The sequence below is a fragment of the Carex rostrata genome, chromosome 17, assembly GCF_964058835.1.
Source record: "Carex rostrata chromosome 17, lpCarRost1.2, whole genome shotgun sequence".
In the NCBI taxonomy this organism is placed as follows: domain Eukaryota; kingdom Viridiplantae; phylum Streptophyta; class Magnoliopsida; order Poales; family Cyperaceae; genus Carex; species Carex rostrata.
Window position 1 is genome coordinate 2,299,428 of NC_135934.1, and position 108,693 is coordinate 2,408,120.

Consider the following 108,693-nt stretch of genomic DNA (forward strand, 5'->3'; position numbering starts at 1 on the left):
CTCAAGGCACACTAGTGACAAATGAATTATTTGGGTTCAGTTCGACGAGGTCAAAAATTTGTGATTCGGGAATCGGGTATAATTTGGGTCGAATTAATTATTATCTGGATCTCAGTCCTACAAGGAAACAAAAAAATAATAATAAAAAACGTTATGGGAAAAATTCGGAAAAAATTTGCGAATAATTTATAAAATTCGCGAAAAGTTTATAAAATTCGCGAATTATTTGAAAATAATTCGGTTAAAGTTCGATCAACCGAATAATTCAGCGTTCAGTTCGTTATCACTAAAAAACGAATTATTCGCAAATAATTTGTGAATCTTGTAAGTGTGGCAGAGTGAGGACCTGTTCTAAGGCAGACCTGGTTACCTTGCTTTATCCGCATCAGGACAGATAAAATCGGACCCCGATTAAACATCCAACAAAGGGAATGCTAGCAAGTATAAACTGGCCCATAACGGCCCATTATTTTTTACTTTAACAAGCTGAGAACTGGCCTGCCTTGTTGAAGGGGTTTAGTCTTTTAGGCTCTGTTCGGTTGCACAGTGGGAATGGAAATAGGAACGGGAATAGAAAAAGTTTGAACTAAAATTTACTGTTCACGTGGGAAAAAAAAATTCAGTCTGAGTGAATTTTTTTTTTCCACGTGAACAGTATTTTCGGGATTACATCCGAACAGACCCTTAATTTTCACGTCTGTTATTACTAGCATCTACATTGATAATTTTACTCATATTTTAAATCTTAGATGATAATTTCATTTGCAATTTCAGAATATATGATAATTTCATAAATATAATTTTTTCATTGAAATTATTTTTAAGATGCCAAATCAACAAAAATATTAATTCATGTTCGATCATCTATTTCATAAATTAATATTTGAGATGCATGAGATTTTTTTTTTCAATTTTTGAACGCTAAAAGCAATCAAAATTAATTGTATCAGTGATTTTAAAACTAACTTTAAAATAATTTCAGTTATTTTTATTATAATTTCGTGCGGAAAATGTTCGTGCGGCAGAATTATATTTTTCATGTTCACCTTTGCAAAACTAAAATGACCAAAGATTTATTTGATCATATTTATCTTTGCAAAAACTCAGAAAACGCTCGATTATTATTTTTTTTCAAATATCAATTTTGTTAAACGTAAGCCGTTGGGACAATTTAAGGTGTACCTAAATTAGGCTATTAAATTCAATTACATTTGACCAAATTACCCTCAATCGAGAATGCATTTTCTCTTTCGAATGTTCGTATGCTAGTTATTATACAAAACAGATCAACAATATATCATTTAGACAGCAAATCTGATAGCACACCTCTCAACAATTACTTCAATTCTGCATTTATAAATAAGTACCCACTTAATGAACTGTTTTATGTACTTTATTCAGAGTTCAGATTTTCTAAAGTAACTCAATTTTTGAGTTTAGATCAGGACCGTCAGATTAAAAAAGATCCGTGTGTTCCATCTTGAACCGGATTAATTAGTTCGGATTCTAATCGAACGGTTCTGATCTGAACTCAAAAGTTGTGTTACTTGAGGGGATCTAGCTCCCTTTAGTTCTCATGAGACATGAGTAATGACACATGACCAAAGCATTAGACCATGTTCGGCAGCACTATTGGGAATAGGAATAAAAAAATAATCAGTCTGAATGTTTTTTTTTTCACGTAAACAGTAACTTACATTTTGCTGTCGAACAGGGCCTTAAAAAACAAAGAGTAGGATCGTTCATTGGAAACAACTCGAAACAAATTAGATAAAGCTCGCAGTCGGTTCGTAACTATATATAATGAATCGAGCCGAGTGTAATTCAACTTTTGACTGCAAGCTGGACGGACTTATATATATTGAATGGAATTTTTAAATATACCATACCTCAAAAAAAAAAAAAAATCAAACAATCACGTTTTCTGAAAAATTCAAATTTTGACATGACCGCATCCTCTAGGTGCGGCCACCTTTCTGGGAGCCGCATCTAGGGGATGCAGATCATAAATAGGGGGCTGCATCCCCTAGATGCGGCCACCCTTTTTATTTTTCATTTTCCTTCTCTGTTAACGTTTTTGAATTGGTCAGATATTTCGGTCAATGTTTCAGTTGGTCAAAATTTTCGGTTGTTTTGTTTATTTGAATTGAAGCCGCCGCAGGAAGAAGTAACAAAAAAAAAAAAAAGGTGGCCGCATCTAGGGGATGCGGCTGTGTTAAAATTCGAATTTTCTAAAAAACGTGGTGGTTTGGTATTTTTTTTTTTTTTTGGTATGGTATATTTAAAAGTTTCAGGTCAATTGAGCTTCATTTTTAAATTATTGTTTTTGTATCTATATATAATTTTCTACATAATTTAGAGTAAAATGTTATGGATCCTATAAATTGACTTTCATTTCTAATATCAAAAATTTATACAATTAACTTTTATGTATATTTGATCTTTACAGTTCAAAAGTCTAGTTCTGCTTCTAAAAATATTGACTCGTAAAAACTCAAGTTTCACATTTTTTACAGCATCAAATATATTTTTGTATTGTACTTAAGCTGAGCTAGATAGTCTCTAACTCTAATATATTCACGGTGCAAAATATATCAAAATATAATTAATGGTACAAAATCAGCTCGTTAACAAATCAAATCGGAACAAACCGAGCTAAGTCAAATTTGAACTCGTTAAATGAGAGATAGACCGAACAGGAAGGACCTAGCTCGATCTTAAATTGAACGAGTTATTTATGAATTTTATCCAAACAAATCTCAAACCAGTCACGAGTTACAAACCTTTTTTTTTTTTGCCAACTCTAACAAACAGTTCTTTATATATTTATTTCGAAGGAGACAAGAGTAGGTCAGATTTATTGGACTTATTTTGATTCGATGAGTTCAGCCACCGTCCGATTCTCTTTAAAATTAGTGCGCTCCGCTTTACATTTCGTGCACACAGATCTTATAGCTGATCAAACGGTGTTTCAGCTCAATCGATTCAAAAGTAGGTTTGATGTCCATCAAACCTACTATGTTCTCATTTCGAAGATGTATAAACTACCATAAAGATTTATGTTACAGCCCGTTTAAAAAAAGTGGAACAAGAATTGTTGCCAATTGCCATTCACATAATAAACGGTTCCCTTGATTTGGTGGAATAAATGATCCAATTTAGGTAAACACAAGTTGGCCTAAACATGTGGTTGAGGTTCTGTGTTTCGTCATGTACAGGTGTTTGCTAGCTCTTGCATTTAAAAATGAGGAGGGATCCGATTACAATTTTTTTTGTGACATCAAATTACACTTTCTATTTACAAAGTTTTCAAAATTTAAATAGTCAATTCAAACCGTTCAACATGATGGATATATTAAAATGTGCTTGCAGATCAAATTTTACATTTTTTTTTTGAATTTTTTTTTACTCTTTATTAAGTATTTAACAAAATCGTTATATTCAGACCATTGAATTTTTGTATCCATCTTAATAAATGAATTATATATATGAATTACTAATTTATTCAATAATTATATATTATTTGTCTATTATTCATTAGCTTTAACATATAAGAATGGAGACAAAATAAATCAATTAATTAATACTTAAGTACTTAACAGATACAAGTTAGTCTTTGATACAAATTAAAACTTAAAAGCATCTCTATCCAATTTGTATCATATTTGAGTTCGTTGGCATTAGGGGTGTCAATGGGTACGTACGGTACGGGTCGGGTGGAGACATTTTCATACCCATACCCATTAAAAGTGACCTTACCCATACCCTACCCATACTCATTAAAAATTGATCTTACCCTACCCTACCCTTACCCGTTAATATTATCGGGTAACGAAACGGTAGTGGGTGAATAACGGATAATACTAGTATAATAATTAGTTTTATTATATTTTACAAATTAAACAACAAAAACTCATTCATTTTAACACATATATAATTACATTTTTAATAAAAAAAATAAAAAAAATGTGCAATTAATTCCAACTAAATTATTTTTTATAAAGAGTAAAAATTCAAAAACACGAATATACATTTAAGTGTGTTGAAAATTGAATTGAATATATATTTGGATTTTATAATTACCCTATAGGGTAATGGGTACGAAATAGTCATTACCCATACCCTTACCCATTTATTTAACAAAAAAAAATTCTTACCCATATCCATACCCAATAAACTAACGAAAAAAAAAACTTACCCATACCCCCCTTATCGAATACGATACGGGTCGGGTAAACGGCTAAAAAGGTACCATTGACACCCCTAGTTGGCATCCCTACATTAATTAGTAATTATAACTGAAAGTCGGAAACTTTAAAGGAAACGGAAATTAGTCTAATTAATTAAGCTTCTAGTAATATCAAGTCTACTATAGTAACCTCGTTTTGTCATATCTTCTTCTAATAATTTCTAGCATTAAACCTCCCTCCTTGTACAATTAAAGTCAATTTGTTAGTTTAATATCATTACATCTACCTTCTAGAAAGCTGATGATCATGACATTTTTCCTATTGCTAAAATCCAAGATTAATTAAGAACGTGAACCTTCATCTTCTGTCAAAAAAAACAAAAAAAGTCTTCTGAAAGCAAACTTAGTTGAAACCTCGATCAATATGTCTACCAATGCAAAATATATTGACAAAAACAATTTGATATCTCTGTGCTTTCTCACTATCATGCAGCAGCGGCTATATCACCATGCACATGCAGCCTATACTCGTTATTTTTCTTAAAGAGGAAAAAAAAACTTCACCTCAGTGCTCCATATATATATATATTGGTATATTTATTTGTAAAATTAAGTACATTAATTCACGATCATTAACAGTGTATGACTTATATGGTTGTTAGGTATATATATGCTTGTATATATATTAATTATTGGAGTATAACTAGGGTGCTCTTAAGCTCACCAAAGTGTTTGGTGAGCTTGACTCTAAAATCCATCAAATCAATTTCAAATGACGAATCCGAACCGTTGAAACCCGCCTACCTTACGTGTGATGCGTCTACATGTGAAATTTTTAAACATTCGAATTAATTTAGTATAAAGTCAAGCGGTCAAAAGACGTTCAAATAATGAATGCACTAAAATTAATTTATTAACCTTCTAATTTTGACCGATTGACTTTATACTAAACTAATTCGAATGTTTAAAAATTTCACATGGAGACGCATCACACGTAAGGTAGACGGGTTTCAACGGTTCGGATTCGTCATTTAAAATCGATTTGATAGGTTTTGGAGTCAAGCTCACCAAACACTTTGGTGAGCTTAAGAGCACCCTAGTTCTACTCTAATTATTGAATTTCAAGTAATTTGGCCTTCGAGTTAATTTTGATGGATAAGCTATATGTACTGTCAGTTGGTGCCCGTTCCAATCATTGTACAGTGGAAATATCATTTTCCTAATTTATTTATAAAAATAAATTAAAATATAATAACATGTAGTACTTTTTGTTTACAGCTATGTCATCTGATATATAGAATGAAGATATAGAGAACGGAGTAGGTATCATAGATATCGGATTTATTTTTGGATTCAAATAGATTCAACATTGTCTGATCCGTATTAAGATTTATATGCACGGAAATTGAAGCAGATATACACGAATCTCAATGCAAATCGGACAGTGATTAAGCCCATCAAATCCTACTTTGAATTCAAGGACCTAGGGGTGAAAACGGAGTGGATATGGAGTGGATAATGGTAAAATCATATTCATATTTCTTTTTAATTTTTTGAATATGGATCAGACATTAGACGGATACGGATACATACAAATCGGATGAGATATTTATTAAAAGAAATGTAAGACTATTTTTAAAAAAAAATACTAAAGTTCATAATATTTATCTAATTATAATGGTGAATTACTTTTGATCATAATATATATTAAACTATATGATGTATATGATAATTAAAACATAAAATTATATTTGTATTCATATCTATATGGATATTCGGATATCGGATATTCACATCTAATTTTTCAAATACATATCAGATACGTATTAGATATTATCTATACCCTTTTTTCTGAATGGGGTTCTTGATTAAAACTATAGAGTAGAACTAGGGTGTTCTTAAGTTCACCAAGTTCCTTGGTGAACTCAAGTCTAAAATCCGTCAAATTCACTTCAAACGAAAAATCTGAACCATTTAAACCTGCCTACTTTACGAGTGATGTGTCTACATGTGAAAATTTTAAACATTCAAATTAATTTAGTAAATTAGAAACTTAATAAATTAATTTTAATGCATTCATTTTTTTGAATATTTTTTGACCACTTGACTCAATGCAAAATTAATTTAAATTTTAAATTTTTTTACATGTAGACGCATCACTCGTAAAGTATGCGGATTTCAACTGTTTGGATTGATCGTTTAAAGCCAATTCGATAAGTTTTAGACTTGAATTCATCAAGAGGTTTGGTGAACTTAAGAACACCCTAGTTCTACTCAAAACTATAGATCTGCACCATTAAATTTAAATGGACCGTGTCGTGCCGCTATGGACACGGGATGTGTCAAAAATGTGGTCAATCGTATTTTGAGAAATTCTGTTTTGATGTGTCGGGTGTTGTATTGTGGCAAAAGTAAGAAACGTGCCCTATAAAAATATGCTACAATATTTTTAATTCGCAAGTCCATTTTTTTTGTTTTTTTGGTATAAAGTCTATAGGCAATTAATTATATTTATTTAAAGAGTTACAAAATAGTTGTTACATAAGATGAGACAACAAGTGTCTTAAAATAGATACAGCAGTAAACAAACTAAAAATGTACAGATGTATATGCATCTTGTGACACAAATTTGGTCATTCTTACTTGATGAAAATAATAGAAGCCTATCGATTGTTTTTTTTGTGCGCAAAGTTTGTTCTGCTGGCAGACTTTGTCGTAAAAGGCACTGAATCAAACTGGACCGGGAACTGAATCAACCGGACCGGAACAGTCATCACTCAGAAGTCCCAATGGATGCACTGAATCAAACCCGGCCAGAAACCGAATCAACTAGTCAGGAACAGTCATCATCCGAAGGTCCCAATGAAGAGCCGCTAGTGTGAGAGCCAGAAAGAAGAGGAAGAAGAGCATAAGAAAGAGAGCAAACAAGAAACACCAACACAAGCCAAAACATATAACAAGATAGAAAGTAAATAACTATATGTAAAGCTCGTTCCACCCACTCTTCCATTACCAAAGAAGGAAAGAAGAGTCTGAGATAAGAGAAGAAAAAGCGAATCGCTTGTTGAATAAAAACCCCAGGAAAATGAAGAAAAATGCGGTGACGAGATTCATTAGGCGGAAGCATCAGAAAACGGTGGCAAGATCCGCTAAATAGAAGCGTCTCACACTGCCATCACCAGTTGATGGAGAGGAGAGAACCGATCGATCAGAACGACCTGCAAAATCTGAGTTTTTCGTCGCCTATTGGCATGTCCAGTTGGCATTATGCATGACATGTTAATTACTGACGGGTATCAACTGGAATGCTGCCTAGTGATGTGTTTTTGACATTTTGTACCCATGCGTGCTATGCAGACACATGGTACACTGGTACATAGTGATATTTTTCATTTCCTCTTTAAAATTGTCAATTAATTAAGTATAACCTTGTATGAAAACTAGTAGGATCAAGAGATTTTGGATTCCAAGTTCTAATGAATAGAATATGATTAGAGATTAATGAAAAAGAAAAGGCAGCATAGTTAACTGAAAAAAAAAGTCTTCAAACTGTCGAAAATTTGATTCTTCTTCACAACTTTGCATGCAGTGTCTGCGAAAAAAAAAAATTAGAGATTATGAGCCAAATATTTCTCTCAAAAAACATTAAAGTAGTCTATAAAAAAGACTAGCTGATTGAGAGTGTGAACCTAGCTAAACCATTGTTTTGAAAAAAAAAAAAAAAAATCAAAGACTAGGAAGTCACAATTGGCTGGCAATTACCTGCCATGTACTTGACCGCCAAGTTCAATCAGCAGTGTTGCTTAATTGTTCAAAATATATTTTTTCTTATTCAAGTACTATTTTTCATAATCTCACTATATAAAAGATTGACATACCTCAAAAACCTTTTAGTGACATTATCTCATTGAGACATTCATAGAATGTTCTATGGTTTTTTTAAATTTGACCGATTCTTTTGCATTATAATTAATTATTTGCGAAATCGTATTATGAAGAACAACTTTTTTTTTTTTTTTTGCTCTCTCCAATCAGACAATAATCGATTTTGAAAAAAAAATCTAGACTTTACAATTTTTTTTAAAAATTAACTGATTCTTCGGAACTATATATGTTTAACAAAAGTAGATTTTGAAGAACAATCATTTTTTTTATTTTTTATTCTCACTAAGGTTGTGCTCCATAGGGGAGGAGAACTTCCTTCATTAAGGCTCTGTTCGGCAGGCCTTAAAGGAATAGGAATTAAAAGTTTTGAACTAATTTTTACTGTTCATGTGGAAAAAAAAAATTCAGTCTGAGTATAAATTTTTTTTTCCACATGAACAGTAACCTTCACTCTTCTGCCGAACAGGGCCTAAAGGGAAGGAACAGGAATGAAGGGAAACTCTATGCGTGCTCAGGTTGCCCACGTCATTCACCCGCTTCAAAAGAAGATAATCGAAGAGAGAAAGTAAGGGACATGTTACTGTAGCGAGGGGAACACCCTATACAAATTTCTCAAATTCGTACCTCCCAAATCGAGGTGTAAATTTCACGGTCGCTGCTCTCTTCTTTTCTGTTCCTCTCCGCATGGGTGTTGGGAGCACAGCCTAACATGATTCAATCGATTTACAAAACCCATTGTTTGACCAAAGAGTAGAAAAAAAAAATAACTACTAAGTACATAATTTTATTTTAACGATTGTTTAAAAATTGTTAAGTTAGACATCTAATTTCAGCTCTGTCCTCACATAGTTCATAATTCAGACAAATTAATTCTAGTATTTTAACTTATTTTTGTTTCAATTTTGCTGTCCTGTATATATTAATATGAATATCAAATTATCTTCAAAATTCTGATCAATATTTACATATAATGATTAATTAGTCCTTTGAGATGCGTGCCCACCAAATACATATCAATATTTACAGCATCAGCCATAACCAAAGATGTGTATCACGTTTTAGATCAAACTAGCTATATTAAAAGATCCTCTAAAAACAATTAATTGATCTGACTTTGAATATTCGTTTGTTTTTCAGACTGGACAAAACGAACATGATAAAAGCAGGTAGGGGCCCACGTTGAACAGCACACAGGTCGACATGCATACCCCAAGATCTTGACAATTCCTTCCAGGACATATACAGCCATGTGCTCATTGGTAGCAAAATTTGTCATGTCGTTGTAACTGCTAGCAGCAACAACAATCTCCATGCATGGTTACAAAATAAATCATAGCATGATGCACGTATATATATGATATCTACACAAAAAGGTTCATCACGAGCGAGTCTCTCATTTTGTCGTTGTCTCCTGTTTCTCTGGCAAATGGGGTCAACAAGAGCGCAAGTGTTCTCTTGCTCTAGACATCTCTCGTGGTTTGCTGTTTAAAAAGTTGCAGGAACCATAAACTGTGCACAGCACAATTTTACCAAATGGTTTTAATTGGTTGACATAAATAAGCATGTTTGCATCTTCATTACCTATGAATAATTTCATTAATTATGCTCCCTTAATTAAGTTATTTAACAGAAGTTACATACCATGGTTCTATTACTCTTCCAAAGATAATCTTAACCTCAACTGAGATAAACATCTACACCAAACAACTTAAAAAAAGAAAGAAAAAAAAAGGACTACATATCTACCATACACATTGATCATAAAGCACATGAGTTTGGGGCCATATTAAAGAACCTCTTAATCAGAGAGCTAGATATCTACCACACACATTGATTAATATTCTAATTAATCATAGGCCATGCTAGAAAACCTCTTAATCACATGCCCATTCAATATCTCCAGCACAACTTTGTTTGAGGGGCCCACGCACCGTGGCGTCTTAAACTGTCCCACTGATGTGCCTCTCGACAAGTAATGGTACAGAACTTTCCGGAAGGTTCCCCTCTCTACTACTCGCAATTCTAATGGCCCGATAGTTCCTATTTTCCTTGACCCAACATATCCGGCATCGATAAAGGTGCGGTCCATGCAATCGCAACAATTTTGTAGGACCTCATCTTTTGCATCGGTGTTTAATTCCCAGAATATCACATAGTGGCCTGGGTCAGATGCCATGTCAGCATGGCTGGTGAAGTCCAGCAAGTCGAGCTTTTTCTCGGCTGATAGGAGCTTGGTCGCTTCGTCAACTGCCAGCTGGAGATCCTTTTCAGTGTTCTTGTCGATATTTATGCTGAGAATCAAGTTCCCTCGGCATATGAACTTGAGCCTTGGGGTTGAGTTGTAAAACCCCTCCACTCGTACCACGTCACCCAGTCGGTACCGGTAAAGACCTAATAATTATATTGGAAAATGTAATTTATTAGCCTGAGCATGATGTCTCAATAATTGAAAAATGACAAACAAGATAATGTTTTAGCAACTGTACTTTTTTTATCATCTCAAAAGAGTTATTTATCACAAAAATAACATCTTCTGGAAAAAAAAAAAAAATCAAAGAAAGGTATTAACACTTGATGTTGACTTGTTATATTGAACAACAATTGTATGTCTTCGTATTTATTTTAGGAAATGGAGAGAAAGTGACATACAATTATAAGGCTTTAAAAAAACAAAGGCAGACAATGATTACTACTAAAGCTTTTGACTGGCACAATGTTTTTTAATGTGTTGAGAGTTGAATCTTCTCCAGTGTGAACTCATGCTACTTTTTGCCTGGTCATGTTCAAAAGCTGTCGTTTTTTTATGACTACAAGAGATAACCATACTCCCAAGTTATATATTAACTACTATTAAAAGTCCTTGTACCAAATCTGAATAATACATCTTTATTTTCCCACAGATCTTAAGTGATATCATAAATCAGTATTCTGTACCAACAGATCTTGCTTGATTTCAACGTTAGTTAAGAGTATTTAACATGACCTAACTACAAATTATCAACTGCTACTATAATTAAATTACTTATCATTATTCAAAAGACATGTACATTCAAACAAATTTGAACTGATTCTCTTGGATTTTCAACCCAACGATAATTCCAAAAGACAAACCACCACCGGTACCGGTCAAGCCAATGCAAAAGTAGTATGCACTTATGCCCGTGGATTTAAATAATGTGTTTTTATTTTTGTCTTACTTGGCCAGAACATGGATGTGTGTGTTTTCAAATCAAGATGTATGCCAAATTAGGATTTGGGAAGATAGATGGAAAAGCCAGGTAAGCAATGAAGTTTGGAAATATGAAACTGTCAATTTGATTGTAAATGTTTTGCTTAACTTGGTAATAAAAATATAACTTATCATAAGCTGTTCAAGATGTATAAGAAATGTCAACTAATAAACAAACTGATGGTAAATGAAGACTTTACCGTAGGTTAGTAGGTAAAGTTTTATGAAAGAAAAATAATTGATAAATGGTAGGCACAATATATTTGTCTTTACAAATAAAATGCTTAGTATATATGTCTCATTAAATAGCTATAAATAATATTTTAAAGCCAAAAGTCCTAAGATTTGCAAGTCTTTTTTCCAAATGCAATCAAATATAAAATAATACAAATAATCAAGACTGATAAAGTCATGATTGATTTTCATGCCCCAAGTTTTAGAAAAAGCAACCTGAAGGTCACCAAAAAGGTATAGTCAATAATCAATACAACAACGATTTGTGTTTAGGTTTTAGTCAATCAGTCCCAACAACTGCACAAAACAAAAAAGCAGAAAACAACTGCCAATCTTTTGAAAATGACACAATTTAAATATAAAAAATCCAGGTCCTAATAGTCCTTTAGGACTATGCCTAATTTAAAAGTAATTAAAAATATCGTAAAATAGTACTAAATCATGCTCACACCAGAGAAGGCGACTCAATATGACATAATGGTAAATAATCTAAATAACGCAAGAGATGAAGAAATTACATACCAGCAAAAGTGGTCATGATAATCTCATATTCCTCCCCAACTTGCACTTCAGTGAGACCAATCGGCTCTGACAAAGCACAATTGTCGCTTCCTCTCAGAGGGATAAACTCAAAAAATCCAATATCGGGAAGCACCACAAAATTAGCAGAGTCTGGTGGTGTTAACGGGTCGACATTTGCTGCGATCCACCCTTCTGATGATCCGTACTCTGCACAAACCAATGGCAACCGGCCCGCATAGTGACCCAATTTTCGTGTATAGTGCTCCATCGAACCAGTCATTATACCATACACATATTTCGCATTCGTCCAGAGCTCCGGTATGACACCGTACCAGTTGCTCAGGCCCTCGCACTTGCGGTATATCGAGTCAGCCAATTCTGGGTCAGGCCTCAGAATAGCCGAGACTGCATTTCTTATACTTGGATTAGTTATTCTACTTGACAAAACTCCTGTTTTTATATCCCTGCACAGTTCCTCCCAGTCTTTTTCAAAGGATTGAAATGCAACAACTAAGCTGTGTGCAAAAGTGGCAGAAACGAATTGAACCTGATCAGCATATAGGAGGCCGCACAGAAGATGACAGTAGAGGGACTGCTGAAAATCAGAGCCAAATATGACCTCATCAGGACTGGTGCACTGCGATTGGATGTCGAGCATGGTGGATTTAAACTGGTGGGACCGGTAGACGTTTGTCGTGGCAGTAGTGGCAGTTAGACCACCATTTGTTTTGAATTGCTTGCTCCCATATATGAACTGAAGTGCCTTTCCATTCTCTATTGGGAATTCTCTGTCAAATTTGGGAGTTTAGTGCTCAAGTACTTTTTATATATTGTTTTTTAAGAAAAAAATTTGTTTATAAAAGCAATAATCAAGGTACCTGTTCCTAAAAGCATAAGAAACGCGGTATATTTGCATGGTGTTGTGTACCAGTTCTTCATTGAAAACTAAATACTTGGGCTTCCCTTGAGTAGTACCAGAACTATTCAGAAAGAATAAATAAATAATAAAACTAAATAAGTAAATTGAAAAATAGATATATTAATGAAAAAGTTAGGTAAGAAGACAATTCAACATGTAACCCAGCAAAAAGTCAAAGATTAATGCATAACCATGAAAATGGTACTATTAGATGCAAAATCCAACAAAAATTTATTACATGATGCCATAGCCTACAAAATTAGACCATTTCTATACACCTGTTTCCATGTATTAAAAAAAGAAAAAAAAGACAGGCAATTCTCAAATCATGGACATGTACTGATGTACATGTGTCATTTAGAATATGCTTTAAATTTTCAATTGAGACATCAATTATTTGCTACGGCATGCATGATATTTGGCATTTTTAATTTCTAGGCCCATGTATGACAGTGATAGTAGTAGAGATTGTACCTAAGAGATATGGATGTAACTGGTTTTCCTGTAAGTATAGGTGCAGTATCTCCATCTACAATCCTCTGTATGTACGGTTCAAGATCATGGTGTGTAACTAATGGCACGCAAGCTCTGAAGCTCTCTATGTCAGTTCGGCCTCCAAGACCAAGTCCTTGCAAATACTCGGTATCTCCATTTTCTTCTAGAATCATCTTTAGCGTCTCTCTCTGAACTATGCTCGCATTTCTTGTCACCTCGTCAAACTCTTGTATAACTCTCTCCATGTTGAAATTTCCTTTCTTTTCAAGCATTTTCAGTTGCAGGTGACTGTGTTTACAGCAAAAATGAAATTTATTTATTATTACAACCAATATCGACATAAAGAAGGAGAAGGAAATAAAAACAAAAATAAAGAGTACTTGAGACGGTCGGTTGCTTTCGAGTTTGAATTTTCAAATGCATAAAAAAACAAACTGTAAAAACGGTGCAATGAATCTTGAGGAAGAAGCAGAGAAGCAAATCAAAGGACGAAACAGAGAACATTCTTCTTCACAGAAGCAAACAACGGCATTTAATCGTATTAATTTTAAAAACCAATCCGAAAAAACTACAATCACAAATTAAAAGATGCAAGAATCAAAGTTTTGACCCTTCTCAAATAAAACAAGATGCATGAGGCGAATTTAAATGGAAGTTGTACGAATTAATCGACAAATAAATCAACAAATAAAATAACTTTGAATTGTCTAACCCGATTGGGTCTTGTCAGTAAAAAAAAGTAAACAGACTGTACAGTAGTGGAACAAAGCACCAATCAATGCAAGAAGGAAACTCACTGGTAAGTTGTGAATGGAGGAAACGGAGATCTCCAGTCCAGACTTATAGGAGCCTCTACGATTTCTCCGAAGTTGTAAATGGCGGGATTGAAAGTGTGCTTCGAAATTCGATCTCAGGTTCGCTGTAAAGTGTGTGAGATCAGAGAGAGAGAGAAAGAGAGACTTACAACTAACAAGCAACAACCGACAGAGACTACTGTAAGTGAGGCGGAACACTCGAGCTCCTGTCTGGTTTTAGTGAGAGAGAGAGAACGTGTGATCGTGTCTGATTGAGAGGAAGACAGAGATAGACGAGTTCGTAAGCTGAATAGATGAGGGAAGCGGTAGCCTTGTATTTATATGTCAGGAGTGGCAACAGGAAAGGAAGAGATGAGGATAAAACAGGAACTGTTCTCACTGTTCTCCAGTTTCTTTCAAAACTGGAGATGAACGTTTCTTATTTACAACAAATAACAATGCTACAGAAATAAGACTAGAATAAGGATGTACTTGACCTCAATATGTCTTTTACAGCTTGTTAGAATGGAGAGTAGAGGAAGGAAGGAATGGAAGGTGAAGAGTACAAGAGATATCAATAGAATTAATTTCTCTTGAATTGAAAGTGTAACATATTGGAAAAAAAATTTATTGTAAATATTTTTAGAAAAAAATGACACAAATGTATCTGTATAATTCTCATTCAAATTTCTTTGTCACAAATTTACTATTTAAATTTCTTTGTCACAAACTTACTACAGCCACTGAATTTCTCATTAACCTTTTAAATTTTAATTAACCAAACAAGAAATAAGACAGAAAGAAAAGTTAAATTTATTTTTTCTCATTAATCATTCAAACATGAAGAAGTTAAATATATTAATATTTTTTTCTAGTCCATTTCATATCCTTCTATTCTTCACCTCCCTTTAATTCCTCTACTCTCCATCCAGACAAGGTATTAGTGATTTTAACTTCAAAATCTATCACAAAATGATGTTATATAATGAACTCAAACTGTTCAAAATTATATATTTGTTGGGTTTATATGTCAAATTTGTAAATTTTCAACTTAATTCAGTATAAAATCAAGCATTTAAAAAAAATTATAACTTAATTTTCAAAAATTTTGACAGCTGGACTTTATACTAAATTAATTCGATAATTTATAAATTTGATATGTAAACACATTACTCGTGAAGAAGATCAGCTTCAACGATTTGAATTTACCATTTAAATCAATTTGATAAATTTTGAAGTTAAACTCACAAAAGACTTGATGAGCTAAGAACACCCTGGTTTTTCTCTAAAAATATTTATGTCAAATTAAATTTTGATTATTCATTTTTTTTACAGACATTGATATTAAATAAAAATAAGTTATTTCAGTACTTAGAGAATAAACTATATATAGTGTTTACAAGAATAAAATAGACCTTAGCCGTTGATCATAGATCTTTAAAAATAGGCACCTTGACAGCCACTGTCAAGATCTTTAAAAATAGCAGTGTTCTAAATAGCTACGTTATAGCTTTTCCGAACCATAAACGCTAAGCTATGAGATAAAAGTGTGCTAACTCAGCTACGGCCGCTATAGCTATAATAGATGACCGCTATTACCGCTATGAGCCACGCGCTATAGCTACATGGGCTTTTATTTTACAATTTATATGGGCTTCTGTACTTCTATTCTTATTTCTAATGCTACATGGTATTCTACGATAAGTATGCTAAATCAAACTATATGCTTCTGTTTTTATTTGTTATTTATTCTCTTATTCTATATTGAGAAATATTCAAATATTAATTCTTCATTTTGATTGCTTTTCGTATAGTATTCATTTGTAAAATTATTATCATTGCTGATTTTGCTTATTATTATTATAATATATAAAATGTTTAAATATGTATATTGACTTCATTTACCTTATAAAATTAATTACTATTCATCTATTATAATATGTAATACTATGAAGTATGAACTATTAAATAATGTTACTTTTTAGATTTTTTTTTTCTTTTTTATTTGCGTAATTGATAAAAAAAATATAGACTTAGATTAGTTGTCATTTAGTTGTTACCTCAATTCTCTAATATATTTTGTTTATATTGATAATTAGTAGAAATATAGAATATAAAATTTGAAAATGAAAAATCGCTATGTATGATAGCTTCCGCTATATGCTATAGCTTTTTTATTTTGTCTCTCTGTTATATCGCTATAATCGCTATTTAGAACCTTGAAAATTAGGCAAAAAGCACTTATTTGTTATTTTTTATTATCATTAACTAGACCATGCATTTTGAAAATCCATCATCTTACCATTACAAAGAATTAAAATAATAAATTAATTGCAATTTAATAAATTAAAGCGTACATGCAGACCAAATTTTATAATTTTTTACTATTTTTCAGATAATTAGTCTATAAAAATAGTAATAAAATCTAAAAAAAAATATGCAAATATATTTTTTGTATGGACATCATGTTGAATGGTTCAGACTATTTGAACTTTAAAAATAAAAAAATATTCATCTATATTACATACCAGTATGCGCTACACATAGTATATAGTATATATCTTAGCTTCACTCCAACTGAAATACAAATTTCTTATTTTGAAGTGTTGGGATAGCATTTTCATGTTAATTTTAATGGTAATCTTTCGAGTTCTTTTTCATTTTTAATCACAAACGATGCACATTAAGCATTATCCAAAATTCAGAATTATATTTATATATATATATATATATATACTAGTATCATACCCGTGCGTTGCAACGGGGATATATCATAAGAAACAAATATATCAATGAAAATAATAATTATCTAAAAATTAAGACACATGTTAATAGAAAATTTATATGATTTTGCATTTTTAATTAACTTTAATCGTGGTCTCTAATAACAATTTGATGATGTGATGATTCTTTATTTTTAAGTACCAATAATATCAAATAATAGCTCGATTCGAATCTAATATCAAATATCATACAACAATTCAATATCGACATATAATATGATATAAAAAAAACATAAATAAAAAAGTGTTATTGTCACACCCCAAATCCACCGGGTCTGACAGCCTGCCGCGTGTATTTATCTAGTGTCACATATACACGCAAGGCAGTGGATCTTTTATATGCATTACCAATATCCTCATTTGCTGCGTCCGTGTAATGAACCTGAAAATAATCGGGAAGAGGGGGTGAGAATAAATTCTCAGTGCGAAATTTGCCACAGTTTAGATTATTGGACTTGCAATCAAACTCTATGTTCAAAAATGAAATCCATACAAAATCACATTAGCAATTCTATAACAATATATATAAATGAATGCATATGCTCGACAACAAATAATAAACCGAGTCACAGTTTACAGAATTTCCCAGTTGAATCTCAAACAAACACATATTTGGCTTAACTCGACTCATTAGGGCTTGTAACAACTACAGATGTTCTTTCGAGCTGGACCTTTATCAAACCCGCATCGGTAGCTGTTTGGCTTAACCGTTTCCTAAGGTCTGGTTACAAGTCACCTATACAGGTCAACTTGACAAAAATGCAATCACACGGAATCAAAGTCAGCCATACGGCTCCACTTTGCAATTTCATTCAAATAGAACCAAAGTCGGCTATCAGCCTTGCAAAATTCAGTAAACAGATCAACGGATAGGTCACCGTCACCTGAATCCAGCCACCTAAACAGGTCGGCCTGGCAAATTCAGAAACAGATCAACGGATAGGTCACCGTCACCTGATCCAGCCACCTAAACAGGTCGGCCTGGCAAATTCAGAAACAGATCGACGCATAAGTCAGCAGCGTCACCTGAATCCAGCCACCTAAACAGGTCGGTCTGGCAAATTCGAACAGATCAACGCATAAGTCAGCAGCGTCACCTGAATCCAGCCACCTAAACAGGTCGGCCTGGCAGATCCATTCACGTATAGAACAATTAATAGAACTAATCAAATAATAACCATACCAACATGCCAATTTACCTTAACCTAACAATTCAATCATTCTCATTTATGCGACAATCAATATGCAGCATGAATTTCAAAGTATGCAACAATTAAGCATTCAACATGACAAACGAATAAACAGTTTAATTCCTGAAAATAAAGTATCAAACAAGTCCAAGAATCCCGCACCTGTTTACGACGAGCGTATATCGTGCTTACGGTTCGGACGTCTCGAATGGTCCCGCAACGTCTTTCTCAACCGAGCCTACACCTATATTACATATATACTTGCTTTTAATCATTGTTCGGCAATTGATACCCTTACTTGAGTTATATGAGTTGCTTTATACTTTTCTGAACGAAATCCATATACCCTTGTCATTCGTCTTTATTACTCACACCTATAAAATTCATCCCGTTTACGTTTGGGTCCTCTAAACCATATACAATTCTAATTATGCAACCTTTTGCAAGAATACCCGTTTAATCATTTCTCATCTTACTAATTAAGTTTTCATAACGATTTGGTTGGTTGTACATATATAGGGTTTGAGAGGTAACCCAACGATTTATCCAAGATACTATCCTTAAATCAATTTGAAACCAAAATAATTTCGGATTTGGCAAGAGAGAAAGAAATCTTACCAATTAACACCTCTAATTGGGTTGGATTGGACTAAACAATTCACAAATTTTTCCCAAAATTCGGATGTGGTTCAAAACCCTAAAATGGAAATATGAAATTGAGATGAAATCGAGAGAATAATCGACAAATAAACAACGAAGAAGCTCAAAGGAGAGGGATTACTCACAAATGATGCACCAATTTCGGGTTTAAGCAAGAATCGTAACAATGGTGAAAATTTGGGTTTTGAGAGGGGGAGAGAAGAGAAATGAGTACCAATGGGAGAGTTAGGAGAGATGCTCGGCCGACTTCTCGCTTCCTTCTTCACTTTCTTGGGAGGTTCGGTGGTTTGAGAGGGAGAGGGAGCTCTCTCTCTCTTTTTCTTCTTCCTTTGGTGGAACACACAAGAGAAAGGGGAAGGGACGGAGTGGGAGAGAAAGAGACACATAAATTTTACTAATAGACCCTTATTTTGTGGGATGAAACGTTGCAACGTTTTAGTAAATCGTTATGACGATTCAGCTGGTGAAAAACGCAGGAAATAGTGTATAAAACGCATAATTTGGTGTATAAAACGTTATAACGTTTTCTGAAAACGTTATGACGTTTTAATTGAATCCAGCCTTCATAAAATTGCCATTTTTAATCAAGTTTTACAGTGAAAAACGTTACGTAACGTTTTAAAAACGTTATAACGTTTTACGATTTTTTTTTTTTTTTTTTTTTTTTACAGATGTAACAGTTATCATGTGTATGTATATGATATATATACACAAACATATTATAAGAGAAATATATACTTACACACACGTTCCAATTTTGTATTTTTCTTCTTCTTTGTTTCTAATTTAGAATACACACACATTGATATATTATATATTGAAAATATATTTTAAATTCTTCACACCAATATGTATAGAAACAAAGAAAGAGAAATAAGGAAATAAAAAAATTGATTTCCATTATGATTCGTATAGAAACGAGGAAGTAAGGAAACAAAGAAATAAGAAAATGGAAGGTGAAGTCTTCTCAATTGAAGAGGAGAAATATATAACAAAGAAATAAGGAAATTAATAAATATATTGTTAAATTTCAGAATTTGTTCAATTTTAATTGTAACATATCGTGTGGCAACACATGTGGTGAGTATGTTTTTAACTAAATTTAGACTTTTATACATAAAATAGATGCATTTAATCAAAAGAAGACAAATTATGTAATTGGAGGGCTGAGATCAAATCCGAAGTTTCATCTTTCAATCGTAGCCGTTGGCGGATCGGACACCCAACGTGCTTAATAATAGAATGGAGATATGCTTACATTACTCTCATCTCATAATTATCACTCTTCTGTCATACTCTTTCAATTATCATTTTTCTAACAAATTCAATGTATTAACAAACAAACATTTAATTTAGTGAATTACACACACGTTCGGACTGCTTAAATTAATGCATAGGCACTCTATTTTTTAAATGTTGTCACATGCTGAGAGCATCACAAAGGATTTTAAGTTTGGTCTTCAGTTGCCAAGTGTCCAACAATAAAAATCAATCAAATTAAAGAAATGTCATTTTTTTTGGAATTTTCAAAAATAACATTTCTGCATTTCTGCATGATAATCCAGCAAATTAAACTGAGCTCCAATTCCGCTGAATTATTCACGGAATTTTTTTTCCCTAATTCTCTTGGATTATTCAACAAAATTAGTTTTTTTAGTGGTAGGAATACAAAAACAAAAAAGCTAATTTCGCTGAATAATCCAGCAAAAACAATAATAATAATTCCGATGTGAAGAGGAATAAATTAGTTGTGAAGAGGGGTAAAAAAATAAATTCACTTCCATTCCCATTTCATTAAATTCTAACACAGCTCTTGAAGATAAATTAGTTGTGAAGAGGGATAGATGTCAACAACCGTTCAATAAATTAGTTGTGAAGAGGGATATTAACAACCACTAGAGAAATTGTGTGATCCAAAGCATATGAAAAGAGCATTGGATGTTTTATTTTGAAAAATACCAAGTCTCAATTATAATGCCAGAATCCTATTTTCGTACCAGTACCAGGAACTCTTTGTGTGAAACATTAAATGAATTATATATACTATTGATCGCAATGTATTCTAAAAGAAACTCAGCTTTGGTAATGATAATGAATTATCTGAAATGATTTAGTATAATGACTTTGACAATTGTTGTGTATATATATCCGATCGATGCACAACCCAAATGGCTATCACAAGTGAAGTATCATACCACTGTTCTTCACAGTACGTGCATCTATATCAAACAAGATTTTCAGTATCCAATTCATATCTTTATGATCGAACATTCAAGGCTCATAGTGGAGCAATATCAGCAACTAGCTATATAGTGCATGAAGCATGGATGTCAGAATCCGTTGCAATTAACTATATTCAATTGAGCAAGAAACTAGCAATGCTCACAAAGAAATGGGTCAATTGCCAACACATATAGGTTTTGCAAGGATTGTTTGAAATAGTTGGTGAGTCAAGACAGAACAAAGAAATTTCATCATAATGGAAAAGTTAGAGATTACCAGCTGGTTTAGAATTAATTACGAGTGAGAAAAACAAAACAAAACTTAAGACTTTTATAGAACTCTAATGCAAATTTTCTCGATCTTTTTATAACTTTCCTTCTTCATTTTTTTTTTCTTTTTTTATCTTTTTCTCTTTCTTACTTTGTTTCTCTTTCTTTGTGTATACTTATCGACACTCTATATTAATGAATTATGGAGACTAGACTTTTACATTTCTCATTCAAAAATCTAATTAAGACGTCGTTATGAAAGATACAAGTTTATGTCTATTATCATTTAAATCGACTTACTATAGGATGAAAATGATTATATTGTAAGGTCAAATATACACATATTCTAAAAACTAATTAAAAATATCATAAAAAATGAAGATATTTGCATGGCTGCTAATTCTATATTAACTTTTGACAATGAACAATCAAAAGATCAAGGTACTTGTCAACCATGTATACAGGTGCGGATTCAGGATTTCGGTCAGGGGTAGACACAAAATGCACACATTTTCAAATTTAAAATTTATACATGAAAAAAATAGTTATCTATACAAAAATGGCATAATAATTTTGACAATTGTTGTGTATATATCTGATGCACTATGATCGATAGTCAGTCTAAACACAACCCAAGTGAAGTATCATACCACTGTCCTTTACAATGCATCTGTCAAAAAGAAACTAGCAATGCTCACAAAGAAAATTACATGATTTGGAAAACAAACAAAAAAAAAAAAAAAAAGATACACAAAATGGGTCAATTGCCAACAAAGTTTTGCAAGGATTGTTTGAAATAGTTGGTGAGTCAAGGCAGAAGAAAGAAATTTCATCATGATAGAAAAGTTACTCAAGAATATTTTCACTGGAAGAAGAAAGATGAAAGCAGATAGCCAACAAACAGGTGTAGAGTTGAGGAACAAAAACACCATATTTTTTCTATTTTTCTCTTCATCTTTTTTTACTTTCCTTTCCTTTTTTTTTTCTTTTTAAACTTTCCTTCTTCATCTTTTTTTTTAATCGTTTTCTCTTTCTCTGTGTGTCCTTATTAACACTTTACATTTCATATTTCTCATTTAAAAATTTAAGACGTCATTATGAAAGATACAAGCACTAGTAGAAAAACTAGAATCAGGATCGGCCTATCTGGATCGCCTATATGAAACAACTGATCCTAATAACTATCTATATCGGTTTTCTAAAAAAAAACCGATCCTAAAAACTATTAATATCGGTTTTTATAAATAACTGATCCTAATAAATGAACTATTAGAATCGGTTGTTTGTTAGAACCGATCCAGATCCTATCAGAATCGGTTTTTACAAACAACCGATCCTAATAGTATCACTATCAGGATCGGTTGTTTCATAAACAACTGATCCTGATAGTATCAGTATCGGTTATTTCATAAACAACCGATCCTGATAGTTATACTATCAGGATCAATTTAATTTTTTGTTTTGCTAATTTCATAAAATTATATAATATGTGGTATGAATCAATCTTGTCATAAATTAATATTTTTTTATAGAATATTGTATAAATAAATGTCATCATAATATTAATGCTCCTATAATTGCCTCTGCAATTAATTTCATTTTTTGTATTTTCCAAGTATTATTTGTTATACTATCAGGATCAGTTGTTTCATAAACAACTGATCCTGATAGTATCAGTATCAGTTGTTTCATAAACAACCGATCCTGATAGTTATACTATCAGGATTAATTTAATTTTTTGTTTTGCTAATTTCGTAAAATTATATAATATGTGATATAAATCAATCTTGTCATAAATTAATATTTTTTATAGAATATTGTATAAATAAATATCATCATAATATTAATGCTCTTATAATTGCCTCTGCAATTAATTTCATTTTTTGTATTTTCCAAGTATTATTTGTTATACTATCAGGATCAGTTGTTTCATAAACAACCAATCCTGATAGTTATAATATCAGGATCAATTTAATTTTTTGTTTTGCTAATTTCATAAAATTATATAATATGTGGTATAAATCAATCTTGTCATAAATTAATATTTTTTATAGAATATTGTATAAATAAATTTCATCATAATATTAATGCTCTCATAATTGCCTCTGCAATTAATTTCATTTTTTGTATTTTCCAAGTATTATTTGTTATACTATCAGGATCAGTTGTTTCAAACAACCGATCCTGATACTATCAGGATCGGTTATTTCGAAACAACCGATCCTGATAACTCCTAGGGTTCTTATTTTCATTCCGCGCCTCTCATTTTCAACTTAGCGAAAATCAAACCTGCCTCTCAACTCCTCCGTCTCCCTCTCTGTCTCGGTCTCTCCCTCTTCTAGGGTTCTTATTTTCATTTCGCGCCTCTCATTTTCAACTTAGCAAAAATCAAACCCGCCTCTCACTCGTCCGTCTCTCTCTCTCGATCATGTAAAAAAAAAAGGCGAAGAAGACAAAAACTGACAAGAATGTGCCATCCATCTCTTCCAAGTTCATGGAATGAGATGAAGGATGATGCCCCGGCTTATGCCCTTAAATTATACTTAAGGTACATACTGTTTATTTCCTCAAATATCTTATGTACATTTGAGCATCTTTTGTATTTTTAATTTACACTAAATTGCATTCATGGTTTCAATTTTTTTTTTCATTTGAGCAAGGCCTTTTGAGATTATTCCATCGGCGGTGAAGATGTACACTTTGAGGTATGCTAGCTAGGTTTTTCTTCTTTCAATTTAAATAATACATGTATCGAAGATGCACAAGCAAGCAATTAATGATATAAATATTTGTTCAGATTTTAAAGTTTGCACTGGTGGAGACGATAAAAGAGGGAGTGCCATACATATGGCTGAATTTTATTTTGCTATTGCACCAAATTTCTTCAACTATTGTACTTCTTTTTGTGTTTCATGAATTTTATTTTGTGTTCTTAATTGGTTTTGAGCTCTAATAAATCAATGGTAAATGAAAAAACTATTTTATGCTGGCCAGCAAATATATATGGAAGCTGGCCAAATAAAAAAAATATTTTTTTTAGATCCAATATAACATCAGGATCGGTTGTTTCAAACAACCGATCCTGATAGTTACTATCAGGATCAGTTGTTTCAAACAATTGATCCTGATAGTTATACTATCAGGATCATAAACAACCGATCCTGATAGTATAACTATCAGGATCGGTTGTTTATGAAACAACTGATCCTGATAGTAACTATCAGGATCGGTTGTTTGAAACAACCGATCCTGATACTATTAGGATCGGTTATTTAATAACCGATCTAGATTAGTGTAATATCAGTATCGCCTTCATCAGGATCGGTTGTATTCCGATACTAATATGCGTATATAACCGATCCTGATTCCATATTTTCCACTTGTGAAGTTTATGTCTATTCTCAATTAAATCGACTTACTATAGTATGAAAATGATTAGATTGTATAAGGTCAAATATACACATATTCTAAAAACTAAAAATATCATAAAAAATGACGACATTTGCATGGCTGCTAATTCTATATATATTAACTTTTGACAATGAATAATCAAAAGAAGAAGGTTCTTGTCAACCATGTATATCATATGTCAATGTAATAGTCAATTGGTTAAGCATTTATTCTCAGAATGTGCAACATCCTAAAAATTTTCTAAAGTAACTTAAAATTTGTGTTTGGATTAGGACCGTTCGATGAAATCCGGACAAATCTAGTCTCAGGTAAAACACACGGGTTTCTTTAATACACGTACATATTGTAATCCAATGGTCTAGATCTAAACACAAATTTTGAGTTGCTTTAGAGATCCGAATTCAAAATTAATTGCATGGGTTGATACTTGATAATGACAATTTTATCCACAAATTTGTATTAGTCGATCTTGACGATTTTTTGTACAACAATGATTGGATAATAATAATAATAATAATAATAATAATAATAATAATAATAATAATAATAATAATAATAATAATAATAATAATAATAATAATAATAATAATAATAATAATAATGATAATAATAATAACAATGATTTTTTGTACAACAAAGTGTTTTATTAGATCTTGATGATCTTTTAAACAGTTGATTTGAACTGTTAAACATGATTTTCATGTGAAAGTGCACATGCAGACTAAATTTTATATTTTTACTATTTTTTAAATATATAAAAAATCATTAGTTTTTAATGGTTTAAGATATTAGATTAAGTGATTTTCTACTTTTGAATTATTTCCGAGGTCAGTCAACAAATTAGTTTCCAGAGGATTGCATATTTTTCCAAAAAAAAAATAAGTAAAGTTTTTCACACTTCTTTGTAGAATTTTTTCCTTGTTCCTCTTTCTTTTAAAATTCTTTGTGCAGCTTTTATGATCACCTTTTGGGCAATCAAATTTACAACAATATCAGAATTTAAGTCAATTCTAATCAAAATTACTGCTTATAAAAATAGATTATATTTAATTACTCAGTATCGATAACTATTTAATTTGTGGAAAAAAAAACTTTAATAAAATTCCATGACATAATTAGTAGAACAAAAAGGGCACAGAGAAATGTGCAATCTCTTATTTTATTTTGTTTGGTGTTTTGCACATTGGCCCTTAGAAAATTGGTTATTTAGTGGTAGTTATGCATCCTAGTAAATTGGTCAAATTAAGAAGTTGCTCGTGTGTACAATAAAAGATTGGATCTGTTTTAGTCTCTCTTTTTTTCTTCCGTTATTTAAACAAAATGTATCACGATTCATGCATGATTACTGTTGACATCGTGTGTAACGCTAACTTGTTTCACAAGAACACGCGACATTAAATGGATATATACATATTCATCTCTGATTTTTTTTTTTTAAATAGCATTAAATTTCAAATATTTCAACGAAATAAGTGTGCTGAATTTGATTTTTATGAAAAACAGTTCCACCAATTATGTGAATGCAGAATTTTTTTGCTCCATCACACTTGCTGCTGACAAATTAAACTGCCTCCACCGATCCACAAGATTGGTGGAGCTGTTTTTTTATAAAAAAAAAACAAATCTAACACACTTATTTTGTTGAAATTTTTAAATTTTATTCTATTTATAAAAAAAAATCTAGATCTCTTAACTAAATGGTTTAAAAAAAATTCAAAAAATATGCATCTGCATAAGATAGATAAAAATGCTCTAAAAATTTCTTAAAATAATAAATTTTAATGAAATTTTACGGACTTCAAGCGATTTCTTTAGGATCCGAAAATTGATTGTTTAGGGACTACGTCGAATTATAAAAATATAAATATTTTTACAAACTCTTGTGAAATATGATAATAATAATAAAATTAAAGTTTTTTCATCAAACTTACGAATGTTAAACACCAAAATATTTTTCGCACTTTTTGTTAAATTTTTTCAGCTTGCTTTTTAATCCTCGGCAAAAAATTCTCATTCCTCAACAAAATTGCTTATAGAGTAAAAAAAAATGGTATGGCGGAGCCGGCTCCGTCACGAAACGACATAGTTACGGCATGTCATGTGAAAGATTTAGTCATGACAGGAATAGCACGTAGGATCACGCGAGTCACGTATAATTAGAATCATTAGATATTAATTAAATGGTGAATCTTGAATAAATTAACTTAAATTATAATCATTAGATATTGATCACAAATAGTCATACGAGTCACATTTAAACACGACGTAACTTACGTGGCATGACCATTCGCGTGCCGTGATCACGCCTTGACATATCGATCACGGCATATAAATAATTAACTTAATAATGACATAGCATGGCAGCATATCAAAATCACGACATATTAGTCATATCACGGCACGTTTTTTTTCCCTCTACTTGCTAAGCATCAAATTTAAAGTGCGTCATAATTACTTTTTTCACTATTGAGCTACGAGTCCAACTTAGTACAGTAGAGGTACTGTTCTACAACTCAACATCCATACATAAATATCTCTAAAAAATATGAAAGAGAGAAAACAATAATGAAATATGAATCTATGATGTTAGCTAGGCTGTTAGGTGATCCAGTGGCAAAGAGGATTAATTATTCATTATTAAAATGTGGCTTAGTTTTAATGGTAGTTGAAGTTATTCACACGGTAACGTACGTTAGAGTGTGTGAAAATAACAAAACTCATAGATATATATTGACCAATACAAATAGAGGAGGGTTCAAATACCTCCATTTTGTTGCCTCCATTTCTAAAAACTTGAATAATTTAAAATTTAAAATTTTAAAAGTCAAAATAAAACCGTTGGATGTGATCTACGTCATTTTATTTATACACATGTAAACAATTATAACATTTCAATTTTGTTTTGGTTGTGATTAAGAGCTTGAAAAAATGTACTAATGTGGATAATTTCTAGACATTGATTTTTCAACTTATTAATTCATATAAAAATAAATTTTAAATGTAATAATTTTTTATGAGCACATAGAGAAAATAACATATATCACATTTAATGATTTTATTTTGACATTTATGATTTAAATTTTAAGTTATTAATGTTTTAAAAATGAAGCCACGGTGGAGACACAAAAAATAGAGGCATTTGGGCCCTCCTCATAGAAATAAGTATATATTGTTATCTGACTACGAGATTATTTCAAAATAAAAGGAAGTATTGTTCTACTATGAACAGAGGAGACCTATTTTTTTTTTTTAAATAAACCCAAAAAAAATACTAGAATTGCCCTCGGTTTTCAAATATTTCAAAAAGTCTTTGAACTCTCAAAACGAAGTTTCCTACAGAAAATTATAGTCCGTCAAAGTTTGGCCAAAAATAGTCCCCATTCAATTTGAGTGATTTTAGACTAATACATTCAGATTTCAAATTGAATGTACGTGATACATATAGCTTTGAAATAACTTAAATAATATTTATATATTTACTTATTCTTAATGGATTTTGAATTCATATTATATCAGATTTACTCTGAGACCAATATAGATCAAAATCAAATAATAAGAGTATCTAAAAAAGGAACAAAAAATAGAAATTATACAAGCAGTGAGACCGAAATCATTCTACACATACTAAACAATCTCTTAAAAAAAAAAATTCATAGCCAACCGCCCCACAGTGAGGTGGTCATAAAAAAAATTGAAAAAAGAAAAATACCATAACAAACCATCCCACTGTGGCAGCGGTCAGGTATGGAAGCAAAGTCAGGGTATTTTTCAAAATATTTGAAAACCGACGGCAATTTCTGTAATTTTTTATTTTTTGAGGGTATTAATAAAAAAATCGGCAGAGGAGATATTAGTCTTCAAGAATGCATCAAAATAAAATTTAAATATCTTGACTCTTAATTAATTATTTCAGTCGTTATAACAATAACAATGACACTGTTTGAGAAATTGGACTGGGTACGGAAAAATAAAAAGAAATCCGAGATTACGCATAGGAAGTACCGTGATTGGTTGAACCAAATGCAACGCCATTGCAATTAGCAAGTACCGTGATTTATTGAATGAGACCAAGTCAAATTATAAATAATTAGTCATTGTCAATTTGTCAATTTGTCTTGTCATGCATGCTTTCCCAAATAAGAAAAATGAAAAAAGGTAGGATTCAAACCGAGAACTGTTGATTGAACCTAATATAACTGTTGTTGACGTAATAAAAATTTATTTAATTTTAATTTTACAAGTCCTATTCCTATATTTGGAGGGTGAAAATGGATCGGGTGGATAATATCCTATCTGTATTCAAAATTAAATATTAATATCAGAAATCTAAATATCTGCATGGATATTGATAAGAATATAATTTTACGTTTTATCAGTATTCAAAATTTCAAATAGTAAAATACTTAATAAATAGTAAAAAAATTGTTGATCCAACGGTGGCTGCTGATTTTACTGTTTTGTTAAGCCACCGTTGGATCAACAATTTTGTAAAATACTTAATAAATAGTAAAAAAACTCAGAAAAATGTAAAATTTGGTCTCCAAGCACATATTAATATGGAGAACAAGATGAACGGTTTGGATAGGTCATTTGGATTTTGAATTTTAGATTTATGGTCCAATGCACAAACCCCTCCATGCATTGCAATGCACCATAGCCCATCTATATATATAATTTTAAAAACAGAATGTGTTCTTGGTGAGAATTGAACCAAGTTCTCCACAACCACAAAATATACTCTAACCACTATGCTACAAGTGAACATGTGATATTTTATGAGGGGACTAGACTATATAAAAAGTTCTAAAATAATAACATTCAATTAAATTTCAATATATATAACTAAAATTTTAAAATAATAGAAGTAACTTAGCACCCGTATAGATGAATGTAGATCTGCCACTTTTCTTTCTCTCTTTTCTCTCTTGGCAACGATACATATGCTCTACAGATTAATTTAGACGGCATGCATTAGTAATTAATATCTCCTTCTTTTTATTTGTTTTATTGTTTTAAATAAGATCGAAAAACAGAACTTTCTTTTAGTCTATCTTAATTTTTTTTACCAATATGTCTTTGGACCCTCATAATTTTTTTTCTATTTATTTAATATTCATATCGTGCCACTTATTGAAAATATGCAATTGTTAAAATTCTCGAATTTTAATGTTGCAAAACCCAAAATTTTTATAAATACCCAAAAACAAAATGAAATTACGGAATCTACCCATGTTTTGAATGGAATTCGAAAAACCCAATCCGGTTATCCAATAACCGGATTTGTGACAAATTTCCGGTCAATGGTTTCCCGGACTCAAAACAATATATCCGGTTAACCATTCACCGGAAAGTTGTTGTTTTTTTTTTTAACAACAGAATTTTTTTTATTTTTTTTATTTTTTGTATTGAAATATTAGAAATGTTGAATATATTTCTTTAAAAATAGATGGAATACAATATAATTTGATTTATTATAAAGATTGTAACAAATAACCCGGATCAATATTTTTCAGGTCGGATTTTTCGCGGCTGTAAGAAAAATTAATATATTTCTTTATGTGTTATTGGAAAAAAAATAAAAATGCTTAGATTCTGAGTTATTGATCCCGGTTCAAAAGTCACTTCTATGTAATCTAGAAAATATTGTGATCCTTCTAGGACATTTAATTTATAAAAAGTTATATCTATTTTGAGAATTCTTTTTGAATAACAATTATTAAATAACTTAATGTTTTTGTTTTTTTCAAAAATAGATACAACTTTTCATAAATTAAATGTCTTAAAAAGATCACAATATTTTCTAAATTACATAGAAGTGACTTTTGAACCGGGATCAATAACTCAGAATCTAAGCATTTTTATTTTTTTCCAATAACACATAAAGAAATATATTAATTTTTCTTACAGCCGCGAAAAATTCGGCCTGAAAAATATTGATCCAGGTTATTTGTTGCAGTCTTTATAATAAATCAAATTATATTGTATTCCATCTATTTTTAAAGAAATATATTCAACATTTCTAATATTTCAATACAAAAAATAAAAAAAATTATGTTTTTAAAAAAAAAAAAACCAACAACTTTCCGGTGAATGGTTAACCGGATATATTGTTTTGAGTCCGGGAATCCATTAACCGGAAATTTGTCAAAAATCTGGTTATTGGATAACCGGATTGGGTATTTTTCGAATTTCATTCAAAACATGGGTAGATTCCGTAATTTCATTTTGTTTTTGGGTATTTATAAAAATTTCGGTTGCAAAACGATAGAAAATTATTCGTGAAGGCTTAATAATGATCATTGCGTTCAATAAATAAGCTAGAAATCTTAATGAAATTTAGAGGGAGGGGATTTTTTTGTCAGGGAGACAAAAAAAAATATCAAATCGGATTTAAACTCATTAACTAATTCGGTCGAAAAAAAAATAATGTTTTAACTTACACTTTCCAATATTCTAACTTGTAATTTCTGATTCTCTAACTTATAATTCTAGTTACCAATTATAATTGAAGAAATTTATTTTAATTTTAATCTTAAATTTAACCCGAATTACAAATCAAATATTCAAAAGAGGCTAAATTTTTTTTCAGAAGAGAGCAAAGTCGATCAGAACGTTCCAATCTACACAAAAACTAAAAATTCAAAGGTTGTCCCACCCCGCCGCCCCCACCCCCCCCCCCCCCCCCAAAAAAAAAAATAATAATAATAATAATAATAATAATAATATATTCATCCGATTGATCCGCTTCTGTCTAGAAGCATGATCTCTACATTTTTTTTTTCTTCAAAAATAAATATGCTAGAAATCTGAGGGACAATTTGTATTGCAACAATTTTAACTTTCACAATATTCATAAAAATAAAAAATTCTGCATCTTTTGAAAAGCTCTCTAAAAGATTTAAGTAATCGTGCAAACTCCTAAATGTTCGGATAAAGATGAAGGAATGAAAATATATAATAAAATTAAAGCAATCAACTTGTACAAACTGATATAATATTGAATTAAGATTTCCCTTTTTTTCCCTTCACCTACAAAATCATTCAAAAGACAAATAAAAGTTTACAATTAGTTAAGAGCTTCAAAGGTCCAGTTTTTAAATAAAAAGAAGCCCCATGGATTTGACATTAATGTTTGAAATTTAGAATAACATCGATGACAAATCGAGTGGTGAATAGTTTGGGTTCGGTTCGGCAAGGTCAAAAGTTTGTGAATCAGGAATAATTCGAGCATGATTCAGTACAGCAAGGAAGCAAAAAACAATACCCTAAAAAACCCTAAAAAAATTAATTAAAAATTAAATTTTTTTCACGTTTCTATCGCGAATAATTCGTAATTCACGTTTTGTTTGCAAATAAAATGTATTATACGTTTTTTATTTTTGCATTTTATTCGAAATTCTATTCGATGTCGTCAAAAAAAATCACGAATAAAATGCAAATTTCTGACGTACATTGTCACTGTGGTGGCAAGTATCTTAATTTCTCAATTGAAAATGAGCCATGATGGCGCACTAGCATAAAATTTGCACAACATAGTGCAAGTGCGTTACAACGCACTTGCAATGTGACTGTTTTATTTATTGTTCAATGCATTCTAAATTCACTGCAGATTTGGTCCAATTCTTTTGCTATTCATTCAATACTTTTAAAAATATTTCGGCGCATATCTCCGCCAATTTCAACAATAGTAAAAGTATGATTAATCTTAATCTCTTCTCCTTATTAATGAGCTTAATGTCAAGATCCTGCAAAGATTCTGATTTACTGTTTTTTTTTTTGGAATGATGCTCAGCCGTTGAATTTCCATATTACACATAGATGAATTTTCCAAATTATGAGCTTCAACACTTAAGTATGCACTGGTCGTATCGCATATGATCCCAGTGCCTGTAGACCGCACGCCGCACCCGTGGAACGCGCCTCTGAACCACGCACGGTACCTGCGGACCGAGCCTGTGCACCGCGCACCCTTTTTCTTTTTTCTGCTGAAGGCGGGATTCGAACCCAGTTAGGTTCTGTTGGTGCCAAAATTCTTACCACTACACTAGAGTTCACATGTATTATCTTATAGGTAAATATAGTATTTAACTATTTTTCACTACAAATTTGATTTAAATTATCTCTCCTCCTTATTAAGGAGCTTAATGATTTCTACTACATAATTTGCTCCCGTTGCTGTGCACGGGCACAATTACTAGTCTATATATATATATGAGGAGAGTTCCAATGCCTCATTTTTTTCATACCTCATATTTTAGATTTTTGTTTTCAAAGTCCAAATTGTCGATCCGAACCGTTCAACAAAATATTTATACTAAAATGTGCATGGAGATGAAATTTTATATTTTTTGGAATTTTTTTGTTATTTTTTAAGATAGGTACAAAATCACTATTTTTAAACCGTTCAAAAAATAATGATTTTCTACCCATCTTAAAAAATAACAAAAAAAATTCCAAAAAATATAAAATTTTATCCCTAACCATATTTTAGTATAGATATCATGTTGAACGATTCGGATCGACAATTTAGACTTTGAATATAAAGAAAATGAAGATATAAAATATAAGGTTTCATGAGGTATAAAAAAAATGAGGTATTGGTAGGGGTGAAAACGGGTCGGATATTATCCGACCGAATTCGGATTCGTATTCGAATTTTTCGGATTCGGATAGTCGGATACGGATAATTTGCGGATACGAATACGGATACGGATATGATTTATCCGGATACGGATACGAATTCGGTTTTAATTTCGGAAGCGAATACGGATTCGGATTCGGATAATTATCCGAATTCGGATACGTTGATTTTTCGGATATTCGAATTTTTCATTTTTCGGATATATTTTTCGGATAATTTTTCGGATATCCGGATTTTTGAATTTTTCGGATAATTTTTCGGATATTCGGATACAGGTGGGGTCCGCCTGTAACAAAAATAGAGAGAGAAGAATTAAGAGGTGGGATCTGTGTGACCATCCGTGAGTGAGAAGTCCTGCCATGAGACCCCATCGTCATTCAAACAACATATTTAATTTTTATTTCTCTCATTAAGTTAAATCTTAGATTTAAAAATTCATAATAAATTTTCAAAAATACTAATAATCATTTTTTTTAATTATTTTCTCATTTAATTAATTGAGTTTTGATGTAATTTATTGTTTATGATGGGTCATTTTATTTTTATTAAATAACACATTAGTTAATTAGTTTTGTTTTGATTTCAAATGTGGATACTTGTTGTTTTACAATTAAAAATTTTAATTCACTCCACAGATGTTATACAATCTTGTTATAATATATATATCCGAATTAGAAATTCGATTTATATCCGTATTCGTATTTGTATTCGGCTAATATTCGATTCGTATTCGTATCCGATTAATATCTGATCCGTATTCGTATCCGATTAATATCCGATTCGTATCCGTATCCGGAAAATAAAAACGGATACGAATATGATTTTATCACTATCCGATCCGTATTCGATCCGTTTTCACCCCTAGGCATTGGAACCCTCCTCTATATATATATATATATTTGGAGGGATCCAATTACATCTTCTTCTTTTTGTGACACCGAATTACACTCTCCATTTTTAAAGTTTTCAAATTCCAAACAATCGATCTAAACCGTTCAACATGATGGATATATTAAAATGTGCTTACATATCAAATTTTATATTTTTTGAATTTTTTTTACTATTTATTAAGTATTTTACTAAATCGTTGTTTTCAGACCATTGAATTTTTCTACCCATCTTAATAAATAGTAAAAAAAATTAGAAAAATGTAAACTTTCATGTGCAAGTACATTTTAACATATCCATCATACTTAACGGTTTGAATCGACTGTTTGGACTTTGAAAGCATAGGGTGTAATCCGGTGTCACCAAAAAAGATATATATATAGAGAGAGAGATGGACTTGGCTGAGACGCGGAGTATACGCGTTTGGTGCTCTATGGAACATTTTAGCCATTTTGAAAATCCAAACAACCGATCCGAACCGCTCAAAACGATCTCCATATTGAAATGTGCTTGGAGACCAAATTTTATATTTTTTGAAATTGTTTTACTATTTATTAAGACACTTTGAAAATCGCTGATCCGGTGGTCCAGAAATTTTTACTGTTTTTACTGTTCACCCGGATTTTCAGATTTTCAAAGTGGCTTAATAAATAGTAAAAAAATTCCAAAAAATGTAAAATTTGGTCTCCAAGCACATTTCAATATGGAGATCACATCTAACGATTCGGATCGGTTGTTTGGACTTTCAAAATGAAAATATGGCGTGAAGTACAAACGCATGATGCTCCGCGTCTCACCCAAGTCCATCTCTCTCTCTCTCTCTCTCTCTCTCTATATATATAGAGGTTGGCTAAGCTCAAATCGTTTGTTCCTGGACTCAAGAACAAACGACTCGGTTCTCCGATTTTCGAAGTTCAAACGGCCGATCCAAACCATTAGATGTTTAATCTATATTAAAATGTGCTTGGAGACAAAATTTTATATTTTTTGGAATTTTTTTACTATTTATTAAGATAGTTTGAAAGTAGCTGTTTTTTTATGGTGCAGAATTTTATTAAAAACAGCGATTTTCAAACCATCTTAATAAATAGTAAAAAAATTCAAAAAAATATAAAATTTTGTCTCCAAACACATTTTAATATAGATTAAATATCTAACGGTTTAGATCGGCCGTTTGAACTTCGGAAATCGAAAAATCAAGTCGTTTGCTCCTGAGTCCAGGAACAAACGATTTGAACTTAGCCAACTATTTATTAAGTATTTAACAAAATCGCTATATTCAAATCGTTAAATTTTTGTATTCATCTTAATAAATAGTAAAAAAATTCAGAAAAATATAAAATTTGATCTGCAAGAACATTTTAACATATCCATCAAGTTGAACGGTTTGGATCGACATTTTAACATTTGAAAATGCACGGTGTCATCCGATGTCACCAAAAACGGATGCCATCCGATCCCTCCTCTATATATATATATATATCCAATAAATATTGTTTACAGAAAATAAATTCTAATTGTTTGAAGAATCAGTCTTTGATGATTTGATCCAGTGGTAAATTACAACACCCTTCTTTTATGAGTTTATAATTCAAATGAAGAATTATTTATTGACATTAAATAGTTGGAATTAAGGCTAGACTTCCATTTTTTTTTTAAGTTTCAAATTGTTTTGCTCTAAATTTTATTAGAATTAGAATCATTCGTTACAATTTTAAAACTAATTTAGTGCAAGAAATATTTCAGGTACACAATGTACACCAATTTTTATCCATGGGGACCATGATACGAGGTCCAAGCCATGTCAACGGTATTGCACCTAGTTGCATTAATGGATGCAGATGGTGCTCAACTAGCATTATGTCGGCCTCGTTGGTTGGGTACAAGATTCACAAATAATTCATTTTTTTTATGATGCCGAACAGAATATCAAATTATTTGGTTGACCGAATTATATCCAAATAATTCGTGAATTTTTCAAAATTTTCGAATTATTAGCGAATTTTTTCTAGAATAATTTTTTTTGCTCTCTTGTAGGACTGAGATAATGCTAGGATGATATGTGAATTCAACTCTATTCATATCCGGTGCAATACCTGACTGAGTAAAATGAGATCTGAGTCGTCAGTTTTAATCTTGCATGAAGCACAAAACAGACCTCCTATATCTAAATAGGCATTGAATTTCAATCGCTCGGCTGGAATTCATGATATGTTGTACATTGAAAATTAGTCTTTGTTAAGGAGTGTTAATATATTATTTTATTATTTTCTTCCAATCGGATTCAATTTAACTCGGGGAATTTTTTTTTATTTGATAATATTTTCATTGAGAATTCAATTGTCTTTATTTTATTTGTTTTATTAATTGTGTCTCATTTATTTTCCAATAACAAAAATTATAAAATTAATATGTAAAAATAAAACTGTTAGATGCAATATATATTTTCTTATCTTCATACATTATTGTTTTTCGTTTTTATTTTTATATAAATTACAAGTTGAAAATTCAATATCCAATAATTATCTATATCAATGTATTTTCATAAACTTTTAATATTTTTTTTATATGTGAATAGAGAAAATAATATTGATCCTAATAGTTGTATTTTGAGTCTTTGACATTTAAGATTTAAATTTTAAGTTATTAAAATTTAAAATGGAAATATAATGGAGATGTCAAAAGTGAATTCCGTTTCGAGTACTTATTAATTACTTATTTTATATTTAGTTCTACAATTAAATTACGATTAAGTATTAAAATATAATTATTCTTAATTAGCATGTAATAAAGAGTTTGGCTAATATAACATAAGTGTCATTTTAGCCTATATAACACCAATTTTAAAACCTATCAAATCGACTTCGAACAACTAATCCAAACCGTTCAAACCGATTTACATTATGAGTGATGCGTTTACATACAATTTTTTTTTTATATTTTCGAGTTATTTTAATATCTAATCAAGCGGTAAAAATATTACAAAATGAATGTATTAAAATTAACTTCAAAACTCATACATTTAACCACTTGACTTAATACTAAATAAATTCGAAAAGTTATATATTTTGCATGTAAACGCACAACTAATGAAGTAGATCGGTTTGAACGGTTTGGATTCACTGTTTGAAATCAATTTGATAGGTTTTAGAGTTGGTGTTATATACATAGACTAAAATAACACTGGTGTTATATTAGCCAAATTCTGTAATAAATCTCAAAGTAATAAATATCAAACTTAAATGGATCGGTTTTGATAAGTTTGAATTTCATTTAATAAGTTTGTTCAGTCTTATCAAATAATCAAATAGAGTTGGTACTACCTACGGGCTTCTATGCCAGAAAAAAAAAAAAAAAAAAAAAAAAAAAAAAAAAGTTAGGAGTTGGTACCATCGAGTCAAGTCAAAATATCGGAAATTTTTTATAGATAGAAATTGATAGAAAAGAAGAGACAGAAACAGAAGAGTACAGTTATATTTTTATTAATAGTAAGATTGGTACAAATAGTACTGATTTTAAAAATCTCAAACTTTAAAACAGTGCAATTATTAGTGATTCTAAATTGGTATTTTCTTTGAGGTCTCTGATTTTCTCTACTCTTCTTATTAATTAGAGTAGAACTACAAAACGAGGGTGTTCTTAAGCTCACCAAAGTGTTTAGTGAGTTTAACTTCAAAATTCATCAAATCTGTTTCAAATGACGAATCCGAACCGTTGAAACCCGCCTACCTTACGAGTGATGAGTCTACATGTGAAAATTTTAAACATTCGAACTAATTTAGTATAAGTCAAGCGGTCAAAAACGTTCAAAAAATTAATGCACTAAAATTAATTTATTAACCTTCTAATTTTAACCGATTGACTTTATACTAAACTAATTCGAATATTTAAAAATTTCACATGTAGACGCATCACACGTAAGATAGGCGGGTTTCAACAGTTCAGATTCGTCATTTAAAATCGATTTGATAAATTTTAAAATTAAGCTGACTGAATATTTGGTGAGCTTAAGAACACCCTTGTTCTACTTAATAATTAAATGTTATATTGGATTCTCTCTACTCTCCTTAGAATATTAATTAAATATTATATTGAGAGAATAAAAAAATGAAGACTTGACCACTCAGTCCATTTCCGTTGGTGGTGGCCATACTGCTTTCTGAGAAAAAGAGGTGAAATCCTGAGTTAATTTTTGATCGGTATAATCCAGAACGATCCAAACAACAACAATATTTTAATTAAATATTATATTAGTTTTTTCTCTCTCATGTACGGAAACAACTAGGGGTGAATAAATCGCTCATAACTCGTGAGCCGCTCATAACTCGCTCAATAAAAGCTCATCTAAACTCGCTCATTTACTTAATGAGTGAGCATGAGCATGATCCAACTCGCTCATTAAGAATTTGCCACATTTAATCCTATGTAATTTTGTGTAACATCAATCTTGCCTCATTAAGATTGATAGATAGTGAGCATAGTTTCATATTTAATCCTGTGTAATATACTAATATTCATAGTTTCATATTCATTTTTTTTTTGTAAATCGACAGAACCAAAACCTCCACCTAAAACCCAAAACAAGTAATAGCCATAACAACTCGCTCATTTAAATGAATTATGACAATTTGTTGGATTTTGTTATGATGACTTTTAACAAATTTTGTTATGCGTGGGCACACTATATAATTTTGTTATGAGTCATAAGTCATAACTCGTGAGCCGCTCATAACTCGCTCATTTACAACTCGCTCATTTATCCGCTCATTTAAACTCGCTCATTTACTTAATGAGCGAGCATGAGCATACCCTAACTCGCTCATGCTTGCTCATTAATCACCCCTAGAAACAACAGAGTTATTTAAAATAAAAAAAATGTAGTTTAGAACGATAGTAACTGCACCGTTATAAAGTTTGAGATTTTTAAGGATGTAATTCGCATCGATCTTACTACTAATAAAAATATTACTGTACTCTTTCTGATTCTCTCTTCTTTTTTATTAATTTTTACCGAAATTTTTTTTCCCAAAAAATCAATATCCTTTTATCTCAATCAACAATCATTACTTCTATTTTATGATTTTCTCTGGGAAGACATTTCCTTTGTTTATTGTTCTAAATTTTTTATTTTTTTTTTAGAAAGTTTGTTTTTTGTGGCACGCAGTAGAAACCGATATTTTTATTTTTATCTTTTTAATATAGTTTAATAAAAATAACTAAGATTTTGGAAAAAAATTTTAAAAATACCGAAGTTGCAGAAAAATCTTGCGATTTGGATTTTTTTTTTCTAGGACTTAGAATTAAGGCCCAAGTCGCAGGAAATTCCTGCGACTTGGGATTTTTTTTTTTTTGCACTATAAAAATTCTGTTGCACTAAATTTAAAAAAAATTATTATTCACGTAAATGACATATATTGAACAATCATAGATAATTTGAATAATCTTTTAATAATAAATGAACTATAATCCATTAAAAAAATAAGCAAACACACACAATAAATAGTAAATGCATTTTAAAATAATTATATGGGTAATTCTTGAATAATTTATTAGGCTTTTGAAATGAATTAATACTGGTTATGGCTAATATGTATGGGTGCGTTATCGATATTTTGACGTCATCAATGTTTTGGCAATGAAACATCGATGCACACTTCTGTCGTCGTTAAGACGGGCATAAAGCATCGGTGTGTTATTGGTGTTTTTGCACGGAAGCATTATTTAAAAAAAAAAAAAACTTTAAACAGCCATAACTTTGGCTAGGAAAGTCGGATTTGCGCGTATGACCACAATTTGAAAAGGAGGGGACGAGACGAATCCAGATTTTGCCTGGACCCCCAGGCATCCAAAGCATCAGAATTGCAAAAAAACATCGTTTGGTGCCTCAAAAATCCATTTTTGTTTTCTATCAACGGTAGACATACAACGATAGGTATTTTGTTTAGTCAAAAGTCTAAGAGATTATTCAAGAATTATCCATATAATTATTTTAAAATACATTTACTATTTATTGTGTGTGTTTGCTTTTTTTTTAATGGATTACGGTTTCATTTATTATTCAAAGATCATTAAAATTATCTATTATTGTTCAATATATGTCTTTTACACGATAATATTTTTTTTTCAAAATTCAAAGAGATATAGTGCAACGGGGTTTTCATAGTGCAACAAAAAAATTAAATCCCAAACCGCAAGAATTATCTATGATTGTTCAATATATGTCTTTAACACGATAATTTTTTTTTTAAAATCAAAGCGATATAGTGCAAAAAAAAAAAATCCAAGTCCCAGCAAAAAAAAAAAAAAAATCCCAAGTCGTAGAATTTTCGTGCGACTTTGATATTTTTAAATTTTTTCCAAAATCTTAGTTTTTTTTATGAAAATATATTAGAAAAAGGATAAAAATAAAAATGTCGGCAGTAGAAACTTCTACGAACTTATTTTTGCTTTGACGATTTTTCCATATATTCATTTTTCTTATTTTTTATTTTTTTATCTTTTGACTTGGGAGAAAGAAAAGTAGAGATCCTTTTAGAATATCTCCTGGGTCCCAACTCGAGAATTCAAGGGCATGAAATGTCGGGTTCCTCTAAAGTAACACAATTTTTCATTTGGACACGGACCGTCTGATCAGAAATCGGATTCCTTTAATATTCATATGAGAGAGGAATTAACGGTTCGAATTGAAACTCTAAATTTGTGTTACTTTAGTAGAGGAGGGTTCAACGAAATAAAAAGGTAAAAGAAAGGGGGGAAGTATATCATAGTGACACTTTTGAAAATTGAAATAGACCTTATAAAAGCGAAAAGAATTGTTTTGTTTTGCACTTGAGCTGTTAAGCACCATCTCCAGACGGTCGTGGCAGTAGTTAGAAAAAGCTAAAAAATCTAAGATTATAGTTAGCAAGAGTATATATTATGTTTTATTTTATGAGAAGAGTGGTATTATTATTATTTTTTTTTGTAAAATTGAATTTTTTTTTTTTTTTTTAGAGATAAAAATAAAAAGATCAATTTATAGGAGTACTTAGCACCTCTTTTGTTTATACATGGCTATGTGCTTCAAACATCTATATTTCAGCAATTCAAATGAATTTTTAAATAACTGTTAACAACTTTTTAGAAACTAAGGTCTCTAAAATTTTTAAATTCTTACATTTCTGAAATTAATTTTAAAGTTTTTATTAAGCCATGTCAGGAATGAATTAGAAAAGAGAATTCATTTGAGCCAATTTTTTGGTCAGCATGAAATTTATAAACAATTTTTTAATAAGAAACTTTCATGCATAGTTTCTAAATAAGAAATTCTTCTATATCTCTAAAACTAGATTATAAACTGCCACATCATAAACTCTAATAATATCAGAGATGTAAACTACTAGTATTATTTTTTTGTAAAAATTAAAAGTTTTAAAGGCCATAATAAAAATTATCAATTCATAAGAGTGGTTTGCACCCTTTTGTTTATACATTTTTATTTTCCTGAGTTCAACAATGGTAAAGAAAATTAGCAGTGAAATTCATCCTTTAGCTACTCTGTAAACTTTTCGCATATTTAAAAATGATTAAGAAAATTGTCAGTCAACTATTATATAGCATACACTTATTTATTTCAGTTTAGAAATCTTTATTGAATTTGAATATATTAATTTGGCGATAAAAATTTAATTGCATGAATGTGGAGTAATTATTAATTTAGCAATTTTGTCAATAGAAATTTATTTACAAGTAACAATTTTCAAGAATATAAAACTTGAAATTATGAATTACTAAATAAAATTTATTAAAGTTAATTGTAAGGAGATGATATGAAATTAGTTGAGAGGAAAATTGCTAAAATCGTTCTAATATCAAGTTTTTTTTTGTTAGTAAAGATTGAAGGTCAAACCATTGAACTATTCAAATATCTACAAGGGATTCTTATATCCGGATTTCAAACATGCAACTCTGTCACTAAACTAAAGACTGATTCTCATTTTGATATAAAGTTATCTTTGACAATTTAGAGATTTTACTCTGAAACCAAAAGTTATCTCTTTACAATTGTAGAGATCATATTAGCGTAGAAACAATTATCTACAACTGTTACACATTGAACAAAATTAAAACATATTTTGACAATTATTATCAGCTTTCTAAAATTCAAAATTATTTTTTAAATCTCTAAATATACACAATCTCCTAGCAAAATATAAAAATTAACAGTTATAAAATGCATTTTTTTTTCCTATAATACTTCCATGCTCATCGCTTATGTCACCTAAATAATAGTATTGTGTTATGCAGTTTTAATTAATGGTATTGTTGAACAATAGACAGATATTTATTGAAATATGTATTTTTATTTTAAAAAAAATAGTAAAAAACACACAAAAAAATATGAGAACCTTAAAGTGACTATATACATTTAATAGACTTGCGTCATTTTCTCATCCTTGAAATTTTGTCCATTATATTTTGGATTATTACGAGAATTTATAATACCAACTGGCCCACATTTTAAGGATAAACAAAATATAATTATGACAAGAAATAATAATTTTGACTTTATGGGGTGTCATTGGCGATATGAACAAAGCAATGATTGATCCATGCAACGACTATTAAGCATTTAATAATGAGGATGGTTCAAATGCCTCCATTTTTTGTGTCTCTATCATGCCTTCATTTTTTAAAACTTTAATAATTCAAAATTTAAATCTTAAAATTAAAAATAAAACCGTTGGACATGAACTACATCATTTTATCTATGCACGTGTAAAAAATTATGACATTTCAATTTTATTTTGATTGTCATCTTGAGCTTGTAAAAATGTATACTAATGTGGATAATTTATAGACATTGATTTTTCAACTTATTGATTCATATAAAAGCAAAATCAAAAGGTGATAATTTTTTATGAGCACATAGAGAAAATAACATATATCACATCTAACAGTTTTATTTTGATGTTTAAGTTTTAAACTTTGAGCTATTTAAACTTTTAAAAATGAAAGCACGATAGAGACACAAAAAAATGGAGACATTTGAACCTTCCTCTTTTATAATACCATCACATTTCACATATGCTATTTTTTTCATCTATAATGATATGAAGGTAGCTTGAGAAATTAGCTTTAGTTCTAGCCACATATCAATTACATTTTGTTGTCCAATCAATCATAAAGATGACTAGATACACTCTATCTAATTAATTATTTTTAAATATGATTTCCACGAATATATTATTTTGATGGTGTGCACATATAACAACTCATGTTGATTTTTTGAAAATAAAAATCATTCATACTTTCATGTATTTATTTGTTCTCTATATAATGAAATTGTAATAATTGTTTCTTACTACATTACACAAATACATTCAATCCAATTAACTATTTTTTAAAATACATAATAAAATGAATACATGATTTTCAACATAATTATTTTCAGTCGGTCACATAATAAATTTATTTGATAATTTAACAAGTGACATAATAATTATCTAAATAAAAATAATTAAATGTGAATATGTATTTACTATGATTTAGGGTTAACAATGTATCAAATTTGTCCTAGTCTTCACATTTAAGTTTTTAATTTGGGTGATATATTGATGGTAAGTCCGGGGTACTTGTTGTCATATCTCAAAGGGAAAAAAAAAAGTATTATATATAGTCGGTAAAGACAAAATGTGTCTTTCTTTATGAAAACAAGTTGTTAAAAGAAAAACGACCGATAGTGATTCTATAAACTTTAGAGCTTGTTGCTTCAAGTTTGTTCAAGAACAATGAAGTTTTAAGAAGAACTGAACTTGACTAATTAGCAAGTTTGTTCATTAATATTGTGTTTCTCCAATTTAGATTTAATTAGATTTATGACTCGTAACTGAATTGAAAATGTTTCCAAGACTCGGTGTACATAACGAACACTGCACCGACCGTCATTTTCAAGTAGTTAGCGACAAATGATAGCAAGTGTGAACTTTGAAGTTGGGACTGAAATGAAATTTAAATTGACTCAACTTGTTCATATGTAATATAGCCAGTATAGACTTGTACCTGCCCGACTCGACTCGACAGCAGACTGTCTTATCTTCTTATTTAACTTGGATTGTACAGAGGTGACAAATTTTGTCAGCATCGGATTCGGATCCTTTGGAGGAACCCATTAATTATTTGAGTTCCAGTCCTTGGGCTGGGTAAAAGAGACATGGGTCACCTCCTCTCCTCTCCTCTCCTCTCCCCACCTGACCACTACCCTGTTTCACCATGACTTCACCTACACTTGCTCACACTTCACTTGCTCAAGGACTGGGTACAAGCGACATGGGTCACCTCCTCTCCTCTCCTCTCCTCTCCCCACCTGACCACTACCCTGTTCCACCATGACTTCACCTACAGTTGCTCACACTTGAACTTGCTCCCCGGAATTGCGCTCCAACAAATCCACAACCATCTGGACTGCCTAATTAATAGTGTACAGTATTCTTAAGTTCATCTGGTTATTTAGTGACTTTAACAACAACATTTATTAAAACGAATTTAAACTGTTGAAATTTGAAACTGATATATTTTATAAATAATGTATTTACATGCTAAATTTATAAATTAATTTAGTAAAAAGTCAAGTAGTAAAGAAAATTTTGAAAATAAATGTATTAAAATTAACTTATAAATCTTATTAAATTTATCACTTTACTTTATACTAAATTAATTCGAAATTTTGCATATAACTGTTTCATGCAAAAATTTAAAACTTTTGAATTAATTTAGTATAGGTCAAGCAGTCAAAATTAGAAGGTTTATATATTAATTTTCATGTATTCATTTTTTGAACATATTTTGACTACTTGACTGATGATATACAAAATTAGTTCTAAAATTTAAAATTTTCGCATGTAGACGTATCACTTGTAAGTCGTAACTCGTAAGGTAGATGGATTTCAATAGTTTAGATTCATTGTTTGAAACCAATCTGATTAGAGTTAAATTCATAAAGAAACTTGGTGAACTTAACACTTTGTTTGGATGGAGAGTAGAGGGAGGGAGGGAATGGAAATGAACAAAAACTTTCCGTGGAATCATGTTTGGTTTATAAAATTATGTCGGAGGTGAAGGGTACAGGAGGTGAAAGGTTTAACATTGTATCATTATAATTAATAGAATCGGTTTCTCTCCCAAATTGGGGTGTAATGGATATAAATAAATTTTGTTACAAATATTTTTTAAAAAAATGACACAAATGCCAAACTCTATATCTTACATATATAATTCTTATACAAGTTTTTTCCTCAAACCTACAACAGTCACCGAATTTCTCATTAACCTCCTAAATTTTAATCAACCAAACAAGAAATAAGACGGAAATGAAAGTTAAATTTATTTTCTCTTATTAATCATCCAAACACAAAGAGGTTAAATAAGTTAATCTTCCTTTCTATTCCATTCCATTCCCTTCTATTATTTACCTCCCATTCCTTCCTCTACTCTCCATCCAAACAGGGTGTAAAAACACCCTAGTTTTACTCTACTTTTAATATTAGCTGTTTAAGAACAATTGTTTTTTTCTTTTTAAGAAAGCCTGTAGGTAGGGGTGTCAACGGGTATGATACGGGTTGAGTGGAGGCATTTTCATACCCGTTCCCGTCATGACAATGAATAAAAATCTTTACCTTCATCCGTTTTTTTTTTAATATTGTACGGGTTGGGTAAACGGATAAAAAAGTATTATTGACATTTCGATTTGTGTTTTCGATAAAATATTTTTCAAAACAATAAAACAAAAAGAAAAAAATAATAATGAATACAACTAATTTGTATTATGAAAATTTAATAAAATACAAAACTTTATTGTATCATGTATTATCTTCATACAAATATATATCTATATCTATAATTTTATTTTTATAAATTATCTTATACGAAAACGGGTAAGATAACGGAATAAAATATTTACCCTTACCCGTACCCAATAAGTTAACAAAAAAAAATCTTACCCTTACCTGTGTTTTCGGAAACGATATGAGTCGGGTAAACGAGTAAAAGGGTGCCATTGACACCCCTACACGTAGGCTATTGTATTGATTCCAAAAAAAATACAAGCTAATTGTTACATTATATTAGACAACGAGTTTATGTGAAAGCATTCAATTGTAAACAAATAAACACACACAGAGAGTATGTGTATCTTGTGGACACAAATTTAATCATTCTTGCTTGATTGTAATGATATGAGCTTAGTAATTGTTTCCACTATGCGCATATTTATCTTGTTTTTCTAGCATACTACACTGTATCAAATCTTTCCTTGTTCATAGTCGAGAAGACACTGAATCATACCAGACACGAAACTCAATTAATCAGACCGGAACAGTCAACATTCAAAAGAGTATGTAGCATAAAAGACATTGAATCAACTAAATCATAAATTAAATCAACCAAATCAGAATAATCACCTTTCAAAAAAAAAGAGCCCCCAAGGTTGAATCCACACAATTTTATTAGAGCAAGAGAAATATACGAGGTACATGGATGATTTTGGGAAATTTACGAGCCCCAATAATAGTTTGGAGTTGTTGAATACTAATTTTATTATAGATATCTTTAAATGGGATGGGGCCATGGGGCCTAGTTCAACGGATCATGTCAACTTGATTTGAAAGACAAACAAGTTCTACTTGGAATGGGATAGTATTATAGTAGTCATAGGGGTCCACATAACTTCAGTTCCTAATTCGTTTGCATATACTTTACTTGCATTTATAATATTTTTGCATCCAGTCCTGTACGGACAAAAGGCTTTCAACACCGGCGGACCGGCCTATGGTTTGGTTTTACCTCTAGCAAAACATTTAATAATAATTATAAATAAAGAGTTAGGCTGGGGTGATATGGATAGCATAGTTGCCTCTATGCTACGGCTCAATATTCGAGTTTTCAAAATTCAAACGGTCGATCCAAACCGTTCATCTTATTCTCCATATTAATATCTGCTTGGAGACCAAATTTTACATTTTTCTGAATTTTTTTACTATTTATTAAGTATTTTACAAAATTGTTGATCCAACGGTGGCTGCACAAAACAGTAAAACCGTTGGATTAGCGATTTTCAAAGTGGCTTAATAAATAGTAAAAAAATTCAGAAAATTATAAAAGTTGGTCTCCAAGCAGATATTAATATGGAGAATAAGATGAACGGCTCGGATCGACCGTTTGGATTTTGAAAACTCGAATATTGAGCCGTAGCATAGAGGCCACTATGCTATCCATAGCACCCCAGCCTAACTCATAAATAAAATGAGGAATTCACTTACAACATTTTATAATAATTCGGTTTTACAATTTTAAAAGTTCAAACAGTCGATTCAAATCATTCAATATGATATCTATAATAAAATGTACTTGGAGATAAATTTTTATATTTTTTGAATTTGTAACTATTTATTAAGTATTTTATAAAACTATTGTTTTTAGTGGTCCAGAATTGTCTAAAAATAGTAGTTTTGTAAAATATTTAATAAAAAAAAATCAAAAAAAGGTAAAATTTTATTTGTAAACACATTTTAATAAAGATATCATGTTGAACGGTTTGGATCAACTGTTTGAACTTTTTAAAATCGTAGAACCGAATTGTTATAAAATGTTGTAACTTACAAATGTTGTAAGTGGATCGCTCATCTATAAAAAAAAAGTAATTATATCTTACTGAAATATGTTTATACGTTGTGTTATCTAAAACAAAAATCTAAATATTACATGTGTTTATACATACTTAACAAAATTAAATAAAATCTAAATAAAGTTGTGCATAAAATTTGTTTAAAATCTGAACAAAAAGTTGAACACACAAATAATTACCATTAGAAATATTTACACTATGTATTAATTTATTTCACACCAATCTTTCTAAACTATAAAGAAATACAAACACAATCTAAAAAAAATACTTTTTATGCCTTTGAAATTTTTTATCCGAGGAAAAACATAATTATCTTTTCTTATTAATAGAAGCCCGAAATATTAATTTGTAATTGTTCCACAAACAAAATCAGAAGAAAAAATCTCAACAAAATAATGCATAACTTGGAACTTTTTTCATATCTCAATAGAGGAGGGTTCAAATGCTTCACCATATCTCTATTTTTTAAAATTTTAATAACTCAAAATTTAAAACTTAAATATCAAAATAAAACCGTTAGATGCGATCTATGTTATTTTCTCTATGTGCTCAAAAAAATTATCACATTTCAATTTTTTTTTTATGTGAATCAATAAGTTCAAAAATCAACGTCTAGAAATCATCCACATTAGTGCATTTTCTACAAGCTCTTGATGACAATCAAAATAAAATTGAAATGTTATAATATTTTACACGTGCATATATAAAATGATGTAGATCATATCCAACGGTTTTACTTTGGCATTTAAGTTTTAAATTTTGAATTATTAAAGTTTTTAAAAATGGAGGCATGATGGAGGCACAAAAAATGGAGGCATTTGAACCCTCCTCATCTCAATATTACTTGCAACTTTAACATAAAGTTGAAGAGTAAAACTAGGGTGTCCTTAAGTTCACCAAGTTCTTTGGTGAACTCAAGTCTAAAACTCATCGAATCAACTTCAAATGACAAATATGAACCGTCGAAACCTGCCTACCTTATGAGTGATGCGTCTACATGTGAAAATTTTAAACATTCAAATTAATTTAGTATAAAGTCAAGCGGTCAAAATTAGAAGGTTAATCAATTAATTTTAATACATTCATTTTTTGAATCTTTTTTGACCCCTTGATTCTATGCAAAATTAATTTTTTTTTACATGTAAATGCATCACTCGTAAGATAGGCGGCTTTGAACGGTTTGGATTCATCATTTGAAGTCGATTCAATGGGTTTTAGACTTGAGTTCACCAAAGAGTTTGGTGAACTTAGAACACCCTAGTTTTACTCTAAAGTTGAATATGGACACAATCACTTAAAAAAAATTGTACTAGACATGAAATATATTTATATATAGAGAGAGAGATGGGCTGCGGTACATTGCAATGTATAACTATTTTTGTATATTGGACTATAAATCATGTAATTCTAAGTCCAAATAACATATCCAAATCGTTCATCTTGTTGTCTGTATTAATATATGTTTGGAGACTAAATTTTACATTTTTTTGGAATTTTTTTACTTTTTTTAGATTTATTGAAAATCGTTGTTTTCAAACAAATATGGACCATAAAAAAACAGCGATTTTCAATAAATCTAAAAAAATAGTAAAATTTGGTCTCCAAACACATATTAATATGAAAAACAGGATGAACGGTTTGAATCGGTTATTTGGACTTTGAATCACGTAATCTGTAGTCCAATGTACAAAAATAGCTATACATTTCAATGTTAAACCTTTCTTGTAAACTAATCCAGAGCTGACAGTATCAAACCCAAATAAAATATTTCTAAGCTGAAATCATAGATAATCCCTTCTTGAACCAATCATAATCTGATCTTACGTGTACATTATCTCAACCAATGCAATTGCATTCATATTGTCAAAAAGGTTAGTTGACAATATACTTCTACTTTAGTTTTAAATATCAAACAGGATTCATAACACCAACTATCCAACTAATTTTCATGGATTTTGGAAGAAGGTTTAGGTGTTTAGCCATGATGCACACCCAATTTAGCTACTCACTTTTGTGAAAAATCAATGCTCTTCAAACCTCTTTTTCTTTTCTTTTTTTATTCTTATTAAGCAAAGATATATGTCTTTAAACGACAAAAATAGCAAAATCTTTGAACTGAAATTTGGCAATATATGGCCCACCAAATAAGAAAAGAAAAGTGTATATATATATATACAAAGAAAAATGATATTTTACAAGAACAAAATTGTCAAATTGAATAGTGGGTACTGATAATCTTGACCGGACAAATCCTCAAATTTTTTTTTCAATTATTTTTAAGAGACATCGCTTTCTCGGCAGTACCAAAAAGCAATATTTCGGTCCCCATAATTTATAATCTGTTTTAGTTAGCATGTCCAGAGGATAAATTTATTTGAAAACTAAACTTTGCACCAAATCATAAATTGGTAAGTCTAACTTTAACTTATCCTAGCTACTTCAAATCACCGAAATCAATTTGTCCTAATATAATATTTTAGTTTTCCTTTTGGGGGTCAAGATAGGATAATGAGTAATGTCGACTAGGTCTGCAAATGAATCGAATCGAATCAAATTTAATTCAATTTGAGTTCGAGTTTAAATCAATTTTGAACTGAACTGGTTCGAAATTAAAGCAGAGTTTTGAACTGAAAAGAAGAGTTCGAGTTTGATTTGATGCGATTTGAACCGTGCTAGTTCGAAATTGAAGCAGGATTTAGAACTAAAAATAAGAGTTTTGAAGTTCGATTCAAACCAATTTTGAACCAAACTGAGTTGATTCGTTTCAAAACCAAACTGATTTGATTCGTTTCAAATTGAACTTTTTTTCGAATTGAACTCAATCGAATCACGAACTACGATTTTTTTGTGTACCCCTAATGTCGACATTGAAAGACTTAAGTTGTTAGATGGAGTTGTAATTATAAGCAAAATAAAATTAAATAAAATCTAAAGTTTTTAGTATGAGAAATCGCCATAAAGTGCTGAGTTTTGAACTCATGCGTTATGATTTGTAATTTGCCTACAAAAATCTAAATCTAAATATTGATTAACTTATACCTTGTGATCTATGATGAAATGTACAATTTTTGCTGAATTTTATCCTAATTAAATAAAATCATATAACAAACTTATTTGCTTTGTTTAGCGAACCTTTATTAAAGTAGCATGAACCATTTTATTAGGATAGATTATTTAAATAATTCTCACAATGGAAGAGGAACCAAATCAATTTCTAAAAAGTTAGACAAAAGGAAGTAAAGGAAGAAAAGGAAAATTACAAGCGTCGGCACGAGAGGAAGAAAAGGAAGTAAAAGTTAGACAAAAAAAAGTGATTACAATTTGTGAAAAGCAAAATTTAATAAATAGTTGAGTTGTTTGGATAATTAAAAAGTTAGCAATTGAAGTGGAATTAGTGAGGTTCATTTTCATTCAGTTCATGTTCAAGCACTAGCAGAGTGGAAATCCCCTTCTTTTGAGTTTTGTCTATTAATAAATTCAAGTGCTTGTTTTTGTCTTACTTTTTTCCTTTTTCATATATTATCATCAAATTCCTCCTCTTTATATTAGTTAGAAAGTGTATATATATTACCATCGATAACAAACTTATTTTGATGCGACTATTTTTCTTCTACGCTAAACTATCTCATCTTCTTTCACATCCTTTTTACTGTCGAAATCTTCCAACATCAATTTAATCACTGTCAGCTATAAGATATGAAGAGAAATTAAGAAACATTAAAATCTAGAAGAGAGCTCGTTTCGGAGGAGAAAGAGACTTAAATAGAAATTCGTAGTAGATATGCAGATATATAGAAGAGAGTTGGTACTCAAAAGTATGTATAGATAAGTAAGAGAGAATGTACATAGCAAATTGGATCAATTTAATTAATTCTTAATAAATTGTAGTTTTTAAAATATTAAACATAATTAATTTGAATCTTGAGAATATTTATCTTAGAAGGAACCGGATTTGATAGAAATAAAATTTAACAAGATATAAGTCCAATAAATTAACATATTATTACATGAAAATAAAAAGTAATGGAGCCAAGTTTTATCTGCAGAAAGTTTTATTTGACTGATAGAAAAGTCTCACAAAAACGAGAAATTAAATTTTATGGGACGACGACCAGACTTGCGATGTCGTATGGTGTTGTATAATGTCAGATTATTAAAAGACAACAAGTCCAGAAAATAAGTGTAGTTGATATACATATGTTGTGGTGAATTTGTGATCATATAAGAAGGAACCGAATCGGAAACGATGATATACATGACATGCTTGAGGTAGCACGGACTGAAGAGAAGCTTGTCCAACACCGCTTGAGATCGTTTCGGCATCTTCAACGGAGGCCTCCCGAAGCATCGGTGCATACTGTAATTATAAGTTGTTTCGAAAGCACAAAGAGTGACAAAGACCGGCTAAGATTGACATAGTGAAAAGAAACTTGAAGGAATAAAGTATATCTAAATAGTTGGCTTCAGACATGACATGAACGTGTGAAATTTAACGATTCATATACTGGAACTATGACCAGGAATCAGGGTTTAGAGGTACTGTTATAGGCTTTAGGTCCTAAGACTTTTCATTTAGAATAAAGAAAGTAGAGTTTAGGACTTCGCCCCTATAATTTATAGTGTAAGCATAATATTATTAGTCTTATTACTAATATTATTGGTACTATTATTACTATAATATTACTATTATTGTTGTTGTTATTGTTGTTATTAGCTACTACTATCTATCTTGAGTTTTTTTACTCTAATTGAATTTTATTTCTAACTTATTTTAATTTTTTTTTAAACTAAAAACCTTGTTATTGTTATTGTTGTATTAATAGTGGGACAACCTATCGAATATTTTTTTAAATGACACAAAACTTATACTCCATAAGAATAATTGAGTTTTAAATCCTCTAAATCATGTCAAGTTACCAAATCAACCATTAATTTTCAAAATTTAATCGTATGATAGTAGAGTTAAAAATATCTCATTATATTTGTACCCCAATTATGTTTAACATTTTTGTATCGTTTTTAAAGTTTAAGTGAACATGATCGCTATATAAAAATATAATTGAACTTTTAAATATTAGGGGGAATTTCATGTATACCCCTTAAAAATTTCAAAATTACATATTCCCCCTCTAAAGTTTAAAATTACATATTTCCCCCTCTAAACTTCAAATACTCACAAATTTACCCATTTTATTGTCTTTTATATTAAAACTCATTCTAAATTTATAAAATACCAATTTCACCCTTTTATTAAAAGCATATAAAGCCCATCAAACTCAAAATTGAATCTGAATAATTTTTCTACCGTCCAAACTGCTTTTCAATATGCGTGCACAAGATCAACACGAATCTTGATGCGAACACGCACGCATATTGATGTGACGTGCACATATCTTAATGCGATGTGCACCAATCAATATTGCTTTAAGATCTGTGCATGCTAGATCAACACGAAATTGAAGCACTATGCACAGATCTTAATGCGATTCACACGGATCAAACGGTAGAGGAACCCTTTAGATTTAAATTTGAGTTTGATGGACTTTATATTCTTTTAATAAAGGATAAAATGGGTATTTTAAGATTTTAGAATGAGTTTTAATATAAAATACAATAAAATGGGTAAATTTGTGAGTTTTTGAAGTTTAGAGGGAGAAATACGTAATTTTGAAGTTTTTGAGGAGTATACGTGAAATTCCCCCTAAATATTAAATGGTCCAGAAACTTTTTGAAAATAGTTAATTTTTCTCTTATCTAAAAAATATTAAAAAAAATTTCATATTTCAAAGCACCATAACCTCACTCATTATATAAATATAACATAAGATCAAAACCTAAGTATCCGACTTCAAACACACAAGTTAATTTTGAAGCCTGTTAAAATTATGACGCATATATTGTGAACAAATCTCAATCACAATTAATACTTAATAGTCCACATCATACTGTGTTGTCATTACAATACGTCAATACCTACCCTGATATAATTTCCACGTGTCAATGTGTATCTCAAGTCATCGCCACGTCATTATCAAAAGAGCTACATGCTTATACCAACATCACTAATTCCTAATGAAGGAACTTGTTCTTTCGTAAGCTTTACTGGGCCCAAAAAAACCACCTTTTATTCCTATATTAAATTGTCTTGGAATTTTTTAGCCTCTTTAGGACAGTCAACTCAGCCCATATTTATCCGGCCCAAATATGTGAAAAATGAGAGAAGGCCTAAGCCCATTTCACATCACGCGTAGACAATTAATTGGGAATCCATTTCACATCACACGGCGCTCAGATCGAGATTTCTTGTTGGAGAAAGAATTCAATTTTAGTTCACGAGAATAGGTCTCCTGAAATTTTGTAGAAATTTAAGCATAAAATAGTATTTGAAAGTATCAAAGTGTGTGGGTTTCAAGTTTCAACACAAAGTGTTCAACCTGGAAAATGAGAAAATGAAATGAAGTTGGTTGCTAAAGCGAAAAATATTTCTAATGTCAATTTGTCCACAATTGGCTCCTGTTTGCGTAGAATAGGAGGGTTGTAAAGCGAAAAACATACACTCTATTTAGAACTTTAATAAACATGTAAAGATGAGAAACTTGTCTCTGTAAATAAAGACTCAACCTCCAGTTTTATAAAAATAAAAAATAAAAATAAAAACAAGGAAGGTAATTTTTCTTCTAAAGCGAGTCATTGACTTATTGCGGTTGTTTTGAACTCGCAATTCTTTTAGTAACCTGATTGATCTTGCTTTTTCCCAGTTTAATTATATATATCCGTAATGAAAACTGAAAAGTCGTAAAAGATGGCTTTTATATCGAGGAGACATATAATATTTTAATGGAATATGGCACTGATTTTTGTGGAAAATGATATATATATATATATATTTTAATTTTAATTGATACCAAAAAATTTAAACACGTTTGAGCATAGAAGAAATTGTGGCTGGAGAACGGACTTCGTAGCCTAGTAGGTAGCCCACATGGCTTAAGTCGGCTTAGGCATTAAATTGCACCGTCCCTTTCAGATATTTTAAAGTTTAAACGGTAGAAGTTATTTAACAATTTTGATAACGTTTTTCTTTTTGTTATTTAAAAAAGTTTTCAAAAATAGGGGAAAAAATTATGGACATGTATTATAATTTAAATATTATTTGATATATATTAATATTGTTAATTATGTACTGTTGTAAATTCTATGTATTGCTGACAGTATATATTAAATTATTAAATGATGTCTCAATTCTAAAAAAACAAAAAAAATTCACACACTATTAACTTTTAAATTGTCAGCAAAGTTTACTTTTTATGTTGTTTCACAAATTTATCAGTTTACCATCCGATCTGATACCGACGAAGATTGGATCAAAACAAAAATGTGATGGGAGAATAGAACTGTCGAGATATTCCGAGATATTCCCAAGCAGTCGGAATTATCCGTGGCATTTTCACATGGAACCCACGAGCCTCGACAGTCATATCATAAGCTCGCTGTTCCGCTACTTATTCAGATCCGGTGCAATACCTGATCATATAGAATGAGATCGGAGCGGTTGGTTTTAATCTCACACGGATCTTAAAGAAAAGCTTCTATTCTTCAAATAGGCTCCGAATTGATTTAGGCTCTGTCGGATGTATTCTATCCGGATGCTCTTACTCGCTACTTTGAACTCGCCTCCTCTGAGATATCTCATATTTTGCGTGACATTTTGGAAAATATGAAACGTTCAAATGTGCTCTACACGACTCTCAAAGCACAAAAATACTGGCCCCTGCGCTATCTCCGAATAGGCACTGGACACGTCCATCACGCAAAATATGAGGTACCCCAGAGGATACGCACTCCGATACTATTCACCTCTTTATCCAAAAACCCTCCAATTTCTCGCTTTTCGTTTTCCCACCTCATATACTAATAAAACTTCCAAAAAAAAATCGAGCATGGCGCTTCTCTTCTCTCTAATGGAGATTTCTCCTCTCCCCATGTCAGCGAAAGCGTACTGGTCTCACAGGGGAAGGTCCTCGTCGGCTCGGGTTTGTAGTTGTAGGTGCGCGAAACTAAAGGATGACAAGGCGGAGGCCAAAGCGGGTCGGGTGATTAGGGTTTCGGATCCGATCAAGGTTTCGGGGTTAGGGTTAGGTTTAGAGCTTGAGACGCTGCTATCAGGCCCGCTTTTGCGCGGTGATTGCGACTCCTCTTCGTCTCCTCTGTCGGTTTCTACTATCGAGGAGAAAAACGAGGATAAGAGCGACTATTATGTGAATATGGGGTATGCAATTCGCACCTTAAGAGAGGAATTCCCTGAGATTTTCTATAAAGAACCCAGCTTTGATGTATACAGGTAAGCTTGATATCAAATTTCTGAATTTTGTACCAAGTTGCTTCAATTAAAAAGTAGTATTGTTTGTATAATATATGGAATTTTGCTGTCTTGTATTCATTTCAGAGACTTAGTCAAGAGTACATCACATAGCAAGTAATATGAAATTAAGAAAGAACCAGCTGAGGTAGTTATTATTATATAGTACAGTAATGGGCAACGAATTTAACTAAATTGGACATGCCATTTCTTATTGGATGTTTGTACCAAACAATTTGGATAAATTGGCTTCAATTACTGAGGTGTTGTGCTGTATTATATCAGAAGGTTGGTTGATTAGGGATTGCATCCAGTCTAAATTTTGGTTGAAAGTGTGATTGGTAATTTGGTATCCATGTCTTGTTAAAATTTTGGTCGAAAGTTTAGATTTAACATTTTCTTGGTACTGAAAACTTTTAACCTTCTGTGGTCAGTTTTAGAATCCAAAGCTTGAAGATACCAAATTAGCACAAAAACATTACCTTTTTCATAAAGAGTTATATTGTTTACATGAGTGAGGCTAGCATGTGCTAGGCTCACCAAGCCCTCTGGTGAGCTTAAATGATGAATCCAAACCGTTGAAACTGATCTACTTCACCAATGATGCTTGTGAAGCGAGTACAACAAAATTTTGAATTCATTTAGTACAAAGTCAAGAGGTAAAAAAAATGATGAATAATAATGCATTAAAATAACTTATAAACCTTCATTTTTTGACCTGTTGACTTTGTAATAAATGGATTCGAAAATTTTGAAATCTTGTATGTACACGCATCACTCGTGAAGTAGATCTGTTTCAACGGTTTGGATTTGTCATTGGAAGTCAATTTGATTGATTTTGGAGTTAAGAGCCTAGCACACGCTAGCCTCACTCTGTATACATCAAATATTTGCTAGAAACCTACATTGATGTTGAATTATCCTTTTAAGTAATCAATGTATTGCATGAACCATTATCACTCTTCAGTTATAATCATAAATTTATTTGCAATTTTGTCACCAGAGAGGATATAGTTTTCAAGGACCCATTCAACACATTTACCGGCCTTGACAACTACAAGCAGATCTTCCGTGGTCTCCGCTTCTGTGGCCAGCTACTTTTCAAATCCCTCTGGATCGACATAGGCAGCATCTGGCAGCCATCGGAGGATATTGTCATGATCCGATGGACTGTGCATGGGATTCCTCGTGTTCCATGGGACAGCCACAGCCGGTTTGACGGCACGTCAGAGTACAAGCTTGATAAAAATGGGAAAATTTATGAGCACAAAGTAGATAATGTGGCTTTAAATTCACCAAAGAAATTCAAGGTTTTGCCAGTGGAGGAATTGATTAGGCTGATCGGCTGTCCCTCTACACCGAAGCCCACCTACTACAAGGCATTGCCGTTGCCTATATTGCTGCCATCCCTATGGATAAGGTGTTTTCTGGGATTTTATCTTGCATTGAGTCTGGTTTATGCTGCAAAAGGATGAAGGGCAATTTTGGTATGACTGTAAAATTGAAATTTTGGCTTGTTTTTGATATGATAGGAGAGTAGTTGCCGGTGTAACATACAGCCATATAGATGTACAGTTAGTTGAATATTGCATAAACAGGAATATGCCTGTTTACTAATAGATAAATCTGCTGCTAGATTATCAGTAGGAGATGCTTACTTGCATGTGTTTTTTGCTCACAATTGTGAACTTGTGATGTCTTATCTTTTTCTATTTTTTTGTTTTTGTTTTTTTGTTTAGTTAGGCTATGGTACTATGCATAGTGCGGTTTGATCCATACTATGGATTAATATCTCTATTTACTTCAAAGTCTAAACAGTCTATCTAAACCATTCAACATGATTTCCATATGAAAATGTACTTGTATAAATGTTACATATTTTAGAATTTTTTTACTATTTTTTGGATAGGTTGAAAATCACTTGATCTAAAATTCTAGACCATTCAAAAGTATTGATATTCTACCCATATGAAAAAGGGAAAATTTTCGGTATACCCATCCAAATTTTTAAAATAGCCAATATCCCCATAAATATGTCATAATAACCAATATTTCCTACAAATTCAACTTTATTTCTTCTATTCCTTTTATTTTTTATCTTTTATTTAATCATTTTAAAGATAAAATTGACAAAGTATGTCCTCATTCCTCTCTCTCTCTCTCTAATTCACTGTATACACACAAAAAATCAGTCTCGTTGCAAAAAAATGATTCTCTTGGGACTATGGGGCCTTAGGATTATTTATGCCTATTTCTCTACAGAATGTAATTAAAGGTGGATAAAGTACATCTCTCACCAGCAACAGATTTATATCCGGTAAATTGGAATCCAAATCTTTACTTATAGATTTTCTTCGACAATTGCTCCCATGAACAGTTGCAGTAAACACCTTTATAGTAATAAAACCCTATCAGATCTAATAAAATTTATAACAGAATTAGTAATCTATTATCAGATTAGGCTTCAATTGGGGGCAATTGAAAAAGACAAGGTATATTTGAACATGGTTTGAAGACAAGGTAAAATTTTCTAACATCTGATCGGTAATCATTCGATACTGGTAAACAAGGCAAGTAACATCTGAGGTTGCCAAATTCTATGATATGAAAACAAAAAGAAAAAGACGAAACAAAGGGAATTTGAGTTTGGGTTATTTGTGGTGCTTTTAACGTGCCAATACTTGCATAAATCTATTATGGTTTCCCTTTTCTCCTTTCTTTTATTATTGATTTGGTTTTCAAAATGTCATACAATGAATTCATGTTGGTACAGAGCGTCTAGAATATGCTTTGCTTATTCATATAGGGGAATATGCTAGCTTGCTACGCGTAGCATAGCTCCCCTCCGTGCAACGGTCGATCAGAAGTTTATCTTGTTCTCCATATTAATATGTGTTTGGAGACCAAATTTTACATTTTTTGAAATTTGTTTACTATTTTTTTAGATTTATTGAAAATCGCTGTTTTTAACAAATCTGGACCATAGAAAAACAACTATTTTCAATAAATCTAAAAAAATAGTAAAAAAATTCTAAAAAATATAAAATTTGGTCTCTAAACACATATTAATATGGAGAACAAGATGAACGGTTCGGATCGACCATTAGAATTTTGAAAACTCTAATATTGAGTCGTTGCACGGAAGGGAGCTATGCTACGCGTAGCATGCTAGCATATTCCTTCATATAGGTTCTTTCCTCTGATTGTGAGTGGTCTCAGTCGATTTATGGTGGGAACTTGAGATCAATAGAGACCATCCATCGATTTTTTGCGTCATTGCAAGGTCTTAGATAGTTAAGAAATTAATCAACAAAAATGTAAAATGAATGATGACATAATACTCACCAATATTCATTGAAAATCAATCAAACTTAATATTCTTTTAAGTGTATAGTGCACAAGAGAGAGATGGAATAAGGGCATATTTGTCCATTTTTACCTTTAAAATGATTAAATAAAAGATAAAAAAATAAAAGGAGATAAAAGAAACAAAGTTGAGTTTGTATGGGAATATTGGCTATTTTGAAGATTTGGATGGGTACACCGGAAATTTTCCCTATGAAAAAATTCTAGAAAATTTAAAATTTTATTTGCAAGTACATTTTCATATGAAATTCATGTTGAACGGTTCAGTCGGACTATATTGAGAAAGGGGAGGTAGCACAATTGGCTAGGAAGATGTCCTAGAATTGTTATACTCAAAGGTCGAGAGTTCGATTCCCCCTCACGAACCTTGGTAGCTACTACCAAGTTTTCAAAAAAAGAAAATGAAGATATTGATTCAAAGGAAGAACCAATCCGTATTATGCACAGTACCATAGCCTCACCTCGGATCAAAATCTGCTATTATTCTTGTGTATGAACAGTGTTCCTGCTTTTTCAAATTCAGTCATTAAATTGTTTCGAGATGCGTGCACATAAAAGTTTTTGAAAAAAGTTGCTTTGAGATTCGTTCCTGAAAAAAATTGAATAGTTGGATTCGAAAAAACAGAGATAGGAGGGTTACTGTTCACGGAAAGAGAATAGTAGCGGATTTCATTCCGCCTCACCTCACTCTTGTTGTTGTTGTTGTTTTTTTTTAAATATCTTGCTTTGCTCAAGTTTATTGAAAATATGCTCAAAAAATAAATTGCAGGAAAATTTTGAGATAAAAGAAGAGATGAATTAAAAAATAGGAACTCATTTAAAAGCAAATTTCCGAACTTCCAAGATTTCCCTTTGCTGATTTTATTTCTTTTTGTTGGCATTTTATTTTATGAATATGGCAGTATGGTGGCATTCACCTGCAATGTTTTCATTACATGGATATGTATATTTTTCAAAATTGTTTGAATGCATGCATTATTATTAGTTTACAATATTGTTTGATTTCTTTCTGACATTCTAATTGTTCCTTTGTTTTGTTATAACATGAAATGGTGATTGCACAAGTTGCTTATATTTCTAGTAACATGTTCAAATTTTAGTCGCTCCAAAATAAGCCATCTCCAAATCCAAATATACTTGCAAAATCAATTTTGTATATGCATGCAACCTTTTGACAATATAATGCCCTCTTTTATATACTCCAGATTTCAACATGCTCAATTTAACGCAGCAAAACAGCCAAATATGTTACATCTTAGAAACAACTCTAAAATCCGAATTAGATGCTAAATAAATCCTAGCCTTATCCTTGTGCATTATTTGTTGAATTATTTCACCTTTTGGGAGACCAGAACTATCTAGTAGCTCTCATAACACGCGCAATACATTTTAGACTCCTCATTTTATGCTCCGTAGCATCAATTGAAGAATTTAGAATATACCTTTTTAATAATTATGATTGAATAATTAAGACCCTAATGAGCAAAATTTTAATTGAAGTATCTACAGTGCAACTTGCTGATTTAGCCATTTCTTGGAAATATTGAACAACTAGAAGAAAGCTAAAATTAAATGCTATAATTATATTATTTTTATTGCACAAGCAGTCAGGACATAATGAAAAAAAGGAAAAAAAAAATGACCATTGTAAAAGTTAAACAATTTTTAAAAATGACCTTTGGAATGTGATGCATAATATAGTTATATTATTTTCATGAAAATGGTAGAATTTTTGATAATTTATCTTTTACTTAAATGACTTGAAATTTACAAAAGTTTATAATTGAAGGAGTTTAATGAGATATTTACACACAAATTGCTTGAAATTTGATACACAACCAAATCACAAGGCATACGACATGTCGACATGTCTATAAATTTTTTTCTTCTAATTTTTAAATATTTTCAGCTGGATTTAAAAAATAATATCAAGGTTGTCAAAATAATATTGTGAAGGATCCAAATCATCCAATCACATTTTATATAACAAATCTGAATACATAGGGAAAAAAAATGTAACTAAAAAAATTTATCTTACCATCATAAAATATTAAAAGTGCTTATTTATGTACACTATATAATAGTGATCAAACAACACTGTCCAAAATGTTGTACAAATAAATCTAGCCATCATTAAATTTTATTTGGTTAAAATAAATGAATAAAAAGTTACTATAATTTTATGTTTATTAATTGCTCAATACTTTTGGAATAACGAATATTATATCTACATATAATAGCTCTTATCCGGAGAGCTTGTGCCACGCATTTCTCAAACCCGAATCGAATCACGAACCTCGAATTTTTTTGCCAGCCCTAACATGGACACAAGGTTTAACATTATAATTTGTTAGGATATTAAATTTGGATGCTTTATATCATTTAATAACTAAGTAATATCTCATGGCAAGCATTATTTTATCTCATTGACACCATAGTGACAAATGAATAGTTTGAATTCGGTTCGGTGAAGTCAAAAGTTTGTAATTCGGGAATAATTCGGAAATAATTCGGGAATGATTTGGTACCACAAGCAACCCAAAAAAACCCTAAAAAAAGAAACAAATTAAACGTTGAAAAAACACAAAGTTTTATTTGATATTCAGTTTAGAAACATTGGAAAAACGAATTAAATGCGAATAATTTGCAAATTATTCGCGTATCTGGTTACTATGATTGACACAGTAGTTGGCTATAACCTAATATATATATATCCACATATTTGACACTCTTAACCAATCAACCCATCAATTTGATGCAAGAAAATTCTCAATTACTACTCCATAATGAAATTTCAATACAAGAATAGAATGTCAAGATTCGCACAATAAAAATTAAAATTACAAGTGCCCGTAAATCAAAATCAGATGCACGGATCTCAACACAGATCGAAGGATCCAAATCGGACATCATGATTATCGGACCCCATTGCACCAACTAAACCCAAAACTGACAACACCAAAAATATACCCAACCCACCTGATTTGCACCCAATCGAGATCTGAAACGCCAGAAACTTAGAATCCAAAAACGGCCCAACCGTAAACCCTAATAAAATCTGAACTGGCACTTAATCCAAATTAACAAACCCATAATTAATCAAAATCGAATCAACCCGATCCGACCCGATCCAACATATATGTTTGCCACATCTTAAAAGAAGCTTTCAAGCAATAAGAACCTTCCTAGGGGTGCAAACGGATCGGATAATATCTGACCATATTCGGATCCGTATCTGAAATTTGATACGGATATCCGATAGTATATATATGGTTTTGAATTTTAATTATCTATATCCGAATTGTAAATATATACCATATAGTTTAATATATATTATGAAAATATTTATGTATATATCTACGGATATACAATATCCGATCTGTATCCGTATCCGAAAAATAAACACGGATACGAATATGACTTTACCACTATCCGATCCGTTTGCACCCCTGAACCTTCCCCAGGTAATTATTAAGGTTTGTCAGCATATATTTTGTAGCCTTCAGTGTTCCCTCTATTCCCTGTTCCCCTTTTTCCTTATATTGTTCTTTGTTTTTCCTTTTTAAATTTAAGACAAAAGAATGGAATCTGATGCGGCATCCTCAGTTGACGTGGCAACTCCTGGTTGGTCCCTGAGGTAGCCTATCTTGGGACATACCCAACCCTACCATTTTGTGGTATTTTTAGCACAGTGGGTGGCAAGAAGAGGACCCCGGTACAGTTGTCATGTAAGAATCAAGACCTAGCTATAGCAACTTGATGAGACAGAAAATTTGACGGTTGATTTCAGATTGAAGTCACTGAACGGTTTAGATGATGAACAAATTAATCACCAGTAATTCCTGTAAAGGCCGATTTTTTTTTATTTATATCCAAAAAAAAATATAAATTTAAAAAACTAACCAAACCTCTCGTTAATTTTGAAAACTACCCAAACCGGAAAAAAAATTTCCGGTTTCAACACCAATTTTCGGAAAAAAAATTTCCGGTAAATGGATATTAAAACCGGAATAATTTTTTCCGGTTTTAGGAAAAAAAATTTTCCGAAAATTTTTTTTTTTAGGAAATTTTTTTTTCAGATTCTTTTTTTTTTCATTTTTCAGTTTTTATAATTTATTTATTTTTTGTATTGAAGTATTACAAATATTTAATATATTTTTTTAAAATAGATGGAATACTATATAATTTGATTTATTCGAAAGACTACTACAAAAAATCCGGATCAACATTTTTCATGCTGGATTTGAAAATAATTTGAAAATACCAATCGTTGAATGCTTACCGTTGAACGAAAACTTAAACTTAATTTTTGAGGCACTAAACGACGTTTTTTTTAAATTATGATGCGTCATTTTTTTTCATACCTCATCATACCTCATATTTTATATTTTGTTTTCAAAGTCCAAATTGTCGATCCGAACCGTTCAACAAAATATTTATACTAAAATATGCATGGAGATGAAATTTTATATTTTTTGGAATTTTTTTGCTATTTTTTAAGATAGGTACAAAATCACTGTTTTTGAACCGTTCAAAGAACAGTGATTTTCTACCCATCTTAAAAAATAGTAAAAAAATTTCAAAAATTATAAAATTTCATCCCTAACCATATTTTAGTATGGATATCATGTTGAACGGTTTGGATCGACAATTTAGACTTTGAATATGAAGAAAATGAAGATAAAAAATATGAGGTATGATGAGGTATAAAAAAAATGAGGCATTGGAACCCTCATTTAGTGCCTCAAAAATTCAGTTTAAGTTTTCGTTCAACGGTAGGCATTCAACGATCGATATTTCAAAGTTTTCAAAGTCCAAACAGTCGATCCAAACCGTTCAACATGATGTATATTTTAAAATGTGCTTGCAAATCAAATTTTACATTTTTCTAAATTTTTTACTATTTATTAAGATGGGTACAAAAATTCAATGGTCTGGATATAACGATTTTGTTAAATACTTAATAAATAGTAAAAAAAATTCAAAAAAAATTTAAAATTTGATATGCAAGCACATTTTAACATATATATTATATTATATATACATATACATATATTATGTTATATATACATATACATATATTATATTATATTATATTATATTAAATTATATTAATTTTTCTTACGACCATAAAAAAATCCGGCATAAAAAATGTTGATTCGGATTATTTGTAGCAGTCTTTCGAATAAATCAAATTATATAGTATTCCATCTATTTTTTTAAAAATATATTAAATATTTGTAATACTTCAATACAAAAAATAAATAAATTATAAAAACTGAAAAATGAAAAAAAAAGAATCCGAAAAAAAAATTCCTAAAATAAAATTTTCCTAAAAAAAAATAATAAATCCTAAAACCGGAAAAAATTATTCCGGTTTTAAAAAAAAAAAAATCCTAAAACCAGAAAAAATTATTCCGGTTTTAATATCCATTTATCAGAAATTTTTTTTTCCGGAAATTGGTGTTGGAAACCGGAAATTTTTTTTCCGGTTTGGGTACTTTTCGAAATTAACGAGAGGTTTGGTTAATTTTTTAAATTTATATTTTTTTATATAAATAAAAAAATCGGATGTATATATATAACTTATTTTCTCTCTTTATATATATACTTCTGCAAAAGCTAAGATTAGGTACTGAGTAGGTCCATATTCACTGGATGTATCGTGAATTTGGGCTAACATGTTTGGTTTAATTTTTTACATAAATCAATCTCTTCACGAAATTTTTGAAAGGTAGTTCACAATTAATTAAAAGGAAGTCTCCTTATTTACATGTCAAACTCAATTTCTTTGTATTTCTTTTTTTTTTTTTTTTGCTTGTTTCATGCCTTGGTACCTCTAGTTTTCTACCAAAGATTTAAAAAAAAAAAAAATGATAACTGCACACACTCATCTGAATTCGTTACTTGTATCTCAGATGTGTTGATCCTTTCTTTAAAAATATGTATACCTTAAATTACTATTAATAATTTTTTTTTAAAGTGATATTTTTACTTATTCAACAAAATATTTAACTTGAAATTGTGTTTATTCATAAAAATAAAACAATGAATGCTTCACATACTAGGTATAAAATACTTTTGTGTTCAATATAAATACTTTCAAATGGAGATAAAAGATGAAGGACTACATGGAGCACAGGAAGAATTTCTCAAATAAAGTAAATTAAGCAATATTGCTTAGTGTAACTATACTTGATCTTCTTTATTTTTGAGGTACAATACTTGATTCTTTTTCGAATAATAATATTTATTGGACAATCATAACCTGTAGAGGAGAGTTATTCTTGCTGGAATTGAAAAATTCCTAATAAACATATCATTGGAATACATGATTTCTGAAAAATATAAGCACCCCATATATATATTAATTAGTTGGGTAGCCTTTGTTAAAAGGGAGAGGGGGGTTTCCGATGGGCATCGGACCAAATCCGGTTCAATGGGGGGTTTAAACCGTCAGATCTGCTTTAGGATTCGCACCCGCAATTTCGCGTCTGCTTTAAAATCCGTACACACGAATCCTAAAGCAGATCTGACGGTTTAAACCCCCCATCGAACCGGATTTAGTCCGATGCCCATCGGACACCCCCCTCTCCCTTGTTAAAATTGCATCAAATTAAAGATATCATATACCTAAGCATATATATATATACATATTGGCAGTTTTTTCTTAATTAACATTCAGTATCTCAAATTTTAGGCAGGGCCATTCCTTTACATAATTGAATTGCAAGTGTCTATCTATTCCCTTGATATGCAAAATGGGTGCAGTGCTAATCAAACAAATCACACAAATTGGTAAAAGATTTTCTTATGCTATTTTGTGAAGCCACGTACTACTAGAGTCTTTCAAACAACCTAATCATGCATGATCTATATTATTACCTTGACAATAATTAGTGGGCATCCCATCATCCCTACCATATATAATAAATCATTTGACAATAAAATAGTACGGTTCAGATTATGATATTTTCATTATACTTTTGCAAATAATTAGTGTTGCAAGAAGGTGAAAGAAATTAAAATGGCAGGGGCATGAGAGAAAGGGAAATATAAGTGATCATAGCTGATATAATGACAAATCAAAGCTAGTTCTTTCTTAAACAATACTGTTGCATGTTTATCATTTTCTCCAACTGGAACTATCAATGCAATTGTTCATAATTAAAAACATAAATCATCCATTCCTACTGTTCAATTTTTTTTTTTTTTTTTGTCAAAATATAAAAAATATACAGGGTTCTGAAATTAGCACCATCCTCCTAAAGGATTTGTTTGTAGCAAGCTTAGGTCCTTGGCCTAATTAATCTCCCTATGATATTCATCCAAGCATGCAACCAACGTGGGAATCATGAAAATCCATGCATGCAAAAGAACATAAAAGAAAAATCACAAAAAGCAGAGCACATTTGCTGTGTCATGTGCAGTATAATTAGGATTCCAATTCACCATCAAACACAACATTATTGAGCCCAAGCATCTCATCACTCTATCGAGTTTTCCTAACCCCTCATTCTGTTAATATTTTAATTTTTCTCAAAGTATTATTCCCTCTCAGACATGCACATATACCTCCTTTGAGGTACTCTGCTCACAACTTGCACCACTAGTACTGTACATACCTTATATATACCCTCCTTTCTCCAATAAGTTCTTCACATCATCATCATAACCTAAAATAAGCTGAAAGACAGAACGAACTTTTGAGAACTTGCATTTGTGTCTGGCAAGTATTATATATCTTTTCCTTGATTGGAGAATGAATGGAAAAAAGGGTAGTGTAATAATTGACATACAAGCTGACTCGAAAACCGGCAGTACACCGGGCTTTGTGAAGCCTAGTTTTTTCTATCAAGAGAGCTTAGAATATCCAAGTAAATGGATACTGGATGTTTGGAAGTTTGCAAAGGAGGACACAGACCGTGTCACTTTTGCTCTCAAGGTCGGGCTCGCATGCCTTCTCGTGTCACTTCTTATACTATGCAAGGCACCGTATGATATATTTGGCATCGACATCATTTGGTCTATCCTAACAGTTGCTATCATGTTTGAATATACTGTTGGTATGTACTTTTTCTTATTGAGAAGTATTATTCTATATATGTTTTTAGTTAAATTGATGAATTATGTCTAAATATGATTTGTTCTTTTCAATGCTATGAAGGTGCTACTTTTAATAGGGGGTTTAATCGAGCTCTTGGGAGTTTGTTAGCTGGGATTTTTGCAATTGTGGTGATTCAAGTAGCCATATCCAGTGGCCATATTGGAGAGCCATATGTTATTGGTGTCAGTATATTCTTTATTGGTATGTTAATTTTATGTTTTATTATTCATTTTCCTTTGATTAACATGTGTCAATGTGTCTTACAACAATTAATCTTAATTTTGTTTCATATTGTAGGTGCAATAACTTCCTTCATGAAGCTATGGCCATCACTTGTGCAGTATGAGTATGGCTTCAGAGTTACACTTTTCACCTATTGTTTGATTATTGTGTCGGGTTATAGGATGGGAAATCCGATTAAGACTGCTATGAACCGGCTCTACTCAATTGCTATAGGTGGTCTTGTGGCAGTGCTTGTAAATGTACTAATTTGCCCAATTTGGGCTGGAGAGAAACTCCACAAGGAGCTAGTTAACAACTTCAATTCACTGGCAGACTCCTTAGAAGGTAAAAATAAAATTGTTAATGTTCAATATCTCTCAATCATTTATTTTCGTAGATTATTCATAGTAGATAATTTAAAATGGAATAGAGTGTGTGAAGAAGTACCTAAATGATGATGGATCAGATCATCCTGAGTTCGCAAAGACGGTGATGGATGATTTCCCTGACGAGCCGGCATTTCGCAAGTGCCGAGCCACTTTGAATTCTTCCTCAACGCTTGATTCATTGGTAGTTACTAATTTTTTTTTTTTTTGGTCCTTGCTTTATATATCTGTTTCAGTAGATCAACAAATATATAACTACTATTTTTTCTGTATAACTTAGGCTAATTCGGCAAAGTGGGAGCCACCACATGGGCGATTTCGGCATTTTTTCTATCCGTGGTTTGAATATGTCAAGGTTGGAACTGTGCTTCGCCATTGTGCTTATGAGGTCATGGCTTTGCATGGCTGCCTTCACTCAGAAATTCAGGTATATACATATATACATTCATGTACCAGGACTAAGGAAAAACCATTAAACCACAGAGAAATTTTCTTCAATTTTCTTCCCAAAAATTCCATCATATCACCATAAAGTTATACAGAAAAATATAGCAGAAAATTATGGACACACATTAGTTCTGATGTTTTCAGAATTTAGTACCTTAACTATCTTTTATTTTTCCTTTGGCAGCTTCTGCCAAATTATCAAAAAAAACTATCTTTTATTTTTGTTCCTTGGATGAGAAAAGAAGAGAATTTGTGCCTAGAGAATAAAAGAACATCTTAAGAAATTGATGCAAAGTTACTGTGGAACAAGAAAAATAGGCATCTATTTATCTTGTTACAAGAAAGTTTGAACATATAAAGAGATTAAATTTTGATGTGATCTTGTTCAATTGATGGCAGACATCAATGGGTAGTACTAAATTCCCAGCATGTACTTTGTTACATCATTTTGCATTCATGTTTTATTGCTGCTCAATTTCTATGATAGAATCAGATGCTTCACAATCTAGAATTTGTTCTTATTCAGGCTTGGCAACTTCATACTAATTAGTTGGAGAAGTAAATTGAAGTAGAATATCAAAATATTAGTAACAATCAAATCCATTACAATAGGAATAAATAAAAAACAAAAAAACAAAAAACAAATCAGAAGACAGCCCACAGGGACTTTTGCTTCCAGTTAGGCCTAATGGGCCTCTAGTGAAATTAGTAGGAGGCTTTTTTTTTCATGATCAACTCTAATCAATAATAGATCTATGCTAGATTACTAGTGGTTAAAAAAAAAAATGGAATTTTCATATTTTTTTCATTCCTTTTATATTATTCTTGATTCACGAATAAATTCAGAAATAGTAAAATTGGGAAAAAAAATCCGAATTCAGCTACACAAGAAAGGGCATGACCTCTAATTTTGTAGTTAAAATAATTAAAGTCCAATCATTAAAATGACACTAATATTACTTTGATTCCTATGCAGGCACCATACAACCTCAGGTGTACATTTCAAGCCGAAATACTTGATGCCACAAATCAAGCCGCTGCACTTTTGCGAAGCCTCGGCAAAGATGTGAGCAACATGAAATGGAGCCTCCAGACGAGTCTCTTGAATCGCGTTCACAGTTCAACTGAGCGCTTGCAACGGTCAATCGACATGCATTCCTACCTCCTCACCTCATCTCACGAGCAACACGACCACACGACAAAACCCCAACTCAAACAATGCAAAACCTTATCTTTTAACCAAAACGATTGTTTAGCTCAGTCAGCTGATCAAGACACCAGCAAGATTGCTGCAGTGCCGAGTGAGCTTGGTCGTGATACCAGTATCAAGAGGCAGCACAAGAGACTTCATTCGTGGCCTTCACACGATGTCGGTGATTTTGAAGAAGATGGAACTGTGAATGCTATACCGAGAATGCGTGCACTGGAGAGCACTGCGGCACTTTCTCTTGCGACATTTACATCATTGCTGATTGAGCTTGTTGCGAGGCTTGATCACTTGGTTGAGGCGGTTGATAGGTTAGCTACCATGGCCAAATTCAAACCAGAGTGTGCAATATAGGTGGGGTTTGAGGAAGATAATGACATAAAGAATTACAAAAATATAGAAATCTTTATTTTTCCTTGGAAACAATATTTAAGTGCAATAATCCAAGATGGTTAATATTCCAGCTTTATTTATTCTCTGTTATTTTAATACACAAGGGCATCAGTCAGAGATGGATGGAAACAAATAAAATAAATAAGATTATGCACCAGATTCCTATAGTTGGCTGTTTCATCAGCATCAGCTCTTTACAAACATTTACACTTGAACAAGATAAAAGGAACAACTATTGAACAAAACGACATACAAGGGGAAGGCTCATATTTAAAAGAATTTTATACATAAATTTCCTGTGGAAAATTAGCAAGTCACAACTTTGCCTATCCCCAGTAAAAAGATTTATGGCTGCCTAGTATTCTATTGAAAAGCAGTTGGATAAAGCAACAAGAACAGTAAGCCACCTTCTTATGCAACCTCTATATTTTTAACCTATTTGAATAGGAAGTTAATACTCTAATATCAGGTTTATAATGTTCATTGCAAAAAGATCCAAGCTATATTTTTTCACCTGTTAACCAGAAATGAACATCTCCAATATCTCCAAATCATTTCACTATCTCAACCAATGTGACAGCAGCGAAAACTAAAAAGAGTGTTCCTCCAACATATCCAATGGCCTGCGAATTATAGATATTAAAATATCTTTTATGAAAACATGCAACAATACATTTCTTTGATTAAGTTATACCTTCTGTCTTCTTATTTCTCATAACTCAGTACTAAACATGTAGAATGTTTAATTATGTGAATCAAACCTTATATTTTACATCAAAATTTACACTACTTGAAGTAAGTTCATCTGTTCAAATTCAATTTCCAATGTGCCTTGAAAAATTCCATTGGTTAAAAGTGTTTTCCATTGAAATTAAGTTCCTGCGTGTATTGATGGTAGAATTTCAAAAAGGAAGATACGGGAAAATTTTGAATTGTAGGTTCATTTAACTTTTAGTACCTTTTCTGATAAAATCTTCCCAAGCAATGACCCACCAAGAACAGCTATCTGTACAAACCACAGGACAGGAATTAAATATAAATTCAATTCAACAATGAAAATATTAAGCATCATAAAATTGTTTAAATTTAGCTTTCTCTTTTCCTTGTAATCTTACCAAAGTTGCAACAGCATGACCAGCAAGTGTACCTCCAATGACCCCGAGAGGTGAAGAGGCCGCGGCAAGTGCTGTACAGTAAAACATAAAATTGTGTCATCCAGATATCAAATTACAACCCGTATTTGTTTTATTGAGGTACATTACTAGACATTCAGATATCTGAATGTCTAGAAGTACCTCAATTTACATTTGGAGCAAAAACCAGTGAAATTGAGTCTTAAGAGATATGGCACCATACTGATAATATTTCCTACCTATTGTGGAGAAAAAGGATCTATCGCCCCACTCAGCCACAAAAACCAACAGGAAAGTGCTGATTGCAGTGCTAGCGGCAGCCATAATTCCAGCTCCATTTCCTCCAAATTTTGAAATTGCTAGTTCTGCCTGGAAACATTTCTGATTTTAGTTTCATTTTACTAATAAGGTTTAAGGGTGGTCCAATGATAAAAATATTTTAGTAGTGCACCAGGAAATAAAGTTAAGATTATCAAAAATGAAACCAGAATAAATGGGGTGGGGGTACAAAAAAGGTACTTGCCTCTTCTTGCTCTTCCTTAATCTTTTGACCGTCTCCTGAAGCAGCATCTAACAGTGTAGTCACTCCAAAATATACCTGTTTCAAAATAAATAAATACACATTGAAGATGAATATTTTACAAGGTCATTCCCGATAACCCATTACCTAAATGTTAATGAAATTTTCTAAATGAAAAAGGATATTTACCAAGAGGCACACAGCAGCAAAATCATCAATAGGAAAATCACTTTCCCCAAATCTGTACCGACAATTATCTAAATTAGATACCGGATATTGTCACAGAGTCTAAATTCAATTAATTGGACGATTATTTATTGAATAAAAATCACTACCTAAATGGTATTATACCATCAATGTAGTGAAATGCTCGGCCTAGAACCACTGACACAATTGTCATCGCCCTGTAAAATTAATGTAATAATATTTCTAACCACATCAAAAGTAATAATATGAAAACATTTCTAGTTTTAGAGAGAATAAGACGTCTGAAGTTTACATTTGTTCAAGTATTTAGAGCTGCAATAGAATTCTCAGAATTGCATTTGTTCAAACACTTACGCAAGAGCTCCAAAAGTGCCAAGGAAAACAACTGTGCCAGAGTTTCTAGCTGCTAAAAGTGCCTATTGAACAAGCAAGGAACTATAGCATTATCAATTTGTTCTTTTAAAAGAAGAATTAAACAAAAAAGGAAAATATGCCCTAATTATATTTTCATCAAAGCTTCAGTTGTCTTATATGAGAAAAAAATGTTTACTTACAGCAATAAAAAATGTTTTATCACCCAATTCTGAGAAGAAAATCAGCAAAAATGCCTGCAGATCAAAGAAAGTTCTGTTAATTCCAGCTTAAATGTAATCTCATCAAAAAAAAAAAAAACTATTGAAGAAGTTTTGAACACGTATAGGTCCTGTGCTGTTTCTTAAATTACACATTGCTACACAATCTAACTAACGTCCACAGATTATTTAGTTCACTTCTGTATGTTAAGGGGTATCTTGCTACTGTTTTGATTATTGAGAAAACCCTCTCTTTTTGTTAAATTTGAATGAACTAATAATGCAAGTAAATGAAAGAGACAAGTTATCCTAACTGAAGCAAAACCTGTGCTAATATCACCAAGATCTCCCAAAAATGCCATTGGTTGTTGTGCCACACCTATGTCCCCACTTGCCATTGCTGCATTAGATCCTTGAAAAAGAAGCAATCCCGCAAGAAATGTAATACCAAGCATGTTGTCGATTTGAGGCTGTATAATAGGTTCTTTATATTGAGGTACATTTCGACTTGTAATTTTGACATCCTCGCAAATTTCATTCTACAACAAATTTGAAAAGACCATATTAGAAGACTGGTGAAACTAGATTTATATATGAACTAAAATGAACGTTAAGTTATAAAAGGTGCAACCATGATAAAGAAATGGGAAGTAATTGAGTTCAACTAGTATCTATTCAGTGAAACAGGTTGATACCAAATTGGTACCTACACTAGTCTGAGAGCCAATCAATAGACCTTCGGATCCTTTCAAATGAATCAAACACATCATTCAAAATCAATTGAATATCTAACCCTGAAATATGTCCAAATTATACATGCATCTATGCAGAACAAGAATGTCATTTATGACCCCAGACGTCGTAGATCATGTCTTCAACACCCATTCCTTCTCCATTTTACTTAAAAATAATCTCAAATTAATCCTACATTTTTTAATTCATTTCTTCATTAATGAAAATAACCAACTAGAAAATAATGGTACATGGGTCATTTATCAGTCTTTTAAGTAACTTGACACTACAATTTGGATGGCCAAACATGAAACATGATATTTAACATTTATTTAAACTTCAGATGAATGAAAGAAAAAAATGCTTAAATATTACATAAAACCAATGCCTGAAGTTGAGATGAACCGTACCTTACGGGGTCGATCAAGTTCTTTGAGACAAACTGGAAGCTTCCATTTTGATCGAACTGGATAGACGAAAGAGGAGCGGTGCTTAGCATGAAGATGGCATTTGCAAAGGGAATAAAAACGAGTAGTTTGACTTCGCCGGAGAAGAAGAGAAGGATGGAAGCAAGAAGAGGCGGGAACCGAGACAGAAACCATGATTCGTCTCTGGCAAGGCGATAAGATAAATGAGCTAATATAAGCCGCATATAAACGACTTCCACTTAACTGTGAATTCATATCCCCTCAGGTTACCTGACTGAGTAGAATTAAATCGGACGGTCCTAAAATGGCTTGGCACGCATCTCAAAGCAAAAATAATAATGCCCCTGCCACGATCCGATCACCCACCGGCTGAAATTAAATCTGGGCCGTCCATTTCAATTGTGACAGTCAGGTACTTGGGAGGATACGGATCCTTTACTGTGGGGCAGGATTCCCAAGTAACCCAAAATTTGAATTTGGATCACAACCGTCCGATCAGAATTCAGGCCAATCCGTTCCGAGATGGAATGAACAGTGTTCCTTTAATATTCGTGTTAGAGCAGATTGGACGGTCCAGATCCAAACTCAAATGTGGGTTACTTGAGGAGATTCAAAATCCTTTACTGTGGCATGTTTGAAATGGGTTGGTGTGGCGAATAGCTATCAGATTATGCAGGCCTTTAATACCCTGAATTTCAAATTTTTAGTTGGAGCTAACTGGGGCCCAATTTTCAGAGATGTGCAGCACAATGTGAAAGTAAGTTGTCTCCCTTGACAAAAAGTCCAACGGAACTGAAAGGAGATTTTGGGCTGAGCTGAAAGGCCCATTAAGTGGCTCCTGATAGAAATAGAGATTTTACACGGGTTCAGGATTCTCATTTTTTTAATTTCAGTAGTTAACAAAATCGTAATAATTCTACGATTTCTAGATTTTTTTATCAACTCACATACAATATTATCCCTCGCATTTTTGTCATTATTTAATTCATTGAATAAATCGTAGTAAAATACGGTTATTTTAATTTTAAATTTAGTGTGGACTAGATTATGACAATGAATAAAAATTAAAGGAGCCTGATAATTGTATCTCAAACAAAATCTTCGAGCGTGTCCCTCAAATAGTTTAGCAGAGAGGGTCTCAGCTTCATAAAAAAGATGGTACTAGAAGTATAGCAATATTGTACAGAAAAATAGTGGGAGCGGTTACAAGTTTATCACATGCTCATTTATTTCAATGCATGATTTGGAGATGTTGAGCTAATCTCATTTACAAGTTTCGCATTTCATAGGCATAGGGGCCGGTTAGCCGGTAGAGATCGAGATAGAACAATTGTTTAATAAATGAATGCGAAAAAGATATATATATATATAGAGTTAGGCTGGGGTGCTATGGATAGCATAGAGGCCTCTATGCTACGGCTCAATATTCGAGTTTTCAAAATCCAAACGGTCAATCCGAACCGTTCATCTTATTCTCCATATTAATATCTGCTTGGAGACCAAATTTTACATTTTTCTGAATTTTTTTACTATTTATTAAGTATTTTACAAAATTGTTGATCCAACGGTGGCTGCACAAAACAGTAAAATCGTTGGATTAGCGATTTTCAAAGTGGCTTAATAAATAGTAAAAAAATTCAGAAAATTATAAAATTTGGTCTCCAAGCAGATATTAATATGGAGAATAAGATGAACGGTTCGGATCGACCGTTTGGATTTTGAAAACTCGAATATTGAGCCGTAGCATAGAGGCCACTATGCTATCCATAGCACCCCAGCCTAACTCTATATATATATATATATATATGAGATGGGCTATGGTGCATTGCAATGCATAGGTCATGGTGTGCATTGGACCATAAATCACCGATTCAAAGTCCAAATGACCGATCCAAACCGTTCATCTTGTTCTCCATATTAATATGTGCTTGGAGACCAAATTTTATAATTTTTGGAATTTTTTTACTATTTATTAAGCCATTTTGAAAATCGCTGATCCAACGGTGGCTTCTGATTTTACTGTTCCAAACAGTCACCGTTGGATCAGCGATTTTCAAAGTGGCTTAATAAATAGTAAAAAAATTCCAAAAAATATAAAATTTGGTCTCCAAGTACATATTAATATGGAGAACAAGATGAACGGTTTGGATCAGTCATTTGGACTTTGAATCGGTGATTTATGGTCCAATGCACACCATGGCCTATGCATTGCAATGCACCATAGCCCATCTCATATATATATATATATATATATTTTTAATGAAGTGTGAAATTATCAAATTGTCTAGAAAAACAAATTTATGTTAAAAGTAGATAATTGAATAAACACGTCAAGAGCAATTCACTAATTTTTTTATTGTCACGTGTTAAAAACAATTAGCTTAATGTTAAAGACAACTAAATAATTATATGTATATAATATATGTTAAAAAAAAAGTATATATGAGAACTGGATCTAACACATTTTTCTCTGTGAAAAGAGACCGTCTAGAAAAGGAATCTAAAAAAAAAAAAATCACAAGATAAACATCTAGTAACATAACTACCACACAAAATTACATGATAAAACTATGTACCCTCCAAATGAGGAGTAACTATGTGCATCTAACCTACATTTAGCAGCAATGCGAAGAGCATTTTTTTTCAAAAATTGGGGTTATATACATGCATGCATCTCATGCCATCACTTGATGAAATTGAACTCAAGAAATTGCATCCTAAGTTCTTAATTAGTGGCAAATACCTCATAGTTGTATTGCATATGTTTCTCACTCAATACTGAAAAAAATGCAATTTAATTTTCGCAAGTTATTGGAGTGACCAAAAGAAGAAACATGTCAATTGAAGGATTATTTTTACTGGCATGTATGACATCAATTTGTTAACAATGTGGCTCGTAACCTTGAAATATGTTTCTCTCACAACCACACCCTTGAAAACATTTTCAAGTTTGAAAAATAATAATAATAATAGTATGAGCGGTCTTCTAAAAGTCTGTGAGTATTAATTTTAAATTATCATGTTTTATTAAATACTAATAATTTTTCTTTTATTTTAGTTTATCTTTCTTCTTTTTTTATTATTAAACTTACACTTGTTCATCATAAAGTATCTCATACTTTTCTTTTACAGTGGTACCTAAGAAGGTTTCTGAGTGAGGATATCATAAAGAGATACTTTTCTACGAAAAGGAACGATACAAAACTAAAAAATTATTAGTGCGTTGTTGTGCGAGATTTATTTGTCAAGCTTCATGGATCATTGCTTAATTTTATTTTATTTTCTTTCTCAAATCAACCAGCTGTGCGAAGAACTAAAGAATTGATGCTCATTAATGGTGTGATGTGATTTAAATGTCTCTACTTCTTTAATTTTTTATTTGGAGTTTTAATTTTTGTTCAAATGTCCTGTTATAGAGGTCAGCTGACAATGAAGTCTTGTTGCCCTTATTTTATTTTAAGTAGGATTGGCCATGTTCGGCGCCATGGCTTAAGATGTTGGGGCTTAACAATTTAATCTTGACTAAGGAGTTGGTATTCTTCAACAATTCAAGTGGATTAAGCATGCAGAATGATGAATAAAAAATGTGTTTTACTATGAGAATAAATATAAAGACCAAATTACCATCAATATCTTTTTTGACATACAGTGGTATAACTTCTATAACGAAGTTTATTACAGTATAATTTTGATTAATGTAATTTTTCAGTGGTACCAGAATCCAAACTATCCAATTTGTAAATTTTAATACTGGTAATACTCTTTCCAAACTATACAATTAAAATATTGTACTGGTAATTCAAACTATACAGTTAAAATATAAAAATAAATTTCATTTAATGAATTTAATTTGTTATCGGTCGGAGGAACTCCAGTAAAGCTCGTCGTGATCTTGCCCAATTTGCAAAATGATGAGCCAAATTATTATACTTCCTTAGTAGACATTGTAAATATTGTTCTCCCAGTACATTGAGCTCTTCTAAACATGCTTGCGCCTCTCTCATTTCCTTCCACTATGATATAATACTGAATCTGTGACAAGAAGTTTAAACTATGCAATTCGCAAATTGACCCCTTACACCACACAAATGATACTAGAATCCAAACAAGATTGGTAGCGGCTTGGTACACCATTTCTAGTCTCTCAACTTATCAATCAAACAAGCAAGGAAAACCAATAAGTCACAGCCTCACGGGTTAAGCTAATTTGGCCATGAAACCATGTCTTCAATTCAATTCATTCAAACTGAAGAGGCAATAATCATTCACAAAACAACAAAAAAGACAAGGAAATTGCACATTTAAATTGTATTCAAAGCAAAGAAATTGCATTCATCAACGATCGTTCACAGAACAATAGAAAAGGCAGCAAGCCTTGCACATTTAAATTTATTCACATACCAGTTCACATACTGACCAACCTCGAAGTTCACAAGCAAATGGTGGAGGAGGGGGTGGCATCTCCTACACCCAGTTGTTCAGTGAAAATGCGAAAGGTCCAACAAAAGTTGTCAAAATTAATCTCGATTGAAAGAGCACCTTAATGTGAAGCTCCCTATAGTGTCGAAATAATGGGTTTGTCGCCGGCAAGATCGCTACAGAGGTCGGGAGGAAACGAATTTTTGTTTATGTGCACAGGGAAGGAGAAGAGATAGACGATACAAAATATAAACAAATAAAAGAAGGTGGATGCTCTAAGGAGGTCATTTTCTTAAGGAAGGTGGATGCTCGACTTAACTTTTTGTTCTAAGGAGCTCTTAGGAAAAAAACTCTAAGCCTGTCTAAGAAATTATAGTTCGGCCTGCTTAAGGAAGACTAAGGCGTCTTAATCTGCGTTGCCTAACACGTGAGAGTTGGACTAATTTTTATGTATAGTTAAAATTGAAAGATTTAAATTTGATCTTTGTGTCAGAAAAAGTAGGGAGCTGTGATCAATAATGAAATTAGTAGTGTTTTTAAAAGGAAAAATTGCACAGTTTTCATAAAAAAAAAAAAAAAAATCATTAAAAGAAAACTTGATTTCGGATCTGATCTATAAGTTTTTGATTGAGGAGCATATATAATTTTATGAAAAAATAGTAAAGGAGGTATAGTATAACTCGGAGCTAGCACTCTTTTTATTTAAACCGAACCACTTCTGACAAAGCATCAAATGATGAAAAATTCCCTCTAAATTTTGATTCTTCAGGTTTTAAAGTTATCGAACAAGCTCTTATCAAAATGACTAGCTTTCTGTTTTATCTATAATTTCTGATGGCTTACCTTCTTTTTTTTTTGTCAATTCGTTCAGAATGTGGTGGCTCAATTTCAGTTTGGGCTCGTTCATGTTCACACAAAACAAGTAAAATAAAACACATAAAACAAAAGAAAATTAAATTAAATTAAATTAAAACAGGTAGTTCTGGTGGACTATGCAGGGACAGATACTTCCCCAGATGCTTAGTCTTCAAAATAGTTTTAGTAGCGTTAATTTTGAGACTTATTACCTCAGCCTGTGTTGGCTTATTTTCATCCCTAATGCATGGCTTAGATGTAGGTTTGTTTTTGTGAACTCGTTTTATTATTTTGCTTATGCCTTTATATGGCAGTTTGATACAGGGGTATCAGGGTGTCATTATATGTGCGGCCCCTGATAAAACTATTTCCTGTGAAGTTAACTTTATTTCTGCAATGAAACGGGACCTAGGCCTTTTAATCCCAAAAAAAAAAAAAAACAGGTAGTTCTAAAAGGTAAATAGGTTATTGCCTCTTCCGATTGCCGTGAATGACAACACTTTATTCCGATTGCCGTGACCTAGGCCTTTTAATTTTAGAACAAACATCTTATTCATTGATATTATCTTTTCTAACCGTAGCACAACACTTTAATTTTTTGTATCTATAGTTCCATGAAGAAGAAGATTCCAATGTCCTCTTTAGCAAAGTTCATATCCTTCCACGAGCAAATACTGCATTGCTTGGGGTTGATCCATATTAACATTTGTGCAGTGACAGATCTTAATTGTATCTCCTTATATCCTTGATCTAGTTGAACAGCATTTGAATCTTTGATCTTGTTTAATCTTAAAATTAGTAGTTGTGAACAACATGTAGTTCTTGTATCAAATCGAATCAAAAAAAGATCAAACAGTTGTGCACTATAGTGTTGCTAAGTTGCAGAGGTTCCATTCTCTGACAAGCCATAATGGCATTCGACTATGTAAGTTTTTTCTTTCTCATATCGTTTTGTTTTTATAGTTGACCGCTGTTTATTTTTTCTATAACATTCTTTTTCGAACTTGAAATAATTAACCAACTAACATTTTTAGTTTTATGTGCGAACTTCCGCAAAATCTTGATTTTGCGGGGAGAGAGACCCATGTGAGGGAGAATGGAGCTAAGAGAGAGCAGGGAGGAAGAAACAATTAAAATGGACACCTCCATTTACAGTTCAAGGACATATTGGTCACTTCAGATTTCAAAACAATTAAATAAAAAGTTTAATAATTAAAAGGGGATAAAAGCAAGAATCTTAAATTTTTTTATGAAAATATTGGATATTCTGATGTTTGTATGAGGATATTTTGGCTATTTTAAAAATTTGTATAGGTACACTGAAAATTTTCTCTTAAAAAAATGATAAACAAAAAATTACGAATTCTGAAAAATTCCATAATTACCGCGAACACAATCTCATATTGTGTCTCTCAATTTGTGGACGCAATGTGAGGTTGTATCAGTGATAAATGTGGAATTCCACATCATTTGTGGTTTTTTTTCTGTTTATAATTTTTTTTTCAAATAGTATATTTAAAAATTTCAGTCATAGGACTATTAGTTGTCCTATAGATTGCAGGGTTGTAATCATATCATAGAATGTTTTATGGATAAATTGTGATAGCCAATGGGAGGAGGCAAAGAACATGATGGCAATAGTGACAATGACGGTCTTTGTTATGAATGTTATTGACTTTAAATGTCTATTAACAATTTAAAACGTATTTACAATTAATTAAATTATCATAATTTCTAAATCTATTATTTTATTCTCATAAAATCCTCTAAACTATTTTTATATTCTAATTCTCACTTAATCATTGTAATATCTTAATCCTCATCTCGCTTTTCAACCAGATCCGCTTCGTTGATCGCTGCTACGCTCCAACAACGATTGGATCTATTCACCGTTGTGCTCCAATTGAGATGTTGATCACTCTAATGCTATATCGCTCCACGACCGGATCTGCTTCTTCGATCGCTGCCGCGCTCCGACGATGACCGAATCTACTCATCGTCACGCTTCGATCAAGATGGAGACTCTACGCTCCGAGCTCGATACCGCATTCTCAGCTCCGATTCCTACCCTCTCTCTCTCCCTCTCCCTCATTCTCCTCTTCACTCGTAAAGATAGAACTGAAAGAGAGGAAAGTGTTGTGTCAAGAATGAAGACTACAATGAGTAGAAGCAGGGGCGGATGTATGATTTCTATCAGGGAGGGGGAGAAATCAGGTTCAAATAGCTTATCGGTTTCAAACCCATTAGCTAATTGAATACTAAATTTATCAATCAGGTGAATTGGTCAGAATCGGCCGAATTGAATCAAAAACTCAAAAAAAAATTTGCGAGAAGCTTGTTTTGTATTTTAAAAAAAATATAAAAAAATAAATTATTTGATGAGGAAAATTCCACTGGTCTTAACTAATTATTTGATGAGAGAAAAAATTGACCACCACTTGATAAATTTGATGAGATAAATTATACTACTCTTTAACTATTGTATCTAGGGCTGCACAAATAGTTCGTATTTCGTGATTCGATTTGAGTTTGATTCAAAAAAAGTTCGTTCTGAAATAAATCAAGTCAATTCGGTTCGAATCTTATTCAAATCAAAGTCAAACTGGATATAATTTGTTTGAAATTGATTCGTGAACTATTTAGGTTCGAATCTCAAATAATGCAACTAATGGATTCAACCATCAATCTTTAATAATGCATGAACAAAACTAATATCAGAGCTCAAAATTGTTAATATAATGGTAACTTATAATAGGAAAATGTTTTAGCAGCATAACAAATTAACAATATAATATGTTTCCTTTGACTAGGTCCATATCCTGATTTTAGTCAATCCCACAGCGTAAAAGGTAAGGGAGTCTTGAGCTGGCCCAATCCATTAGTATGAATTCGTGAAAGGTAAAAGAAACCGTGTGAATTTTGTTCTACGAGAAGAAAACTAATACATAAACTACTGGTATAACTAGGGCTGCCAAAAAAAATTATAGTTCGTAATTCAATTGTCTTCGATCCGAAAAATTTGTAGCTCGTAATTAATTTAATTCGAAATTAGTTCGTTCTGAAACAAATCAAACCAGTTCGATTCGAATCTTATTCAAATTCAAACTCAAACTGACGCAAGTTCAATTTGGTTTGATTCGTTTAATTTGCAGCCCTAATTGTATCTTTCAATTCCTATCTTCCGTCCATAAACACAGCCCGTCTCTAATTATTTTTCTAAAACTCAACTATGATTTCTAAATGCAGCTTACATGATAACATCTCATCTTCAAATTAATTCAACCTTGTCATAGCTCAAACAGAAAATTGACAGCTCATTAACTAATAAAAAGACAGTCCATAATCTTAACTGAGTTTGTGATTTGAATGAGAAATCTGTGGCTATGTCCAACTTTTTTTTTTTTTTTTTTTAAAAAAAGGACCAGCATGTAAAACCGTCATAATTTAGAGATCAAACAACAAATTAAGTCAATTTGCAAAAGAGCTTGTTCGATCGACTTTGTCAAATGAAAATTTAAATGTAATGAGCAAGTTCTCATCATTTCACAATTGACACCCTGCCATAAAAGATCCATTAATTAATCACAAAATCCTAATCAAGGTTTTCTTTTGATGAATATTTTTATGAATACTAGCAAATTTTATTTTAAAAAAAACACTGCTACTTTTATTTTTCACCTTCATAACTCTTACCTTTTTATAGAGATAAAGATGGAATTTATATTTTAAAATTTTGAAAATATTCATAAAAGATGTTTTAGTTAGATTGTAAAACAAATAAAATAAAACCCCTTTTAACATAAATTAGAGCTTCTGATAAGAATTTCAAAACATAAAAAAAAAATCATTAAATAGACCCATCCATTCATCATCATCCCCTTCCATTCATTATAGGTGTATGCTAAATTGGTCCAAATTCTAATCGTACGGTCTGAAAATTAACTCAAACAGTACGTCAATGTAGAGGATGCGGATTCGTCGATTTGTAGAGAGGAATCAATTGCCTTCAGTACTCTGTGTGTCCGGACACACCTTTTTCAGTTAGAGTTTACAAAGTGAGTTCATCATAACTCGTGACTCGTTCGAGATCGGTTCAAAAAACAAGATTACAATTAGTTCGTTTGATTTTAATTTGATTCATCATTAACGAGTTCAAAATTAATTCAACTCAGCTCATTTATCTTGCTCATTGTAAGAAAAAAATAAAATTATTTGTCAATTTTTGTATTATTTTTCTTTGTATTTACAAGGAGAAGATGATTGACAGTGCTGTCTTGATCCAGTCATAGCTAGTTATGTTTTTTGTGTGTTCATATGCGCCAAAAAGAGATGCTTTGCAAAATAAACATGATTCTTTCAAAAACATCAAGAGATAAAATCTAAGCATTGAAAACCTTAATATTATAAGAGATCACAAATAGAGCTTACAAGGAGATTCCATTAAATAAAAAGAAAATTACAAACAAAGTTTACAAGAAAGCGAATAAGGAAATAGAAAATTAGATAACTTGTCCCAAAAAGAACAGACACCAAAACTGATCGTAGTAAAGGGAAAAAAAAACTACAAGTTGTAATCTAACAACACAGCTCCAAAATTTTATATTTTAAGGATTAATCTTTGACAGAACTCACATATGAATCCACCGCATCGATGAGATTTTGCAGGGAATTTGGAATAGGAGGAATGCCGACACTTATGACACCTTGAAGCATCTGCACAACTTTTCCCATGGATGGTCGGCTTGCTTCCGAATCCTGAATGCACCAACCGGCAACCTTACATGCTCGTATCAGCTCAACTACATTCACATTCCCTCCTAGCCTTTCATCTAGCAAGCATAAAACATCACCTTCGTTAATTTTAACAGCAGCATAAAGAGGAAAGTATGGGTACTTTTTGTCATTCAATCCTTCTGAATTTCTTTTCCCTGATATCACCTCAAGAAGCAACATTCCAAAACTGTAGACATCTGCCTTTTGAGTGATTGGTTGTCCAAAAATCCATTCAGGTGCCAAATAGCCGACAGTGCCTCTTGTGGTCGTCAAAACTCGACTATAGTCTCGGCCAATAAGTTTTGCCATGCCAAAGTCGGCAATTTTAGGGGAAAAATCCTCATCTAGAAGCACATTCTCGGGCTTAATGTCGCAATGGATGATGCAATCCCTACATTCTTCATGCAAATAGGCTAATCCCTTGGCAGTCCCGAGTGCGATTTTGTATCGAGATTGCCAACTTAATACATTAGAACTCCCTGACAAGATGTGAGAATCCAAAGAACCATTTGACATATATTCATAAACCAGTAGCCTATTAGTGCCTTCAGCACAAAATCCAAGGAGGCGCACAATATTGGAATGTTGAATCATTCCGATTGTCTGCACTTCCGTTCGAAATTGTTTCTCATCTTGTCCTACAATTTTGATTTTTTTAACGGCCACATTAGTAGAACCCAACATTTTCCCCTTGAAAACAATACCAAAACCTCCTTGACCTAGTTTGGTAGAGAATCTTTTTGTTGCCCTTTTTATCTGCTTATAAGAGTAAGCTTTGATTATGTGATCATCCATGCTCACTGGTTCTACATTACTGAGTTTTCTTCTGAAACACCACAAAAGTATTAAACAAGCAAACAGGATAGCCCCAACCCCACCTCCTATGAATGCCACATACTTGATGTGATTTCTTTTAGCACCAGCGACAGAGGACCCCACACGGACATATATAAATTGGTCATTGAATCCATCGTCGCGTATGATTACATTCATCAGATCTCCGTACCAAAGATTGCATCCAGAACCAGACGCATAAGCTGTACAAGAGCAATTGCTTAAGCATGCACTTTCACATTCTAACTTACTTTTAACCCCCAAAAATTGAGAGTTGTCTGGCAACTTTTCAATGTTATCGATCAAAGTAAATGTGTCGTTGGATCCAACAGAAATGTCGTTGCAACTCAATGGCACATTTCTTGTACATCCAGCACTAAAATTATGACCTGAAGATGCATCAGCAGAAACATGATGGTAACCATATGGGCATTGGCACGAGTAGTTCACACCATGGCTTAAGCACATGCCGAAAGGGCCGCAATAACCGTCAAGCCCCCAGAGCAAACAACTCCGACCGTTTGATATCCAGAAATATTCATTGTTTTTTTATCGGAATATAAACGCAATACCATAACTATCCAACCGTATGTACGTTAGTTCTCCATTTGTATCATTAAATGCTATGAAGTTGTCATACTGTTGGGTATTTATCCATGCAGGGAAAGTACCAAAATATTGGGTATTGTCTTGTATTTGTGTTACAACAAACCCCCAGGTTCCACTGGTTTGTTCTATTTCAAAGGTATACATCCCTGGTGTGGGGTCGCTAATGGTTTTTGGAGAAATAAGAGATAAAACAGTGTTCTCCCCGTTTATGGTACCGAAACCAAGCAAGGCTCCAGGGAGCCAAGTATTGGTCGGATTGTCGAAACTCTGCCATATCACTTCTGATTTATTTGTTTGGTCTTGCAAAACAAGATTTCCGGTATCAAGGAGAACTAACATAGTGGAATTTGGTTTATTTTGCAGTTCATTTGATGACCAAATAAGGGATTGAGATTGGGTCAAAACCAAGGTACCATTTTGAGATACACTTAGTCTGGAGAGTTCAAGTTTGGTAATGGGATTTTTTGTATTTGCTGTCCAGACAACATCTTGCCAATAGTTCAAAACCATTGGCAACAGCTGGGTTTCACCGGTTTCAATTTCATCAATGGTTAACCAAATGCCAACATAGTGATTTCCATTACCTGAGTTCATGAAACCAAACTCAAACATGCCGTTTGATGACATAAGGCTCTGGTTTGGATAGAGAAACTCACCAGGGAGAAGTGTATCTCTTGCTGAAGAGAGATTGATTAAACAAAAAAAGATGACAGCGAAGAAGAAGGAAGCCATTTTGATCAAAGAAATTATTATGTGGGAATGTGTCTTGCAGTGATTGCTAGCTAGCTGAGACTTCAAAGTTCAACTTATCAAGTAATCATGTAGCCTCATTTTGTCGTGAAGTATGACCAGTAATTCATATTTAATTATGAAAAGGACAGCAAGTATTCTTGCAAATTATTTTAAATATTCATATAAGATTACTTTAGCCGCCATGGTTGGGCTGACCATAATAATGATAATACATGATGTGTTTATGCAAATTAATTGTGATATTATATATTATATATTATATATTAGAGTAGAACTAGAATATTCTAAAAATTTATCATATTACCAATTGGCACAGGTATCTGTAGGATTACTGATACGTGGAGAGGGACTCTGCGCGATGGGGTCATAGAGAACTATAATTAATTATATACTTTGTAAATATTGATGTTGTAAGGCTTTTGTAAATAACTTTTTTAAATCAATGAAATTGTCGGTTGAGCCATGCTCACTGACCTTCAAAAAAAAAAAAATTTATCATATTAGTTTTACTATAATAAATCCAAAATCCAAAATGTTGAAACTGATTTATTGTAAAAGTTATGCGTTTATATATAAAATTTATAAAATTTTGCATTAAATTAGTATAAAGTCCAGATGTGAAAAAATTTGTCTCTATGTTAATTTTAATTAATTTTAATGCATTTATTTTTAATTTTTTTTTACCACTTGACTTTAGATAATAAATTCAATAATACAAATTTCATATCTAAATGCTTCATTCGTATAATAGATCAATTACAACGATTTGAATTCCTCGTTTGTAGCCAATTCAATATGTTTTGAAATTAAGCTCGCCAAGAAATTTGATGAGTTTAAGAACACCCTACCAAGATATTTGATGAGTTTATTTTTTTTTTAATATGGTATAAATAAAAAATTTGGTTCATAAAATTGAGGGATATTTTTAACAATAAGATGATGCATCAATCAGCCTCAAATTAGAACTTTAGGAGGAGGGAGCAGTTTGATGAAATAGATATCTAAATGCCACATAAATTTCAATAAAACGGTATTTGTTTGATTTTGTTGGTACAAAATTTTCCAGCACTGTGAAGATGTTGCTTAGTAAGAGCTAGCATTTAATTAATATATGTCTTAGGATTCTTGATTTATGTTAGATATATTTTCTTTCAATTCCTTATAAATGTCAAAAATGACCCCAGCTGACTAAAAATATTGTATTCAATTTCTGTATCATAAAGTTAGTTTGGTAAATGAAGGTATGAACAGGCCAGCAATTTATATCAAATAGTCAAATGCAATTTTTCAGCAATTTGCCAAAGGAAATAGGGCCAAATGTGGGGTCCTAAGAATGTCAATTTGCAATTTAGCTCCTCATTTGTGTAAATTGATGATAAGGCCAAAGGGTTAAGTTAAATTTCAAGTAAAACCAAATTTTATTTTGACAATAACATTATGCTCATGCATCAAAATTCAAATGTGATGAAATTTTTTTTTTTTTTTTTGAAAGACTTGATAGTTGGATGTAAGTTTTATCTGTTGACCAAATAACGTAAAATTTACAAATATTTATGAATCTGGACTTGGAAATAATTTGTGAAAACTATAAGGTTATTATGAATTTATACATGTTAGCTACAAAAATTAGATAAATTGACTAACCTATAAAGCAACGAAAGAGCGTTGTCTTTTGCTGGCTCGAAATACTGAACATCTCTGTAAGACAACTACCTTCTTGTCTGCTTTATTTTTTTATGATTATTTTGAAAATTTGAATTAGTAAAAGTGATAAATCCCTTAAATAATTATTTCAGTCCTTCACTCAAAAAAAAAAGTATTATTTCCTATCATTATTCTGAATAATAGAATGTCAATTTCAGAACCGAAAGAGAAATATTAGAATAGTGTTTTTTTCTTCACCTTCCATTCTATTTCAATATTTTTGTGTTTTGCGTTTGATATTTTATCATTAGACTGAAGGTAAAAAAAATTGTAAAGTTGGTACGTAATTGCATAATGTTGTATTAGCTGCACAACCTTTCAAGATTTATCTGAAATATTTAAATATATTTTTCTAAGAACAAAGAAATTAGCCCTGCTGAATACAAGGTGATGATCTTTGGCACTGCTGGTATAGAATTGTATACCTTATTTTCCTTTAGTTATTCGAGACCTGGATCATAGAACCCTGTTGTTCAAGTCTGGACTGTTTAAATCAGAACTGCGAGATCATTAACAATTCTCCCCTAAATAAAATTGCCAATTCTATCCAGCACGTTTATTTTAGATTGGACGGTTCAGATCCAATTCTGGAAAGTTGGCTTTTGCACAAGTACCTCCCTTAACCAAGAGCTTGCTTTTGCACAATAACAGTAGATACTGACACCTTCAATCAGAGTTCAGTATCTACTAAATCTTAACCAAAACTAAATCTTAACGAGCAAAGAGCAACAGTACTGACACCTTCAATCAGCTCCAAGTTGAAGTTTCTTGCATTATACCCAATTTATAGAATCGTTTATTAGATGAAATTGGGTCTAACGCAAGAAACTAAGGTTTTTAATTGACAACAACAATTTATTGTAGCAAGGAGCAACATCTAAACACAAGCACCTCTGCATTCCCAAAATTGTACCGCAGTAATAAACAACATTTTAGTTAAACTCACAATGCAGAAAGTAAATAAGCTACCACTGCACTGACAGCAATTCTACCAAACAAATAAAAAAGGCTCAAATAGTTACTAATGGCCCTATGCATGCCAAGGAAAGACAACAAGAGTACATTCACAGAAAGAAAAATAATCTGGTTTCCATAATATTCACAGTGCTCGGCATGTATGTTCTTGTTTGCATTTTTCGAAAGATGTGTTATTTAGCGCTGGAATTGAATGGAGTAGGAACCTGTGTTAGGATCCTTCACAGCATTGAAGTTGTCTACGCTCATTCCAAATCGTCCCAGCACTGAATTTCCCAACTCTTTTAGCTTCCCTGCAGTAAAAATTCCAATATGCTTGTTTTCATTTCAAACAGTAAATGCAAGGAATAGCAAATATTATCCAATAATTTCCTTTGAAAAATAAAACATCAATTCAGCAATACAAACTAAAGAAAATATTCAACAATAGTCAAGCACATCTGATGCAAATGATTAGACAAATGAAAGTATGCGAATATTTGAGACCTGTTTAAGGTCTAAAGATCAGCATATAAACAGGAAAAGAATGGAAGATAAGTCATTCTTCTTAGTTTTGTTCAAGCAAAACTACAAAATAAAACCTCTGATGACAGTAACAAAGAAAATCAATGTTATAATTTGCCTTAGTTGTTTCACTCAAAATTTATATAATCCTTTCATAGTTTGAGGTGTGAAGACAATAACAAAAAAAGAGCTGTACCTATCATTTCTTCCTTCATTTGTTCTCTTTTTTCTGCTGCCAGAGGCTCGAGGTGCCGAAGTGCTCTTCTTGCTTGTTCATTTGACGGATCCAGTTCGGCAACCTTTTTCATATCTGAAAAACAATTGAAAAGCACATCCGAATATAGACCAACGATCCCTCTTTATGAACTTAATGGACATAAATTCCTCTCAAGCAGACATGATACAATCCTTTTTGTTGACAGAATGACATTCTTCTAAAATAATGACACATAAGACACTAGCACAAAACACAATACATTTACTTCAACATTTCTAATTACATCTGATGGTAGTAACCGGGATTGAACTGTGAAACTTTGAGGACTCACTTAACTGCATATAAATGATGCAGAAAGCAGCATTGACCAAATTTAGGCCAACAAAACTCAAAGGAATAAATAGGATAGAAGAGTAAATACAAGAGGGATTAGCATTTACCAGAGATAGCTTGATCATAGTTTTCGAGTTTTTCATGTGCCTCTCCCCTTCTAAGAAGTGCTTTTATGTAAGAAGGATTCAATTCCAGAGCTTTTGTGCACTCTTTGATCGTCTCCTCATACTTCCCCTATTAATAGGAGAATTTGTATAAACCCGACTGAGTCAAACAATGTGTCTTCAGATGGTAGTATTCACACTTACCAACTTGGAGAAGCATATGGCACGATTTGCATGGCACATCGAGCAAATCTCTTCTGACGATGGTATCTCAGAAGCAATCTCCATAGCAAGTTCGTACTGAGACAGTGCTTCCTCGTACTTCCCATCACTGAATAGCTTGTTCCCTTGTGCTTTTGCATCATTTGCTTGGCCTTTTGTTCTCTAAAGCAAGTTGAAGATGAGATAAGATCAACTTATCCTGGTACCAGTAAACAGTACCAACAAAGTTTTGGTTTTAAACTAAATATTCAAGCTAATCACTAGCTGCCTCCAAATTCACAGAAGACTAGCCCAATTCAAACAATGAACCAAATAAAATCAAACTAAACAAATTAAACAAAGGAGGGGATAATCAGACCTCTAGTAGTTGCTCATCTGTCAAGGCATCCTCGAAACACTCGTCGCCGCTTCCGGATTCTTCATCCTCGGCGGATCCTGGGGGCGTCGAATCCGCTAAGGGCTCTTTTACTGGAGCTTTCGTCACGGATTCGGGCTCAGCCTCGATCACAACCATTTGAAGCGAGATGATTAGACCAAGAGAAAGACAGCTCCAAATACTGGATGGATGTTGTATTTCTATTTTCTAGAGAAAGAGAACGAGTGAAAGAATGGGAGAAAAAGGGAACATATCTAATTGGGCTTACTATGGACGCTATGTCGGCCTTTTTCTACCGTCTAGAGTAGATTATCGTCAGCCAAGGCCCAATTATCTACAGAGCCAATGTTTTTTGGCATTTCCGCTGATAACGAATTCCTGTGTGCGAGGTTGATCAATTTCGATAGAATACATGTTAGGAGAGAGAGAGAGAGAGAGGAGTCGCTCGAGTTTTTTCAAGGAACAAGAGATGAGTCTGTGTTATGTTATCCCATTTGTGCTGTTGAATCCAAGCCCCGCGTCGGGAAACCACTTGTTGGTCGGGTGGTAAAAACTTTGCAATAGCACTTTTAATTTTTAAGGTTTGTACTGTCGCGCGACACAAGGTTTCCATCATCAAGCAGATGTGGAAACAGTCATAGATACCGATTCAGCTCGGGATGCATTTGATGATCTCATGATCAACTCTGGCTTCACACAGACGGGGGTAAACCTTGAGACGCAGTACCAAAATGGTGAGAACATCTATTGCCCGATTCTTATCTACAGTTCGATCCCTCTCCCCCCAAATCCAAAAGAGAAAAAAGAAGAACAGCTGCGCGCCACTCTGCACCGAGGACCACAAGGGTATGTGAAAACTTGAGTACTATTACACATTTTAACCTCAACATGCAACAGACAAACCTTAAATTGCCTACATGCTATAAGATTTAGAATTTGAATGAACGGAGGCGGAAATGGTAATGAGGACTTTTATATTTGTGTAATTTCAATTTCATAATTTTGTTAAACACATGTTGTACAATAAGAAAGGAAAAATAATTCAACCGAAGTTTTCTATAATATCCCTGTTAGAAACTAATAGTGTATAGGAATCTCATCCGATACATCTCCGTTCTTCGGGTTGCCTTTGTATATAGTTACCATCTCTTTATCTAGATCAATCAACACAGTACATAACGTATGAAGAATTGGACCTGAATATATTAAAAAAAAATCACATCCATCGAATTCAACATCAATTCATTCAGAGGCTTCTTCAAAACACATGAATAAATTTAGACTAATGAACTCTAGAAAAATACCTGTCATGAAAATTGGGAACTTTTCATTTTCAGCATCACCGAGCAATGAAAGCGCCTTTTCTTTTGAGTCAGCTGGGAGCGTTGCTGCTCGGTTCTGTCGACTTATAGAATTTTCATCTTGTACCTATTAAAGTAAAATAACTCTTCACTATTCCAATTTTGTGTAAAAACGGAACTATACTGTGTGATACATTTCATGCATTTACCTGATCAATTTTCAAATGGAGATACATATTTGCATGGAAAAAAGGCTCTTTTCCTACTTCATGAATTGAGAACCTATTACTGGAGGCTGTTTCTATATTTAAAATGCTTCGGCTTTTTATGTCAATCAAATTGTAACTGTGACCAACAGAAACATTTGGCTTGCAGATTCTCTGCATTAGGAAAAAAGAAAAAAAAATTATTAGGAAGAGCAATTTCCTTCAAATCTCTTGTAGAACCTCAAAAAAACACCGAACCCATATAAAAATGAGAAAATAACCACATATGACACCCCCCCACCCCCCCTCCCAAAAAAAATAAGCACATCTAAACTCCTATTACCATGCATGAGACAAAAACACAAACCATTATCTGCAATTTAAGAAAAAGCCCAAACTATACTCAAACAATAGTTTCTCTCAAACAATTAGAAAGATAATAGGGGTAGCTTGGGCATATATTTAATGCCAGAGAAAAAGCAGGATTATGGAAGACTTTTTTCGATAGTTTGTAGAGGTAGTCAGGAGTTGGGAATTTTTGTTTGTTTAGAGAGAGATACATCAAGGAAAATTGTGTATAATAGTTTATAACTCCAAAATATTCCTCATTGATAAGGAAACTCACATCGAGGGCATCATCAATGCCCAATGCTTCTAGAAGATCTCGTGATACAAAATTGCGACCAATGCCACCAGCTATGACCTCATTATTGAGTGGAGGCACCGAATTAAGTGTGAAAGCCTTAAGAATTCCAATGTGAAGACTATAAATCAATAAGTAAATTACAATTTATCATTAGATCAAATAAGCAAAAAATAATTGCACAATGGTCCTTAAAGTATTATCAGTTGCTGTTTTGGTCCCTGGAGCTGCAATTTCCTGTCTTGCTCCTTAAACTTTCATACTTTATTTACCTTTCCCTAATTGTCCCTTCGTTTTCAACAAATTTAATAGCAATCCAGTTAAGAGTGACATGAAATGAATTGTTCTCACAGGATGTCATTTACTGTTTTGGTCCTTGAAGTATCATCAGTTGCTGTTTTGGTCCCTGGAGCTGCAATTTCCTGTTTTGCTCCTTAAACTTTCATACTTTATTTACATTTCCCTAATTGCCCCTTCGTTTTCAACAAACTTAATAGCAATCCAGTTAAGAGTGGCATGAAATGAATTGTTCTCACGGGATATCATTTACTCGAGCAATGTCTCAATTCACTTTGATGCTGACTAAAAACTATGATCCATCTTTTAACTAGTAATGAAATTTGCAACGTTGGGCCAAAATTAAACAAATTGGAAAGCATAAGGACTGCTGAGAACAACAACAAGGAAGAAATGAGCAAATGTTATATATGTCATACTTTAGGGATCATTTGTGCAATTTGTAGAAAGATAAAGGTATTGCTTATATTTCATAGGTACTACCAATCCATGACTATTGAATCCAAATGCACAGCTGGGGAGCTCACCGGCATATGTATAAGCAGTGAAGGACAGCCCACATGGTAGCACAGCTCTCACCAAATAGCTGATGTATTAAAAAAGAAGAAAAAAGATGCTTATGAGAATTTATTAGAATCTCCAGATTAGTTAGATGACTTAGTGTCATATGTGTAATTAATAGAACAAGATAACCGACTGTTAGTTACATTGCTGTTTGATGTTATGTCTCTTATAGTTGATAGCATAGGAGTACACTGGCTATATAAACCAGATGATTGTAAACTGTTGAGGTTAATGAAATCATTATTCATTCTATCACAAAATCTCTTTCTCTCTATTCTGTCTCCTCTCAGAATTTGTTCTTTCTTTCTTTATATCGAATTTCTGATAATATCATTAGTAGCATTACCTAATAAAGACCTCAGTCAGTCAGCCATATAAACCAGAATGTGCTTATTAACAATGAACAAAAATCCAAACCCAAGAAAGGAAAAATAATCTTGGTTGAAGCGCCCAGTACATGTACCTCTGGTGAGTGTACTAAATTAAAATTTGAAATATCAGGTAGAAATATATTACGTGTGGCCGACTAATTCTACATTGGCATCCTCATTATGCACAGCAATAGCCATTGCGTCTTTCACAATTAGTACATCAGAACAATCATCATCGGTTGGTTCTTTTGTCGGTGCCACCTTTGTAACAAATGGTAATATCTCCTTTCTCAAGTTTAGTAGAATTATCTGTTAACCAAATAAGCATGATTAAGCTTCTAACTATTGACCATAGCTAAACCCTAAATTAAAAAAAAAAAAAAAACTATAGTAAAGGATAAAGGTGTACATGTAGAAGCGGTACGCCACTCCCACTTGCGGTACCCACCAATTCATCCCAGTACCTAGGGTACCTCTCCCTATTGGACCTCTCCAGTGCTTCAACCAGCGACTTCCCTTCATCTGTGGAAGCAAAGGGAAGAAGCTGCTTTTGGAGTATGAGGTCTTTATCCACTCTGCTTCTTACAACACTAGAAAACCTCTCTCCTATGAGAAACCCCATTTCGTAGGAGCCTCCGCATGGGCCCACATGGAAGGTCTCCAGCGCGCCTCCGTGGAAGCCATCCATTGGATGCCAAGGAAAGAGAGCAAGAGGAGAGCAGAGAGCAGCTCAGTGGAAGCAAACAAGGAAAAAGAGTAGAGACGAAGGAATCTTATCTAATTGGCAAATTCTGGAATGGATCAAAAATATTTTGAACCGTTCATTTATTCACAATTGAACGGTTCAGATAATTTGCAAGCATCAAAACTCTCTGTTAAATTTAACGGAATTTTTTTTCGGAAGGGTAAAATAGGTATTGTGATGTTCTCCGTTCGATTAATTGCTCCGCTAACCTCTTTTCTCCACCGAGATGCAACCCCAAACCCTGAGCTAGCCTCTTTGCCTCCTCCCGCCTCCGCGCCTCTCCTCTCCGCTACCTCAGTCATCGGTACTCTGTCGGTCCACTACAATTAAATCGAGCAGCAAACGCCAGCCGAATGTTTTTGGTTAAAAAACGCTTCTTCGCGGTGGCGCCAGCGTTGCCGGCCACGGCGACCTAAGGGAAAATCACACTGGCATTGCCTTGACGAGAGAAACGTGTTGGTGTGCTTGTTGGGTGGCTGACGAATGGCTGAGACGGCGGCGCCACCGGTTTTCTTCGGTTTGACTTGTTTCTTCTTGATTTTCATCGATTCTTTCTCCCCAGGTTCCATTTCTTTGTAATAGGTGCTATTTGAGGTCGCCTGAGGATATTGGAGGGATTGCAGGCATCAATTTGAAGTTTGAAGAGGTTTTTGAATGTAATTGGACTCGTATTGGATTTGGGGATGTTGATTTCATCATGTTCATCACCAATTGGGTTAGTTTCTTCTGCAATTGGGTTTACAAAGGCATTGTTCATGCCTTGTTGAGTATTTGGGAGTGATTTGAGGACATAATTTGCAGTGGATTTGGGGAGTTTTGTGTTTATTACACTGGATTGGTTATGGTGCAGAAAATGAGTCAGTTGGTGTCTTTAACTCAGAATTTAAATTAGTAAATGGTTGTTTTTGGTTGATCCAAGTCCAGGGTTTTGTTGTCTGCAAGTTATACTACAAGTCTATCAGGTTTTTGTATCTTGAAGAGGGCCTTAAAGATTTGTACTTACCCTTCCAAAATTGAATTTAATAAGGGGTCAATACACAATTTTCAGCACTTCTCCAACGTATACAAAATTGGATTTTTTGGACATGACTTTGAGGGCTTTAAAGTCTAGATTTAGTGATTTCAAGTTCATAGTTGTGTAGAGGGGTTGTCAGAAAGTAGTTGAGAGGTAAGATCGGTCAATTTGCATTTTTTATCATTGTTTCTATTTGATTTGCAAGAGGGGTTGTTGTTAAGCTTTGGCAGTTCACTGGGTAGTAGGCTGAGAGTCGCAACTTCACCTTTTCTCCTCATTTACTCTACATAACCTGATGTTTCTATATGGCTATTCTCAGGACCGGCAAGAGAATTTCCATTTTTTTTAAATTCACTTCAATTCCTTCTTCTTTGGGTTAGGGTCTTAGTTTATTATCATTTTTTGTTGCTGTTTCAATGACTTTGTATATAATCAGGTATTTGCATAAACCCCTTCAATATGTTACATTCTTTTGAGAGAATTTTCTCCGTATATTATTGCTTTGTAAGACCTGTTCGTTCTTTGTACATGTTGAGTTCTTAGGGTTTAAATTGCCTGATATGTTACTTTTTTATTTATTTATTTTTATTTTAGGGAGATTCTGCCTTTTCCTTTTAGCAGTGTTTCTGTATTGCAAATTTGATTTTGTACCCTGGTTCTACCAGTATTGGTGGTGTCTGGAATAACCCTGAAAATGTAGGATCCCTAGCAATTATGGCAAATTGTGGGAGTAAAATTGGAAAACAGTCTTTTACTAAAATCTAGGCTAGACATTTCTTTTTTGAAAAAATGTTGGGTCAAGAATTCTGTAAACTGATAATTAAACTTTTTTAACTCCAGAGGTAAAAATGTAATATATTTTCAGATTTTTAGCTCAGAACATTGACCTGGTCTGCAAATGACTAATAGTGCAGTGAATTGAAAGACAATTAACAAACCATATACTTGTGCAAAAGTATGTCCTTAAATCCACTTTTCATTTCTTAAATAAAGCATGATTTTTTTTTTTCAGGGAGCATTTCAAAGGGCAAAGGTGAGCATGCTGTGAGTATTTTTTGACTTAAAATTAGATGTTCACTTTTGAATATTATCTTCTCAAAATTTAACAACTTTAAATGAATATTTAAGGCTGCATAATTTTGTATGATTATATTCTTTTGCTGATTACAATAGTTCTAATTAATATCCAACATTCTCACATTTGTGACACCACTTGACACTTTTGGTTGCTTTGAAATGACTACCAACTGTTAAAGTTGAAACTGTTGCCTGAATGGAGCAAAACCCCTTCATTTGTATCGACTTGTCCGAGCAAGTATAGTCGTATAAGCTTGTATGAACTTGAAGTTTTGAACTAGACATACTAATTGCTTGACTTAATGCAAATTGGGGTTTAAATTGAATTAAATCAAGGGTTGTGATTATATGTCTCATGGATTGCCAACATGGCTTAATATGACTGGTTTACACCCCTGAACATGTTGCCTTGAAGGCCAAGAAGGAATCCGAATCATTGAAACCAAATTGGTGAAATTGAAGGGTATAGATGCATGCCAGCATAGGCTATCAAACCCTACACCCCTCTATGCCTTGAAGGCTATATATACCCATGCCAAGCAGCCAAGAAAGAGGCATATGAGAGAATAGATTTTCCATACAAGCACACATATTGCTGCTATAGCTATAGTTCAAAGCTTAGAAGCTTTCTTCCTCTTCTCCTTTGTAAAAGATCAAGAGCATAGGTAGACTCTTATTTTCAAGCAATGTAAATGCCATATGTGGCTCAGTTCTTATGTATATGCTATATGAATGAATGAAGTACAAACTCACTTGGAGCTTGTTTTAGTTGAAATGTTTATTTTCTCTCTTTCTTTTCCTTTCTTTTCCTTTCTTTTTCTTTCTTTTGATCTAATCTTTGCCTTTGTTCTTTCTTTATTTTGTTTATCTCTTTTCTTTTATTGCTATCAATACTTTAGTTCAGATTCATGAGCCTAAGGTGTTAAAACATTCAAATAAAGGCTTCTTATGGCAATTCATGCTATATTGAAGTTTAGAACAATGAGAATATGAGGCAATAATAGCTATATAGCTGATTTTAGAAGCTAATGAATCTGAAAATATAAACATTTGCACTTCATTTTATTTTCTTCTTATTGATCTCTTCCTTCTTTCCTCTTCTTCTCTTTTCTGTCAAGCACAACAAAACACAGAAAATATATAATAAAAAGATTAAAAGTGATTAGAACAAATAAAAGAGGTTAACTGAAATCCTGAAGTAAAATTGATTCAAATTTACCTAAAAACACGCAAAACTCAGGACCAATGTTATGACACTCTACAGGGAAAAATAAATCATATCATAAGGCAGAAAGGCAAATTGACATACAGACTGGTAATGATTGTCAAACCGATCCTTCAAACCCAGAGAAAGAATCAATTTCCTACGTTGGCCTTCTTCTGATGAGAGGGTCTTGTGTGTGCGTGAGAGAGAGACCGGCGAGAGCATACAAAGCGACTGGAGAGATATCAGACAGACGGGAGGGGAAGATACAGAGCAAAGGAAAGGGGCCGACTGACGGGAGGGAGAGAGAGATCTCAGAGGATGCGAATTCGCCAAGGGAGGGGGCGATCCACGAGAGGAAGAGACGACGGGAGGGAGAGATCTCAGAGATGCGAATTCGCCGAGGGAGGGATGATCTACGAGAGCAAAGGGATGGAGATCTAACGGAGAAATTAACGGAAAGATTATTATATGATCCTATTTCAATTTTACCCTTTTGAAATTAACGGCTGTGATTAATTCGGACAAATATCTGAAAAAAAATTTGATCCATGACAGCATCACTCTAAATAAAATTGGTGGTAGGTGACATGATAAGGTCAATTTACGTGATCAAATAAAGATGTCGGATAAACACAGTAAGTGATACATAAATTACTTCATGTGACTAACAGACGTAACATTATGTATTGTGACGGAACTGATATCAACATGACTAATTTCTTGACTACTTTATAGTATGCAACCGCAACAAGAGTGATGCTGTCATGGATCAATTTTTTTTTTCAGATATTTGTCCGAATTAACAAATCTAATTTATTGGATGAAACAAAAAATAGCTAAAGAATACAACTAATCTAATTTTTTTGTTGGGTTAGTATAATAGTGAATTAACTCAAAAAAAAACAAACAAAATGAAAGTTCGTTCAAGAAAAGTGCAGTTGGCAGCTCTTGATTCAAATAAGAGTTAGCTCCAATGAAAGTTGGTAGCAAATTTTGAATTAGCTTTATTTTTGCTTCACCTAATGTTAAAAAAAAAAAAAACGTGACTACGTCAACAAATTAAAGCAACTCATATCGCTACACAGAGAGTGCAGCATTATAACATAGCAACAAAAGTTGATGAAGTACGTGAAACATGAAGCTTTTTCAAAAGCCAATGAGAAGGAAGGTGGTAGGAGCCTAGGAGGCAGAGTCAAAAGGAGTACTATCACTGGGAAGTTGAAGTTGCACGGGGAAGATAAGGTTTCTTGGAACTCGCTGAAACCCTAGTCTAGACTACATATGTCCGACAAAGGCAAATGCTACCTTTTGTATTCAGAATTTCAGATCACCTTATCCGATTTGCACTAGGCCAATTTTTGGATCAAGATGGCCATGTTGGGGACCTTGGGGTGCAAACGGATCGGATATGGTAAAATCATATATGCATCTGTTTTTATTTTTCGGATATAGATACGGATACAAATATTTGCTTTTTATAATGTTAAACATATAACTTTTTTCATAATATATATTAAACTATATAGTATTAGTATATATCTACTATTCAGATACGGATAATTAAAACTTAAAATCATATCCGCACGGATATTCGGATATTAGATATCCGTATCAAATTTTCAGATATAGATTCAGATACGATCGGATAATATCCAATCTGTTTGCACCCCTAAGGCCATGTCAGAAAAGATAAAGAAGATTCACAAATTTTGTATTGTTAATTTTAAAACATACTATGTCAACAAATATGCTGAAATTGTATATATTTTATCTGACATCATATGACTTAAAATTTCATGGATTAAAAAATATATAACAGTTCATGATACATTATCAAAAAATACTTAAATTATAATAACATTTTATAATTAAGCTATTTATATTTTAAATAACAAACTTATAAAATTTATGTTTAATTTTCTCTTTTAAGTTTTGTCATATAATCATAATAACCATTATTAAAGTGTTCCCTCCTCAAAAACAAATATTCGAATAAAATAATTGATGATGAGAAAAAGAAAAAAATTAGTTCACAACAAAAGCTATTTGACATGTGTCAGAGATAATGCATGCACAGCAAAAGAAAAAAAGAAAAAAAAGAGACTATAATTGGTAGGCTCCCATGAATTTGTGTCACTAAACAAAATAATTAGTTCATCCAACAAAAGCTAAGAGAACTTTTTGAAAAAGGATGCCACAAATCGTTGCTCTGGATGGAAAATCAAATGTACGATCTGGAATTTTTTTTTGATAGAAATTAATAAAAAGGTTGAGAGGAAAACAAAAAGAGTACATGAATTGTAATATTAATAGAAAGATTGGTACAAATTTTATCAATCCTAAAAATCAAAAGAGTTTAGATCGGTCAGAATTTCACCGATCTAAACATTTGAAAAATATTTTATTTAAAGAGGTGGACCAAACTGCTGCCACTTTGTTGGGTGCCTTTTTGAAACCTTCTTATTGATCGAATGCATCTTTGGTATAGTATTTCGCAAATGATTCTTCTTTTCTGTTCGTCAGATTGAAATTAGCTGGCCAAAATTTACTTCAGTATGCAACAAAAGTTGTAGGAGATTGACATATATCTTCATAGATTGGTAGAATTCTTATCGATCTAAACTCTTTGATTTTTAGGATCGATAAAATTTGTACCAATCTTTTTATCAATATTACAATTTCTGTACTCTTTCTGTTTCTCTCTCAACCTTTTTATTAATTTCTATCAAAAAAAAAAAATCCTACGATCTGTCTCTTGTTTAATTCCTACAAAAATGTACTTATGAATATTGATGTAATTATCCAAAATAATATGAATATTGAAATTGAAATAATTCTCTGCATGCGGTCAATGGCTCAATGCATCATTGAACCAAAGCTAGACGAGGAATAAAAAATAAATTGCGTAAGATAATCACATTATATTTTATATGAAGAGCGTTAGGGTGCTTTAATTCATAATTTTGAATTTGAATTATTACATCGATACTGACATTCTAAAAAAAATGTATTCATTAAATTCATGATTAAATATTTTCTGAGTGAGTCTATGGTACTATGCATATTACGATTTGGCACTGTGCTACGGCTCTATATTTGAGTTTTCAAATCCTAACGGTCGATCCGAACCGTTCATCTTGTTCTCCGTATTAATATGTGTTTGGAGACCAAATTTTACATTTTTTGAAATTTGTTTACTATTTTTTTAGATTTATTGAAAATCACTGTTTTTGGATGGTCCAGAATTTTCAGATCAAGTGATTTTCTAAATATCTAAAACATAGTAAAAAAATTTCAAAAAATGTAAAATTTGGTCTCCAAACACATTAATATGGAGAACAAAATGAACGGTTCGGATCGACCGTTAAGATTTGAAAACTCGAATATAGAGCTGTAGAACGATAACAACCCGTGATATGCACAGTACCATAGACTCATTCATATTTTCTTACTATACAGTCTATACCTCTCAACGCTAAATTCCTTGCTTATTAACCCACCCCTGAGATATCACGTTTGATGTGTCCACACACACAATCTGACATGTAGGGTCATGGATCATGCTTTGATGCCGTTTTGGGAAATAAATCTGCTGTGATTCAATGGAATAAGAGGGTCCTGTTATCCTGTTATCCCGATCACAACCATTCAACTTCTTTGAAATTCGTGTATGCAAAAATTTCTGCATTGTGCTTTGCACATGAAAATCTATCTATTTGAACATGGAATGCAATGCAAGTATGCAACATAAAGACGAAATGTATAGCCTGGCTGGCACTATTTAAAAATATGAAATATTGAAGTCCATGCAAAGTACTGGCAGTGAACAATTAATTAATAAGAAACAAGAAAATCCAACCGGTGACCAGTTTAGATATAATTAAAAATTAAAAAATGAATTGTCTCTTGTGCGATAGATGTATCTACATGAAGTAGTGCTAGCTACCATGTTTAACACCCTGTTTGGATGAATAACAGAGGAAGGGAAGGTGAATAATAAAAGAGAATAGAAGATTAATATATTTAATCTTTTTGTATTTGAATGATTAATGAGGAAAGATAAATTTATTTTTTCTTTCCGTCTTATTTCTTATTTAGTTGATTAAAATTTGAAAAATTAATGAGAAATTTAATAGTTGTTATAGGATTGTGATACAAAATTTATATGAAAATTACATATGAAAGATATAGAAATAAACAATTGTGTTATTTTTTTAAAAAATATTTGCAACAAGATTTATTTTCATCCATTACACTCCATATTGTGAGAGAAACTGATTATATTGATTATAATGATATAAGATTAAACATTTCACCTCTGATATAATTTTGTCAACCACACATAATTCAACCAAAAGCTTTATTTTATTTCCATCCCTTCTCTTCCTCTACTCTCCATCCAAGCAAGATGTAAGTAGAGCATCAAATAAGCCAGGGCAAACCCAACATGTAACAGGAGAGAGGCAACCGTCTCTCAGATTTTGTGTTTTAGTAGTGATCTATCAGTATTGATCGACTTTGCCTCATCTTTAAAAAAAATTCTCCCTCTGACTAATTGATTTGTTATTCGGATTAAACTAGTGTTAAAATCAAAATAAATTTCTTGAATAATGATTGGTAATTATAATTATAAGCTAAAGTATCAAAAATTACAAGTTAGATCATTGAAAAATATAAATCAAAACATTGTTTATTTATCGAGTACCCAATTAGTTAATGAATTTAAATCTGATTAGTTATTTAAACACAATTTGATTTTTTAAATCCTGAATCCGCACATGCAAACAAGAATAATATCATATGCATATTACAGATTCCGACTTCTGTTGTGAATTCATATCTCAATAATTAATTTCAATCATTAAATATAATATTCATATAAAAATATACTTAGAGAGAAAAGCAATTAATAGGGATATAGAAAATCATATAGAAAATCAATTAATAAGAACCTGCTGCCTTTATGATGTAGATCTTCTGTACCAGTTTTGGGAAACAGATTTTCTTCCCTGGTCAAATAAAACCTTTATTAGAGCCACTCCTGGGGGCCTACTAGATGGACAGCAACTAAATAAAAATATCAAATCTTTTTAGATAGGCCATCATTGCACTGTGTCTGTACTTGTTGCCTTAAGAATTCTCAAAAATACTGGTGAATTCACACAGTAATCTGACAACAAAATTAATGAAAAGTTTACCTATACATTGTACAATAAGATATTATGTTTGGAGGTATGTCGTGTTAGACTTCTATTATGTATGATGCAATTAAATATCATCGTCAAAGCACTGTAGGACCTTACTGCATGCAAACATTATAAGAAAACATTTTACAACCGTGTACAGTGCTACGGTAACTTGAATAATCAATTTATCCACTATGCAACATGACCAGAACAGGAACTGTAATTTATTTCTTAGGAACATCCTAAAAAAAACAGAAAAAACAAAATTCAACGATCCATACACCGCAATAACTTCACCGGTCTAAAATTTGACCAGGCGGCTCCTTTAAAAAAATATTGATCAGACGGCTCAAATCTCAATTAAAATATGAGAAGTGTTATTTTGATATCAATTACTGTAATATTCACAGCCGACAGAAACTTTTCTCTTCTGATACCTGTTTTACAATTGCAAAATTTAAATAACATTTATCGCATCACAGTAAGATGATCGAAAAAAAAAAGGCTATTATCATATTGCACCGCAATACTGTGCTATAGTGTACTAACTAATAACACTAACTTTTATAGTCTGAAAACAAAGTAGTTTCACTATAACGTCACTATATCACGCTATTTAAAACCCTGATCTACAATTGCAGAACTTAGTATTAACCACCTGATCATGACTGCTACCATGAACACCAGCTACGTGTTATCATACAAAATTCACCGTGTGAAGTTTGTGATTAATTGGGAGTTTGTTTGTGAGACGAGATATTCCGGAAAAATAATATCCTACAGAAATGGATTTAGAATTAGCAAAAAGATAACTTGTAGAAATTTAGAAATTTCATTTCGATTCTTAGGTTATAATATAATTATATATTCTAAACGAAAAAAAAAATTCAAAATCCGACAACAAACACTGTAATATTTATCTTATTTATAATATAATATATAATACCCATCACAACACTAATAATGCTTTCAAAATAAAGGAGAAATTCACTTGCAACATTCTATAGTTACAACGTCTTACAACACCATTTTTTAAAATCAAAGCAACCGATCCAAACCGTTTAACATAATCAGAAATATAAAATGTACTTAGAGATCAAATTTTAAATTTTTTTGAGTTTTTTTATTATTTATTAAGATAGAGACAAAATTCAATAGTCCGAAAACAACAGTTTTGTAAAATACTTCATAAATACTAAAAAAATTCAAAAAAATGTAAAATTTTATCTACAAGCATACTTTATAGAGTTAGGCTAATATGACACTAGTGTTATATCAAACTAAATAACACCACGTCTTAAATTCTTAGATCTGCTTTAAGATTCGTACTATCCGCTTGTACTGTTCAAGCACTTCATTTTGTACGAATCTTAAAGCAGATCTAAGGATTTAAGGTGTGGTGTTATTTAGTTTGATATAACACTAGTGTCATATTAGCCTAACTCTACTTTATAACTCTAATTATGTTGATGAACAGTTTGGATCAACTATTTGGACTTTGAAAAATCATATTACAAGATGTTATAAGCTGATCCCTCCTCTTAAAAATAATAGTTCAGAACATAATTACAAGTTTATTAGCATTCTTATTTTTGTTTTAGTTTCACCACTAACAATCATCACTTCCACCACCACCATCATCACCACCACCATCATCACCACCATGTCCATAACTAGTGCCAACTGTTATTACGAATATCTTCAGATATATTATGATATCTACTTTATATGTCTATCATCATCATTTGTTATATTGTTATTGTTATTTGCCAGATACAACATTCATAAAAGATAATAAACAACAATTTATTAAAATATTCAAACTAGTAATTTGAAGCAAAGAGAATACTTCTGCATCTTCTTTGGATAATTAATAACATGCAAGAACAAGGCAATCAGCAGCATTAATTAATTACATTCAATTTTAATGAATTTCCAAAATTCTTTCACAAAAAGTCTTAACCTCAGATATTATACTTAAGCACAATAGCTTTTTTAATGAACATACTTAACAATATAATGCTGTTCTCCTTTTATGGTAGGTCATACGTCCAGAAATGCATCCATAAATTCAAGAAAAAATAGCACTTACATTGAGTTTACTCATCAAATAAATGAATTGGTGGCCATTGGAACTTGGAACTGGGTGTAGGAGCTTCCTTGCCCAAATTAATCATCTCTAAACCTGAGCCTTTCAAAGAGTAAAGTTTTCATTACATTAGATGAACAAGTGTAATTTGTATATAAATATCTGCTTGTTATAATCACCGTATGACCATGTTATGCTATTAGTCCTCAGCAAAACACTAAAACAAATTTGCAAAGGAAATTGAATATTGAGGTGAAAAGTATAATGCAAAGTGTAAGCTATTTATGGATCAAAAGTTTAGGATGAGAAGGCCCCAAAATAATAGGAAAGCTAAATTCAATATTCTACTTCGACAGAGCACAAATTAGAAAAATGTCTCATTGTTAAGAGGAATTTTGTCTACAACAAGAGAATGGAGATGTTGCAGGACATGTAATATATAGATCTACAAATTAATAAAAAACATCATGAATTTGTAATAGAAAGTACAAAAAGTATACCTCTGGAAAATGACCATGTTAATCTCGAAGAGAAAGAAAACTTATCTTGAAAAAACAATATTTTAAAACAAATGCTGTTCTCAGGAACAAAAAAAAAAATACTAGTGTTTCTATTTCCAGACAAGAAGTATCACAGTGGATCTAATCAAAGTTCAAAAAAATGCATTACTATAACCAGAGAAGAAATCCTTCCATTGTTTTGATATCTACAGTAATTGTAGAACTACGGTATAAGCAACAAGCAAGGAGGAGAAGTTCAGATGAATTGACCCAAGAAAAACCCTAAGAAATTAAACAAGGACAGCCATCAATACAGAAATAAACAGCTACCAAGTAATGTTAGCAAAAAAACCTAGGAAAGAAGAGGTCACTGTTTGCTAGAAAGAAAAAAAAGGTTAAAGAAGGGAGCTCCCTTCAGTCCAAGCATGGACAATATAAGATCGAAGCTTTATCTCCCGCATCATTCATGCATCTACCAAGAACAAACAACACTTTGAAACCCTAATTAGGTTTTGTTTTTTTTTCACTTAGCAAGTGGATGAATGAGTCGGCAGCTAATTCAACCCTAACACCACCCATTAGTGGGCTGAAGGAAGCTCACTTCCTCTGACCAAACCCTAGAATTCAAAGGCGCTAAATTTATAGTTGAAAAGTGGTAACAACAACAACAACTACTAAAAATGGTTTCTGGTTTCCCCTTTTTTGCCTTCAATCTCATGAGCATAAGGCAGAATAACACACTTAGAAAGGTTTCTCAGACTCTGAGAGGCCAGGTGAAGCAACAGGGTCTGAAAAATATTTAGATCTTTCTGGATTTGCAGAGAAAAAAGGGCAGAGAGAAATTGGAAAGGAAGATATTAAAGAGGTTAAAATGAAGACTTTTGATAAAGGAAGGTGAGGAAGAGATAGTGAGAGACAAGGTGACATCACATCATACAAAAAAAGGATTACTGGTAACGCGGGTTCCGCGCTGTGTGTTGTTCAGTTTATACCTACTACTTAAATTTTTCGTAATTTAAAAAGATAAGTTCTGCCCCGAATAGGACGAGTGCGCATCTCTGAGATATCTCATATTTTGCGTGAGATAGCGGGGATAGCGGGGGCCAGTATTTTTGAGCTTTGATATTCGTGCAGAACGTCTTTAACGGTTGAGATTTTCCAAAAAGTCACGCAAAATATGACATATCTCAGAGGATGCTAATTCGAATAGGACAATTACTTCCCAAAAGTTTGTACTAAAACCGTACTTTTTTTTTCTAGTGCTGTATTTTAATGAGGATGGCAGTGTTTTTCCAAAAAATACTTTTTGGCAGGATATTATGTTAAAAAATCACCGGACATGCATGTTACCGAGAAAAATAATATTACAAAGAAACATTATGTTCCGAAATTTTTAAATATACCATTTTATAAAAAATGTTAAACCAAAATACCAGTTCTGGCTGTTTTTTACAAAAATTGCATGGCCGCTTCTGAGGGAAGCGGCCACCAGGAGCTGGGCCGCTTCTGAGCGAAGCGGCCAATATATTGGGCCGGATTGAGGCCCAGCGGGGTGGCCGCTTTGGGGGGTAGCGGCCAGGGCCGCTTCCTGGGGTAGAGGGCACCCTGAATACATAAAAAAGACAGACAGATTCATTTGACATTTGACGGAGAGAGATTCATTTGACGCACAGAGATCATATGCCACTAGTGCCGCTTCAGCTGTAAGTATTTTATTTTCTTTCTTTTTAAAAAAAAATTTAGTATTTATAATTAATTTAATTAATTTTTAAATTTAGGTTTTCTTATACTCATACCAAATGGCTGTTATGGTATCTATTTACACTGGTGGTGAGATTTTAACAGGCCCTAATGGGGTTTATTACAGTATCGGGCCTGTTTCTGTGATACCTGTAATCTCGGGTACTGATTTGTTGGTTCTGAAATCGATTATTTCTGATTGGCCGGAAAGTGAAGGCCCGATCCTTGTTCCAAATGACAAAAATATTACCTTGGGTCGAAGGAGAGTTAATAGGATTCCGATGTGGCTTGATTTTTGTTATTAAATTTTCAGGTTGAGAAAGAGGCAAGCAATGTATTTTTATCCGACGGTCAAGTTTAGATTTGTATTAACATGCAGACACCTATTTAGGCAAGCATTACTCGTTTATTGTATTAACATGCAGACACCTATTTAGGCGCACTATTATTGTTTGTTTTGATTTATTTGTGATTTATTTGTTGTTTTATTGTTTGTTTTACAAATCGTTACGTTCGGATTTACTATGACGAAAAATAATGAAAGATAAAAGCAAAATAGTACAATAAATAACAACATAAAAGAAAGATAAGCATCATGATATAACAAATCATAGTATATGACAACACTAGAGTAAAAAAAATACAAAAGCAAACGGTGCGCCGGCTGGAATGATACTATGAACGGTGCGTTTTTTATGTATTCAGGGTGCCCTCTACCCCAGGAAGCGGCCCTGGCCGCTACCCCCCAAAGCGGCCACCCCGCTGGGCCTCAATCCGGCCCAATATATTGGCCGCTTCGCTCAGAAGCGGCCCAGCTCCTGGTGGCCGCTTCGCTCAGAAGCGGCCCAGCTCCTGGTGGCCGCTTCCCTCAGAAGCGGCCATGCGAAATTTGGAAAATCCAGCCGAAAATGGTGTTTTGGTTTAACATTTTTTATAAAATGGTATATTTAAAAATATCGGCATTATGTTGTAGCCTCATTGGGATGTCATGAGGTACCGTATC

At 32.1% G+C, this 108,693-nt stretch overlaps 7 protein-coding genes and 1 pseudogene across 11 annotated transcripts; 2 read left to right on the forward strand and 6 right to left on the reverse strand.

The window, feature by feature from the left end:
• Positions 1–9,651: 9,651 nt before the first annotated feature.
• Positions 9,652–14,569, reverse strand: LOC144568041 (jasmonoyl--L-amino acid synthetase JAR4-like). 3 transcript variants are annotated; one of them, XM_078318259.1, is made up of 6 exons: positions 14,438–14,569; positions 14,271–14,392; positions 13,453–13,761; positions 12,938–13,039; positions 12,060–12,847; positions 9,652–10,465 (listed from the first exon to the last, which is right to left on the reverse strand). In XM_078318259.1, exons 3-6 carry the CDS (start codon positions 13,743–13,745, stop codon positions 9,921–9,923), a joined length of 1,728 nt encoding a protein of 575 aa, XP_078174385.1. In that variant the 5' UTR covers positions 13,746–13,761; positions 14,271–14,392; positions 14,438–14,569; the 3' UTR covers positions 9,652–9,920. The 3 variants fall into 3 exon arrangements, with proteins under 3 accessions (XP_078174385.1, XP_078174386.1, XP_078174387.1); XM_078318260.1 differs by lacking the exons at positions 14,271–14,392; positions 14,438–14,569 and having other exon boundaries at positions 13,453–14,091; XM_078318261.1 differs by lacking the exons at positions 12,938–13,039; positions 14,271–14,392; positions 14,438–14,569 and having other exon boundaries at positions 13,453–14,090.
• Positions 14,570–55,889: 41,320 nt separating this feature from the next.
• On the forward strand, positions 55,890–58,014 carry LOC144568042 (DUF2358 family protein (DUF2358)). The gene is made up of 2 exons (XM_078318262.1): positions 55,890–56,333; positions 57,355–58,014. Exons 1-2 carry the CDS (start codon positions 55,933–55,935, stop codon positions 57,824–57,826), a joined length of 873 nt encoding a protein of 290 aa, XP_078174388.1. The 5' UTR covers positions 55,890–55,932; the 3' UTR covers positions 57,827–58,014.
• A 9,346-nt stretch (positions 58,015–67,360) lies between these two features.
• Positions 67,361–70,549, forward strand: LOC144568272 (aluminum-activated malate transporter 9-like). The gene is made up of 6 exons (XM_078318561.1): positions 67,361–67,783; positions 67,885–68,025; positions 68,122–68,391; positions 68,477–68,616; positions 68,713–68,859; positions 69,856–70,549. The coding sequence occupies exons 1-6, from the start codon at positions 67,480–67,482 to the stop codon at positions 70,438–70,440; spliced, it is 1,587 nt and encodes a 528-aa protein (XP_078174687.1). The 5' UTR covers positions 67,361–67,479; the 3' UTR covers positions 70,441–70,549.
• Positions 70,537–74,277, reverse strand: LOC144568273 (GDT1-like protein 1, chloroplastic). Its single transcript, XM_078318562.1, has 12 exons — positions 74,054–74,277; positions 73,226–73,450; positions 72,894–72,947; positions 72,694–72,755; positions 72,468–72,536; positions 72,322–72,373; positions 72,132–72,210; positions 71,852–71,977; positions 71,595–71,665; positions 71,438–71,485; positions 70,994–71,102; positions 70,537–70,914 (listed from the first exon to the last, which is right to left on the reverse strand). Exons 1-11 carry the CDS (start codon positions 74,243–74,245, stop codon positions 71,031–71,033), a joined length of 1,050 nt encoding a protein of 349 aa, XP_078174688.1. The 5' UTR covers positions 74,246–74,277; the 3' UTR covers positions 70,537–70,914; positions 70,994–71,030.
• A 9,656-nt stretch (positions 74,278–83,933) lies between these two features.
• On the reverse strand, positions 83,934–85,420 carry LOC144568340 (G-type lectin S-receptor-like serine/threonine-protein kinase At2g19130 pseudogene; annotated as a pseudogene). The gene has a single exon (XR_013515639.1). The product of XR_013515639.1 is annotated as a G-type lectin S-receptor-like serine/threonine-protein kinase At2g19130 pseudogene (transcript).
• An 81-nt stretch (positions 85,421–85,501) lies between these two features.
• On the reverse strand, positions 85,502–86,293 carry LOC144568662 (G-type lectin S-receptor-like serine/threonine-protein kinase At1g11300). The gene has a single exon (XM_078319034.1). The coding sequence runs from the start codon at positions 86,291–86,293 to the stop codon at positions 85,502–85,504; it is 792 nt and encodes a 263-aa protein (XP_078175160.1).
• Positions 86,294–88,896: 2,603 nt separating this feature from the next.
• On the reverse strand, positions 88,897–90,947 carry LOC144568342 (uncharacterized). Its single transcript, XM_078318649.1, has 5 exons — positions 90,732–90,947; positions 90,356–90,535; positions 90,155–90,281; positions 89,694–89,807; positions 88,897–89,286 (listed from the first exon to the last, which is right to left on the reverse strand). The coding sequence occupies exons 1-5, from the start codon at positions 90,885–90,887 to the stop codon at positions 89,171–89,173; spliced, it is 693 nt and encodes a 230-aa protein (XP_078174775.1). The 5' UTR covers positions 90,888–90,947; the 3' UTR covers positions 88,897–89,170.
• A 764-nt stretch (positions 90,948–91,711) lies between these two features.
• LOC144568341 (uncharacterized) lies at positions 91,712–94,877 on the reverse strand. 2 transcript variants are annotated; one of them, XM_078318647.1, is made up of 7 exons: positions 94,541–94,875; positions 94,277–94,440; positions 93,680–93,782; positions 92,882–92,998; positions 92,260–92,430; positions 92,054–92,177; positions 91,712–91,945 (listed from the first exon to the last, which is right to left on the reverse strand). In XM_078318647.1, the coding sequence occupies exons 1-7, from the start codon at positions 94,817–94,819 to the stop codon at positions 91,827–91,829; spliced, it is 1,077 nt and encodes a 358-aa protein (XP_078174773.1). In that variant the 5' UTR covers positions 94,820–94,875; the 3' UTR covers positions 91,712–91,826. The 2 variants fall into 2 exon arrangements, with proteins under 2 accessions (XP_078174773.1, XP_078174774.1); XM_078318648.1 differs by lacking the exon at positions 94,277–94,440 and having other exon boundaries at positions 92,882–93,020; positions 93,724–93,782; positions 94,541–94,877.
• Positions 94,878–108,693: the final 13,816 nt, after the last annotated feature.

What these genes read in the sequence shown, in the direction of transcription:
- LOC144568342 (XM_078318649.1), bottom strand. Translation starts at nt 90,887, where the DNA reads ATGGTTGTGATCGAGGCTGAGCCCGAATCCGTGACGAAAGCTCCAGTA. An exon ending in CCATATGCTTCTCCAAGTTG is followed by an intron (nt 90,282 to 90,355) that starts GTAAGTGTGAAT and finishes TCCTATTAATAG; the next exon opens with GGGAAGTATGAGGAGACGAT. An exon ending in CTATGATCAAGCTATCTCTG is followed by an intron (nt 89,808 to 90,154) that starts GTAAATGCTAAT and finishes ATTGTTTTTCAG; the next exon opens with ATATGAAAAAGGTTGCCGAA.
- LOC144568041 (XM_078318260.1), bottom strand. Translation starts at nt 13,814, where the DNA reads ATGTCGATATTGGTTGTAATAATAAATAAATTTCATTTTTGCTGTAAA. An exon ending in TCTTATGCTTTTAGGAACAG is followed by an intron (nt 12,848 to 12,937) that starts GTACCTTGATTA and finishes CAAATTTGACAG; the next exon opens with AGAATTCCCAATAGAGAATG. An exon ending in TATCATGACCACTTTTGCTG is followed by an intron (nt 10,466 to 12,059) that starts GTATGTAATTTC and finishes TATAATTATTAG; the next exon opens with GTCTTTACCGGTACCGACTG.
- LOC144568273 (XM_078318562.1), bottom strand. Translation starts at nt 74,245, where the DNA reads ATGGTTTCTGTCTCGGTTCCCGCCTCTTCTTGCTTCCATCCTTCTCTT. An exon ending in ATAAAACATTTTTTATTGCT is followed by an intron (nt 72,756 to 72,893) that starts GTAAGTAAACAT and finishes CTTGTTCAATAG; the next exon opens with GCACTTTTAGCAGCTAGAAA. An exon ending in GGCACTTTTGGAGCTCTTGC is followed by an intron (nt 72,537 to 72,693) that starts GTAAGTGTTTGA and finishes TTAATTTTACAG; the next exon opens with GGCGATGACAATTGTGTCAG.
- LOC144568272 (XM_078318561.1), top strand. Translation starts at nt 67,480, where the DNA reads ATGAATGGAAAAAAGGGTAGTGTAATAATTGACATACAAGCTGACTCG. An exon ending in CATGTTTGAATATACTGTTG is followed by an intron (nt 67,784 to 67,884) that starts GTATGTACTTTT and finishes AATGCTATGAAG; the next exon opens with GTGCTACTTTTAATAGGGGG. An exon ending in GCCTTCACTCAGAAATTCAG is followed by an intron (nt 68,860 to 69,855) that starts GTATATACATAT and finishes ATTCCTATGCAG; the next exon opens with GCACCATACAACCTCAGGTG.
- LOC144568662 (XM_078319034.1), bottom strand. Translation starts at nt 86,293, where the DNA reads ATGGCTTCCTTCTTCTTCGCTGTCATCTTTTTTTGTTTAATCAATCTC.
- LOC144568341 (XM_078318647.1), bottom strand. Translation starts at nt 94,819, where the DNA reads ATGGATGGCTTCCACGGAGGCGCGCTGGAGACCTTCCATGTGGGCCCA. An exon ending in GTAGAATTAGTCGGCCACAC is followed by an intron (nt 93,783 to 94,276) that starts GTAATATATTTC and finishes TTAATACATCAG; the next exon opens with CTATTTGGTGAGAGCTGTGC. An exon ending in GTTCCCAATTTTCATGACAG is followed by an intron (nt 91,946 to 92,053) that starts GTATTTTTCTAG and finishes TAATATATTCAG; the next exon opens with GTCCAATTCTTCATACGTTA.
- LOC144568042 (XM_078318262.1), top strand. Translation starts at nt 55,933, where the DNA reads ATGGCGCTTCTCTTCTCTCTAATGGAGATTTCTCCTCTCCCCATGTCA. An exon ending in CCCAGCTTTGATGTATACAG is followed by an intron (nt 56,334 to 57,354) that starts GTAAGCTTGATA and finishes TTTTGTCACCAG; the next exon opens with AGAGGATATAGTTTTCAAGG.